This window comes from Notolepis coatsorum (assembly GCF_963971535.1).
Source record: "Notolepis coatsorum genome assembly, chromosome: 6".
Taxonomy (NCBI): domain Eukaryota; kingdom Metazoa; phylum Chordata; class Actinopteri; order Aulopiformes; family Paralepididae; genus Notolepis; species Notolepis coatsorum.
Genome location: NC_140170.1, coordinates 179779589 through 179896986, shown reverse-complemented (window position 1 = coordinate 179896986; position 117398 = coordinate 179779589). Strand labels below are relative to the sequence as shown.

General features: G+C 42.4%; 20 protein-coding genes across 20 annotated transcripts; 9 read left to right on the top strand and 11 right to left on the bottom strand.

Annotated features, from left to right (window-relative positions):
* Positions 1-1755: 1755 nt before the first annotated feature.
* On the bottom strand, positions 1756-2397 carry LOC311231004 (histone H1-like; the record flags this gene model as incomplete). Its single annotated transcript, XM_084317470.1, has 1 exon — positions 1756-2397. The coding sequence occupies one exon, from the start codon at positions 2395-2397 to the stop codon at positions 1756-1758; it is 642 nt and encodes a 213-aa protein (XP_084173596.1).
* Positions 2398-5207: 2810 nt separating this feature from the next.
* Positions 5208-5591, bottom strand: LOC311229831 (histone H2A; the record flags this gene model as incomplete). Its single annotated transcript, XM_084315905.1, has 1 exon — positions 5208-5591. One exon carries the CDS (start codon positions 5589-5591, stop codon positions 5208-5210), a length of 384 nt encoding a protein of 127 aa, XP_084172031.1.
* Positions 5592-7580: 1989 nt separating this feature from the next.
* LOC311231053 (histone H4) lies at positions 7581-7892 on the bottom strand (the record flags this gene model as incomplete). The annotated part of the gene is made up of 1 exon (XM_084317523.1): positions 7581-7892. One exon carries the CDS (start codon positions 7890-7892, stop codon positions 7581-7583), a length of 312 nt encoding a protein of 103 aa, XP_084173649.1.
* Positions 7893-15773: 7881 nt separating this feature from the next.
* On the bottom strand, positions 15774-16148 carry LOC311231032 (histone H2B-like; the record flags this gene model as incomplete). Its single annotated transcript, XM_084317501.1, has 1 exon — positions 15774-16148. One exon carries the CDS (start codon positions 16146-16148, stop codon positions 15774-15776), a length of 375 nt encoding a protein of 124 aa, XP_084173627.1.
* Positions 16149-17100: 952 nt separating this feature from the next.
* LOC311231013 (histone H3.2-like) lies at positions 17101-17511 on the bottom strand (the record flags this gene model as incomplete). Its single annotated transcript, XM_084317482.1, has 1 exon — positions 17101-17511. The coding sequence occupies one exon, from the start codon at positions 17509-17511 to the stop codon at positions 17101-17103; it is 411 nt and encodes a 136-aa protein (XP_084173608.1).
* A 9035-nt stretch (positions 17512-26546) lies between these two features.
* Positions 26547-27116, top strand: LOC311231006 (histone H1-like; the record flags this gene model as incomplete). The annotated part of the gene is made up of 1 exon (XM_084317472.1): positions 26547-27116. One exon carries the CDS (start codon positions 26547-26549, stop codon positions 27114-27116), a length of 570 nt encoding a protein of 189 aa, XP_084173598.1.
* Positions 27117-30078: 2962 nt separating this feature from the next.
* LOC311229830 (histone H2A-like) lies at positions 30079-30471 on the bottom strand (the record flags this gene model as incomplete). The annotated part of the gene is made up of 1 exon (XM_084315904.1): positions 30079-30471. The coding sequence occupies one exon, from the start codon at positions 30469-30471 to the stop codon at positions 30079-30081; it is 393 nt and encodes a 130-aa protein (XP_084172030.1).
* Positions 30472-30753: 282 nt separating this feature from the next.
* Positions 30754-31722, top strand: LOC311229829 (histone H3, embryonic-like; the record flags this gene model as incomplete). Its single annotated transcript, XM_084315903.1, has 2 exons — positions 30754-30966; positions 31594-31722. The coding sequence occupies 2 exons, from the start codon at positions 30754-30756 to the stop codon at positions 31720-31722; spliced, it is 342 nt and encodes a 113-aa protein (XP_084172029.1).
* A 4104-nt stretch (positions 31723-35826) lies between these two features.
* LOC311231049 (histone H2B-like) lies at positions 35827-36201 on the top strand (the record flags this gene model as incomplete). Its single annotated transcript, XM_084317519.1, has 1 exon — positions 35827-36201. One exon carries the CDS (start codon positions 35827-35829, stop codon positions 36199-36201), a length of 375 nt encoding a protein of 124 aa, XP_084173645.1.
* Positions 36202-47511: 11310 nt separating this feature from the next.
* On the top strand, positions 47512-47823 carry LOC311229828 (histone H4; the record flags this gene model as incomplete). The annotated part of the gene is made up of 1 exon (XM_084315902.1): positions 47512-47823. One exon carries the CDS (start codon positions 47512-47514, stop codon positions 47821-47823), a length of 312 nt encoding a protein of 103 aa, XP_084172028.1.
* Positions 47824-49065: 1242 nt separating this feature from the next.
* LOC311229827 (histone H2A) lies at positions 49066-49449 on the top strand (the record flags this gene model as incomplete). Its single annotated transcript, XM_084315901.1, has 1 exon — positions 49066-49449. One exon carries the CDS (start codon positions 49066-49068, stop codon positions 49447-49449), a length of 384 nt encoding a protein of 127 aa, XP_084172027.1.
* Positions 49450-55225: 5776 nt separating this feature from the next.
* LOC311231034 (histone H2B-like) lies at positions 55226-55600 on the bottom strand (the record flags this gene model as incomplete). The annotated part of the gene is made up of 1 exon (XM_084317503.1): positions 55226-55600. One exon carries the CDS (start codon positions 55598-55600, stop codon positions 55226-55228), a length of 375 nt encoding a protein of 124 aa, XP_084173629.1.
* Positions 55601-56558: 958 nt separating this feature from the next.
* On the bottom strand, positions 56559-56969 carry LOC311231015 (histone H3.2-like; the record flags this gene model as incomplete). The annotated part of the gene is made up of 1 exon (XM_084317484.1): positions 56559-56969. The coding sequence occupies one exon, from the start codon at positions 56967-56969 to the stop codon at positions 56559-56561; it is 411 nt and encodes a 136-aa protein (XP_084173610.1).
* Positions 56970-67577: 10608 nt separating this feature from the next.
* Positions 67578-67952, bottom strand: LOC311231040 (histone H2B-like; the record flags this gene model as incomplete). The annotated part of the gene is made up of 1 exon (XM_084317509.1): positions 67578-67952. One exon carries the CDS (start codon positions 67950-67952, stop codon positions 67578-67580), a length of 375 nt encoding a protein of 124 aa, XP_084173635.1.
* Positions 67953-70086: 2134 nt separating this feature from the next.
* Positions 70087-70497, top strand: LOC311229826 (histone H3.2; the record flags this gene model as incomplete). Its single annotated transcript, XM_084315900.1, has 1 exon — positions 70087-70497. The coding sequence occupies one exon, from the start codon at positions 70087-70089 to the stop codon at positions 70495-70497; it is 411 nt and encodes a 136-aa protein (XP_084172026.1).
* Positions 70498-76207: 5710 nt separating this feature from the next.
* LOC311231050 (histone H2B-like) lies at positions 76208-76582 on the top strand (the record flags this gene model as incomplete). The annotated part of the gene is made up of 1 exon (XM_084317520.1): positions 76208-76582. The coding sequence occupies one exon, from the start codon at positions 76208-76210 to the stop codon at positions 76580-76582; it is 375 nt and encodes a 124-aa protein (XP_084173646.1).
* A 2359-nt stretch (positions 76583-78941) lies between these two features.
* Positions 78942-79253, top strand: LOC311229825 (histone H4; the record flags this gene model as incomplete). Its single annotated transcript, XM_084315899.1, has 1 exon — positions 78942-79253. The coding sequence occupies one exon, from the start codon at positions 78942-78944 to the stop codon at positions 79251-79253; it is 312 nt and encodes a 103-aa protein (XP_084172025.1).
* A 1260-nt stretch (positions 79254-80513) lies between these two features.
* LOC311231025 (histone H2A) lies at positions 80514-80897 on the top strand (the record flags this gene model as incomplete). Its single annotated transcript, XM_084317494.1, has 1 exon — positions 80514-80897. One exon carries the CDS (start codon positions 80514-80516, stop codon positions 80895-80897), a length of 384 nt encoding a protein of 127 aa, XP_084173620.1.
* Positions 80898-89253: 8356 nt separating this feature from the next.
* Positions 89254-89628, bottom strand: LOC311231035 (histone H2B-like; the record flags this gene model as incomplete). Its single annotated transcript, XM_084317504.1, has 1 exon — positions 89254-89628. The coding sequence occupies one exon, from the start codon at positions 89626-89628 to the stop codon at positions 89254-89256; it is 375 nt and encodes a 124-aa protein (XP_084173630.1).
* Positions 89629-98221: 8593 nt separating this feature from the next.
* LOC311231052 (histone H4) lies at positions 98222-98533 on the bottom strand (the record flags this gene model as incomplete). The annotated part of the gene is made up of 1 exon (XM_084317522.1): positions 98222-98533. The coding sequence occupies one exon, from the start codon at positions 98531-98533 to the stop codon at positions 98222-98224; it is 312 nt and encodes a 103-aa protein (XP_084173648.1).
* Between the last annotated feature and the right edge of the window lie 18865 nt (positions 98534-117398).

Here is a 117398-nt window from a genome sequence, read left to right as displayed (position 1 = left end):
AATCTGGTATGTCATAAATGTATAGATGTAGCAGTACTGACTATCTGTATGTCATGTATGTCATATATGTCTATATGAATTGAAAATGGGGGACCCTGATGGAAACAAGACAAACGTCTTTCTCAGGTCTGCATCCCCTTAACAATTGTATGTATTGAGCCGTACTGTATTGTACCCATTCTGCAATCTGTTAAATAAAGTTTTCATTCATTCATTCAACCCTCAGCAATACTGATCATCTCCGGTCCCCTCTTCCATGTTTAGCAGGATACACAGCCTCCACATCTCGCTGAAAGGTTACTCTGCTCAACAGGCATCCCCTGATAAACCACACCATGCTCTCTCCACTCGTAATGTTAATGCTTCAAATCTAGTCACAATTTCTCTAGATGTGTTTCTGTCATACAACATAAAATCACAGATTAGGGCCTAACTTTTCTGAACAGTATTTACTAATAAGGACACTTTTGATCAAACTGATCAGCAGCTCAACCATGGTACAGCCATATAGTAAATGTAATGGAACCATTAATAACATGGTTATAACATGGTATAGTCCATTTTAAACCATGATATCAATGGTACATGGCATCATTTGTTATCATAGGAATGCCAGGATACATTTTTGTAAGAGATGTTTCTAAAAGGAAATGGGGGACCCTGATGTAAACAAGACAAACGTCTTTTTCTGGTCTGCATCCCCTTAACAATTGTGTGTATTGAGCTGTACTGTATTGTATTGCAGAATGGGTACAATACAGTACGGCTCAATACACACAATTGTTAAGGGGATGCAGACCAGAGAAAGACTTTCGTCTTGTTTACATCAGGGTCCCCCATTTTCAATTCATCATAACATATATGACACACATGCCATACAGATAGACAATACTGCTACATCTATACATTTATGACATACCAGATTTACAAATACAATAGTTTGTGATACAAAAATAGTCTAAAAAAGAGAGTATATACATTTGACAAAGAAACTGTACATTGGAGGAGGTTGGGTAGGAGGGGATGGGGGGAACTGTACATTGGAGGTGGTTGGGGTAACTGTACATTGGATTATCTGGCGGCTGTGCTGGAATATCTGACCGCTGAGATAACTATCTGAAGCGGTGCGACTCGTTGAGACCATTTTCTTTACCTGGTCTGGATCACTAATCACATTATAAATAAATCGGTAGAACTAGTCGTGTTTTGTAGCCGTGCCTGTTTCATATAAATAGTGGGGGTCCATAAAAGAGCCTTTTGTGAGTCAATGTTCCACTTCCAATGTTCTGTATAATATAATGGTTGCTTGTGTAGATATTTAATGTGAGGTAGTGGGGAACATAATTATGTGCCAACATATGATCAAAACCGGTCTGAATAAATAAAATTACATTAATCTGCTGTGTCCACTAATGGGCCATCACCCATAGTCATTCCAAGTGTCATAGCGGTCATTTACGCAGACATAAATGCACCATAATGATAGCAATTCATATATTTCCACATAAAGGGCTCGCTCAACTCGTTGCGGTAAAGTATCTGCGTTAGTAGGACCCACTAATCAAAAGCGGACTTAATAATTGAGACCCTATATCTGAGGTAACTCGTGGAAACCAACCATCCCATAAGTAATATACTTCGATAAGCCCCCTTCACTTCCACACACTAGAGTACAATAATAGCTTTTCATGGAAGTGGTGGGTGGCTCTTAAAAGAGCCTTTTGTTGAATTAAAGACAACGTTCTGTTCAAACGCTTATCTCTTTTTGGGAGCTCCTCTCTTAGCTGCTATTGGCTTGGCAGCCTTCTTAGCTGGGGCCTTTTTGGGCGCAGCGGGCTTTTTCACCTTCTTTGGGCTCTTGGCTGCTACCTTCTTGGGACTCTTGGCTGCTGCTACCTTCTTGGGACTCTTGGCTGCTACCTTCTTGGGACTCTTGGCTGCTACCTTCTTGACTTTCTTGGGAGACTTCTTGGCGGCAGCAGGCTTCTTCGTTACCGCCTTCGTGGGCTTTTTGGCCACGACAGGTTTCTTGGCTGCTGGCTTCTTGGCTTTCGGAGCGGCTTTCTTTGCGGGCTTTTTGGCTTTAACCTCAGCCTTGTTGATCTTGAAAGAGCCGGAGGCTCCGGTACCCTTGACCTGGACCAGGGTTCCTTTTGTCACCAGACTCTTGACAGCTGTCTTAACGCGGGCCTTGTTCTTGTCCACGTCATAGCCACCGGCAGCCAGAGCCTTCTTTACGGCAGCCAGAGACACACCACTCCTCTCTTTAGAAGCAGACACTGCCTTGACGACCAGGTCACTGACGCTGGGACCTGCCTTCTTGGGTTTGGGAGCTGCCTTCTTCTTAACGACCTTAGCCGGAGCGGCGGGAGCTGGAGCTGGAGCGACTTCTGCCATCTTCTCTCGTTCTGTCTCAGATTCAACACAACTAGAATTGTGATATTGAAGCTCAGTCAGAGGGCTGGTCTTAAACACTACATGAGAGCCATGTAGACTCAACCCACCCTGTCCTCCTCTGTACTGCCAAAAAGCTCTGCCGCTTGTGTTTTCTCCTCGCCAAAAAAGAGCTCAAATACACAACTATGAATATTGCAGGAATTTAACGCCAAATGGGTCAGCAAGCAGAAATATGTGCCATCATAATTAAACCATTTGGAGACCCCTGGTGTGTTTGTGGACGCTTCAAACCACCAATTTGCGCCTTCACCATGGTGCGCAGCTATACCTTTCTCTGTTATTTTTGTCTCACAATTCTTTAGATTGCATTATAATCCGACATAATCTCGTTTTCCAGCGAGCCGAGCTACCTGACTATAGACTGGGAGCAAGAATAGTAATCTGGGGTGACGCGTTTTGTTTTAAATTGATGCTTTTCCGGTGTTGGTAAACACACTGTTGCTGGTGGCCTGTAGCGTGGGTCACCTCGACTTCGTATGAGGGATGATCACTACCTTAGATTAGTGGAAGGTTTCACGTGGCATATATTAATTACAACTAACATTTAATTAATGAATGTTGCAAAACATTTCATAACTCACACAAGAAGCGTAGCTACATTTTCCTTTTGGGGGTGGGGGACTAGTTTGCTGTGTACTTTAGACTGCTGCATGCTTGTTGACAATACATGCTTTTTGGGCATTGCTGATCTGCTGTGTTTTCTGATTTAAATCTGCTACACTGAACACTTAGCACAATAAATAATAACTGCATTGGTCTATTTTAATTGTATTTCAATAGTTTAAATAGACATAGTAGATTCATAATGAATCATGATCATATCACCAAACATAAACGCACCATATCAACATGTTCTGCATTACCACAAAAGAGGCCTTGCACGGAATGTTTGTGTAGTAAAGGCAATGGAATGGTTGCTATATGTATAAATTATATGTATAGATTATCATATCAACACATAGTGTTGTGTCTTATTACTGAATGTTATAAAGAAGTCACAACGGAACAGTAATATCATGCTTTTCAGCAGTGTTTTACAGACTACCACTGCACATAAATTAGGCATTTTCTTTTGAAAGTGGTTACCAACGGTTACAGGCAGCCATGCTGGAAGAAACAGAACAACACAAACATTACAGTTTGTGTTTAGCCTATAGGTCAGATATACAGGCCTCTATTGTTAGGGCTCAACTCATTGTGAAGTAAAGGATATTAGAATGTGGTGCAGTAGGCTGCCAGCTACATTTTTGATACATTCAGAAGAAATAGCTCAAGGAATGAAACATACTATGTTGTCAGAGTCATACTTGTATTATTATCTTGTACCACAGTGAGGTACTGATACATGTAGCTCATGGTGAGACCATGTCGGTCTGTGTCATCTGTTTATGATCAGTAATAAATAACCCAAACAAGAGGACACCTGCTCATGGAGTCGACTCAGCACCATCAGAAAACATCTCTCACCTTATAAATGTATACTGGCATTTCCATGATTAAAAGTTATGCCAAATGCATGCAAAAAGGATTATGCAGCTGTATGTACAGACAGATGTGTATATCAATGTGTGTGTATATATATATTGTAAGTCAAAGCAGTGACAGATGTCACCAAGAGAGCTATTGATTGATTGAAAACTTTATTAACCGATTGCAGAATGGGTACAGTACAGCTCAATACATACAATTGTTAAGGGGATGCAGACCAGAGAAAGACTTTCGTCTTGTTTACATCAGGGTCCCCCATTTTCAATTCATCATAACATATAATACACAACTTACAGAGAGACAGTACTGCTACATCTATACATTTATGACATACCAGATTTGCAAATACAGTACTGTTTGTGATACAAAAATAGTCTAGAAACGAGAGTATATACATTTGACGTAGAAACTGTACATTGCGCTATCAAGGTGCACAAAATAATTGTCTTGGAAAAATACAGTTTCATGTCGATTATTGCTTTGCTTAATTAATATCAAGTGTGGCTATGGAGTTTTGCTAAGAGAATATATAGTTGGATTATTATGGTTTTGCGCGCAAATAGTTTCCTGTGCGCGGGAAATGTGCGACAAAGCCTCTCAACCAATCGTATACAAGAAGCTACGCAGCTATACTTGCACAATTTGACCTATATTCTACCCATGTAACTCTTGTGTGCATGTATAATATATATATAAATCCACCTGCATATCATCTTTTTTATATCTTACCTTATACCACTGGTCAGTATGACTTACTACCATAGTGTATTTATACCTATAACACTGTACATATATCTGATCAGCATTATTACAATACTCTGTATAGTACTCATTTATTAAACTTCAGTTTAATCCTATTGCACTTTAGTTACATTTGTACTCTAGAAAGACGCCAATTTATTTTCGTTGTACTATATAAAGACAATTCATTTTAATCTAATCTGATCTAAAATAGTGAAATTAAAACCAATTGGCTGGAACGCTCTGACGAATGTAAATATAAGGAGTCAAACATGGCACTTAATGTAGAAGCAAACATTTTCTCGGCAAATATTCTATATGGAATTCCGATTAAACTTACTCCTTAAGAGGTGATGTCATTATTAGTTGCTCCCAGGTCGAAACTATGTGGAGAGGACAGTGTACATTTAACTTATAATAATAGGCATGGTTATAGATGTTGCAGAAGTATTGCTTTCTCGGTAATAGGTGGGTGGCTCTGAAAAGAGCCTTTGTGGAGTTTGTCGAAGAGGCTAAATAATTTACTTCTTGGCAGCCTTCTCGGTCTTCTTGGGCAGAAGGACAGCCTGGATGTTGGGCAGCACACCACCCTGAGCGATGGTCACTCCTCCCAGGAGTTTGTTGAGCTCCTCGTCGTTACGCACGGCCAGCTGCAGATGGCGGGGGATGATACGACTCTTCTTGTTGTCACGGGCAGCGTTTCCAGCCAACTCCAAGATCTCAGCGGTCAGATATTCCAGCACAGCGGCCAGATAAACCGGAGCACCGGCTCCAACACGATGAGCATAGTTGCCTTTACGCAGCAGTCTGTGGACACGACCCACGGGGAACTGAAGCCCGGCACGAGAGGAGCGAGTCTTGGCCTTAGCTCTGGCCTTTCCTCCGGTCTTGCCTCTTCCAGACATGTTTATTATTCTCTCACGTTAAACGAGTTAGAAATTGAATGCAGTGAGTTGGAGAGTAACCTTTTATAGTCAGGCTTGTGTTTTCTCACCCAATCAGGAGAGACGTTTTGTTGGCGGTGTTTCCAAAAGACCAGTCCTCTAGTGATGGGTCGGTCATGAGCGACTCGTTCATAAGAGCCGATTCATTGCCGTGAGCGTGAGTCGCATCGCTCACGTCTGGCAGTGAGTCGGTTCACGCGCCCCCCCCCCCCCCCCCCCCCCCCCGGCATGCACAACAGACACACACAATGAACTCAACGGATATCGTCGATCGGGGGCTCAACTAGAGTCTGACACGTTTCTATGATAAACTGAATGAATAGACAGACATTGACACAGACAACTGAATGAATAGCATACTACTTATTTGGTTGTATAGGAGTCGAGTGGCGCTAATGAGTGTCTTTTGTCAAACAACAGTAGTCTATGAATAGGCTATGCTAACGTAACGTGATGCAAATATGCAATTGATCACCTGGCATGCTAACTGGGAGCATCACCTTGATACAAGCATTCCACCTTGCTTCTCCATCAAATGGCTTAATGAAGTCCTGAACTCAACGGATATCGATATTTTTTACTTCACTTTGAAATATTATAGTGAAATATTTTGCAATGTTGTTGCATTTATCTTGTTGAAATCCTCCAACAGGCTCTTTTTTGTAAGTTGACTGGTTTGCACACCAATAATACAGTGCAATAATAGAATAGTAGAATAGATAGTAAAATTATGCAATAGAATGGCCAGAGTAAAATAGTGCTACAGTACAATCAACAGCGGGGTGTATTAGAAGGCTATGGTGAAGAGGTACGTTTTTAGCTTATTTCTGAAAATATTAAGAGATCTAGCTTCCCTAATGTCCATAGGTAGTGTGTTCCATAATTTTGGTGCATAGTTAGCAAAGGCTGCATCCCTGATTTTCATCTAACATTGTAGATGATCGCAATGTTTATCCTTTGTATATAAGGAGGAGGACCTTGAAATCAATTCTAAATGTTACAGATGATTACTGATGTAAACAGGGGGATCCTGATGTAAACAAGACGAAAGTCTTTCTCTGGTCTGCATCCCCTTAACAATTGTATGTATAATTGTATGTAATTGTATAACATCGGCCAAATTTTTTTCGCGCTCGCGCTGCGCGCTCGGGCTTCATATTTTGGTTTACGCAACTTCCTCCGGAAGTGTCAATGATCCGTGAGCCGTGAGTCGCTTCCGTGAATCGGTTCATTGCGGTGAGCGTGTATCGAATCGCTCACTCACTGAAATGATCCGTTTGGCACATCACTACAGTCCTCCAATAACCTCGTTCCCAGTTGTATCTCCGTGAAGTCCTCCAATAACCCTGTGAGGTGTAGGCGGAGTAACGACCTCACAGAGAGGAGACCAATCAGAAACTACTGAGCCTCCGCGTTAGTAATAATATTATAAGGCGAGAGTTTCGTCACACCAGCGTATTATTCTTGTTGAAGTGAAGACTAAAACGTAGTTTATCATAATGGCCAGAACTAACTAACATAACTGATCTAATATTGATGCCTTCTTTACATTGTACTGTAATTGCATTGTATGAAGTCAATAGATGTGTTGTACGAATAATCTTGAGACATATCAATTTAATTTTAATTGTTCAGGAAGCCCCGCCGTGAGATGAGACTAGTGTACTAGTCACTGAAACGTCTTTCACGTTAGTCTTCACCATTGAAATAACCACCATAGTTATTAAGTTTTACAATGCAGGAATTACCTAGCAACGTCGGGAACCATAGGAATTGCATCAGTGAGTTGATTAAATTAAATGCTAAATCAACAAATTCGGTGCTATGCCCGACAACTCTGTTGAATACTTTGCACAAATAAACGTATGTAGAGTGTGCTCATTCAGTGACAAGGTGGGGGGGCTCTGAAAAGAGCCTTTGGGTTTTGGATAGTTAGGCTTGAATAGAAGTCTAGCCGCCGAAGCCGTACAGAGTGCGTCCCTGTCTCTTCAGAGCATAGACCACATCCATGGCTGTGACGGTCTTCCTCTTGGCGTGTTCGGTGTAGGTGACGGCATCACGGATCACGTTCTCCAGGAAGACCTTGAGAACACCACGAGTCTCCTCGTAGATTAGACCGGAGATACGCTTCACTCCGCCACGACGAGCCAGACGACGGATGGCGGGTTTGGTGATTCCCTGGATGTTGTCACGAAGCACTTTGCGGTGACGCTTAGCGCCTCCTTTACCAAGTCCCTTACCTCCCTTTCCTCTTCCACTCATTGTAACGTATGTAAGGAAACAAGCGAATGTAGCAGTTGGCCAACCGCCTGCTCCTTTGAACCCTCTCTGAGGACGTGGTTGAGACCAAGAAGCGCGCAGGGACAAATGTGGAGGGAGGGTTTGAGGTTTACGTCTGAACATGTTTTGAGGAAGTGTTGTTTTCCCAATACAATGCATCATCCTGAGACCCAGGGGGAAAAGTGTTGTCACTTGTATTATTATTTTTAAACATTTAACATATATATATTTTCTTTTTTTTTTTTACTTAACTCTATTCATATTTTACAAAATGTGCACTGTAGTGCACCACCGGACTTCATTGATCGTAGAACAATAAGAATCATAGGATTATTTTTAAATTATGAAAATTGCATCCACATTCACATTGTCTTTTCACTGGCCAAAAGTGTGTGTGACAATGAAGAAAAGAAAACTTCTAATTTGATTCTTCTGAATTGTTCCTGTAGCAGACAGGCCCCTTTTCTGAAGTAGACCAGTGTTCCTCTGGGAACCGTGTCAGTCAAGTACATGACTGAATTACCACCTATTCTCATCTGTTAATCTGTGTCATTCTTCCATGTTTGCTCTGATTAAAAACCTCAGATCCCTACATTTGGTTTTGGCCCATGAAGCCGTCTTTATCAACTTCATGTGGCTCAGTGCATTGCTACTGAGATATATTGTTTGTATATGTGATATAAATGGATGCTTGTGCCTTGCTAGTGAAATATATTGTTTTTATGTGATATAAATGCATGCTTGTGCGTTGCTACACTGAGATAGTCTCATGTATCTGCCATGACCTTGTTGTTGTTGTCCTTACAGTATGCTATGCTGTAATTTGACCAGAACAAAGCTTCTTTGTGGGTATTGTACTAATATTTCATAACTGTCCTTTCAGAAAGCACTGAGCACACTTACAGCAATGTTCTGGGTCCGTGTACGTTTTGATAGTTCGTTTTTCGTTTCAAAAGGAAAAACGAAAAAACGAAAAAAAACGGAAATACGAGGTGTTTCCTATTTCCGTTTGAAACCAAAATCGAAAAAACGGGGAAAAACTGAAATACGGACCTGTTTTTCGTATTTTGGTATCAGAATCAAATAAAAAAAAAAGGAGTCAATAATGGGCCGTGTACGTTTTGATAGTTCGTTTTTCGTTTTTGATGTGAAGAATGGAGAACGGAACCACGTGACAAGTACATTTTTCAATGTAAAAGCCATGCACGATCTAACGTTAACGAATATGTATAACGTTATGAATAAATACATAAATACATGCATACAGATCTATACCAGGGTAACGTTATGATACATACATTTTTTGTTTTGTGCATTTCATTTAGACATGATATTTTATGTGAAGTAATAGCCTAATAATATGGAAATAGCCTGTGTGGTCTGTATCCTAGTTCAGTGCAGTGGTCGGCAATAGGCGGCTCGCAGACCGAAATAGGTCCGCCAGCAATAATATCTGCCGATCAGATTATTTTGAGAATATGATTTGTGATGAAGACTCGCTTTATTGTATCGGAATCGGGAGACTTAGGTAAAGTTAGAAAGATATTCACAGATTCGAATTTCCGCGTCAATAATTCTTAAGCGAAATGTTTTTAAAACACAAAGGACACCTCTTTCCTATCGTAGTAAGGTAGACAATGAGCTACAACCTTACTTTCACCTAAACGAGGCGAGCCGGCCTCGGAGCTGTACATTTAATAACTAATAATAATAAATTGATCTATATGTGCAGTCGGCCTTGACGAGGCAAGTGCGCAGCCAGGGACCGTCTAAAAAGTGCAACACCGAAAAGAGGCACTGCAAAAAGATTGATTGATTGATTGATTGATTGATTGAAAAGTTTATTAACAGATTGCAGAATGGGTACAGTACAGTACAGCTCAATACATACAATTGTTAAGGGGATGCAGACCAGAGAAAGACTTTCGTCTTGTTTACATCAGGGTCCCCCATTTTCAATTCATCATAACATATATATGACATACATGACATACAGATAGACAGTACTGCTACATCTATACATTTATGACATATCAGATTTGCAAATACAGTACTGTTTGTGATACAAAAATTTCCAGAAAAAGAGTGTATATACATTTGGCGTAGAAACTGTACATTGGAGGAGGTTGGGTGGGTGGGGTGGGGTTGGGTGGGTGAGGGCTGTACATTGGAGGTGGCGGGGGGGGGGGGGGGTTTGGGTAGGGGACACACACACACATTTTACACTGTACATTGGAATACTGACAAAGCCTTACTTGGTCATTTACTGTACAACTAGGTTAGGACATTTGTAGGGGCCAGTTTCGAATTGCAGTCTCACGTAGGTGTTTTTTGAGAGTGTTTTTGAAAGTGGGTATGATTCACATTCCTTTACAGCTTTAGGTAGGGCGTTCCACATTGATGTGGCATAATTGCGAAACGTGTTTAGTCCCTTGTTTGAGCCGAATCTGGGTTTTACATGATTTGTGGAGCTCCCTCTGGTGTTGTGATCGTGGTATTCACTGACCTTTGGGAAGTATTTTGACATGTACATGGGTACCTTGGTCGCATAGTGTATCTTGTAGACCAGGCCCATTGCAAGTTGCTGTACTCTGTCGTCTACTCTAAGCCAGTGTTTCTCAACTGGTGGGTCGCGCCATTTTGAGTGGGTCGCGGATGTGATTTTTTTTTTTTAATAACTTTTTTGTGGCAGAATATTGTAATGAACGATTGTGGGTCATGCGTGCGCAAGCACAGGAGCGCTGTCAGCAGAATTCAGCAGAGTAGTTGTTTTTAATCTAATTGGTTTTTTTTATCCACTTTTTCTCCCATTTTTCTATATTTTTCTCCCATCCCAATTTCGTATCATCCAATTCAACCCTCCCCTGTCACGAACGCTGTTTCTTGCCTCCCACAAGCCGGCTGCAATGTGGACTAAGTCATACATAGCACAAGTCCCCTCCGGTACTTGAGGTAACAGCAGTCGCATCTTTTCACCTGCGCAGCTCGATCTCTCAGTGTCGAGGAGTAACGCGTGGGAGGCTCACGCTGCCCCCGACACTTCCTGATTCTATTGCGCAGGCGCACCAACCGACCTGTAGGAGTCGCTTGTTCACAACGTTCGATCCCCACCCTTCAGTTTTCCCTCCCCGTAATACGGCCAATGTGTATTACTGCGGACGACCAGCTAAACTGAAAACAATGTGGAGAGCTGGATTCGAACACGCGAATCCTAGCGTCTCCACACTGGTGGCGAGTGCCTTGCCCACTACACCACCTAGCCGCCCTTGTTTTTAATCTAATTGTTAATACATATGTATCGCTATCAAAGAATGCTCCCACTACAGAATCATTTTATATGACCTCACTACTCACTCCATGTATACTGTATGCATATGGTGAGCATATTTTTATACTCTATCATAACATTTTTATGTAAGATTTCTGGGGTAAGGTATTTCAATACACCAATATATCGCTATCAAATAAACTCAGAATTCAGGGAACAAAACTGTTGCTTTTAACCATGGATTTATTTATATACACTCCATGTATACTGTATGCATATGTTGAACAAAAAAAACATTGAACAACATGTTATCAGTTATCAACATTCAAACTTATTTACAGTATTTATTTACAGTTTTGATTGTACAGTTGTACAGTCCCCCCCCCCCCCCCCCCCCCACCCACCCAACCACCTCCAATGTACAATTCCCCCCCACACCCAACCTCCTCCAATGTACAGTTTCTACGTCAAATGTATATATACTATCTTTTCTGGACTCTTTTGGTATTACAAACAGTACTCAAATTTGAACATCTGGTATGTCATAAATGTCTAGATGTAGCAGTACTGTCTATCTGTATGTTGTGTATGTCATATATGTTCTGATTAATTGAAAATGGGGGACCCTGATGTAAACTCTCTGGTCTGCATCCCCTTATTATTGTGTGTATTGAGCCGTACTGTACTGTAGTCTGTACCCATTCTGCAATATACTGTATCTTAGTCAGGTACAAACTCTGCTGAATTCTGCTGACAGCGCTCCTGTGCTTGCGCACGCATGACCCACAATCGTTCATTACAATATTCTGCCACAAAAAAGTTATAAAAAAAAAAAAAAAAAAAAATCACATCCGCGACCCACTCAAAATGGCCCCGCGACCCACTTTTGGGTCGCGACCCACCAGTTGAGAAACACTGGCTTAGAGTAGACGACAGAGTACAGCAACTTGCAATGGGCCTGGTCTACAAGATACACTACGCGACCAAGGTACCCATGTACATGTCAAAATACTTCCCAAAGGTCAGTGAATACCACGATCACAACACCAGAGGGAGCTCCACAAATCATGTAAAACCCAGATTCGGCTCAAACAAGGGACTAAACACGTTTCACAATTATGCCACATCAATGTGGAACGCCCTACCCAAAGCTGTAAAGGAATGTGAATCACTACCCACCTTCAAAAACACTCTCAAAGAACACCTACGTGAGACTGCAATTCGAAACTGGCCCCTACAAATGTCCTAACCTAGTTGTACAGTAAATGACCAAGTAAGGCTTTGTCAGTATTCCAATGTACAGTGTAAAATGTGTGTGTGTCCCCTACCCAGCCCCCCCCCCCCCCCCCCCCCCCCCCACAACTCCAATGTACAGCCCTCACCCACCCAACCCCACCCCACCCACCCAACCTCCTCCAATGTACAGTTTCTACGCCAAATGTATATACACTCTTTTTCTGGAAATGTTTGTATCACAAACTACTGTATTTGCAAATCTGATATGTCATAAATGTATAGATGTAGCAGTACTGTCTATCTGTATGTCATGTATGTCATATATATGTTATGATGAATTGAAAATGGGGGACCCTGATGTAAACAAGACGAAAGTCTTTCTCTGGTCTGCATCCCCTTAACAATTGTATGTATTGAGCTGTACTGTACTGTACCCATTCTGCAATCTGTTAATAAACTTTTCAATCAATCAATCAATCAATCAATCTTTTTGCAGTGCCTCTTTTCGGTGTTGCACTTTTTAGACGATCCCTGGCTGCGCACTTGCCTCGTCAAGGCCGACTGCACATATAGATCAATATATTATTATTAGTTATTAAATGTACAGCTCCGAGGCCGGCTCGCCTCGTTTAGGTGAAAGTAAGGTTGTAGCTCATTGTCTACCTTACTACGATAGGAAAGAGGTGTCCTTTGTGTTTTAAAAACATTTCGCTTAAGAATTATTGACGCGGAAATTCGAATCTGTGAATATCTTTCTAACTTTACCTAAGTCTCCCGATTCCGATACAATAAAGCGAGTCTTCATCACAAATCATATTCTCAAAATAATCTGATCGGCAGATATTATTGCTGGCGGACCTATTTCGGTCTGCGAGCCGCCTATTGCCGACCACTGCACTGAACTAGGATACAGACCACACAGGCTATTTCCATATTATTAGGCTATTACTTCACATAAAATATCATGTCTAAATGAAATGCACAAAACAAAAAATGTATGTATCATAACGTTACCCTGGTATAGATCTGTATGCATGTATTTATTCATAACGTTATACATATTCGTTAACGTTAGATCGTGCATGGCTTTTACATTGAAAAATGTACTTGTCACGTGGTTCCGTTCTCCATTCTTCACATCAAAAACGAAAAACGAACTATCAAAACGTACACGGTCCATTATTGACTCCTTTTTTTCATTTGATTCTGATACCAAAATACGAAAAACAGGTCCGTATTTCAGTTTGTCCCCGTTTTTTCGATTTTGGTTTCAAACGGAAAAAAAAAAATTCGTTTTTTCGTTTTTCCTTTTGAAACGAAAAACGAACTATCAAAACGTACACGGACCGTTCTGCCTCAACCGTGACCCTGGCCTGTTCTTCTTTGCCCTTGGTGGTGGCCTGTAGTGTGGGTGACCTCGACTTTGTTTGAGTAAGTAGGTATAATGTGGCCTATATATGGATTAAAACTAAAATTAGTCCTACCTTTACAAGTATGTAAAAACCGTATAAAGGAAACATAGCTATACATTTAGCTTTTTGTTTACAATATACAGGCTTTAAAAGACAACTGAAACAACATCTAACAGCCCTACGCCTGCACATTATGTACATGTAGACACACACATACCCATAGTTACTTTTATTTTTACTTTATTGTATTTTTAGTGACAGGAATATTAATAGCCTATATAAATAGGTGGTAAGAGTATATGGTTTCTCACTGCTTGTGAATTGAGTGCATATTTAATATATAGTGTTATGTAATGTATATTGTACTATGTATGATTCCATTATGTTTAGGAATGCAGTATCATGTAATATGTTTGATAGAAAGTATATTGTCACCCCAGGAAGATTGCATCAGCTAATGGGGATCATAATCAAATCATACTGTAAGAAAGAAGTACACAAACAGTCCATGCAAGGCCTCTATTGTTAGTGTCTATTGGTGTAGTACATGTTGATACATTCTGAAGAAATGGTTCAAGGAATGAAACATACTATGTTTCTACTACCTGTACCATAGTGGGGCATTGGTTTATACACATGGCCCATGGTGAGACCCAGTCCTGTGTCATCAGTTTAGTAACCCAAACAAGAGTAAACCATCGGCTCAACTCAGCATCATCGGAAAACATCTCTTACAAAAATGTATCCTGGCATTCCTATGATAAAAAATAATGACATGTACGATTGATATCATGGTTTAAAATGGACTATACCATGTTATAACCATGTTATTAATGGTTCCATTACATTTACTATATGGCTGTACCATGGTAAATAATTTGTATGACTGGTACCATGGTAAAACAGAAAATATTTTTTTGTAAGGGCAGATTCAGAGCACCTTGTGAAACATAAAAGCAACTATTGAGCTGCTGATCAGTTTGATCAAAGGTGTCCTTATTAGTAAATACTGTTCAGAAAAAATAGGCCCTAATCTGTGATTTTATGTTGTACAACAGAAACACATCTAGAGAAATTGTGACTAGATTTGAAGCATTAACATTACGAGTGGAGAGAGCATGGTGTGGTTTATCAGTGCATTTGTTGAAGTCCAAACCACAGGGGATGCCTGATGAGCAGAGTAACCTTTCAGCCAGATGTGGAGGCTGTGTATCCTGCTAAACATGGAGGGAGAGGGGACCGGAGATGATCAGGAGGGTTACTTATGAAGTCAGATTTTAGACTTCTGATTGCTGGAGTTTGATGTCAACAATAAAGTTATAAAAGGTTATTGTTGTTGTAATAATGCATTTAACATATAACGCAAGGTTGTAAATTGTACAGAAATATACAGAGCTCATATGATCAAATAATGAATACTATTTGCACTTGACTGTTGGAAATCATAGGACATGTGTTTGGCTATGGGAGTTCGTTTATTATAATTAAATTAGCCTGGAATGTATTATTTTTAGAATAGCATTTCCACTTTGAAAATGCTCAAATCAACATTATCCATGTGTATTATAAAGTCCAATAATGTATCATTGGTCAGGGTTCTAATACAGCAGGTGAATATATTAATTTACTGTATAAATGTGATGTACAAGCTAGTCTATCCAATCTAGCTACTTAACAACCTAAAATCACTGGATTTTGACTAGTAAATATAATTTGCAACTTAATAGCCATCCAAACTATTAGTTTAGTAATTTATTAATCAATAAGTAACATTATACAACTTCATCTCCCGACAGACAGTCCTACCATGATAATAACTGTTCAAACGAAAGGCAATACCACTTTGATGAACAGCGCGATCATGAGAATAATAGGAACAACTCTCTCAGGACAGAGTGGGTGGCTCTTAAAAGAGCCGTTGGGTTAATCTTCAGTGAACATGGTGGTTTATTTGGAGCTTGTGTATTTGGTCACAGCCTTGGTTCCCTCAGACACAGCGTGCTTCGCCAGCTCACCGGGCAGCAGCAGACGCACAGCGGTCTGGATCTCCCTGGAGGTGATGGTGCGACGCTTGTTGTAGAGAGCCAGGCGCGAGGCTTCTCCAGCGATGCGCTCGAAGATGTCGTTAACGAAGGAGTTCATGATCCCCATGGCCTTGGAGGAAACGCCGGTGTCGGGATGAACCTGCTTCAGGACTTTGTAAATGTAGATGGCATAACTCTCCTTCCTGGACTTTCTGCGCTTCTTGCCTCCCTTGGCAGCGGTCTTGGTGACGGCTTTCTTGGAGCCCTTCTTGGGCGCTGGCTTGGCTGGTTCAGGCATATTCGACGGCTTATCAGAATCGAATGGTGACGGTCGCTTACGGTTTCCTGCCTTATTTATAGGAGGTCCATGCAAATATTACTGCGTGGCTTCTACGATACGATTGGTCGGGCGTGGCGCACGTGGGTAAAGCTAATAGAAGTTAAATTCTAATTTAGCCAGTAGAGGGCAGAAGAGTTTCAGCCATGAGTTTGTTCTGCTTTACTCTCTTAAATTAAACGATTATCTATGAGTACTACTACTAATAATGCTGATCAGGTGTTACAGGTATAAAGACACTATGGTAGTAAGTCATACTGGCCAGTGATATAAGATAAGGGATATTATATATAGTCACACAAGGATATAAAAAGATGATATGCAGGTGTATTCTACGGAAGCCCTAAGAGGCCATGCACACATTTGATTTACTATTCATTTTATCATTTACTCGACATAACAAATAGTTTATTTGTGATAACGGATTAATTTATTTCGTTATCTCGAGATTGTTTGGAAGTGTGGATTCGCTACTTGTAGTCACTATTTCAGCACCATGGACAGTACCGGACCACGCTGACCATTTTGGAAATGGGGAAAGCATACAGGCTCAACCAAAATGAACTCCAGACAAGGCTCTGGAGCAAACACTGAGAATCCGGATTGTATTTATTTTCAACTATATGGGTCATATTTATTACTAGTCAGCAGTGTATTCGATGAACTAATGGATCCGAGAAAGACTAACCGAATATGAACATATGACTTCAATATTACGTTTTGCCTGGTCGAGTTATGAATCATTCTGGTTACCCGGTATTGAGCTACGATCGTCAAACGAACGTATTACACATCACCAAATTCATCCACGTGGAATCAGAACATAGCTAAAATAAGGAAACTGGGCTCATTCATGATTATTGAGGTGGCTCTTAAAAGAGCCTTTAGGGGAACAACTAGTCAACAGGTCGATTTAAGCTCTCTCTCCACGGATGCGGCGGGCCAGCTGGATGTCTTTGGGCATGATGGTCACCCGCTTGGCGTGGATGGCGCACAGGTTGGTGTCCTCAAACAGACCGACCAGGTAAGCCTCGCTGGCCTCCTGAAGAGCCATGATAGCAGAGCTCTGGAATCGCAGGTCGGTCTTGAAGTCCTGGGCGATTTCTCTGACCAGGCGCTGGAAAGGGAGCTTGCGGATCAGCAACTCGGTGGACTTCTGGTAACGACGGATCTCCCTCAGCGCCACGGTACCGGGCCTGTAACGATGAGGTTTCTTCACGCCGCCGGTAGCCGGTGCGCTCTTACGGGCAGCCTTGGTGGCGAGCTGCTTCCTTGGAGCTTTGCCACCGGTGGACTTACGAGCCGTCTGCTTAGTTCTGGCCATTATGAGAAACTATGTTTCAGTCTTCACTTCAACAATAATAATACGCTGCTGTGTAGAAACTCTGGCCTTATATTACTAACGCGGAGGCGCAGTCGTTTCTGATTGGTCTCCTCTCTGTGAGGTCGTTACTCCGCCTACACCTCACAGGGTTATTGGAGGACTTCACGGAGATACAACTGGGAACGAGGTTATTGGAGGACTGGTCTTTTGGAAAACCGCCAACAAAACGTCTTTCTATTACCGAGAAAGCAATACTTCTTCTATAGCCATGCCTTTTATAAGTTAAATGTATACTGTCCTCTCCACATACAGTTTCGACCTGGGAGCAACTAATAATGACATCACTTCTTAAGGAATAAGTTTAATCGGAATTCCATATAGAATATTTGTGGAGAAAATGTTTGCTTCTACAATAAGTGCCTTGTTTGACTCCTTATATTTACATTCGTCGAGAGCCTTCCAGCCAAATTAGTTTTAATTTCACTATTTTAGATCAGATTAGATTACAATGAATTGTAATTATATAGTACAACTAAAATAAATTGGCGTCTTTCTAGAGTACAAATGTAAAAGTAAAGTGCAATAGGATTAAACTGAAGTATAATAAATTAGTACTATACCGAGTATTGTAATAATGCTGATCAGATGTATGTACAGTGTTATAGGTATAAATACACTATGGTAGTAAGTCATACTGACCAGTGGTATAAGGTAAGGTATATAAAAAAGATGATATGCAGCAGGTGTATTCAGACATAAGTGGATTTATATACTATACATGCACACACGAGTTACATGGGTAGAATATAGTTTGAGCCTCAAACTATATTCTACCCTGTAGTGATTACAGTGTAAGGCAGTAGGCAACAGAGTTCAAACAGTATGGATAACTTATCCTAGAGTATTAATTTAACTGACTAGAAGTTAGCCAATATGAAGTACCTTATGTATAAGAATGACTTACTTTCACCATTGTTATTGCTCCAAACTACAGCTATGGAATTCTAACAGAACAGACAGCAATGGAGTTCTGGACTAAATCAGTTATTCAAAATAATGCAGCAATGCTGCACTTTGAGTGCCACGCCCAAGATTATTCGGGTTTACGCCCCGACCGCTGAGTGCCACGCCCCGGCTATTCTTGTGTATTTTTTTTATTAGCGATCTGAAATCATATTGCATCACGCGAGCCTACCGTTGGATATCCTAGACCGCCGCCGCTCAGATCCCAGGTGGTAAATCACCCTTTTGGAATGGACTCAATGAAAGTGAATGTGAGAACGGATTTCTGCCTCCACATTTTACTTCTCACTGATGCAGCCGGGGTCTACCAGAGTTAATTCTGGAGCCTCTGAGCCGCGCGGATCATGAGTTCTACTGTATACATGTTAGATCTATACACTTATCGATTTTTTAGAATGGTGATCAGGAATTGGAATATACCATTTGGATACCATCTGATGTCAGGTAAGGAATCTATGTTATCAGTGTTAGGATAATCAGACTCGTTTTCACAGAGATATAAGCGTTTATGTGATATGTGATATAGCTGTTTTCACTGTAAAAGCCATGAGGAAATAAGACCAGCGGTTATCAGCGTGCGGCACGAACGTGCGTGCGTGCACATATACTATCGATCATCTAGCGTTTATTTGAAAACGATTCATAAATAGGCCGACAAATATCAACGTTCTGGAATATTCCAGTAAAAGGTGATTATCATAGAATGGGTTGTTTTTCACTGGAAAACGGGTGATTTTCAAAATGCTATCAAACGGAAATGAAGCGATAAAAAACCAATCTGCCTTGACAATGTTGACTGGAAAATGATTATTTGATAAGCGACGGGCAGATTAGATACATAGCCATAATTTAAAACATAGATTAGGCGATATTAACGTTAACATTGGCGTGGATGGTGGCATTCAAGCACAAAAAAATCGTGCGCCCCCTGGTGGCACTGAAAGTTTTATTAAAAGCTGCTTTTCAAGATATAAGATTGATATTGAAACTAGCTGTTTTTGTATAAACAAGGATGGAACTCTAAAGGGGAAACAAAGAAATGTGTGAAGAATGTATTTTGCACATTATCTCACGAACGTCCCAAAACTGCTTTGCACACGGTCCATTTATAGTTTGAGTTATTGGAAGTAAATTAGTTTGAATACCATTGGGGACATTGAATCCTTGTGTTGTTAATTACAGCTCAATGAAATTAAAAGGCAGCAGTCCCATATAAAACAAGGTTTCATTAATTATGTGCACAATACATCCGATTTTATTTTGGTTAAGTGCCTCTTAATTAATATTTTCTGGGAATATATGTATAGCAGTATCTTCTAGACTGATATTAAACTTAAAACAAAATATTTAGAATAATTAAGTGTATCTAAATGCTGGAATCGATTCATCGATAATATAATGATTTCAGGAATGGAACCGCTCTACTGGTGCTGCTGCATTTTATCCAGGACACAAAACAAGAACCATAGTAGATTTGCTTCTATCCACTATTAAACAATGCATTAGGAGAGAATGTGTCATTTCAGGGATAGTAGTGGTTGGCTCTAAAAAGAGCCTTTTGTGTGTTTTAGACAAACAGTATCTTATCACATGGTGCAGTGAGCAGCAACTTGTCTCAGTATTTTGCTTTTAAAATGGTTCAAATGTCATTATAATCCAGTCAGTACTCGTTCCCCGGTGAGTTGAGCTGCCTGGTGAGGGACTGGCAGTAAAACAAGGCATCTGGTGTCATGCTTTTGGTTATAAACTTGTACTTTCTCAGTGCTGGTAAACACAGTCATTGCTGGCGTCTGCATGATATGTGTTACCTTGTCTTCTGTGGAAGATTACCACTTCTGTGGAAGGCTTTATGTAGCTCATGATGAATTAAATCTACAATTACTTTTATGAAGATTAAAAAAAAATACACAAGGAAGGTACAATGTAACTTTCCTTTTGGGAGAGACTTGCCTATATTGTCAAACTGCTGCATGCTGTCGATTAAAGCCCAGACGGAAAGCTTAACAATGAAAAAAATCTGTTTCAATTACATGTCAATTGTAATAATAGGCACAAGTTAGTTAGTAATAAAGCATACGAGTCATAATAATAACAGCTGGCACAACAGGGGGAATAAAACATGTCACACTCTGATCATAGTCATCCCAACGGTGCTAATGCAGTCATTGCGCTTAATTACGCATGCACATTATGACATACATTTCAATATGTTTCCAATTGATAGGACTCAGTTGGTTGTTGCAAAGGGCATTTTGCACTGTTGTGAAGTATGGTAGTCTGTCTGCTACATGTTATATTGTCCTCTCTGGTAAACAAGAATACCCTGAAGACTCTGGCAGGACCACTCATTCAAGGGTACTACGACTATACTTGCACCTCATGGTACCAAAGCACCTCAAAGGCGCTAAAAACAAGATTACATCACAAAACAAACTGGTCAGACTACTACTTACACCCCACCCCCTTCGTGAATATGACAGGCAGCATCCTAGACATGATCCAGGAAAAACAAATGCATATAGGGATATGCGTTTATTCATTTGTCACCCGACCTTGACAAATCATTGGGATAACTCTCTCAAAATAAAGTGGGTGGCTCTGAAAAGAGCCTTTGGGTGAACACGGGTTAGATGGACAGGGAAGTTTACTTGGAGCTGGTGTACTTGGTCACAGCCTTGGTTCCCTCAGAGACTGCATGATTGGACAGTTCACCGGGGAGCAGCAGGCGGACGGCGGTCTGGATCTCCCTGGAAGTGATGGTCCTACGCATGTTGTAGAGAGCCAGGCGGGAGGCTTCACCGGCGATGCCGTCTATGGCCGACATCTTGCCCATGTGCGTATCGGGCGCTCTGGTCTCGTTTCTTTCGGCACTCTTTGTCTGTGTGCCCCGATGATCTGCAGAAGTTGCACCAGACCGTCTTGTTGCAGTTATCCCTCCGATGCCCATTCTCTCCGCATCGCCAACACGTCAGCTCCGTCGTGGGCCTGGCCTTCTCCCTCGGTGTCGCTCTGGCTTTCAGTGCTATCCCCCCCGCTTCCGCGGCGTCTGGGTGGATATCCTCGGAGGCCTCAAAGTTCTGCAGCTTGGCTTTGAACTGCCCCAATGTCATGTCCGTTGAACCGTGGGTAACCAGTAGCACGAACGGACTGTACAACTCCGGTAGTCCTCTCATCACCATCACCATCATTAGCCCCTCACCTGGTGCCTCTCCTGCACTCTTGAGCGCCGTCATGATCTGCTCAGCTCGGATGATGTATTCTGTCATCATCTCTGTGTGCCCCTACTTCAGAGCCGTTAACGTTACGTAGAGGGACACTACTCGGGGCCTTCCCTGTCCGATGTAATGCTCCCTCAACACTCCCAGGCTTTCTCTGCCTTTGTCCTTCGTGTCGCGGAATATTAGCCCCAAGCTCGTATCGTCGAGCAGCGGCGCCAACTCACAGTATGCGTCTGCATAAGCTTGTCGTCTTGGCCTTGGTCCTCCGCCGTCAGTGGTCCCGCGGGGGCCGCCAAGATCACCGCCTTGAGTCCCGCGCTGTGCATGCAACATAGCATGCGCTCTTCCCAGAGCTCATATCCCTCCGCCTTTCCATTAAATGAGGGCCATTTGCTCCTTCCCTTGGTCGCCATCCTCCTTCTTGGTGGTAGGTGTAGCTTAAGCTCCATTGGCCTAGTATCTAGCCACGCGGTACTCCCGGTGCTACTCTGGCCTACACTTCAGCTAAGCTAGCTACCCTTATTATTTCGCCCCTGCGAGATCTGGGCCCATAACCTGTTGACAGAATAGACCTATCTCAAACCCTGCCCCTTTTCTTGATCCTCCAATCACAGCTGTCGCTTAGACAAACTTTGTTTGTACGAGGAAGTCCGAGGTAAGCGACAGCTGTGATTGGAGGATCAAGAAAAGAGGGCAGGGTTTGAGATAGGTCCATTGGCTATGGGGCGACAATAATATGTACAAGAGGCATGGTTTCTATCTTTGGCCTTGCTCTGCTGGCAGCGGTTTATTCATTCACATGATTCATAACACAGCAGCTCATGTGGTCTCCACTCCGGGAGAGGCAGATGTGGGAAGAAGATAGAGAGGGAGGGGACCAAGGCTTAAATATTCCCAACCTGGCGTAGACAGTAGAAGCTCCGCCTATAGCGCCCTTCAGTGGACACAGATATATATGCAGTCATGGGAGCAGTAGAGGACAGTTACAGTTAGTTACAACTAGGCCTGCCACGATAACACATTTTGCTGGGAGATTAATTGCCCCCGAAAATATCGCGATAAGCGATATTATTGCGACCGGTTAGAGCATTTTTTTTTGGAGACATTTATTTCCCAAAAGTTCTCAATTTTCTTTTAAAAATTCACTAATATAATGATAATAGCATAATAATGCAAGGACACAGTTTAAAAGTGAAATAAACTTTTATTTAACATTGGAAGACATTTTAAATATCATAAATAAAAAAAATGCTCAGTTTGATTGTTTATTATAAAACAAACTGAAACTGGAAATAAGCCCTCTGTCTGGCTTTTTGTGTCATCCTTTTAACATGTACATGTATTATTAATGTACCTTGCGCCGTGGTACAAAATGTTAATAAAGTGTGAGGAAAAAACTGGAAACGTAATAAATAAAAAGGCAGTGAAACAATAATCAAATAAACACCAAAATATATACTATCTCTATTGGAATGGAGACTTCAGCACAGGATAAACTAGGGATGGGCAAAAATAATCCAGATCGATTGATCACATGATGTACTCGAGTACTCGTGGAGGAGAACGCTGTACAAAATAAACTTATTTTCCGGTGTTTTAGACTTTTATTTTGAAACCCACCCACCGGTCCGGAGCGGAAGTATTGTTGTTATTATCCTAGCAGAACGTATTGAGCGGCCAACTTGTCTCGTCCGGTTCTGTGTTTTTGAGCTAATGATAAAACAAATGTTGAGATTGTTGGTGAACAACTAACTTTAGGTTAGTTTTAACGTTAGCTACTAACGTTAGATGCAGCTACTACAGGCAATCAACGATGAGGAGGAAGCGTCAAAGCCGTATATAATAGAATAGCCCTGTGGTGCGTAGGCACATGAGCACAACTCGAAACTACCTGTTATAATAAATTAATTCATGTTTAACTTGTCCCCGTGTCCAGTCCTTTGACTAGCCCCACCCGTTCATTGTAAACAATGATGCATGTAATTGTATTAACGCTATTCTGTGTTGTAGCTATGCTATACGTTGTATTTCGTTTGTTAGCTATTTAGCTAATGTTGTTAGCATTGAATGAGCATCAACGCTAGATCTTTAATCTTTATTTAGCAGTCCAGTTTCTCCGGGCAGTAGCGAGTAACTACTTGGGTCTAAAAATAGCTAACGTTACACTACAAAGAACGCTACTTGGTTAAAAGGTGCAACACTATTGAGAAATGTAGTTAAGCTATATGTGGCGTTGCTAGTGCCCCACGGAGCTCCTGTGCTGTACTCTGTAGTAAGGCCAGCGGCCCCCCACACGGAGAGTGACTGACGAGGGGTACTGGTTCCGCCTCATTAAAACAAACGCGCAAATAGCAATTAATCGTGCCCATCAAAATCATTGCATTCATTTTAATTATCGCGCTGATTAATCGATTTATTGCTTATCGCGGCAGGCCTAGTTACAACCATACATACAACCTCTAGATTCAACAGATTGGTTGAAAGGCTTTGTCGCACATTTCCCGCGCACAGGAAACTATTTGCGCGCAAAGCCATAATAACCCAATTATTATCTTAGCAAAACTCCATAGCCACACAAAAAAAACTTTACTTATTGCACTTGATATTAAGCCAAGCAATAATCGACATGAAACTGCATTTTTCCAAGACAATGATTTTGTGCACCTTAAATTTAGCCCCTTTGGTGACATCTGTCACTGCTTTGATTTACAATAAATATTATATATATATATATATATATATATATATATATATATATATATATATATATATATATATATATATATACACACACATTCATATACACATATACATGTCTGTACATACCTGCATACATTATAATCCTTTTTACATGTATTTGGCATAACTTTTAATCGTGGAAATGCCAGTATACATTTATACGTGAGAGATGTTTTCTGATGGTGCTGAGTCGTCTCCATGAGCAGGTTTCCTCTTGTTTGGGTTATTACTGATCATAAACAGATGACACAGACCGACATAGTCTCACCATGAGCTACATGTATCAGTACCTCACTGTGGTACAAGAAAATAATACAAGTATGACTCTGACAACATGGTATGTTTCATTCCTTGAGCTATTTCTTCTGAATGTATCAAAAATGTAGCTAGCAGCCTACTGCACCACATTTTAATATCCTTTACTTCACAATGAGTTGAGCCCTAACAATAGAGGCCTGTATATCTGACCTATAGGCTAAACACAAACTGAAATGTTTGCGTTCTGTTTCTTCCAGCATGGCTGCCTGTAACCGTTGGTAACCACTTTCAAAAGAAAATGCCTAATTTATGTGCAGTGGTAGTCGGTAAAACACTGCTGAAAAGCATGATATTACTGTTCCGTTGTGACTTCTTTATAACATTCAGTAATAAGACACAACACTATGTGTTGATATGATAATCTATACATATAATTTATAGATATAGCAACCATTCCATTGCCTTTACTACACAAACATTCCGTGCAAGGCCTCTTTTGTGGTAATGCAGAACATGTTGATATGCTGCGTTTATGTTTGGTGATATGATCATGATTCATTATGAATCTACTATGTCTATTTAAACTATTGAAATACAATTAAAATAGACCAATGCAGTTATTATTTATTGTGCTAAGTGTTCAGTGTAGCAGATTTAAATCAGAAAACACAGCAGATCAGCAATGCCCAAAAAGCATGTATTGTCAACAAGCATGCAGCAGTCTAAAGTACATTTACATTTACATTTAGTCATTTAGCTGACGCTTTTATCCAAAGCGACTTACAAGTTCTGTGCGACAAGACAGCAAGAAGGGTATAACTCTATCAGCTGAGTAACAATGTTCATCAAAGTGTTGCGTGTTACAGTGTAGGTTAGTTTATTAGGACAAGTGCATGACATTAAGGTTAGTCGGGGTTCGATTGGACGGGATTCGGCTGTCCTAACTGGGATGGGTAGTTCATTCCACCATTGTGGGGCAAGGACTGAGAATAGGCGGCTTCTCTTTGATGACCCTCCGGGAGCTTGGATAGGAGTAGATCTGAGGCGGCCAGAAGATGCAGAGCGTAGGGGTCTTCAGGGTGTGTAGTTAGACATAATAAAAGTACACAGCAAACTAGTCCCCCACCCCCAAAAGGAAAATGTAGCTACGCTTCTTGTGTGAGTTATGAAATGTTTTGCAACATTAATTAATTAAATGTTAGTTGTAATTAATATATGCCACGTGAAACCTTCCACTAATCTAAGGTAGTGATCATCCCTCATACGAAGTCGAGGTGACCCACGCTACAGGCCACCAGCAACAGTGTGTTTACCAACACCGGAAAAGCATCCATTTAAAACAAAACGCGTCACCCCAGATTACTATTCTTGCTCCCAGTCTCTAGTCAGGTAGCTCGGCTCGCTGGAAAACGAGATTATGTCGGATTATAATGCAATCTAAAGAATTGTGAGACATAAATAACAGAGAAAGGTATAGCTGCGCACCATGGTGAAGGCGCAAATTGGTGGTTTGAAGCGTCCACAAAACACCAGGGGTCTCCAAATGGTTTAATTCTGATGGCACATATTTCTGCTTGCTGACCCATTTGGCGTTAAATTCCTGCAATATTCATAGTTGTGTATTTGAGCTATTTTTTGGCGAGGAGAAAACACAAGCGCAGAGCATTTTGGCAGCACAGAGGAGGACAGGGTGGGTTGAGTCTACATGGCTCTCATGTAGTGTTTAAGACCAGCCCTCTGACTGAGCTTCAATATCATAATTCTAGTTGTGTTGAATCTGAGACCGAACGAGAGAAGATGGCAGAAGTCGCTCCAGCTCCAGCCGCTCCGGCTAAGGCCGCTAAGAAGAAGGCAGCTCCCAAACCCAAGAAGGCAGGTCCCAGCGTCAGTGACCTGGTCGTCAAGGCAGTATCTGCTTCTAAAGAGAGGAGTGGTGTGTCTCTGGCTGCCGTAAAGAAGGCTCTGGCTGCCGGCGGCTATGACGTGGACAAGAACAAGGCCCGCGTTAAGACTGCTGTCAAGAGTCTGGTGACAAAAGGAACCCTGGTCAAGGTCAAGGGTACCGGAGCCTCCGGCTCTTTCAAGATCAACAAGGCTGAAGTTAAAGCCAAAAAGCCTGCAAAGAAAGCCGCTCCGAAAGCCAAGAAGCCAGCAGCCAAGAAACCTGTCGTGGTCAAAAAGCCCACGAAGGCGGCAACGAAGAAGCCTGCTGCCGCCAATAAGTCTCCCAAGAAAGTCAAGAAGGTAGCAGCCAAGAGTCCCAAGAAGGTATCAGCCAAGAGCCCAAAGAAGGTGAAAAAGCCTGCTGCGCCCAAGAAGGCTGCTAAGCCAATAGCAGCTAAGAGAGGAGCTCCCAAAAAGAGATGAGCGTTTAAACAGAACGTTGTCTTTAATTCAACAAAAGGCTCTTTTAAGAGCCACCCACCACTTCCATGAAAAGCAATTATTGTACTCTAGTGTGTGGAAGTGAAGGGGGCTTATCGAAGTATATAACTTAGTATTACCAGGGGCGTAGCTGGGGGGGGGGTTAGCTTAGGATGATTCCAAGGGCCCAGCACTGGGCCCTTTACTAGACTCCGGTGTATTATTGATGCTCTCATTGATGTACTATGTTTGTTTCTGAAGTGTGTGTGTGAGATATATAGAGAGAGAGGGGGGGCTTTGGTAGACTATTGCATTGGTCCATTCATTGAAGATGAACGCAATGCGACATCCTTTACTAGGCTCACCCACCAACAGTGCAGGTGCTGAACTGCTGATCCGAATGTATAGGTAAAAACCATATTATGCGTTTTCATCAATAAAAAAATTGCCAAAAAAATTCCGCTCTCGCGCTTACGCTCGCTCTCATTCACTGGGGGCCTACAAATACATTCTTTCATGGGGCCCAGAATCTGGAGCTACACCCCTGAGTATTACTTATGGGATGGTTGATTTCCACTAGTTACTTTCGGCACGGGAACAAAGCAAACGCAGCTTTATATATTATACAAATATGGAGAATATACCACAAAAAAAATATAAAATATAGATCAGATATAGGTTCTTAATTGGATAATGTTGATTGTTATAAGTCCGGTTTGATTAGTGGGTCCTACTAACGCAGATACGAGTTGAGCCCTTTATTGTGGAAATACATAAATTGCTATCATGGTGCATTTATGGCCGTGCGTAAATGACCGCTATGACACTATTGGAATGACTACGGCTGATGGCCCATTAGTGGACACAGCACATTCATGTAATTTCATCTATTCAGACCGGTTTGGATCATTTATTTATCATTTATTATTATACAGAACGAGTGGAACATTGTCTCACAAAAGGCTCTTTTATGGACCCCCACTATTTATATGAAACAGGCACGGCTACAAAACACGACCCGTTTGGCCGTGCGTAATGACGATGAGCTCAACAAAGCCCCAACAATTGTGGAAATAAACTAATTGCTGACCTTATGGTCAATTTATGTTTGTGCATGCTGTAATCTATATATATAACACTTACTATTTATACCGCTGTCCAGTATGACTTACCCATATTGTTTTTTTCAGTTCAAATTAATAATCACTTGACTGCTATGACATGCCATTTATCATTGTATATTATATCGTTAAGCCTTCAAAACAGACAAACACTGGACAGACAATACATTAAACATGTACCTATAACCAGCACTGTACAAGTGTACCCATTAGTGGACAGTCAAATGTTATGCATTGTGTTTATAGTCTTACACATGTCCCGAGGAAACAACGTACACAACCAAGTGGACACGACCCACAGGGAACTGAAGCCCGGCACGAGAGGAGCGAGTCTTGGACTTAGCCTTCACCTTCCCTCCTGTTTTACCTCTTCCACTCATGATTCAGTTTATTCTAGAGATGAACACAGAATAATGTGGTTAACACGCCGAAGAGCCGTCTTTATATCCTCACTAAGGTTCGTGCTTATTGGTCAAATATGGCGTGGCCAAAAAGCCCGCGAAGGCAGCAACGAAGAAGAAGCCTGCTGCCGCCAAGAAGTCTCCCAAGAAAGTCAAGAAGGTAGCGGCCAAGAGTCCCAAGAAGGTGACAAAGCCCGCTGCGCCCAAGAAGGCCCCAGCTAAGAAGGCTGCCAAGCCAATAGCAGCTAAGAGAGGAGCTCCCAAGAAGAGATAAGCGTTTAAACAGAACGTTGTCTTTAATTCAACAAAAGGCTCTTTTAAGAGCCACCCACCACTTTCATGAAAAGCAATATTGTACTCTAGTGTGTGGAAGTGAAGGGGGCTTATCGAATTATACAACTTAGTATTACTTATGGGATGGTTGATTTCCACGAGTTACTTCCAGCACGGCAACAAAGCAAACGCAACTTTATATATTATATATGGAGAATATACCACAAAAAACTATAAAATATAGATCAGATATAGGTTTTTAATTGGAGAATGTTGATATTAAGTCCGGTTTGATTATTAGGTCCTACTAACTCAGATACTTTACCGCAACGAGTTGAGCCCTTTATTGTGGAAATACATAAATTGCCATCATTATGGTGCATTTATGTCCGTGCGTAAATGACCGCTATGACACTATTGGAATGACTACGGGTGATGGCCCATTAGTGGACACACAGCACATTATTGTAATTTTATTTATTCAGACTGGTTTGGATCATATGTTGGCACATAATTATGTTTCCCACTACCTCACATTAAATATCTACACAACCATTATATTATACAAAAGGCTCTTTTATGGACCCCCACTATTTATATGAAACAGGCACGGCTACCAAACACGACTTGTAGTTCTACCCATTTATTTATTATGTGATTAGTGATCCAGACCAGCAACATTGGCAGGTAAAGAAAATGGTCTGAACGAGTCGCACCGCTTCACAGTTTACGAGTTGAGCCCCAACAATTGTGGAAATACAAATTGCGGTCATTATGTCAATTTATGTTTGTGCATGCTGTAATCTGTATATATAACCCTTACTATTTATGTTTCTCAGTTCAAATGAATCATCACTTGACCGCTATGACATGCAATTTATAATTTTACATTATATCGTTAAGCCTTCAAAACAGGGACAAAAAACACTGCAGACAGACAACACATTAAACATTACTTCTAAACAGCACTGTACACGTGTACCCATTAGTGAACACGGTCAAATGTTATGCATTACGCGTTTATAGTCTTACATTTATGTCCGAGGTAGCGAGACAACATAAGTTACACAACCAAATTGTATTTTGACAAACGGAAATATTGCATTTTCAAGAAGAGGTGCGTGGCTCTGAAAAGAGCCTTTGTGGGGTTTGTCGAAGAGGCTAAATAATTTACTTCTTGGCAGGCTTAGCAGCCTTCTCGGTCTTCTTGGGCAGAAGGACAGCCTGGATGTTGGGCAGCACACCACCCTGAGCGATGGTCACTCCTCCCAGCAGTCTGTTGAGCTCCTCGTCGTTACGCACGGCCAGCTGCAGATGACGGGGGATGATACGACTCTTCTTGTTGTCACGGGCAGCGTTTCCAGCCAACTCCAGGATCTCAGCGGTCAGATATTCCAGCACAGCAGCCAGATAAACCGGGGCACCGGCTCCAACACGATGAGCATAGTTGCCTTTACGCAGCAGTCTGTGGACACGACCCACGGGGAACTGAAGCCCGGCACGAGAGGAGCGAGTCTTGGACTTAACTCTGGCCTTTCCTCCGGTCTTGCCTCTTCCAGACATGTTTATTATTCTCTCACGTTAAACGAGTTAGAAAATAAATGCAGTGAGTTTGCGAGTCGCGTTTTATCATCGGGCTTGTGTTTTCTCACCCAATCAGGAAAGACGTTTTCTTGGCGGTTTTTACAAAAGACGAGTCCTCCAATCGTCGTGTGAGATGTAGGCGGAATAACGAGCTCACAGAGTGGAGACCAATCAGAAACCACTGCGCCTCCGCGTTAGTAATATAAGGCCAGAGTTTCGGCGCAGCAGCGTGTTATTCTTGTTCGATTGAAGTTTCTCATAATGGCAAGAACTAAGCAGACCGCTCGTAAGTCCACCGGTGGCAAAGCCCCAAGGAAGCAGCTCGCCACCAAGGCTGCCCGTAAGAGCGCACCGGCTACCGGCGGCGTGAAGAAGCCACATCGTTACAGGCCCGGTACCGTGGCGCTGAGAGAGATCCGTCGTTACCAGAAGTCCACCGAGTTGTTGATCCGCAAGCTGCCTTTCCAGCGCCTGGTCAGAGAAATCGCCCAGGACTTCAAGACCGACCTGCGCTTCCAGACCGACCAAGCTTCTATCCCCAGGCCATCAGGCTGCTAAACGAACAATGAATGAACACTACACAACAACAACCACCAAACGCACATAGCACACACATCCACACGCACACACTCACTTTAAACAAACACACTGTAGCACCCACTCCACACACTTATAGCACACACCCACTTTAAACAAACACACTGTAGCACCCACTCCCCACACTTTATATTTATGGATGAAGGATTGCACTACAACTCGTACACCTTACTGTAAATTGTACCTAAAATTGTACCTCATCCCATTTCTGCTTTGCACTAGATAGTACTGTACATTAGTACACTGCATAGTATTGTGTATTGTATATTATATGGTAACTCAGAACATTGTACATATGTCTATACCGAACACTGTGACCTCATTTTCTTCTTCTAAATTCATGCTATATTATGTTATTATGTTATTTGATACTATCTTGTCTAGCACAGTCTCTGGAGCGTAACAGTAAGAAGCATTTTGTATGAAAGTATTCTGTACTTCTGTATGACAACTATTAAAGAACTTGAACTTGAACTTGAGAGCTCTGCTGTCATGGCTCTTCAGGAGGCCAGTGAGGCTTATCTGGTCGGTCTGTTTGAGGACACCAACCTGTGCGCCATCCACGCCAAGAGGGTGACCATCATGCCCAAAGACATAAAGCTGGCCCGCCGCATCCGTGGAGAGCGCGCTTAAATCTGCTTTGTTTTCCTACATTCATAACCCAAAGGCTCTTTTAAGAGCCGCTACCGTAATCATGAAAAGTACATTCCATTAACTCATTATTTCAACATGCCAGTTATACTAAAATCATCACTTTAATTCTGACATTTAAAATATTTAGACTCTAAATTGCCATAACATATTTATTGATCCCCTTGGGGACATTCGTTATCATAGCAGGAGGGGGGGTTACAGGTAGTATAATACATACAGGTCAATTATATTACAGTGGAGAAGTGCAAATTTAATAAAAAGTCAGTGTAAACAATATACAATATAATTAACTCTGCGCATATTGGCAACAAGGTTGTCCTCTCGTAGTAGGTTCGTCCGGGAACATGGGGCCTCATTTTGAGAAGCATCTTAGAAATATGGGAACATAGGCCCTACATTTTGAGTGAAAAGAAAATCTGGGGCTGTGGGACCATAGGGCTGACCCCCATGATGCAACACATTACATTGACCTCGATAGGGAAATTCAAAGTTTTACAGTTGAGTAAAGTAGTTTGAATATGGTCATCTGTGTTTTGTGTGTTAATTACAGCTCAATGAAATAAGGTAGCACTCCATAAGGCACCATATTGCTATATTTTCATTTATATTTCATGGTGCTGTAATTAACAAGGATTTTCTCTCAAGGGCAGGTAGTGGAAGGAATTAGCTCGGGAGTCAATACATTTCCATCTGTACGAGGTGCTTAATTTATGTAATATGAACTTTGCTATTTTGCCCATATTTTATTTTAGGAGCAACAATGTAACTGCACAGGTTCATACACTGAGACAATAGGACATTCTTTATTGGTAGTTTGAAATTCAAGATGACAAACTGGTTTTCAACTCAATGTTGCAGCAATCAACAACAGCTAAAAAGTAACCCATGACCATACACCCATAATTATACATGTTCCAATCATACATATAACTCAGAGTTAGGGGGCAATAACCTTTTTCTGCCCCTTCTCTCATTGAGGGCAGGTAGTGAGAGGAATCAGCTCAGCGACCACAGATTTCCATCTGGTTTCATGCTGAACTAGTTTGAGGGGCTTCATTCATAATGTCATTAACAGACTCAAACGTTGACACATCACTCGGGAGAAAATATCAATCATGCCGTCCTTGTACATTTATTTCCATGTATTTAACATTCATTCAGTTGCTATTTTACAGATATTTATTGTTTTTGGAACATCAATGTTGGAACAACTGGTTGTGTGCAGGCTGTGGCAGGTTTCCGTGTTAGTATAATACTCTAAAGTGGAGCCAGGCGAGGGAAATACATTATTCAGAGCACAATTTTACAAACTACAGACACAATGAGCTGTAACTCTGTGATGATGATTCCTCTTCATCGCGACTTTAAACAACTTTATTGATTAGTCATTTAAAAATTAATTATAGAAAGGAAAAAGGGAGATTGGGAGAGTTGAATAAATAAATCGTGAAGTTCTTGTTTCGTTCTTGTATGTCATAAATGTCTGGATGTAACAATACTGTATATCTGTATGTCATAAATGTTATGATGAATTGAAAATGGGGGACCCTGATGTAAACAAGAAAACATTCTTTCTCTGGTCTGCATCCCCTTAACAATTGTGTGTATTGAGCCATACTGTATTGTACCCATTCTGCAATCTGTATCTAAATCTAAAGTATTCAATCAATCGTTTCCATATTTGTTAAACAGGGATTGGTGTGTTGCATCAGTGAGGATTATCAACTGATTTTTAATGCAAATCTCCTACGCAGGACACGTGTATGCTTTCTACAACACAGTTGTTTCCGGGTTCCTCTGATCCCATTATTGGACAACCATTCTTTCTTTGACTGTTCTCAGCCCAGCTGACTGGTGAACATTATTGTATATTTATTTGGAGTTTTTTTTAGGTGTGAATTTGCCACATTGCTCCATGTGGGGGTAGAATAGTCAGAGTGGTTTTAAGTAGCTTTCATATTCTAATCACTGTGCCTCCTTCTGAAGAACACTTTCAGGTGGTTTAGCCTCCTTATTGCCTTGTTCCAGACAGGTTATGTGGGCTAGACATGTTGTGTAGATGTTGGCGCCAAGAAGACAAACTTGCAGAGGAACCCTATTGGCCAAACCCTCCCCCCACACTTTGTCTTGGCGCTCGTTGGCCTGGTGTGACTGGGAGACTTGTGTGTCTGGGAGACTTGTGTGACTGGAAGACTTGTGTGACTTGGAGACTCGTGTGACTTGGAGACTTGTGTGTCTGGGAGACTTGTGTGACTGGGAGACTTGTGTGTCTGGGAGACTTGTGTGACTGGGAGACTTGTGTGACTGGAAGACTTGTGTGACTTGGAGACTCGTGTGACTTGGAGACTTGTGTGTCTGGGAGACTTGTGTGACTGGGAGACTTGTGTGTCTGGGAGACTTGTGTGACTGGGAGACTTGTGTGACTGGGTGACTTGTGTGACTGGGAGATGTGGTAAATACACAGGTCACAACATGTTTACAGGAACGTTTTGGAGTTGTATTTTGATTGTATTTGGAGTGTGTATTTTGTGACTGTAGGGAACTCGGGTAAATGTCTGACCCACTTACAGTGATGAAGCTAAGCTAGGCTAACGGTCCAGGCGTTCCCTAAGCCAAATGCATGCAGAGAGACAAAAAAAAGGTATGTATCTTCTTGTCTAACTCCAGGGAAGATGTTAAATAAGCTAATTTCCCAAAATGTTGGAGTTTTCCTTTAACTCTTCTTATCAGCTCTCTTGGCTGTCCATCCATGTACTGCTCCATGAAGTACAGCCGGTTACTGTTACTATCTGTCTTGTCCTCCACTCCGTGTTCAAAGGCCCTGATGAATAGCCTGTACTCCATAGGGTCTCCCTTGAATATAGGAATCTGTTGAGGGGGGAAAGTAGCATGGTTTTGTTGCTTCACTAGGGAATCCACGATGGCTCGTTGCGGAGACTCTTGTTATTTCTGTGTAGCACCGCCAGGTGCTCTGGAGCTGCTACTGTAAGCAGGTTCTCTATTCATCGCTACGGCCTGGGGAGTAGGCGTAGCCTGCTTGTGAGCTTGTGATTTGAAGGGCTTCTTTTTCTCTATGTAAGAGTTCATTCCATCCCTACGGGACACTCTGGATGAGGATCGCTGGCCCTCGTATTCTTCCAGTACTCTGTACTTAGCCTCTGAGGCAGCTAAAGCAATCTGGACCTGTAAATCATCTCTCTCTGCTCTTAGCTTAGATGAGGTAGCTAAGAGAAGAGCCTCCTGTTCATCGAGTTGTCATTTTTGTTTTAGAGCGGAAGCCTGGGCTAGCAACTCAGCCCTCTCTAATTCAGCTTTCAGACTCATGCTTGCAGATGATGTTCTGGAAAATGTAGTGGATGGTGCTCTAGACCCTTTCTTTTTTAAGACGACGGATGCACTGTCTTCAGGTCCGACCTCATCTTGGTGCTTCCTAGACTCCACTATATGCTGATGCACCTCCTTCTTCCATGTGTCAGCCTTTACTGTGAAGTTGTAAAATGTGTCAGCCTTCGGCGTGAACCATCCATCCTGATCTGTCTTCATCTCCTCTTCTGATGTCTTGCTTATGTTTTTGCTTAGTAACACCTGGACTGAAGTATTAAGCTGAATATATATATATAGAAACACAAATGTTCTAGAATGTTTGATTATGACATCATACTGTGACATCACAAATGTTCTATAATGTTTGATTATGACATCATACTGTGACATCACAAATGTTCTAGAATGTTATGACAAAAAATACGGTTCAATGACTATCTAAATCCAATCAATATTCCTAATGCCGTTTCAATGTAAGGTTATAAAAATAAACATATAAACATTCATATAATACAATAACCTAAAATTATATAGCTTTGGCTTCTCTACAGAGAGTAAAGCAGAACAAACTAATTGCTGAAACTCTTCTGCCCTCTACTGGCAAAATGAGAACTTAACTTCTATTAGCTTTACACACGTGCGCCACGCCCGACCAATCGTATCGTAGAAGCCACGTAGTAATATTTGCATCGACCTCCTACAAATAAGGCAGGAAACCTTAAGCGACCATCACCATTCGATTCTGATAAGCCGTCGAATATGCCTGAACCAGCCAAGCCAGTGCCCAAGAAGAGCTCCAAGAAAGCCGTCACCAAGACCGCTGCCAAGGGAGGCAAGAAGCGCAGAAAGTCCAGGAAGGAGAGTTATGCCATCTACATTTACAAAGTCCTGAAGCAGGTTCATCCCGACACCGGCGTTTCCTCCAAGGCCATGGGGATCATGAACTCCTTCGTTAACGACATCTTCGAGCGCATCGCTGGAGAAGCCTCGCGCCTGGCTCTCTACAACAAGCGTCGCACCATCACCTCCAGGGAGATCCAGACCGCTGTACGTCTGCTGCTGCCCGGTGAGCTGGCGAAGCACGCTGTGTCTGAGGGAACCAAGGCTGTGACCAAGTACACTAGCTCCAAGTAAACTACCCTGTTCACTGAAGATTAACCCAAAGGCTCTTTTAAGAGCCACCCACTCTGTCCTGAGAGAGTTATTCCTATTATTCTCATGATCTCGCTGTTCAGCAAAGTGGTATTGCCTTTCGTTTGAACAGTTATTGTCATGGTAGGGCTGTCTGTCGGGAGATGAAGTTGTATAATGTTACTTATTGATTAATAAATTACAAAAAACGAATAGTTTGGATGGCTATTAAGTTGCAAATTATATTTACTAGTCAAAATCCAGTGATTTTAGGTTGTTAAGTAGCTAGATTGGATAGACTAGCTTGTACATCACATTTATACAGTAAATTAATATATTCACCTGCTGTATTAGAACCCTGACCAATGATACATTATTGGACTTTATAATACACATGGATAATGTTGATTTGAGCATTTTCAAAGTGGAAATGCTATTCTAAAAATAATACATTCCAGGCTAATTTAATTATAATAAACGAACTCCCATAGCCAAACACATGTCCTATGATTTCCAACAGTCAAGTGCAAATATTATTCATTATTTGATCATATGAGCTCTGTATATTTCTGTACAATTTACAACCTTGCGTTATATGTTAAATGCATTATTACAACAACAATAACCTTTTATAACTTTATTGTTGACATCAAACTCCAGCAATCAGAAGTCTAAAATCTGACTTCATAAGTAACCCTCCTGATCATCTCCGGTCCCCTCTCCCTCCATGTTTAGCAGGATACACAGCCTCCACATCTGGCTGAAAGGTTACTCTGCTCATCAGGCATCCCCTGTGGTTTGGACTTCAACAAATGCACTGATAAACCACACCATGCTTGTAGGAAAGCCTGCTAATAAGACTACTTTGTTCTGTAATAGCCCTTCATATGTTGTTGTTGACAGGAAAGGGTAATTGATTCATGCCTGTGTAATCGTTCAGTGTGATGTGCCCCGATCAAGTGTTGCACTCTAGTCTTCTGATAACGTTACTGACCATTAAGAGTTCTCTCCCTTTAAGTGAGCAAGCCGGTCTCCGTGTTACTGCCTGACGACTACTTCGTTCTGTACCTGCCCTTTAAGAGTCCCTCCCCTTTAACGTGCACAAGCTATTCTCTGTGTTGCTGCCTGATGGTCGGCTGCTGTAGCAGTAATGTCCGTCCCTTTGGGATAACGTGTGCGTCAATGAACGTGAGTACATTACCTGTGCTTAGTTCTGCCTAATCCATTCATTCAGCTTACTCTACCTTTATAGTGTGTCTCCGCTGTTCTATTCCTGTCGACGTCATTCCCTCTGTTATTGAAACACCGCGCCGTTAGCTTAGCTACACGTTAGCCAACATACGTTGCCTGCAAGAGATGCTGCGTGGTTAGCTTAGCCGCACGTGAGCTAGCTTAGGCTATATAACTCACTCACTACTTCTAGTGAATAGAATGTATCTTTACACCTGGTTTACAGTCCACCTACCTATACTGTTTACATGCACTGCATGAGTAATTCCCCTGCATAGGTTATGTAGGTTATATATATAATAACTCCGGTTAAGTGAATGTCTTGGTTAATAGTTGCACTGTATTGCTATGAATATCATTGTAGCTATAGACCACATGTTTATGACCTTATGTTTATGTACGCCACTACTGTGTTTACTAATGTATACTGTATTGTATCACTACTGTGTTATTAATGTATACTGTATTGTATTCCTCTGTAGACAACCACACACATGGAAATATCCCAATCACACACACCTTTCTGTTCCCAATAAAAGACAATACTTGCAGCACGCCTATGTGACTCTCTAATAGGAGTTAAAACGCCATAGTGTCCGCCAGCTTACCTTATTGGAGACTGGAACACGGATATGCAACGAAAAGATGCACCCGTCTTCAAGGCCTTCAGTAGGTTTTGTGATCTGCATGGCCTCAGCCAGCTAATCACCCAACCCACACGTGTATGTGAATCAACTCAGACTACCATTGACCTCATTCTGACCTCCGACAAGTCCAAGATCTCAAATAAAGGGGTTATAGCATGTGGGTTAAGTGATCATTATATGATATTCTGTACCCGAAAAAAACTAAAACAAATGGCTGGCTGCCACAAAACAGTCACATCTAGAGACCTCAAAACCTACTCTAGCGAGGCCTTCAACCTTGAACTGGAGAGTCTGGACTGGTCAGATGAACTCAATGGTACACTGGTTGACGAAACATGGCTTGGTTTCAAAACCAAATTCTCAGCAATACTAAACGACATGGCCCCCCTAAGAACCACCAGGGTAAAAAATCGCGCTGAGCCGTGGATGCACTCCGAAATACTGGCCGCCATGAAAACCAGAGACAAAAAATGCTCTGAGTTTCGTAAAAGTCAGTCAAAGCTTACTAAAAGCACGAGCAGTGAACTCCAAGCCCACGTGACTGAACTCAAACTAGAAAGAAACAGACTAAGAAACGACGTAAACTCCATGATCAAAACTGCAAAAAAGAATTTCATCAATGACAAAACTGAGGAAAACAAAAACAAACCACGTGAACTTTGGAAATTACTCAATAATCAACTAGGATGCAGTAAAAAACTTAAAACCAGATTCTCAAACATAAACATAAAAACTGACAACACGCTCATCACAGACAAGCTGGATGTAGCCAATTACTTAAACATTTTCTTCACAAACATAGCCACAACACTGGTAAACAAACTACCCTCCCACTCAGGGCTTTATGGGGTAGAACACATAGTAGCTTACTACAAAAACCTAGGGGTCCGCAAGGACGACTTCAAGCTGGAAATGGTAACAACAGATGAGGTACTCAATAAACTGAGCGCCCTCCAACCTAACAAGGCCACTGGCCATGACAACATCCCCTCCAAATTCCTCAGAGACTCAGCAGCCGCCATCACACCAATCATCACACACATAATAAACCTCTCCATAAAACAGGGACACGTCCCCAAGGACTTCAAAATTGCGAGGGTGACCCCTCTGCACAAAAAGGGCAGCAAATTAGACCCAGGCAACTACCGCCCTGTTTCTATTCTCACCTCCATCTCGAAAGTCATGGAAAAAATAGTCTACGAACAGGTCGAAAAGTACCTAGCGGAAAAAAATCTAATCTACGAATTCCAATCTGGCTTCAGAACATCCCACTCCACTGACACATGCCTTCTCTATTTGAATGACCACATCAAACAAGAGGTGGACGCAGGCAAATACTGCGGCATGGTCATGCTGGACCTACAAAAGGCCTTTGACACGGTCAATCACTCCATTCTGATTGACAAGCTAAAAGCAATTGGTTTTGATAGTCTATCAGTGAGCTGGATGCAATCCTACCTTGAGGGGAGGGAACAGATGGTGGAGGTAAACGGTACCCTATCCCCCCCCCTCACAGTGAGCTGTGGTGTTCCACAAGGAAGCATACTAGGACCGCTACTGTTCCTAATTTATGCTAATGACATGTTGTCAGCTTGTGACTGCAACTTGTTCCTGTTTGCGGACGACTCAGCCCTGCTGGTCTCTGACAAGAACAAGTTACAGGTTGAAAAAACCCTCAGCTCGGAACTAGGCAGAATCTGCATATGGCTCGCTGATAACAAACTATCATTACACATGGGCAAAACAGAGTCCATTCTCTTCGGTTCAAATAACAAACTCAGCAAGACCGACGGCTTCTCAGTTACAGTGGGTGACAATATTGTCACAAGGAAAGATGAAATTACCTACCTGGGTTCCATCCTAGAGGCTAATCTCTCCTGTGACAAAATGGCATCCAATGTAATAAAAAAAGTCAACCAACGAACTCGATTCTTGTACCGGATCTCCTCTCTGGTAAACAAGAACACCCTGAAGACTCTGGCAGGAGCACTCATTCAGGGGTACTACGACTATGCTTGCACCTCATGGTACCAAAGCACCTCAAAGGCGCTAAAAACAAAATTACAAACATCTCAAAACAAACTGGTCAGACTACTGCTTGACCTTACTCCTAGAACCCACCTCACCCCTGCCCACTTCGACAACCTAGGATGGCTTAGAGTAGACGACAGAGTACAGCAACTTGCAATGGGCCTGGTCTACAAGATACACTACACGACCAAGGTACCCATGTACATGTCAAAATACTTCCCAAAGGTCAGTGAATACCACGATCACAACACCAGAGGGAGCTCCACAAATCATGTTAAACCCAGATTCGGCTCAAATAAGGGACTAAACACGTTTCGCAATTATGCCACATCAATGTGGAACGCCCTACCCAAAGCTGTAAAGGAATGTGGATCACTACCCACTTTCAAAACCTCTCTCAAGGGACACCTACGGGAGACTGCAATTCAACACTGGCCCCTGTAAATATCCTAACCCAACCCCCTCCAATGTACAGTCATTTACCTAGTATGGTTTTGTCAATAGTTCAATGTACAATTGTGTTTGTTTGTACAGTGTCTCCTCCCCCCCCCCCTCAATGTACAGTGTTACTTGTTTATACAGTGTGCCCCCCGCCCCCCCCCCCCCCCCCCCCCCCGCCCCCCCCCCCCCCAACCACCTCCAATGTAAATTACCCAGTATGGTTGTCAATATCCCAATGTACCCAACCCCCCCCACCCAACCTCCTCCAATGTACAGTTTCTACGTCAAATGTATATACTCCCTTTTCTTGACTCCTTCTGTATCACAAACAGTACTGTATTTGCAAATCTGGTATGTCATAAATGTATAGATGTAGCAGTACTGACTATCTGTATGTCATGTATGTCATATATGTCTATATGAATTGAAAATGGGGGACCCTGATGGAAACAAGACAAACGTCTTTCTCAGGTCTGCATCCCCTTAACAATTGTATGTATTGAGCCGTACTGTATTGTACCCATTCTGCAATCTGTTAAATAAAGTTTTCATTCATTCATTCATTCATTCATTCATTCATTCATTCAGCTCTATTAAACGCAACCCGTGGAGGCCCTAGCCCTCCGTTTCATGGTCCTTCGAAGCCGGATAGAGCTCCTCCAAGACGCTATGGCAGACCAGGACACCACAGAGACCACCGCTCACCCGCAGAGAGAGCGCCACCTACCAAGCCACCTACGTGACCTCAGGGTGGGTCATGAACCTGAACTCAGTACTCGGATCAGTCAGTACTCGGATCAGTCAGTACTCGGATCAGTCAGTACTCGGATCAGCCAGTACTCGGATCAGTCAGTACTCGGATCAGTCAGTACTCGGATCAGTCAGTACTCAGATCAGTCAATTCCTAGACCCACCATAAGGTCAGATGTCGGCTCCCATCGTTCATACCCGGCGAGTACCACAAGGGCCCCGTATGAAGGTAGTAGGTCCTCACGTCTGTCAATTCCTAGACCCACCATAAGGTCAGGTGTTGGCTCCCATCGTTCATCTGGGAGTGTACACCGACAACACGCTCTCTCACCAGCCCAGGAAGCAATCCTCCAGGAGTACATCCACTCCATGGAGCTTGAGGAGCTACAGCGCCAGGTACAAGAAGACTACGACGCCAACCTGGAGTGTAAACGTTTACAACGCATAGAGCAGGAAGCACAAGACGCACGGGAAGCTATCGTTAAACGCCTGGACAGGCAGAGGCGGCTTAAGAAGAAGGAGAAGGAACTTCAAGTAGCCAAACTGGTCACCTCACTTCAAGAGTCAAAGACGAGGGCTCTTGTACGTGCAGCAACATCTGAGCCGACCTATCCACCACCTGGACAACAGCACCACGTAGTGGCACCTGTGCCTCTAGCCCTTCCTACCGTACCACAGCACATGCATCCCCTGCCGGCTAATCCAGCCGCCATCACTCCAGTGATACACCACCCAGCACAGGCGACGCCTCGCCCTGCCGCTCCCCCTGTGTCGCCAACCCAGCTCCCAACATGCCTGGTTCACTTGAGCAACCTACAATCTCACACAGGGCCCCCTGTAGCTACTCACAGTACCCAGAGTCCTACCTATGGTGCGACCATCCCTAGTACTCAACTCAGTACCCAACCTAGTACTCAACTCAGTACCCAACCTAGTACTCAACTCAGTACCCAACCTAGTACTCAACCCAGTACTCAACTCAGTACTCAACTCAGTACCCAACCTAGTACTCAACTCAGTACCCAACCTAGTACTCAACTCAGTACCCAACCTAGTACTCAACCCAGTACTCAACTCAGTACTCAACTCAGTACCCAACCTAGTACTCAACTCAGTACCCAACCTAGTACTCAACTCAGTACCCAACCTAGTACTCAACCCAGTACTCAACTCAGTACTCAACTCAGTACCCAACCTAGTACTCAACTCAGTACCCAACCTAGTACTCAACTCAGTACCCAACCTAGTACTCAACCCAGTACTCAACTCAGTACTCAACTCAGTACCCAACCTAGTACTCAACTCAGTACCCAACCTAGTACTCAACCTAGTACTCAACCTAGTACTCAACCTAGTACTCAGCCTAGTACTCAACCTAGTACTCAACCTAGCACCCAGCCTAGTACTCAACCTAGTACTCAGCCTAGCACCCAGCCTAGTACTCAGCCCAGTACTCAACCTAGTACTCAACCTAGTACTCAACCCAGTACTCAGCCTAGTACTCAGCCTAGTACTCAACCTAGTACTCAGCCTAGCACTCAACCTAGCACCCAGCCTAGTACCCAGCCCAGTACTCAACCTAGTACTCAACCTAGTACTCAACCCAGTACTCAGCCTAGTACTCAGCCTAGTACTCAACCTAGTACTCAGCCTAGTACTCAACCTAGCACCCAGCCTAGTACTCAACCTAGTAATCAGCCTAGCACCCAGCCTAGTACTCAGCCTAGTACTCAACCTAGTACTCAGCCCAGTACTCAGCCTAGTACTCAACCTAGTACTCAACCTAGTACTCAACCTAGTACTCAGCCTAGTACTCAACCTAGCACCCAGCCTAGTACTCAGCCCAGTACTCAACCTAGTACTCAACCTAGTACTCAACCTAGTACTCAACCTAGTACTCAGCCTAGCACCCAGCCCAGTACTCAACCTAGTACTCAACCTAGTACTCAACCCAGTACTCAACCTAGTACTCAACCTAGTACTCAGCCTAGCACCCAGCCCAGTACTCAACCTAGTACTCAACCTAGTACTCAACCCAGTACTCAGCCTAGTACTCAACCTAGTACTCAGCCTAGTACTCAGCCTAGTACTCAACCTAGTACTCAACCTAGTACTCAACCTAGGACCTCTCCCAGTCCTCCGCTCCCTGCCTTTGAAGACCTCTCTTCATGGAAAGATCTCGTCCAAGCAACAGTCAGGTCCCTTCACGGTGCGGCTGATGCCCAGACCACTGATCAGCCTTATGAAGTGGCCGACTTCCTCAACGCTGAGAAGGTCCTCCTTAAACAAACCCAGCTGGACTCATTCCCAGAGGAGATCAATGCCCTCAAGTCTGACCGACCTCTTCCCCCAGACAGTCGTTTCGCCACTCTATCTCCAGAGTACGACAAGGCTACCTGTCTCCTCAGAGTAGGCGGTAGGCCGCACGGGGCCGAGAACTTGGAGATGGATGACATTCACCCAATCGTCTTGGATCCACATCACCCCCTGACAAAGCTGATCATCCAAGATTATGATCAAACTCTTCTCCACCCCGGGCCTGAGAGGGTACTCGTTGATCTTCGATCCCGACTCTGGGTCCTACATGGAAGAGGAGCAATCCGCAAGCATCAGCACACCTGCCGAGAACGTCACGCCAGGCGGGCAAAGCCTGACATGCCTAAAATGGCCGCCCTTCCGCCCTGTCGCCCGCGTCTCTACAAGCCCCCATTCTATTCCACCAGAGTAGACTATTTTGGGCCATTTCACACCAAGATAGGGCTCCGGAGAGGCAGAAGTGGAGGAAGGACGGCAAGAAAGCCGCTCGGCCAGGTGGCCCTCATCGTTGACCCGCGGCTTCCTCGGGCACTCTGGCAGCCAGGGAAGGTCGCGTACCCTGGAACTGACGGGCGCACCCGCACCGCAGCTGTCCAGGTGAAGGACAGAATATACCTGTGCCCTGTGTCCCGGCCGGTGCAGCTCCCGAGTCTCCCGGATACAGAGGACCACTGAGACTTTCCTGTTTAGTTCAAAAGGTCTAAGTAGACTTTTGGGTGCGGCTGTGTAGGAAAGCCTGCTAATAAGACTACTTTGTTCTGTAATAGCCCTTCATATGTTGTTGTTGACAGGAAAGGGTAATTGATTCATGCCTGTGTAATCGTTCAGTGTGATGTGCCCCGATCAAGTGTTGCACTCTAGTCTTCTGATAACGTTACTGACCATTAAGAGTTCTCTCCCTTTAAGTGAGCAAGCCGGTCTCCGTGTTACTGCCTGACGACTACTTCGTTCTGTACCTGCCCTTTAAGAGTCCCTCCCCTTTAACGTGCACAAGCTATTCTCTGTGTTGCTGCCTGATGGTCGGCTGCTGTAGCAGTAATGTCCGTCCCTTTGGGATAACGTGTGCGTCAATGAACGTGAGTACATTACCTGTGCTTAGTTCTGCCTAATCCATTCATTCAGCTTACTCTACCTTTATAGTGTGTCTCCGCTGTTCTATTCCTGTCGACGTCATTCCCTCTGTTATTGAAACACCGCGCCGTTAGCTTAGCTACACGTTAGCCAACATACGTTGCCTGCAAGATATGCTGCGTGGTTAGCTTAGCCGCACGTGAGCTAGCTTAGGCTATATAACTCACTCACTACTTCTAGTGAATAGAATGTATCTTTACACCTGGTTTACAGTCCACCTACCTATACTGTTTACATGCACTGCATGAGTAATTCCCCTGCATAGGTTATGTAGGTTATATATATAATAACTCCGGTTAAGTGAATGTCTTGGTTAATAGTTGCACTGTATTGCTATGAATATCATTGTAGCTATAGACCACATGTTTATGACCTTATGTTTATGTACGCCACTACTGTGTTTACTAATGTATACTGTATTGTATCACTACTGTGTTATTAATGTATACTGTATTGTATTCCTCTGTAGACAACCACACACATGGAAATATCCCAATCACACACACCTTTCTGTTCCCAATAAAAGACAATACTTGCAGCACGCCTCTGTGACTCTCTAATAGGAGTTAAAACGCCATAGTGTCCGCCAGCTCTATTAAACGCAACCCGTGGAGGCCCTAGCCCTCCGTTTCAATGCTCTCTCCACTCGTAATGTTAATGCTTCAAATCTAGTCACAATTTCTCTAGATGTGTTTCTGTTGTACAACATAAAATCACAGATTAGGGCCTAATTTTTCTGAACAGTATTTACTAATAAGGACACCTTTGATCAAACTGATCAGCAGCTCAATAGTTGCTTTTATGTTTCACAAGGTGCTCTGAATCTGCCCTTACAAAAAAATATTTTCTGTTTTACCATGGTACCAGTCATACAAATTATTTACCATGGTACAGCCATATAGTAAATGTAATGGAACCATTAATAACATGGTTATAACATGGTATAGTCCATTTTAAACCATGATATCAATGGTACATGTCATTATTTTTTATCATAGGAATGCCAGGATACATTTTTGTAAGAGATGTTTTGTGATGATGCTGAGTTGAGCCGATGGTTTACTCTTGTTTGGGTTACTAAACAGATGACACAGGACTGGGTCTCACCATGGGCCATGTGTATAAACCAATGCCCCACTATGGTACAGGTAGTAGAAACATAGTATGTTTCATTCCTTGAACCATTTCTTCAGAATGTATCAACATATACTACACCAATAGACACTAACAATAGAGGCCTTGCATGGACTGTTTGTGTACTTCTTTCTTACAGTATGATTTGATTATGATCCCCATTAGCTGATGCAATCTTCCTGGGGTGACAATATACTTTCTATCAAACATATTACATGATACTGCATTCCTAAACATAATGGAATCATACATAGTACAATATACATTACATAACACTATATATTAAATATGCACTCAATTCACAAGCAGTGAGAAACCATATACTCTTACCACCTATTTATATAGGCTACTAATATTCCTGTCACTAAAAATACAATAAAGTAAAAATAAAAGTAACTATGGGTATGTGTGTGTCTACATGTACATAATGTGCAGGCGTAGGGCTGTTAGATGTTGTTTCAGTTGTCTTTTAAAGCCTGTATATTGTAAACAAAAAGCTAAATGTATAGCTATGTTTCCTTTATACGGTTTTTACATACTTGTAAAGGTAGGACTAATTTTAGTTTTAATCCATATATAGGCCACATTATACCTACTTACTCAAACAAAGTCGAGGTCACCCACACTACAGGCCACCACCAAGGGCAAAGAAGAACAGGCCAGGGTCACGGTTGAGGCAGAACATTGCTGTAAGTGTGCTCAGTGCTTTCTGAAAGGACAGTTATGAAATATTAGTACAATACCCACAAAGAAGCTTTGTTCTGGTCAAATTACAGCATAGCATACTGTAAGGACAACAACAACAAGGTAGTCGGTCATGGCAGATACATGAGACTATCTCAGTGTAGCAACGCACAAGCATGCATTTATATCACATAAAAACAATATATTTCACTAGCAAGGCACAAGCATCCATTTATATCACATATACAAACAATATATCTCAGTAGCAATGCACTGAGCCACATGAAGTTGATAAAGACGGCTTCATGGGCCAAAACCAAATGTAGGGATCTGAGGTTTTTAATCAGAGCAAACATGGAAGAATGACACAGATTAACAGATGAGAATAGGTGGTAATTCAGTCATGTACTTGACTGACACGGTTCCCAGAGGAACACTGGTCTACTTCAGAAAAGGGGCCTGTCTGCTACAGGAACAATTCAGAAGAATCAAATTAGACGTTTTCTTTTCTTCATTGTCACACACACTTTGGGCCAGTGAAAAGGCAATGTGAATGTGGATGCAATTTTCATAATTTAAAAATAATCCTATGATTCTTATTGTTCTACGATCAATGAAGTCCGGTGGTGCACTACAGTGCACATTTTGTAAAATATGAATAGAGTTAAGTAAAAAAAAAAAAATATATATATATATATATATATATATATATGTTAAATGTTTAAAAATAATAATACAAGTGACAACACTTTTCCCCCTGGGTCTCAGGATGATGCATTGTATTGGGAAAACAACACTTCCTCAAAACATGTTCAGACGTAAACCTCAAACCCTCCCTCCACATTTGTCCCTGCGCGCTTCTTGGTCTCAACCACGTCCTCAGAGAGGGTTCAAATGAGCAGGCGGTTGGCCAACTGCTACATTCGTCTGTTTCCTTACATACGTTACAATGAGTGGAAGAGGAAAGGGAGGTAAGGGACTTGGTAAAGGAGGCGCTAAGCGTCACCGCAAAGTGCTTCGTGACAACATCCAGGGAATCACCAAACCCGCCATCCGTCGTCTGGCTCGTCGTGGCGGAGTGAAGCGTATCTCCGGTCTAATCTACGAGGAGACTCGTGGTGTTCTCAAGGTCTTCCTGGAGAACGTGATCCGTGATGCCGTCACCTACACCGAACACGCCAAGAGGAAGACCGTCACAGCCATGGATGTGGTCTATGCTCTGAAGAGACAGGGACGCACTCTGTACGGCTTCGGCGGCTAGACTTCTATTCAAGCCTAACTATCCAAAACCAAAAGGCTCTTTTCAGAGCCCCCCACCTTGTCACTGAATGAGCACACTCTACATACGTTTACTTGTGAAAAATATTCAACTGAGTTGTCTCGGGCATAGCACCGAATTTGTTGATTTAGCATTTAATTTAATCCACTCACTGATGCAATTCCTATGGTTCCTGACGTTGCTAGGTAATTCCTGCATTGTAAAACTTAATAACTATGATGGTGATTTCAATGCTGAAGACTAACGTGAAAGACGTTTCAGTGACTAGTACACTAGTCTCATCTCACGGCGGGGCTTCCTGAACATGTGAACAATTAAAATTAAATTGATATGCCTCAAGATTATTCCTACAACACATCTATTGACATCATACAATGCAATTACAGTACAATGTAAAGAAGGCATCAAACTAGTGCAAATATAACAGTTAAATAAATGCAATAGTAATATGCTGTATACAGGTGAATAAACTCGCTATAAAATATATAAATGACTACAACTGAGTAATAGTGCTAAGCAGATGTATGTACTGTACAGAGTTGTAGTATTAATATGTACAGTGATACAGCTATAAAGACACTATAGTACATACTGGCAAGCAGGGTAACCAGTAAGAGTAGGAAAAAAAAAATTGTTTGGAAGCGTGGATTCGCTACTTGTAGGCACTGGAAATCTAAAGGGCGCTAACCTATTTCAGGACCACACTGACGAAACCATTTTGGAAATGGGGAAACCATGCAGGCTTAACCCAAATGGGCTCCAGACAAGGAGCAAACATGATAGTTCGGATTGTATTTATATTTAACCATATAGGGTCATATGTATTACTTGTCAGCAGTGTAATCGATAACTATTAGATCAGTTCTGTTAGTTAGTTCTGCCCATTATGATAAACTACGTTTTAGTCTTCACTTCAACAAGAATAATACGCTGGTGTGACGAAACTCTGGCCTTATAATATTATTACTAACGCGGAGGCTCAGTAGTTTCTGATTGGTCTCCTCTCTGTGAGGTCGTTACTCCGCCTACACCTCACAGGGTTATTGGAGGACTTCACGGAGATACAACTGGGAACGAGGTTATTGGAGGACTGGTCTTTTGGAAACACCGCCAACAAAACGTCTCTCCTGATTGGGTGAGAAAACACAAGCCTGACTATAAAAGGTTACTCTCCAACTCACTGCATTCAATTTCTAACTCGTTTAACGTGAGAGAATAATAAACATGTCTGGAAGAGGCAAGACCGGAGGAAAGGCCAGAGCTAAGGCCAAGACTCGCTCCTCTCGTGCCGGGCTTCAGTTCCCCGTGGGTCGTGTCCACAGACTGCTGCGTAAAGGCAACTATGCTCATCGTGTTGGAGCCGGTGCTCCGGTTTATCTGGCCGCTGTGCTGGAATATCTGACCGCTGAGATCTTGGAGTTGGCTGGAAACGCTGCCCGTGACAACAAGAAGAGTCGTATCATCCCCCGCCATCTGCAGCTGGCCGTGCGTAACGACGAGGAGCTCAACAAACTCCTGGGAGGAGTGACCATCGCTCAGGGTGGTGTGCTGCCCAACATCCAGGCTGTCCTTCTGCCCAAGAAGACCGAGAAGGCTGCCAAGAAGTAAATTATTTAGCCTCTTCGACAAACTCCACAAAGGCTCTTTTCAGAGCCACCCACCTATTACCGAGAAAGCAATACTTCTGCAACATCTATAACCATGCCTATTATAAGTTAAATGTATACTGTCCTCTCGACATAGTTTCGACCTGGGAGCAACTAATAATGACATCACCTCTTAAGGAGTAAGTTTAATCGGAATTCCATATAGAATATTTGCGGAGAAAATGTTTGCTTCTACAATAAGTGCCTTGTTTGACTCCTTATATTTACATTCGTCAGAGCGTTCCAGCCAATTGGTTTTAATTTCACTATTTTAGATCAGATTAGATTAAAATGAATTGTCTATATAGTACAACGAAAATAAATTGGCGTCTTTCTAGAGTACAAATGTAACTGTAAAGTGCAATAGGATTAAACTGAAGTATAATAAATGAGTACTATACAGAGTATTGTAATAATGCTGATCAGATGTATGTACAGTGTTATAGGTATAAATACACTATGGTAGTAAGTCATACTGACCAGTGGTATAAGGTAAGATATAAAAAAGATGATATGCAGGTGGATTTATATATATTATACATGCACACAAGAGTTACATGGGTAGAATATAGGTCAAATTGTGCAAGTATAGCTGCGTGGTTTCTTGTATACGATTGGTTGAGAGGCTTTGTCGCACATTTCCCGCGCACAGGAAACTATTTGCGCGCAAAACCATAATAATCCAACTATATATTCTCTTAGCAAAACTCCATAGCCACACTTGATATTAATTAAGCAAAGCAATAATCGACATGAAACTATTTTTCCAAGACAATTATTTTGTGCACCTTGATAGCGCAATGTAGTTTCTACGTCAAATGTATATACTCTCGTTTCTAGACTATTTTTGTATCACAAACAGTACTGTATTTGCAAATCTGGTATGTCATAAATGTATAGATGTAGCAGTACTGTCTATCTGTAAGTTGTGTATTATATGTTATGATGAATTGAAAATGGGGGACCCTGATGTAAACAAGACGAAAGTCTTTCTCTGGTCTGCATCCCCTTAACAATTGTATGTATTGAGCTGTACTGTACCCATTCTGCAATCTGTTAATAAAGTTTTCAATCAATCAATAGCTCTCTTGGTGACATCTGTCACTGCTTTGACTTACAATATATATATACACACACATTGATATACACATCTGTCTGTACATACAGCTGTATAATCCTTTTTGCATGCATTTGGCATAACTTTTAATCATTGAAATGCCAGTATACATTTATAAGGTGAGAGATGTTTTCTGATGGTGCTGAGTCGTCTCCATGAGCAGGTGTCCTCTTGTTTGGGTTATTTATTACTGATCATAAACAGATGACACAGACCGACATGGTCTCACCATGAGCTACATGTATCAGTACCTCACTGTGGTACAAGATAATAATACAAGTATGACTCTGACAACATAGTATGTTTCATTCCTTGAGCTATTTCTTCTGAATGTATCAAAAATGTAGCTGGCAGCCTACTGCACCACATTCTAATATCCTTTACTTCACAATGAGTTGAGCCCTAACAATAGAGGCCTGTATATCTGACCTATAGGCTAAACACAAACTGTAATGTTTGTGTTGTTCTGTTTCTTCCAGCATGGCTGCCTGTAACCGTTGGTAACCACTTTCAAAAGAAAATGCCTAATTTATGTGCAGTGGTAGTCTGTAAAACACTGCTGAAAAGCATGATATTACTGTTCCGTTGTGACTTCTTTATAACATTCAGTAATAAGACACAACACTATGTGTTGATATGATAATTTATACATATAGCAACCATTCCATTGCCTTTACTACACAAACATTCCGTGCAAGGCCTCTTTTGTGGTAATGCAGAACATGTTGATATGGTGCGTTTATGTTTGGTGATATGATCATGATTCATTATGAATCTACTATGTCTATTTAAACTATTGAAATACAATTAAAATAGACCAATGCAGTTATTATTTATTGTGCTAAGTGTTCAGTGTAGCAGATTTAAATCAGAAAACACAGCAGATCAGCAATGCCCAAAAAGCATGTATTGTCAACAAGCATGCAGCAGTCTAAAGTACACAGCAAACTAGTCCCCCACCCCCAAAAGGAAAATGTAGCTACGCTTCTTGTGTGAGTTATGAAATGTTTTGCAACATTCATTAATTAAATGTTAGTTGTAATTAATATATGCCACGTGAAACCTTCCACTAATCTAAGGTAGTGATCATCCCTCATACGAAGTCGAGGTGACCCACGCTACAGGCCACCAGCAACAGTGTGTTTACAAACACCGGAAAAGCATAAATTTAAAACAAAACGCGTCACCCCAGATTACTATTCTTGCTCCCAGTCTATAGTCAGGTAGCTCGGCTCGCTGGAAAACGAGATTATGTCGGATTATAATGCAATCTAAAGAATTGTGAGACAAAAATAACAGAGAAAGGTATAGCTGCGCACCATGGTGAAGGCGCAAATTGGTGGTTTGAAGCGTCCACAAACACACCAGGGGTCTCCAAATGGTTTAATTCTGATGGCACATATTTCTGCTTGCTGACCCATTTGGCGTTAAATTCCTGCAATATTCATAGTTGTGTATTTGAGCTCTTTTTTGGCGAGGAGAAAACACAAGCGGCAGAGCTTTTTGGCAGTACAGAGGAGGACAGGGTGGGTTGAGTCTACATGGCTCTCATGTAGTGTTTAAGACCAGCCCTCTGACTGAGCTTCAATATCATAATTCTACTTGTGTTGAATCTGAGACAGAACGAGAGAAGATGGCAGAAGTCGCTCCAGCTCCAGCTCCCGCCGCTCCGGCTAAGGCCGCTAAGAAGAAGGCAGCTCCCAAACCCAAGAAGGCAGGTCCCAGCGTCAGTGACCTGGTCGTCAAGGCAGTATCTGCTTCTAAAGAGAGGAGTGGTGTGTCTCTGGCTGCCGTAAAGAAGGCTCTGGCTGCCGGTGGCTATGACGTGGACAAGAACAAGGCCCGCGTTAAGACCGCTGTCAAGAGTCTGGTGACAAAGGGAACCCTGGTCCAGGTCAAGGGTACCGGAGCCTCCGGCTCTTTCAAGATCAACAAGGCTGAGGTTAAAGCCAAAAAGCCCGCTCCGAAAGCCAAGAAGCCAGCAGCCAAGAAACCTGTCGTGGCCAAAAAGCCCACGAAGGCGGTAGCGAAGAAGCCTGCTGCCGCCAAGAAGTCTCCCAAGAAAGTCAAGAAGGTAGCAGCCAAGAGTCCCAAGAAGGTAGCAGCCAAGAGCCCCAAGAAGGTAGCAGCCAAGAGCCCCAAGAAGGTAGCAGCCAAGAGCCCAAAGAAGGTGAAAAAGCCCGCTGCGCCCAAGAAGGCTCCAGCTAAGAAGGCTGCCAAGCCAATAGCAGCTAAGAGAGGAGCTCCCAAAAAGAGATAAGCGTTTGAACATTACGTTGTCTTTAATTCAACAAAAGGCTCTTTTAAGAGCCACCCACCACTTCCATGAAAACCAATTATTGTACTCTAGTGTGTGGAAGTGAAGGGGGCTTATCGAAGTATATAACTTAGTATTACTTATGGGATGGTTGATTTCCACGAGTTACCTCAGATATAGGTTCTCAATTGGAGAATGTTGATTGTTATTAACTCCGCTTTTGATTAGTGGGTCCTAACGCAGATACTTTACTGCAACGAGTTGAGCCCTTTATGTGGAATTACATGAATTGCTATCATTATGGTGCCTTTATGTCTGTGCGTAAATGACCGCTATGACTATGGTTGATGGCCCATTAGTGGACACAGCAGATTAATGTAATTTTATTTATTCAGACCGGTTTGGATCATATGTTGGCACATAATTATGTTCCCCACTACCTCACATTAAATATCTACACAAGCAACCATTATATTATACAGAACAAGTGGAACATTGACTCACAAAAGGCTCTTTTATGGACCCCCACTATTTATATGAAACAGGCACGGCTACAAAACACGACTAGTTCTACCGATTTATTTATAATGTGATTAGTGATCCAGACCAGGTAAAGAAAATGGTCTCAACGAGTCGCACCGCTTCAGATAGTTATCTCAGCGGTCAGATATTCCAGCACAGCCGCCAGATAATCCAATGTACAGTTAACCCCCCCGCCCAACCACCTCCAATGTACAGTTCCCCCCACCCCCTCCTACCCAACCTCCTCCAATGTACAGTTTCTTTGTCAAATGTATATACTCTCTTTTTTAGACTATTTTTGTATCACAAACAATATTGTATTTGTAAATCTGGTATGTCATAAATGTATAGATGTAGCAGTATTGTCTATCTGTATGTCATGTGTGTCATATATGTTATGATGAATTGAAAATGGGGGACCCTGATGTAAACAAGACGAAAGTCTTTCTCTGGTATGCATCCCCTTAACAATTGTGTGTATTGAGCCGTACTGTATTGTACCCATTCTGCAATACAATACAGTACGGCTCAATACACACAATTGTTAAGGGGATGCAGACCAGAAAAAGACGTTTGTCTTGTTTACATCAGGGTCCCCCATTTCCATTTAGAAACATCTCTTACAAAAATGTATCCTGGCATTCCTATGATAACAAATGATGCCATGTACCATTGATATCATGGTTTAAAATGGACTATACCATGTTATAACCATGTTATTAATGGTTCCATTACATTTACTATATGGCTGTACCATGGTAAATAATTTATATGACTGGTACCATGGTAAAACAGAAAATATTTTTTTAAGGGCAGATTCAGAGCACCTTGTGAAACATAAAAGCAACTATTGAGCTGCTGATCAGTTTGATCAAAAGTGTCCTTATTAGTAAATACTGTTCAGAAAAGTTAGGCCCTAATCTGTGATTTTATGTTGTATGACAGAAACACATCTAGAGAAATTGTGACTAGATTTGAAGCATTAACATTACGAGTGGAGAGAGCATGGTGTGGTTTATCAGGGGATGCCTGTTGAACAGAGTAACCTTTCAGCCAGATGTGGAGGCTGTGTATCCTGCTAAACATGGAGGGAGAGGGGACCGGAGATGATCAGTATTGCTGAGGGTTACTTATGAAGTCAGATTTTAGACTTCCGATTGCTGGAGTTTGATGTCAACAATAACGTTATAAAAGGTTATTGTTGTTGTAATAATACATTTAACATACAACGCAAGGTTGCAAATTGTACAGAAATATACAGAGCTCATATGATCAAATAATGAATACTATTTGCACTTGACTGTTGGAAATCATAGGACGTGTGTTTGGCTATGGGGTAGTTCATCTTTTTCATTATAATTAAAAGAGCCTGGAATGTATTATTTTCTAAATAGGATTTCCACTTTGAAAATGCTAAAATAAACATTATCCATGTGTATTATAAAGTCCAATAATGTATTATTGATCAAGGTTCTAATACGGCAGGTGATATATTAATTTACTGCATACGTGTGATGTACTAAGCTAGTCTATCCAATTTAGCTACTTATCAACAACCTAAAATCACAGGATTTTGTAGTAAATATAATTTGCAACTTAGCCATCCAAACTATGATTAGTTGTAAGTCATTTATTAATCAATAAGTATCATAATTTATACAACTTCATCTCCCGACAGAACCCCCCTACCATGATAAGAACTGTTCAAAAGAAAGGCAATACTCGGCACTCAACCACTTTGATGAACAGCGCGATCATGAGAATAATAGGAACAACTCTCTCAGGACAGAGTGGGTGGCTCTTAAAAGAGCCTTTGGGTTAATCTTCAGTGAACAGGGTAGTTTACTTGGAGCTAGTGTACTTGGTCACAGCCTTGGTTCCCTCAGACACAGCGTGCTTCGCCAGCTCACCGGGCAGCAGCAGACGCACAGCGGTCTGAATCTCCCTGGAGGTGATGGTGCGACGCTTGTTGTAGAGAGCCAGGCGCGAGGCTTCTCCAGCGATGCGCTCGAAGATGTCGTTAACGAAGGAGTTCATGATCCCCATGGCCTTGGAGGAAACGCCGGTGTCGGGATGAACCTGCTTCAGGACTTTGTAAATGTAGATGGCATAACTCTCCTTCCTGGACTTTCTGCGCTTCTTGCCTCCCTTGGCAGCGGTCTTGGTGACGGCTTTCTTGGAGCCCTTCTTGGGCGCTGGCTTGGCTGGTTCAGGCATATTCGACGGCTGATCAGACTCGAATGGTGATGGTCGCTTACGGTTTCCTGCCTTATTTGTAGGAGGTTGATGCAAATAGTACTGCGTGGCTTCTACGATACGATTGGTCGGGCGTGGCGCACGTGTGTAAAGCTAATAGAAGTTAGGTTCTCATTTAGCCAGTAGAGGGCAGAAGAGTTTCAGCCATGAGTTTGTTCTGCTTTACTCTGTTAAAGGAAAATGAGTACTACTACTAATAATGCTGATCAGGTGTTACAGGTATAAAGACACTATGGTAGTAAGTCATACTGGCCAGTGATATAAGGTAAGGGATATTATATATAGTCACACAAGTATATAAAAAAGATTATATGCAGGTGTATTCTACGGAAACCCTAAGAGGCCATACATACATTTGATTTACTATTAATTGTATCATTTACTCGACATAACAAAAAGTTTATTTGAGATAACGGATTAATTTATTTCGTTATCTCGAGATTGTTTGGAAGTGTGGATTCGCTACTTGTAGTCACTATTACAGCACCATGGACAGTACCGGACCACACTGACCATTTTGGAAATGGGAAAAAAAAGCATGCAGGCTCAACCAAAATCAACTCCAGACAAGGCTCTGGAGCAAACACTGAGAATCCGGATTGTATTTATTTTCAACTATATGGGTCATATTTATTACTAGTCAGCAGTGTATTCGATGAACTAATGGATCCGATAAAGACTAACTGAATATGAACATATGACTTCAATATTACGTTTTGCCTGGTCGAGTTAGTTATGAATCATTCTAGTTACCCGGTATTGAGCTACGATCGTCATCAAACGAACGTATTACAAATCACCAAATTCATCCACATGGAATCAGAACATAGTTAAAATAAGGAAACTGGGCTCATTCATGATTATTGAGGTGGCTCTTAAAAGAGCCTTTGGGGGGACTGCAATTAGTCAACAGGTCGATTTAAGCTCGCTCTCCACGGATGCGGCGGGCCAGCTGGATGTCTTTGGGCATGATGGTCACCCTCTTGGCGTGGATGGCGCACAGGTTGGTGTCCTCAAACAGACCGACCAGATAAGCCTCGCTGGCCTCCTGAAGAGCCATGATAGCAGAGCTCTGGAAGCGCAGGTCGGTCTTGAAGTCCTGGGCGATTTCTCTGACCAGGCGCTGGAAAGGCAGCTTGCGGATCAGCAACTCGGTGGACTTCTGGTAACGACGGATCTCTCTCAGCGCCACGGTACCGGGCCTGTAACGATGAGGTTTCTTCACGCCGCCGGTAGCCGGTGCGCTCTTACGGGCAGCCTTGGTGGCGAGCTGCTTCCTTGGGGCTTTGCCACCGGTGGACTTACGAGCCGTCTGCTTAGTTCTGGCCATTATGAGAAACTATGTTTCAGTCTTGACTTCAACAAGAATAATACGCTGCTCTCTCTGCTGTGTAGAAACTCTGGCCTTATATTACTAACGCGGAGGCGCAGTCGTTTCTGATTGGTCTCCTCTCTGTGAGCTCGTTACTCCGCCTACACCTCACAGGGTTATTGGAGGACTTCACGGAGATACAACTGGGAACGAGGTTATTGGAGGACTGGTCTTTTGGAAAACCGCCAACAAAACGTCTTTCTATTACCGAGAAAGCAATACTTCTACAACATCTATAACCATGCCTATTATAAGTTAAATGTATACTTAAACGTACTGTTCTCTCCACATACAGTTTCGACCTGGGAGCAACTAATAATGACATCACCTCTTAAGGAATAAGTTTAATCGGAATTCCATATAGAATATTTGTGGAGAAAATGTTTGCTTCTACAATAAGTGCCTTGTTTGACTGATATTTACATTCGTCGAGAGCGTTCCAGCCAAATTAGTTTTAATTTCACTATTTTAGATCAGATTAGATTAAAATGAATTGTCATTATATAGTACAACGAAAATAAATTGGCGTCTTTCTAGAGTACAAATGTAAAAGTAAAGTGCAATAGGATTAAACTGAAGTATAATAAATGAGTACTATACCGAGTATTGTAATAATGCTGATCAGATGTATGTACAGTGTTATACAGTAGGTATAAATACACTATAGTAGTAAGTCATACTGACCAGTGGTATAAGGTAAGGTATATAAAAAAGATGATATGCAGAGGGTGTATTCAGACATAAGTGGATTTATATATATACTATACATGCACACAAGAGTTACATGTGTAGCAGGGTGGATTATCCCTGCTTCGTGGGAACTGTGGTGCACGGTCACTAGGTAGCGAGACACAGTAGAACTCTGGCTAGCTGCACCTCCGTCTTTGGGGTCAGGAGCGTCAACTGGAGGCTGGCAGTGGGAGTGGATGGGGCCCAGGATTTACAAACCTAGTCCGGTACTCTGGTCTTCCTCTCCCTTCCAGGGCAGTCAGCAGTACTCCCCAACACACCCTCACTCTCCCCAATTGTCCCCTTAGCACCCTCCCACACCTAGTGACTGGATTGTAAATAAATAACTTGGTTCCCCCCGCAAGCAGTACCCTCCCTCATTAACACCAGAAACCTTACGGTAGGAAAGGGAAGGTTAAATAGGAAGGGGTTAATAGTATATATGTTACCCGCATCAAAAGGGTTAAGATTAGGCTCAGTAAAAGACACACACACCGTGCTCCCATTCAGTCTGATTATTATTGCACCATTGTTCTCGTTACACAATAGTTACAGTCTGGTGATTATTGCACCATGGTTATCGTTACACAATAGTTACAGTCTGGTAATTATTGCACCATGGTCATCGTTACACGATAGTTACAGTCTGGTAATTATGTAATTACGCCCTAGGCACCAAGTGCTCTCGCTGTACCCAGACTAAGTGCTGCCCACGTATGGGCTAGACACAGTATCAATACCTTCCCTAAGGGTTTACATATACTGCTCTAGTACTCCGTCATATGGGGAAAGAAGGGAGGACATAGGGAAGGAATAGAAGGGTTCACTGAATGGGAAAATATTATTACACCAACACGGTATCACACTCAAAGGAAATAAACAGAAAGCAAAAGAGTGGGCCCACAAAATACCAGTAAAAGTCCTATCTTAATGCCGGCATATATTGTTTGGGGTTCCCCTATTGAACGGTAGTAGCAACGTTAATTTCGCCCGCAGGCTGCACCACACTGTATACTGTATAATAGCTTGGGAGCATCAATGCCCATTTGTACTCATCCGAAATGGCTGCCTCGCCGCGCCACTGTTGTCCGGAAAGCAAGATGGCGTCGAACGCTCTCGGTGAGGATACTAGCAGGCGGAGCTGGGGCAGAGAGGCAGCGCCGGCTGAGAGCGCGTGCTGAGTGATGACGACCCCTGCTGGATGGGACAAACTCCCGTAGGCTGCAGGCAGCCGGGTGCAGATCTGGTCGCAGGTAACCGGGGCAGACTGATTGCAGGCAGCCGGCGCAGACTGATTGAAGGCAGCCGGAGCAGACCGGTTGTAGGTCCACGCGCGTCTCGGGGCTCGCACTCTATACCGTCACACTGTAACTACTATAACCCGACTACTAAGGACTTTGATATGTTGTTAGCCGCACGTTACTTATACCGCACACAGTAACTACTATAACCCGACTGTTAGTGCTTGGCTCTGCACTGTTTGCTCACACACTATCGCTGGTACTTCTAGGATAGGTCAACTAGCAAGTACTTCCTATCACCCGTCGCTATCCCACGGGGCCCTCCAACATAACTTCTGCAACAGGGCTCTCCCGAGCCCCCGTCCGTTGCGACTGTTCATGTTCAAGTTCACTGCCGAAGAGGATCTCCTTCCGCCTCCATATATCTCATCCCATCTCTCTCCGACACTCTCTGCCTGACACCGCCCCCTGCTGGTCCCGCCTACTAGTCACACAGGGGAGGATGTTGAATATGGTCCAGCGATACTGTGTATGGTCCATATTCCGGCCGATAGAAGGAAGAGAAACTCATATCATTGCTCGTGAGAATATCAATGATGTCTTTGTGCACAAAGAGGAAGTAGAAGGTTACGTTAGCACTTCTGAATAATAGAAGAATATTCAGGATGCTACACATGGGTAGAATATAGTTTGAGCCTCAAACTATATTCTACCCTGTAGTGATTACAGTGTAAGGCAGTAGGCAACATAGGCAACAGAGTTCAAACAGTATGGATAACTTATCCTAGAGTATTAATTTAACTGACTAGAAGTTAGCCAATATGAAGTACCTTATGTATAAGAATGACTTACTTTCACCATTGTTATTGCCCCAAACTACAGCTATGGAATTCTAACAGAACAGACAGCAATGGTGTTCTGGACTGAATCAGTTATTCAAAATAATGCAGCAATGCTGCACTTTGAGTGCCACGCCCAAGATTATTCGGGTTTACGCCCCGACCGTTGAGTGCCACGTTCCGGCTATTCTCGGGTATTTTTTATTTATTTTTTTATTAGCGATCTGAAATCATATTGCATCACGCGAGCCTACCGTTGGATATCCTAGACCGCCGCCGCTCAGATCTGAAAAAAGCGCCCCCTATCGTCTCCCAGGTGGTAAATCACCCTTTTGGAATGGACTCAATGAAAGTGAATGGGAGAACAGATTTCTGACTCCACATTTTACTTCTCACTGATGCAGCCGGGGTCTACCAGAGTTCATCCTGGAGCCTCTGAGCCGCGAGGATCATGAGTTCTACTGTATACACGTTAGATCTATACACTTATCGATTTTTTCGAATGGTGATCAGGAATTGGAATATACCATTTGGATACCATCTGATGTCAGGTAAGGAATCTATGTTATCAGTGTTAGGATAATCAGACTCGTTTTCACAGAGATATAAGCGTTTATGTGATATGTGATAGTTCAAGTTCAAGTTATTTAATAGTTGTCATACAGAAGTACAGAATACTTTCATACAAAATGCTTCTTACTGTTACGCTCCAGAGACTGTGCTAGACAAGATAGTATCAAATAACATAATAACATAATATAGCATGAATTTAGAAGAAGAAAATGAGGTGATATAGCTGTTTTCACTGTAAAAGCCATGAGGAAATAAGACCAGCGGTTATCAGTGTGCGGCACGAACGTGCGTGCGTGCACATATACTATCGATCATCTGGCGTTTATTTGAAAACGATTCATAAATAGGTCGACAAATATCAACGTTCTGGAATATTCCAGTAAAAGGCGATTATCATATAATTGGTTGTTTTTCACTGGAAAACGGGTGATTTTCAAAATGCTATCAAACGGAAATGAAGCGATAAAAAACCAATCTGCCTTGACAATGTTGACTGGAAAATGATTATTTGATAAGCGACGGGCAGATTAGACACATAGCCATAATTTAAAACATAGATTAGGCGATATTAACGTTAACATTGGCGTGGATGATGGCATTCAAGCACTAAATCGTGCGACTCTCGAGACATTCACAGCAGCAAAACAAGTCAGCCTGCGTATCGGCGCCGGGCATAATAAGTTAATTAAACTTGACAGACATTATATCGACGATAATTATCGATATCGAGTTATATGAAAATAATTTTATAATTTTATCGCGATAACGTTTTTGGTCATATCGCCCAGCCCTAATATAAATCATTTATATACTACATGTATAGAATTATGCATTGTCCAAAGCGACTACAAGGCGTACATGTCTGGGAGCTAAGGGTAAATCTTATTCCGAGACGCAACATGGAATTGACTCAAGTCTAGTAACATGTGTGTGGCTCTGAAAAGAGCCTTTGGGTGTTAGGATAGTTGGTTGAATAGAAGTCTAGCCGCCGAAGCCGTACAGAGTGCGTCCCTGTCTCTTCGGAGCATAGACCACATCCATGGCTGTGACAGTCTTCCTCTTTTGTGCTCGGTGTAGGTGACGGCATCACGGTCCGTGTACGTTTTGATAGTTCGTTTTTCGTTTCAAAAGGAAAAACGAAAAAAAAAGCGGAAATACGAGGTGTTTCCTATTTCCGTTTGAAACCAAAATCGAAAAAACTGGGAAAAACTGAAATACGGACCTGTTTTTCGTATTTTGGTACCATAATCAAATGAAAAAAAGGAGTCAATAATGGGCCGTGTACGTTTTGATAGTTCGTTTTTCGTTTTTGATATGGAGAACGGAACCACGTGACAAGTACATTTTTCAATGTAAAAGCCATGCACGATCTAACGTTAATGAATATGTATAACGTTATGAATAAATACATAAATACATGCATACAGATCTATACCAGGGTAACGTTATGATACATACATTTTTTGTTTTGTGCATTTCATTTAGACATGATATTTTATGTGAAGTAATAGCCTAATAATATGGAAATAGCCTGTGTGGTCTGTCCCAAGCAGTGTTGTCTAAACGCACGTTATACAGATATCCTAGTTCAGTGGTCAGCAATAGGCGGCCCGCAGGCCGAAATAGGTCCGCCAGCAATAATATCTGCCGATCCGATTATTTTGAGAATATGATTTGTGATGAAGACTCGCTTTATTGTATCGGAATCGGGAGATTTAGGTAACGTTTTTAAAACACAAAGGACACTTCTTTCCTATCGTAGTAAGGTAGACAATGAGCTACAACCTTATTTTCACCTAAACGAGGCGAGCCGGCCTCTGAGCTGTACATTTAATAATAATAATGATCTATATGTGCAGTCGGCCTTGACGAGGCAAGTGCGCAGCCAGGGACCGTCTAAAAAGTGCAACACCGAAAAGAGACACTGTAAAAAGATTCAATAACTTCACGTCATACAGTGTATAGTGTCACCAAAATCACTGCATACATCATCAATGGTATCCTAATAGTATACTACAACACTTAGATTTGAAAAAAAAACGTTAGATCGTGCATGGCTTTTACATTGAAAAATGTACTTGTCACGTGGTTCCGTTCTCCATTCTTCACATCAAAAACGAAAAACGAACTATCAAAACGTACACGGCCCATTATTGACTAATTTTTTTCATTTGATTCTGATACCAAAATACGAAAAACAGGTCCGTATTTCAGTTTTTCCCCGTTTTTTCGATTTTGGTTTCAAACGTTTTTTCGTTTTTTCCTTTTGAAACGAAAAACGAACTATCAAAACGTACACGGACCCATCACGGATCACGTTCTCCAAGAAGACCTTCAACACACTGCGGGTCTCCTCGTAGATCAGACCGGAGATACGCTTCACTCCACCACGGCGAGCCAGACGGCGGATGGCGGGTTTGGTGATTCCCTGGATGTTATCACGGAGCACTTTGCGGTGACGCTTGGCGCCTCCTTTTCCCAGTCCCTTTCCTCCCTTTCCGCGACCAGACATTTTCTTCTGATATGAAGCCTAAAGTTAAACCAAATGAAAAGAAGTAATGATGACGAGCAAATGCAAAGCCCTCTGAATATAAATACTCTCTGAGGACGTAAAGGAAGACGGAGAGAGCGCGTCAGGCTGGGCGTTGTCAAAAGCTGCATAACCCCCCTTCTCGCCTGGTGTCACGTGATCATTCTAAGACATGTCTGGTTCATTATTTAACCATAATAGTTTACCATGGCAGCTGGGTTCACATGGTTCCACTTATTCAATATGTCTGACATTTGACGTTTTGCATTATTAAATGAGATCTGTGTTTTGAAATTCAAGGAAAATCGAGAATAAGGTTATGGGTAAAAACTGCGAATTTAATCTGCAAACTGAATAACATGATACCATATACTTATACCACATTGATTGAAAATGTTATTAACAGATTGCAGAATGGGTACAATACAGTACGGCTCAATACACACAATTGTTAATACAAGCGAGCATACATCTTTTCTAAATGCTTTCTGCACACTTGCTGTCTGATCATGGTGGAGCACCCCATCTTGTCTTCCCATGAGCTGGTGAGCATCTTCAAAGTCCTCCATCACTCTTGATACAAGCATTATTTTGCTCATGTGCTTGATCAATGGGGATTGGCGAGAAGACCTGATTGGTCTTCTGAATGGTGAAATTGCCTACATTCAATTCTCTGGCAACATCTGGGTGTCTTGTTGGTAGTTCAGTCATGTCACGAAGATGAACCGATCCAGCGGGCATAGTTTGTATGGTCCAGAGCAAAGAACCAGGGGACAAGTTCTGTCAGAGCATCGAGGTACATGCTGAAGGACTGCCGCAGGGATCTCACATAGACCAGTAAACACAGCTCCAATGCCATGACTGTTGCCCAGTACTGGAATTGAGCGCAGCTTTGGGGTTTGAGCACCATTCATCAAACCCCAAAGGCGCATCTTCTGTATCTGTATCACGGTTATTGTAGGCCCGATACTGCAGGACATATGCTGCGGTTACACCTTTCGTATCATTTCGTATTGTTTTCTTATACGTATCGCCGCGTATCGCCGCGACGTCATGCGCCTCGAGTCACACTTTCGTTTTTTTTTTTCGTTTTTGTCAGCCGAGCACACTGATGTAGTACACTGCCAAAGCAGTAGGTGGCAGTAGGTGGCAAACATGAAGGCAATTTCAACCAATCAGAACGAATGTGCCAATACACTTCCTGGTGGAAGCTCCAGCAAAGAAAATGTCAATAAGGCAGGCGCCTATGCCGCGCCACCATCTTGCTTTACTCAATGCAGCAATAATTTTTCAGCAAAGCCTAATAAAAGTGCAATAAACAAAACGGATACATTCACTGTGTGTTCTGCCTGTCATTTGTTGATGAAACAAAACTAACATCAACACAAGTGACCACCAAGAGCGGATAGTTTAGTCTAAAAAACGCTCGGTAGCATTGTTAGCTGCATGCTAACGTCAATGGAGTATGCCATTATAACAATATAGCATTGTGGCTAGAAGCTAATGTTAGCTCACGCTACTTAGCCAGCAACAAAACTGATGATATCGCGAGCTATCAGTAGTTAGATAACATTAGAGACAACGCTGTGTGTATTAAACAAAGGTGAATAGATGACTGGGCCATTTTGTTTAATGCTTGTTAAGTTGAAAGAGGAACTCTGAGCTAACAGGGTCTGAATCCTGATAGCTCACGTTAGCCAGCTGCTCATGCAATCGGTAATGCTAGCAGAATGAATGGATGTAAACTTTATTTAACATATTGCATATGGGTACAATACAATACGGCTCAATACAAACAATTGTTAAGGGAATGCAGACTGTTGTAGCTTGGACTGGGGTCCTTATAACAATAACTTGACAACACATGGTAGCTGAAGCTATTTGGGACACGGAGCTCTGTCCCAAACACACACACTGTACACAGGAAGGGCACGCAGATGGTATCTACTGCGCATGGGCGTTTTCGCAACAACTGCTCCGTGCTGACTACACGCTGTTGTCGAAGCGTTTTTTTTGCGTATCTCCAAACGCAAACACAATTTTGCGTTTCAGCCGTATCCACAAAAAAACGCCAAAAAACGCATTTCTGTGTAGATAGGACATCAAACGTCGTCAAAAACGTATAAAAAAACGCCAGGAATACACTAGTCTAACCATAGCCATATAGTGCAGCCACTGTGACTTGGTGGGCACGTCAGGTGTGAGCAACATGTGCTGCACGCAAGGAGTCAGCAGTGCCTGCTGTTGTGATCTCTGCTTGTACCAGTGCTTCAACCCAGCCACTGTCTTTCAACCAATCACCCAGGGTCTTCAGAGCTGCCATCTCTATATGCAGGCCGCCAAACATCACAACAAATTTGTCTTCCCCATACATCTCTGGCCACTTCCACTGGATCTGCTTGGCAATAGCATACAGGGGTTGATCAAATGTTACTACTGGTGTCTGCCCAGAATTCAGATGTTGAATTGCATTTCTGACTACATCCATGGAGTGTTTGATCATCGCCGCTGTGTGGGCACTCTCGTGGAACAGGGATAGTAGGGCACTTGGGCAGATTACTTTTCTTCCAGCAAGCTGTTGACTTGCATGGTATGCAGCCCAGGACATTTTGTCCACACTCTGATTCACAGAGTTCTCTTCATCGCCAGCACCACCATGTGGTAAAAAAAAAAATATGTAATAATAATAATATATAAAAAAAAAATTACATTTTACATTTTTTTTGCTTTTGCAATGTAAGCTTGGGGCCATCTTATACCTCATACACTGTACTTAAATAAATAACATTTGCACTTTAGTATGCTATAATATGGAAATTATGTCTTTAACACTAGAACAGCCATGGAGAAAATGTCACTGATTCCCGCCGGAAGGGGTCAGATGACCCCACAGCTTATGAGAAATATAAGAAAAATAAACAGTGTAAACTTTATAATTACCTCTTAATATAAAAAATATGAGGTTTACCACAGGTTTAAGTGACAAAAAAAAGAAAAAAATATAATAATAATAATAATAAATACAAATATATTTTTTTTTTTTTTGGATGGAAGAGCCACACATTGACTGGCAAAGAGCCACATGCGGCTCGCGAGCCATGGGTTGGCCACCCCTGCGCTAGACGCTCACAAAGTGCTGTGATTTTCCACATATATGTGGAATAACGTTCTAATAAAATTTTCCTGAAGTCATTTTGAAATTTCAGAAACCGTGCCAGATAAAACGGGTACTTATATTGACCATATTGATCAAATTGTTTACACTGCCTGTGTTGTTTTTTACTACCTGTATACTGTGTTGTTTTACTACCTGTACCCCCCCTCCCCCCCATGCTGCTATGATGCCTGAATTTCCCCAAGGGGATCAATAAAGGAATATCTTATCTTACTTTTAGAAAAAATCATTGATTGACAGAGCTGGAGTCATTTGACCCCTTGTCGGCTGTGCTAGTGTTAAGCAGCCTGCTACGATAACTGTTTTACTGATTCATGCCACTCTATATTATTAATATAATGAAATTACAAAAATGTTTGTAAATGTCCTTAGAATAGTGAGTGATTATTTTATTTGGTTATCAGGGTTAGTGGGATCTAGATTATACCCATTATTGCATGCAAATCCAATGGGATAGGAAAGATTGACCAAGCGCTGGTGGCCATTTTGAAAAATGCCACGGCCACCAGGGTGCTAGTTTGTAACGCCCCAATATCCAGTTTTGTTCCCAATATATCTATCAACACATCTGCCAAATTTGGTGCTTTTATCACAAAACGAACAATTGGTTTGATATGTTGAGCTATGCCGCGCCACTATAAGGGGATGCAGACCAGAGAAAGACTCATCATGCATACACTACACTGGTCTTCTGGATATATCTGCTGTGAGACACAAATATGTGCTACTCTGTCTCACTAGCTGTGTCCATTAGTGGTGGACAATGTCCTTGTGGTTTTATCTGATTTCTGATTTTCTTACTTTATGAAGCACAGATGATGGAAGATGGGACACTCCTGGGGCAGGCTGGAGAGGTTGGCTCAGGACCGGGATGGTTGGAGAAGCCTTGTTGACGGCCTATGCCCACAGGCACCGCACATCTAAAGGGCGCTCAGCACCATGGACAGTACCAGACCACACTGACGAAACCATTTTGGAAACCAGGGAAAGCTTGCAGGCTAAACCAAAATGGACCCCAGACAACTAGACAAGACTGTGGGGCAAAGTTAATGGGATAGTTTGGATTGTCCACATTTTTAAACATGGGTTATTATGCAATATTTGTCAGCAGTGTAATCGATGCAACTAATAGATCAGAGAAAAGGCTAACTGAAGACTTCAATATTCATGTCAACATGACACCTACTAATTCCATATGGAACCAGAACATACTTAAAATAAATAAAATAAGTAAGCCTATACCGCCTAAGTTGCCCCGTATCGTTTTGCATAATTAAATGAGATCGGTGTTTTGAAATGAGAGCAAAGAAAGTCGTGGGTAAAGCGGTTGTAGAAAATGTCAAGTGACTTATATAACAATCATTCTGAAATGTGGAAACCTTTAGGACAAAGCAATTGTTGAAAAACAATCTGAACTCTCTCAATAAAGTGTGGGTGGCTCTTAAAAGAGCCTTTGGTATATCTTAAGTGATCGGGGGTTTACTTGGAGCTAGTGTACTTGGTCACAGCCTTGGTTCCCTCGGACACTGCGTGCTTGGCCAGTTCACCGGGGAGCAGCAGGCGGACGGCGGTCTGGATCTCCCTGGAAGTGATGGTCCTACGCTTGTTGTAGAGAGCCAGTTTAGAGGCTTCTCCGGCGATACGCTCAAAGATGTCGTTAACGAAGGAGTTCATGATCCCCATGGCCTTGGAGGAAACGCCGGTGTCGGGATGGACCTGCTTCAGCACCTTGTAAATATAAATGGCATAACTCTCCTTCCTGGACTTTCTGCGCTTCTTGCCTCCCTTGGCGGTTGTCTTGGTGACGGCTTTCTTGGAGCCCTTCTTGGGCGCTGGCTTGGCTGGCTCAGGCATGATGATCAATCGGAACTAAACAGGAACGAATGTGGAAACAGAAGCGCACTGCTGCCCTTTTATAGGTCAAATTGTGCAAATACAGCTGCATGGCTTCTTGTATACGATTGGTTGAGAGGCTTTGTCGCACATTTCCCGCGCACAGGAAGCTATTTGCGCGCAAAGCCATAATAACGCAATTGTATTCTCTTAGGATAACTCCATAGCCACACTTGAGATTATCAGCCAAACAATAATCGACATGAAACTGCATTTTTCCAAGACAATGATTTTGTGCACCTTAAATTATATATATATATACACACCCACACATTCATATACACATCTGTCTGTACATACCTGCATATAATCATTTTTACATGTATTTGGCATAACTTTTAATCATGGAAATGCCAGTATACATTTATAAGGTGAGAGATGTTTTCTGATGGTGCTGAGTCGTCTCCATGAGCAGGTTTCCTCTTGTTTGGGTTATTACTGATCATAAACAGATGACACAGACCGGCATGGTCTCACCATGAGCTACATGTATCAGTACCTCACTGTGGTACAAGATAATAATACAAGTATGACTCTGACAACATAGTATGTTTCATTCCTTCAGCTATTTCTTCTGAATGTATCAAAAATTTAGCTGGCAGCCTACTGCACCACATTCTAAGATACTTTACTTCACAATGAGTTGAGCCCTAACAATAGAGGCCTTTATATCTGACCTATTTAGGCTAAACACAAACTGTAATGTTTGTGTTGTTCTGTTTCTTCCAGTATGGCTGCCTGGATCATATGTTGGCACATAATTATGTTTCCCACTACCTCACATTAAATATCTACACAAGCAACCATTATAGTATACAGAACAAGTGGAACATTGTCTCACAAAAGGCTCTTTTATGGACCCCCACTATTTATATGAAACAGGCACGGCTACAAAACACGACTTGTAGTTCTACCCATTTATAATGTGATTAGTGATCCAGACCAGCAACATTGGCAGGTAAAGAAAATAGTCTCAACGAGTCGCACCGCTTCAGTTGAGCCCCAACAATTGTGGAAATACACAAATTGCTGTCATTATGTCAATTTATGTTCGTGCATGCTGTAATCTGTATATATAACCCTTACTATTTATGTTTCTCAGTTCAAATTAATCATCACTTGACCTCTATGACATGCAATTTATAATTTTACATTATATTGTTAAGCCTTCAAAACAGGGACAAAAACACTGCAGACAGACAACACACTTAAAGATTACTTCTAAACAGCACTGTACACGTGTACCCACGGTAATTACGTGTTTATCGTCTTACATTAATGTCCGAAGTAGCGAGACAACGTAAGTTACAACCAAATTGTATTTTGACAAACGGAAATATTGCATTTTCAAGAAGAGGTGGGTGGCTCTGAAAAGAGCCTTTGTGGAGTTTGTCGAAGAGGCTAAATAATTTACTTCTTGGCAGGCTTAGCAGCCTTCTCGGTCTTCTTGGGCAGAAGGACAGCCTGGATGTTGGGCAGCACACCACCCTGAGCGATGGTCACTCCTCCCAGCAGTCTGTTGAGCTCCTCGTCGTTACGGACGGCCAGCTGCAGATGGCGGGGGATGATACGACTCTTCTTGTTGTCACGGGCAGCGTTTCCAGCCAACTCCAGGATCTCAGCGGTCAGATAATTCCAGCACAGCGGCCAGATAAACCGGGGCACCGGCTCCAACACGATGAGCATAGTTGCCTTTACGGAGCAGTCTGTGGACACGACCCACGGGGAACTGAAGCCCGGCACGAGAGGAGCGAGTCTTGGACTTAACTCTGGCCTTTCCTCCGGTCTTGCCTCTTCCAGACATGTTTATTATTCTCTTTCGCTAAACGAGTTAGAAAATGAATGCAGCGAGTTTGCGAGTCGCGTTTTATCTTCGGGCTTGTGTTTTCTCACCCAATCAGGAAAGACGTTTTCTTGGCGGTTTTTACAAAAGACGAGTCCTCCAATCGTCGTGTGAGGTGTAGGCGGAATAACGAGCTCACAGAGTGGAGACCAATCAGAAACGACTGCGCCTCCGCGTTAGTAATATAAGGCCAGGGTTTCGGCGCAGCAGCATGTTATTCTTGTTCGATTGAAGAAAACATAGTTTCTCATAATGGCAAGAACTAAGCAGACCGCTCGTAAGTCCACCGGTGGCAAAGCCCCAAGGAAGCAGCTCGCCACCAAGGCTGCTCGTAAGAGCGCACCGGCTACCGGCGGCGTGAAGAAGCCACATCGTTACAGGCCCGGTACCGTGGCGCTGAGAGAGATCCGTCGTTACCAGAAGTCCACCGAGTTGTTGATCCGCAAGTTGCCTTTCCAGCGCCTGGTCAGAGAAATCGCCCAGGACTTCAAGACCGACCTGCGCTTCCAGAGCTCTGCTGTCATGGCTCTTCAGGAGGCCAGTGAGGCTTATCTGGTCGGTCTGTTTGAGGACACCAACCTGTGCGCCATCCACGCCAAGAGGGTGACCATCATGCCCAAAGACATCCAGCTGGCCCGCCGCATCCGTGGAGAGCGCGCTTAAATCTGCTTTGTTTTCCTACATTCATAACCCAACGGCTCTTTTAAGGGCCGCCACCGTAATCATGAAAAGTACATTCCATTAACTCATTTCAACATGCCAGTTATACTAAAATCATCACTTTAATTCTGATATTTAAAGTATTTAGACTCTAAATTGCCATATAACATATTTATTGATCCCCTTGGGGACATTCGTTATCATAGCAGGAGAGGGGGTTACAGGTAGTATAATACATACAGGTCAATTATATTACAGTGGAGAAGTACACATTTAATAAAAAGTCAGTGTAAACAATATACAATATAATTAACTCTGGACATGCGCATATGGGCAACGAGGTTGTCCTCTCGTAGTAGGTTCGTCCCGGGAACATGGGGCCTCATTTTGAGAAGCATCTTAGAAATATGGGAACATAGGCCCTACATTTTGAGTGCAAAGAAAATCTGGGGCTGTGGGACCATAGGGCTGACCCCCATGATGCAACACATTACATTGACCTCGATAGGGAAATTCAAAGTTTTACATTCGAGTAAAGTAGTTTGAATATGGTCATCTGTATTTTGTGTGTTAATTACAGCTCAATGAAATAAGGTAGCACTCCATAAGGCACCATATTGCTATATTTTCATTTATATTTCATGGTGCTGTAATTAACAAGGATTTTCTCTCAAGGGCAGGTAGTGGGAGGAATTAGCTCGGGAGTCAATACATTTCCATCTGTACGAGGTGCTTAATTTATGTAATATGAACTTTGCTATTTTGCCCATATTTTATTTTAGGAGCAACAATGTAAGGTTCAATGTCTCAGGTTCATACACTGAGACAATAGGACATTTTTTATTGGTAGTTTGAAATTCAAGATGACAAACTGGTTTTCAACTCAATGTTGCAGCAATCAACAACAGCTAAAAAGTAACCCATGGCATGACCATACACCCATTATTATACATGTTCCAATCATACATATAACTCAGAGTTAGGGGGCAATAGCCTTTTTCTGCCCCTTCTCTCATTGAGGGCAGGTAGTGAGAGGAATCAGCTCAGCAACCACAGATTTCCATCTGGTTTCATGCTGAACTAGTTTGAGGGGCTTCATTCATAATGTCATTAACAGACTCAAACGTTGACACATCACTCTGGAGAAAATATCAATCATGCCGTCCTTGTACATTTCTTTCCAAGTATTTAACATTCATTCAGTTGCTATTTTACAGATATTTATTGTTTTTGGAACATCTAGGTTGGAACAACTGGTTGTGTGCAGGCTGTGGCATGTTTCCGTGTTAGTATAATACTCTGAAGTGGAGCCAGGCGAGGGAAATACATTATTCAGAGCACAATTTTACAAACTACAGACACAATGAGCTGTAACTCTGTGATGATAATTCCTCTTCATCGCGACTTTAAACAACTGTATTGATTAGTCATTTAAAAATGAATTATAGAAAGGAAAAAGGGAGATTGGGAGAGTTGAATAAATAAATCATGAAGTTCTTGTTTCGTTCTTGTATGTCATACATGTCTGGATGTAACAGTACTGTATATCTGTATGTCATAAATGTTATGATGAATTGAAAATGGGGGACCCTGATGTAAACAAGAAAAAAGTCTTTCTCTGGTCTGCATCCCCTTAACAATTGTGTGTATTGAGCCATACTGTATTGTACCCATTCTGCAATCTGTATCTAAATCTAAAGTATTCAATCAATCGTTTCCATATTTGTTAAACAGGGATTGGTGTGTTGCATCAGTGAGGATTATCAACTGATTTTTAATGCAAATCTCCTACGCAGGACACGTGTATGCTTTCTACAACACAGTTGTGTTTCCGGGTTCCTCTGATCCCATTCTTGGACAACCATTCTTTCTTTGACTGTTCTCAGCCCAGCTGACTGGTGAACATTATTGTATATTTATTTGGATTTTTTTTTAGGTGTGAATTTGCCACATTGCTCCATGTGGGGGTAGAATAGTCAGAGTGGTTTTAAGTACCTTTCATATTCTAATCACTGTGCCTCCTTCTGCAGAACACTTTCAGGTGGTTTAGCCTCCTTATTGCCTTGTTCCAGACAGGTTATGTGGGCTAGACATTGTAGAGGCAGAAACCGACTTGGTGGATTTATATATTGTTATTATTATTATATATATAATATATTATTATTGTGTATATATATTACATTATATATATATTAGAACCATGCACTGAACCATTATATTGTATTATATGTATACATTAGAACCTTTAGACTGTTTGGCCACTAGAGGGCTCACCACCCATTGCAGCCCAATAACTATAAATGGCCAAGGTGATCAACGTAATCTCATGCACCTGCTGAGGACTTACTTTCAAACACTGTTATACTGTTGGAACCGAGCACGGAGCAACTGACAACTGTTCTGTCAAACCTTTAATTCATTATCACTTTCATTTGGACAACAATAAACCCTGTACACCGTAAGAGAAGCAACTGTGGACATTCAACTCATTTAACATCAACAACTTTGGTACAGTGTAAAAAAGGCAATAGCGGGTGCATCGTGGACGACTATCAGCACACAGAGGAATGACAGTCGGCCATTACAGACATGTTGTGTAGATGTTGGCGCCTAGAAGACAAACTTGCAGAGGAACCCTATTGGCCAAACCCTCCCCCCACACTTTGTCTCTGCGCTCGTTGGCCTCGTGTGACTGGGAGACTTGTGTGAATGGGAGACTTGTGTCACTGGAAGACTTGTGTGTCTGGGAGACTGGGAGACTTGTGTGACTGGGAGACTTGTGTGTCTGGGAGACTTGTGTGACTGGGATACTTGTGTGACTGGGAGACTCGTGTGACTGGGAGACTTGTGTGACTGGGTGACTTGTGTGACTGGGAGATGTGGTAAATACACAGGTCACAACATGTTTACAGGAACGTTTTGGAGTTGTATTTTGATTGTATTTGGAGTGTGTATTTTGTGACTGTAGGGAACTCGGGTAAATGTCTGACCCACTTACAGTGATGAAGCTAAGCTAGGCTAACGGTCCAGGCGTTCCCTAAGCCTAATGCATGCAGAGAGACAAAAAAAGGTATGTATCTTCTTGTCTAACTCCAGGGAAGATGTTAAATAAGCTAATTTCCCAAAATGTTGGAGTTTTCCTTTAACTCTTCTTATCAGCTCTCTTGGCTGTCCATCCGTGTACTGCTCCATGAAGTACAGCCGGTCACTGTTACTATCTGTCTTGTCCTCCACTCCGTGTTCAAAGGCCCTGATGAATAGCCTGTACTCCATAGGGTCTCCCTTGAATATAGGAATCTGTTGAGGGGGCAGAGTAGCATGGTTTTGTTGCTTCACTAGGGAATCCACGATGGCTCGTTGCGGAGACTCTTGTTCTTTCTGTGTAGCACCACCAGGTGCTCTGGAGCTGCTACTGTAAGCAGGTTCTCTATTCATCGCTACGGCCTGGGGAGTAGGCGTAGCCTGCTTGTGAGCTTGTGATTCGAAGGGCTTCTTTTTCTCTATGTAAGAGTTCATTCCATCCCTACGGGACACTCTGGATGAGGATCGCTGGCCCTCGTATTCTTCCAGTACTCTGTACTTAGCCTCTGAGGCAGCTAAAGCAATCTGGACCTGTAAATCATCTCTCTCTGCTCTTAGCTTAGATGAGGTAGCTAAGAGCAGAGCCTCCTGTTCCTCCCTCTCTGCTCTTAGCTTAGATGAGGTAGCTAAGAGCAGAGCCTCCTGTTCATCGAGTTGTCATTTTTGTTTTAGAGCGGAAGCCTAGGCTAGCAACTCAGCCCTCTCTAATTCAGCTTTCAGACTCATGCTTGCAGATGATGTTCTGGAAAATGTAGTGGATGGTGCTCTAGACCCTTTCTTTTTTAAGACGACGGATGCACTGTCTTCAGGTCCGACCTCATCTTGGTGCTTCCTAGACTCCGCTATATGCTGATGCACCTCTTTCTTCCATGTGTCAGCCTTTACTGTGAAGTTGTAAAATGTGTCAGCCTTCGGCATGAACCATCCATCCTGATCTGTCTTCATCTCCTCTTCTGATGTCTTGCTTATGTTTTTGCTTAGTAACACCTGGACTGAAGTATTAAGCTGAATATATATATAGATACACAAATGTTCTAGAATGTTTGATTATGACATCATACTGTGACATCACAAATGTTCTATAATGTTTGATTATGACATCATACTGTGACATCACAAATGTTCTAGAATGTTATGACAAATAATACGGTTCAATGACTATCTAAATCAAATCAATATTCCTAATGCTGTTTCAATGTAAGGTTATAAAAATAAACATATAAACAAGTTTCAAGTTTCAAGTTTCTTTAATAGTTGTCATACAGAAGTACAGAATACTTTCATACAAAATGCTTCTTACTGTTACGCTCCAGAGACTGTGCTAAGACAAGATAGTATCAAATAACATAGTATAGCATGTAATTTAGAAGAAGAAAATGAGGTCACAGTGTTCGGTATAGACATATGTACAATGTTCTGAGTTACCATATAATATACAATACTATGCAGTGTACTAATGTACAGTACTATATAGTGCAAAGCAGAAATGGGATGAGGTACAATTTAGGTACAATTTACAGTAAGGTGTACGAGTTGTAGTGCAATCCTTCATCAATAAATATAAAGTGTGGGGAGTGGGTGCTACAGTGTGTTTGTTTAAAGTGGGTGTGTGCTATAAAGTGTGTGGAGTGGGTGCTACAGTGTGTTTGTTTAAAGTGAGTGTGTGCGTGTGGATGTGTGTGCTATGTGCGTTTGGTGGTTGTTGTTGTGTAGTGTTCATTGTTCGTTTAGCAACCTGATGGCCTGGGGATAGAAGCTTCTTCTGAGTCTTTCTGTGCTCGCCTTGAGACTCCGGTATCGCTTGCCTGACCGCAGCAGTTCAAAGAGGCAGTTGTTCGGGTGACTGGAGTCTTTAATGATTCTCTTAGCCTTGCCCTTGCAACGCTTGTTGTAAATGTTCTGGAGGGTGGGGAGCCCCCCTCCAATTGTGCGTTCGGCTGAACGTGTCACTCTTTGTAGTCTGCTTCGGTCTTGTGCAGTGCTATTCCCAAACCAGGAGGTGATGTTGCCAGTCAAGATGCTCTCTATTGTACATGAGTAGAAGTTCTTAAGGATCTTCTGACTGACTTGGAACTTCCTTAGGCGCCTGAGGAAGTAGAGGCGTTGTCGTGCCTTCTTCACAACACTGTCAATGTGTGTGGTCCATGTCAAGTCCTCGGATATGTAGGCTCCGAGGTACTTAAAGCTGTTGACTCTCTCAACCGGTGCCCCGTCGATGCTGAGGGGGCTGTAGTCCTTGACCCCCGACCTCCTGAAGTCCACAATCATCTCCTTTGTTTTGCTGACGTTCAGGGAGAGGCTGTTTTCCTGGCACCATCCCGCCAGGACCTTGACCTCTTCCAGGTAGGCCCTCTCGTCGTTGGCAGAGATCAACATTCATATAATACAATAACCTAAAATTATATAGCTTTGGCTTCTCTACAGAGAGTAAAGCAGAACAAACTCATGGCTGAAACTCTTCTGCCCTCTACTGGCTAAATGAGAACTTAACTTCTATTAGCTTTACACACGTGCGCCACGCCCGACGAATCGTATCGTAGAAGCCACGTAGTACTATTTGCATCAACCTCCTACAAATAAGGCAGGAAACCGTAAGCGACCGTCACCATTCGAGTCTGATCAGCCGTCGAATATGCCTGAACCAGCCAAGCCAGCGCCCAAGAAGGGCTCCAAGAAAGCCGTCACCAAGACCGCTGCCAAGGGAGGCAAGAAGCGCAGAAAGTCCAGGAAGGAGAGTTATGCTATCTACATTTACAAAGTCCTGAAGCAGGTTCATCCCGACACCGGCGTTTCCTCCAAGGCTATGGGGATCATGAACTCCTTCGTTAACGACATCTTCGAGCGCATCGCTGGAGAAGCCTCGCGCCTGGCTCTCTACAACAAGCGTCGCACCATCACCTCCAGGGAGATCCAGACCGCTGTGTGTCTGCTGCTGCCCGGTGAGCTGGCGAAGCACGCTGTGTCTGAGGGAACCAAGGCTGTGACCAAGTACACTAGCTCCAAGTAAACTACCCTGTTCACTGAAGATTAACCCAAAGGCTCTTTTAAGAGCCACCCACTCTGTCCTGAGAGAGTTATTCTCATGATCGCGCTGTTCAGCAAAGTGGTAATGCCTTTCGTTTGAACAGTTTATTATCATCCTAGAGGCAAATCTTTCCTGTGACAAAATGGCATCCAATGTAATAAAAAAAGTCAACCAACGAACTAGATTCTTGTACCGGATCTCCTCTCTGGTAAACAAGAATACCCTTAAGACTCTGGCAGGAGCACTCATTCAAGGGTACTATGACTATGCGTGCACCTCATGGTACCAAAGCACCTCAAAGGCGCTTAAAACAAAATTACAAACATCACAAAACAAACTGGTCAGACTACTACTTGACCTGAACCCCAGAACCCACCTCACCCCTGCCCACTTTGACAACCTAGGATGGCTTAGAGTAGACGACAGAGTACAGCAACTTGCAATGGGCCTGGTCTACAAGATACACTATACGACCGGGGTGCCCATGTACATGTCAAAATACTTCCCAAAGGTCAGTGAATACCACAACCACTACACCAGAGGAAGCTCAACAAATCATGTTAAACCAGATTCGGCTCAAACAAGGGACTAAACACGTTTCGCAATTATGCCACAACAATGTGGAACGCCCTACCCAAAGCTGTAAAGGAATGTGAATCCCTGCCCACATTCAAAACCACTCTTAAAGAGCACCTACGGGAGGCTGCAATTCGAAACTGGCCACCGTAAATGCCCAAAACCCCCACCACCTCCTAATAGACAGTCTCCTCCCCACCGCATGTATATATTCCCTCCCCGCCGTATGTATATTTCTCTCCCACCCACCCACCCCCTCCTAATGTACAGTCCCCTCCCCATCATATGTATATACTCTGTCAGGATCTAGGGGTAACAGTACTGTATATTTGAATACCGCTTATGTCACAAATGTATCAGTACTAAATACCTATATGTCCCTCTGCCATAAATGTCATGTATGTTGTGTATGTCATAAATGTCTATATGAATTGAAAATGGGGGACCCTGATGGAAACAAGACAAACGTCTTTCTCAGGTCTGCATCCCCTTAACAATTGTGTGTATTGAGCCGTACTGTATTGTACCCATTCTGCAATCTGTTAAATAAAGTTTTCATTCATTCATTCATTCATGGTAGCGGGGTCTGTCGGGAGATGGAAGTTGTATGTTACTTATTGATTAATAAATGACTTACAACTGTAATCATAGTTTGGATGGCTATTAGGTTGCAAATTATATTTACTAGTCAAAATCCAGTGATTTTAGGTTGTTGACAAGTAGCTAGATTGGATAGACTAGCTTGTATATCACATTTATACAGTAAATTAATATATTTGCACCTGCCGTATTAGAACCCTGACCAATGATACATTATTGGACTTTATAATACACATGGATAATGTTGATTTGAGCATTTTCAAAGTGGGACAGTTATGAAATATTAGTACAATACCGACAAAGAAGCTTTGTTCTGGTCAAATTACAGCATAGCATACTGTAAGGACAACAACAACAAGGTAGTCGGTCATGGCAGATACATGAGACTATCTCAGTGTAGCAACGCACAAGCATGCATTTATATCACATAAAAACAATATATTTCACTAGCAAGGCACAAGCATCCATTTATATCACATATACAAACAATATATCTCAGTAGCAATGCACTGAGCCACATGAAGTTGATAAAGACAGCTTCATGGGCCAAAACCAAATGTAGGGATCTGAGGTTTTTAATCAGAGCAAACATGGAAGAATGACACAGATTAACAGATGAGAATAGGTGGTAATTCAGTCATGTACTTGACTGACACGGTTCCCAGAGGAACACTGTTCTACTTCAGAAAAGGGGCCTGTCTGCTACAGGAACAATTGAGAAGAATCAAATTAGAAGTTTTCTTTTCTTCATTGTCACACACACTTTTGGCCAGTGAAAAGGCAATGTGAATGTGGATGCAATTTTCATAATTTAAAAATAATCCTATGATTCTTATTGTTCTACGATCAATGAAGTCCGGTGGTGCACTACAGTGCACATTTTGTAAAATATGAATAGAGTTAAGTAAAAAAAAATATATATATATATGTAAAATGTTTAAAAATAATAATCCAAGTGACAACACTTTTCCCCCTGGGTCTCAGGATGATGCATTGTATTGGGAAAACAACACTTCCTCAAAACATGTTCAGACGTAAACCTCAAACCCTCCCTCCACATTTGTCCCTGCGCGCTTCTTGGTCTCAACCACGTCCTCAGAGAGGGTTCAAAGAAGCAGGCGGTTGGCAAATTGCTACATTCGTTTGTTTCCTTACATACGTTACAATGAGTGGAAGAGGAAAGGGAGGTAAGGGACTTGGTAAAGGAGGCGCTAAGCGTCACCGCAAAGTGCTTCGTGACAACATCCAGGGAATCACCAAACCCGCCATCCGTCGTCTGGCTCGTCGTGGCGGAGTGAAGCGTATCTCCGGTCTAATCTACGAGGAGACTCGTGGTGTTCTCAAGGTCTTTCTGGAGAACGTGATCCGTGATGCCGTCACCTACACCGAACACGCCAAGAGGAAGACCGTCACAGCCATGGATGTGGTCTATGCTCTGAAGAGACAGGGACGCACTCTGTACGGCTTCGGCGGCTAGACTTCTATTCAAGCCTAACTATCCAAAACCCAAAGGCTCTTTTCAGAGCCACCCACCTTGTCACTGAATGAGCACACTACATACGTTTATTTGTGAAAAGTATTCAACGGAGTTGTCTCGGGCATAGCACCGAATTTGTTGATTTAGCATTTAATTTAATCCACTCACTGATGCAATTCCTATGGTTCCTGACGTTGCTAGGTAATTCCTGCATTGTAAAACTTAATAACTATGATGGTGATTTCAATGGTGAAGACTAACGTGAAAGACGTTTCAGTGACTAGTACACTAGGCTCATCTCACGGCGGGGCTTCCTGAACATGTGAACAATTAAAATTAAATTGATATGCCTCAAGATTATTCGTACAACACATCTATTGACATCATACAATGCAATTACAGTACAATGTAAAGAAGGCATCAAACTAGTGCAAATATAACAGTTAAATGCAATAGTAATATGCTGTATACAGGTCAACAAACTCGCTATAAAATATATAAATGAGTACAACTGAGTAATAGTGCTAAGCAGATGTATGTACTGTACAGAGTTGTAGTATTAATATGTACAGTGATACAGCTATAAAGACACTATAGTACATACTGGCAAGCAGGGTAACCACTAAGAGTAGGAAAGGAATATGTACAGGTATGTAAATACCTAAAGGAACAAATAAAATAAACATTTTTGTTTGGAAGCGTGGATTCGCTACTTGTAGGCACTGGAAATCTAAAGGGCGCTAACCTATTTCAGGACCACTGACGAAACCATGCAGGCTTAACCCAAATGGGCTCCAGACAAGGAGCAAACATGATAGTTCGGATTGTATTTATATTTAACCATATAGGGTCGTATGTATTATTTGTCAGCAGTGTAATCGATAACTATTAGATCAGTTCTGTTAGTTAGTTCTGGCCATTATGAGAAAACTACGTTTTAGTCTTCACTTCAACAAGAATAATACGCTGGTGTGACGAAACTCTGGCCTTATAATATTATTACTAACGCGGAGGCTCAGCAGTTTCTGATTGGTCTCCTCTCTGTGAGGTCGTTACTCCGCCTACACCTCACAGGGTTATTGGAGGACTTCACGGAGATACAACTGGGAACGAGGTTATTGGAGGACTGGTCTTTTGGAAACACCGCCAACAAAACGTCTTTCCTGATTGGGTGAGAAAACACAAGCCTGACTATAAAAGGTTACTCTCCAACTCACTGCATTCAATTTCTAACTCGTTTAACGTGAGAGAATAATAAACATGTCTGGAAGAGGCAAGACCGGAGGAAAGGCCAGAGCTAAGGCCAAGACTCGCTCCTCTCGTGCCGGGCTTCAGTTCCCCGTGGGTCGTGTCCACAGACTGCTGCGTAAAGGCAACTATGCTCATCGTGTTGGAGCCGGTGCCCCGGTTTATCTGGCCGCTGTGCTGGAATATCTGACCGCTGAGATCCTGGAGTTGGCTGGAAATGCTGCCCGTGACAACAAGAAGAGTCGTATCATCCCCCGCCATCTGCAGCTCGCCGTTCGTAACGACGAGGAGCTCAACAAACTCCTCGGAGGAGTGACCATCGCTCAGGGTGGTGTGCTGCCCAACATCCAGGCTGTCCTTCTGCCCAAGAAGACCGAGAAGGCTGCCAAGAAGTAAATTATTTAGCCTCTTCGACAAACTCCACAAAGGCTCTTTTCAGAGCCACCCACCTATTACCGAGAAAGCAATACTTCTGCAACATCTATAACCATGCTTATTATAAGTTAAGTGTATACTGTAACAGTAAGAAGCATTTTGTATGAAAGTATTATGTACTTCTGTATGACAACTATTAAAGAACTTGAACTTGAACTGTCCTCTCCACATAGAGTCGACCTGGGAGCAACTAATAATGACATCACCTCTTAAGGAATAAATTTAATCGGAATTCCATATAGAATATTTGCGGAGAAAATGTTTGCTTCTACGATAAGTGCCTTGTTTGACTCCTTATATTTACATTCGTCGAGAGCGTTCCAGCCAATTCGTTTTAATTTCACTATTTTAGATCCGATTAGATTAAAATGAATTGTCTTTAAATATAGTATAGCTGCGTGGCTTCTTGTATACGATTGGTTGAGAGGCTTTGTCGCACATTTCCCGCGCACAGGAAACTATTTGCGCGCAAAGCCATAATAACCCAACTATATATTCTCTTAGCAAAACTCCATAGCCACACTTGATATTAATTAAGCCAAGCAATAATCGACATGAAACTGCATTTTTCCAAGACAATTATTTTGTGCACCTTGATAGCGCAATGTACAGTTTCTACGTCAAATGTATATACTCTCGTTTCTAGACTATTTTTGTATCACAAACAGTACTGTATTTGCAAATCTGGTATGTCATAAATGTATAGATGTAGCAGTACTGTCTATCTGTAAGTCGTGTATTATATGTTATGATGAATTGAAAATGGGGGACCCTGATGTAAACAAGACAAAAGTCTTTCTCTGGTCTGCATCCCCTTAACAATTGTATGTATTGAGCTATACTGTACCCATTCTGCAATCTGTTAATAAAGTTTTCAATCAATCAATAGCTCTCTTGGTGACATCTGTCACTGCTTTGACTTACAATATATATATACACACACACACACATTCATATACACATCTGTCTGTACATACAGCTGCATAATCCCTTTTGCATGCATTTGGCATAACTTTTAATCATGGAAATGCCAGTATACATTTATAAGGTGAGAGATGTTTTCTGATGGTGCTGAGTCATCTCCATGAGCAGGTGTCGTCTTGTTTGGGTTATTTATTACAGATCATAAACAGATGACACAGACCGACATGGTCTCACCATGAGCTACATGTATCAGTACCTCACTGTGGTACAAGATAATAATACAAGTATGACTCTGACAACATAGTATGTTCCATTCCTTGAGCTATTTCTTCTGAATGTATCAAAAATGTAGCTGGCAGCCTACTGCACCACATTCTAATATCCTTTACTTCACAATGAGTTGAGCCCTAACAACAGAGGCCTGTATATCTGACCTATAGGCTAAACACAAACTGTAATGGTTGTGTTGTTCTGTTTCTTCCAGCATGGCTGCCTGTAACCGTTGGTAACCACCTTCAAAAGAAAATGCCTAATTTATGTGCAGTGGTAGTCGGTAAAACACTTCTGAAAAGCATGATATTACTGTTCCGTTGTGACTTCTTTATAACATTCAGTAATAAGACACAACACTATGTGTTGATATGATAATCTATACATATAATTTATACATATAGCAACCATTCCATTGCCTTTACTACACAAACATTCCGTGCAAGGCCGCTTTTGTGGTAATGCAGAACATGTTGATATGGTGCGTTTATGTTTGGTGATATGATCATGATTCATTATGAATCTACTATGTCTATTTAAACTATTGAAATACAATTAAAATAGACCAATGCAGTTATTATTTATTGTGCTAAGTGTTCAGTGTAGCAGATTTAAATCAGAAAACACAGCAGATCAGCAATGCCCAAAAAGCATGTATTGTCAACAAGCATGCAGCAGTCTAAAGTACACAGCAAACTAGTCCCCCACCCCCAAAAGGAAAATGTAGCTACGCTTCTTGTGTGAGTTATGAAATGTTTTGCAACATTAATTAATTAAATGTTAGTTGTAATTAATATAGGCCATGTGAAACCTTCCACTAATCTAAGGTAGTGATCATCCCTCATACGAAGTCGAGGTGACCCACGCTACAGGCCACCAGCAACAGTGTGTTTACCAACACCGGAAAAGCATCCATTTAAAACAAAACCCGTCACCCCAGATTACTATTCATGCTCCCAGTCTCTAGTCAGGTAGCTCGGCTCGCTGGAAAACGAGATTATGCCGGATTATAATGCAATCTAAAGAATTGTGAGACATAAATAACAGAGAAAGGTATAGCTGCGCACCATGGTGAAGGCGCAAATTGGTGGTTTGAAGCGTCCACAAACACACCAGGGGTCTCCAAATGGTTTAATTCTGATGGCACATATTTCTGCTTGCTGACCCATTTGGCGTTAAATTCCTGCAATATTCATAGTTGTGTATTTGAGCTCTTTTTTGGCGAGGAGAAAACACAAGCGGCAGAGCATTTTGGCAGCACAGAGGAGGACACGGTGGATTGAGTCTATATGGCTCTCATGTAGTGTTTAAGACCAGCCCTCTGACTGAGCTTCAATATCACAATTCTAGTTGTGTTGTATCTGAGACCGAACGAGAGAAGATGGCAGAAGTCGCTCCAGCTCCAGCTCCCGCTGCTCCGGCTAAGGCCGCTAAGAAGAAGGCAGCTCCCAAACCCAAGAAGGCAGGTCCCAGCGTCAGTGACCTGGTCGTCGAGGCAGTGTCTGCTTCTAAAGAGAGGAGCGGTGTGTCTCTGGCTGCCGTAAAGAAGGCTCTGGCTGCCGGTGGCTATGACGTGGACAAGAACAAGGCCCGCGTTAAGACCGCTGTCAAGAGTCTGGTGACAAAAGGAACCCTGGTCCAGGTCAAGGGTACCGGAGCCTCCGGCTCTTTCAAGATCAACAAGGCTGAGGTTAAAGCCAAAAAGCCTGCAAAGAAAGCTGCTCCGAAAGCCAAGAAGCCAGCAGCCAAGAAACCTGTCGTGGCCAAAAAGCCCACGAAGGCGGCAACGAAGAAGCCTGCTGCCGCCAAGAAGTCTCCCAAGAAAGTCAAGAAGGTAGCAGCCAAGAGTCCCAAGAAGGTAGCAGCCAAGAGTCCCAAGAAGGTAGCAGCCAAGAGCCCAAAGAAGGTGAAAAAGCCAGCTGCGCCCAAGAAGGCCCCAGCTAAGAAGGCTGCCAAGCCAATAGCGGCTAAGAGAGGAGCTCCCAAAAAGAGATAAGCGTTTGAACAGAACGTTGTCTTTAATACAACAAAAGGCTCTTTTAAGAGCCACCCACCACTTCCATGAAAAGCAATTATTGTACTCTAGTGTGTGGAAGTGAAGGGGGCTTATCGAAGTATATAACTTAGTATTACTTATGGGATGGTTGATTTCCACGAGTTACCTCAGATATAGGTTCTCAATTGGAGAATGTTGATTGTTATTAAGTCCGCTTTTGATTAGTGGGTCCTAACGCAGATACTTTACTGCAACGAGTTGAGCCCTTTATGTGGAAATACATGAATTGCTATCATTATGGTGCCTTTATGTCTGTGCGTAAATGACCGCTATGACACTTGGAATGACTACGGGTGATGGCCCATTAGTGGACACAGCAGATTAATGTAATTTTATTTATTCAGACCGGTTTGGATCATATGTTGGCACATAATTATGTTCCCCACTACCTCACATTAAATATCTACACAAGCAACCATTATATTATACATAACAAGTGGAACATTGACTCACAAAAGGCTCTTTTATGGACCCCCACTATTTATATGAAACAGGCACGGCTACAAAACACGACTAGTTCTACCGATTTATTTATAATGTGATTAGTGATCCAGACCAGGTAAAGAAAATGGTCTCAACGAGTCGCACCGCTTCAGATAGTTATCTCAGCGGTCAGATATTCCAGCACAGCCGCCAGATAATCCAATGTACAGTTACCCCCCACCCAACCACCTCCAATGTACAGTTCCCCCCACCCCCTCCTACCCAACCTCCTCCAATGTACAGTTTCTTTGTCAAATGTATATACTCTCTTTTTTAGACTATTTTTGTATCACAAACAATATTGTATTTGTAAATCTGGTATGTCATAAATGTATAGATGTAGCAGTATTGTCTATCTGTATGTCATGTGTGTCATATATGTTATGATGAATTGAAAATGGGGGACCCTGATGTAAACAAGACGAAAGTCTTTCTCTGGTATGCATCCCCTTAACAATTGTGTGTATTGAGCCCATTCTGCAATACAATACAGTACGGCTCAATACACACAATTGTTAACACTTTGGTTGCCTTGGGTTAAATTAATGATATACCATAGGTTGCCGGCTCTATTTGTCTATGGAGAAGTACCCCTTCTTTGCATGGCTATAACTTTTTAAATTCTATTGCTACATTGCCATTATTAGGGCCCATTCAAAGTCCTATATGTATTGTTCATTGTGTAGCAACGTTAAACTTTTTCATTCACATATTCATAGTAAAGTATGGTCTAATGTATAAGTATGTTTTCATCTCTTTCTGCAGCTTTCTCCAGAACGTGATCTATAAAGCAGTGGTTCCCAAAGTCGGGGTCGCGACCCAAAGGTGGGCCGCGAGCAGCCACGGGTGGGCCGCGAGATGATTTCCAAAAAAAAAAAAAAAAAAAAAAAAATGTTATTTATTTTTTATTTTATTTATTTTTTATTTTTTTTGTCAGGCCACTGAACTTAGAAGCAGGCCAGGACAGTGTTTCTAGTTGTATTCTATTCTATTGTATTCTAAAATGTGACTATATGGTTTTATATTAACTTAATAAATAAACAAAAACAAAAAAATCTACTTATTTCAACGAACATTTCAAACTAAATAACAGATTATGCACATAAAACGCTGAAAACAACCGAAGCAACAATAGTATTTTAATGAGGCTATTATTATTATCATTATTATTTTGCAACAAGTTAGCCCTCTCATAAATAGCACATATAAATGAATAACTAACTTGAACTAACTTAATCGGATTGAAGTGATATTTGGCTTAAAAAATCGGTCGCCTGGCAAAAAAAAAAAAAAAAAAGAAAAGCCTGACGATGTGCATTGGGCCGCGGCTCTCTGACGCCTTATTTTCTGGGTCCTGGCCTGAAAAGTTTGGGAACCCGTGATCTATAGCCCCAAATGCATTATATTGATGATGCAATACAGTTTTATGGCAATCAGCGCGATATAAAAAATTCCAACTAGACGTACTTCTAGAAGTTACTACACGTCATCTGATGTTGACCGGATGGGCTAGGGGGCGTTTATAATTCCGTGGGCAGCGTTATACCAATCATCTAATGTGGGTCAAATGTTGATAATAGCAGTTAGTATCGAAGACGGTAACTGTAACTGAGGGGTACAATTCCCTGACTGTATTAATCAAGTATTAGTATCATTAAACTACTACCGTCTTATGTACATTACTGGCCAATACCGTACACAGGTATATGATGAGAACTTCTCCACAATAACACGGTTTCCACACAAATACTCGTTTAGAATATTTATTACATCAAAGGATATTATAACAATACTTTAATTGCGCTTATAAGGCAAATAGAATGTGCATAGGCAAATCAATAATGAATATTAGTAATTATCTATGGTACTCAGGAGAGATACTGGAGATACTGAAAGGGGGGTACTACCGGTTGTAAGCCAGCAGGGGGAGGCAATGCTCTATACAAAGTCAAGGGTCCACGGAGGCGATATCACCCCTGTGTCAGCGGGGAAAGCAGCAGCTGTAATCCTAGGGTGCGCGCCGCAGATGAAGCCGTGGAGTCTCTGCTCCGACAGAGACGGGCTCGAGTGATGTCCTCACGGGCCTGTGTAGATCCCACAGTAGCAGCGGGGTAGGCGGTTCTCTGCTCCAGCAGCCACAGTCAAAGCAATAATCCTGCCGGAAGGTGGCTCTGCAATCACCGGTGTAGGTATCCTCCGTGGTGCACGGTAGTTCACAGTTGAACTTGACGTTACTATCCTTATTAGCACGCGGCAATAAGTGCTCTATGTAGACACAAAATTACCCACTTCACGTGGTCTTTGACTCGTAATGAAGGCTTTTACTAGTAGGGAGCGAACGATACGTTAAACAAACGTATTAGGATAACACGAGACTCTATCTTGGGGCGATGCGAGCCCTACTCTGCCCACGTTGCGTAGTGGGGAGAGACGTCACTTGGATAACTGGAACTGAACGAGACTGAACGGGACAAGGGACTAAGAGGAATTCTACATTTCTTGCGCCCTATTTATATGCACGGTGAACAAATAGTACCATTCGTATTTCGGTAGCCGTATTCCTACGCGGAACCGGGGCTAGTTGGGACATGTTCGTCGGCACTATTGAACTTGACTCAAGGGGCCTGTCTGCTGGCGCCAGGTTCTTGTCCAATGAGAGAATGAACTATTATGGGATGTAGTAGACTAAAGGGATATTCAGTGTATATGTACAAAGAATATACAAGGGATATCAAAACGATATACAAATATTATGCAATATATATCAATCAGTAAATACATATATTCGGTTTAATCTGACCCTTTGTAACAGTAACGTTACACGCTGAAACTCACCCCAGTCTCCGCGCGCCGTTGGGCGATCATCGTCGAGTTGAAATCTTATCATTATGGGATGTAAATTTACCCGGTCCATCTCCAGCTTGTATAATGGTATATACGTCCAAATCATGTTGTTTATAGAGTTATTGGCAATCGATCACTGTGTAGTGTGACGAGCCAGAGTCGCGGGACCTATAGCGAGCGCCGGAAGTACTACGGTCGTCTAGGACAACCTCTATTCAACATCCTGTTTGGCGATTGCGCCGATCGGCCACCAGATGGCGCTCCTGAACCGCCAGAGAGCGCAGTGGGTCCTGCTGGTGGATCTCAGGCCAGCGGAGGGGACATATGAATCCGATCGCAGATTTTTGAAATATTCATATAAGGACGCTGTACAGCGTCCCCCGGCAACTTGAGCATGGCCAGCAATGACGTGAAAAGACGTTTCATGGCAGTCAAAGTGTTAAGGGGATGCAGACCAGAAAAAGACGTTTGTCTTGTTTACATCAGGGTCCCCCATTTCCATTTAGAAACATCTCTTACAAAAATGTATCCTGGCATTCCTATGATAACAAATTATGCCATGTACCATTGATATCATGGTTTAAAATGGACTATACCATGTTATAAGCATGTTATTAATGGTTCCATTACATTTACTATATGGCTGTACCATGGTAAATAATTTGTATGACTGGTACCATGGTAAAACAGAAAATATTTTTTTGTAAGGGCAGATTCAGAGCACCTTGTGAAACATAAAAGCAACTATTGAGCTGCTGATCAGTTTGATCAAAAGTGTCCTTATTAGTAAATACTGTTCAGAAAAGTTAGGCCCTAATCTGTGATTTTATGTTGTACGACATGTTGTCTAGAGAAATTGTGACTAGATTTGAAGCATTAACATTACGAGTGGAGAGAGCATGGTGTGGTTTATCAGGGGATGCCTGTTGAGCAGAGTAACCTTTCAGCCAGATGTGGAGGCTATGTATCCTGCTAAACATGGAGAGAGAGGGGACCGGAGATGATAAGTATTGCTGAGGGTTACTTAATTTATGAAGTCAGATTTTAGACTTCTGATTGCTGGAGTTTGATGTCAACAATAACGTTATAAAATGTTATTGTTGTTGTAATAATACATTTAACATACAATGCAAGGTTGTAAATTGTACAGAAATATACAGAGCTCATATGATCAAATAATGAATACTATTTGCACTTGACTGTTGGAAATCATAGGACGTGTGTTTGGCTATGGGGTAGTTCATCTTTTTCATTATAATTAAATGAGCCTGGAATGTATTATTTTTGGAATAGCATTTCCACTTTGAAAATGCTAAAATAAACATTATCCATGTGTATTATAAAGTCCAATAATGTATTATTGATCAAGGTTCTAATACGGCAGGTGATATATTAATTTACTGTATACGTGTGATGTACTAAGCTAGTCTATCCAATTTAGCTACTTTTCAACAACCTAAAATCACAGGATTTTGTAGTAAATATAATTTGCAACTTAGCCATCCAAACTATGATTAGTTGTAAGTAATTTATTAATCAATAAGTATCATAATTTATACAACTTCATCTCCCGACAGAACCCCCTACCATGATAATAACTGTTCAAACGAAAGGCAATACCCGGCACTCAACCACTTTGATGAACAGCGCGATCATGAGAATAATAGGAACAACTCTCTCAGGACAGAGTGGGTGGCTCTTAAAAGAGCCGTTGGGTTAATCTTCAGTGAACAGGGTGGTTTACTTGGAGCTTGTGTACTTGGTCACAGCCTTGGTTCCCTCAGACACAGCGTGCTTCGCCAGCTCACCGGGCAGCAGCAGACGCACAGCGGTCTGGATCTCCCTGGAGGTGATGGTGCGACGCTTGTTGTAGAGAGCCAGGCGCGAGGCTTCTCCAGCGATGCGCTCAAAGATGTCGTTAACGAAGGAGTTCATGATCCCCATGGCCTTGGAGGAAACGCCGGTGTCGGGATGAACCTGCTTCAGGACTTTGTAAATGTAGATGGCATAACTCTCCTTCCTGGACTTTCTGCGCTTCTTGCCTCCCTTTGCAGCGGTCTTGGTGACGGCCTTCTTGGAGCCCTTCTTGGGCGCTGGCTTGGCTGGTTCAGGCATATTCGACGGCTGATCAGACTCGAATGGTGACGGTCGCTTACGGTTTCCTGCCTTATTTGTAGGAGGTTGATGCAAATAGTACTACGTGGCTTCTACGATACGATTCGTCGGGCGTGGCGCACGTGTGTAAAGCTAATTGAAGTTAAGTTCTCATTTAGCCAGTAGAGGGCAGAATAGTTTCAGCCATGAGTTTGTTCTGCTTTACTCTCTTAAATTAAACGAGTATCTATAAATGAGTACTACTACTAATAATAATGCTGATCAGGTGTTACAGGTATAAAGACACTATGGTAGTAAGTCATACTGGCCAGTGATATAAGGTAAGGGATATATTATATAGTCACACAAGTATATAAAAAAGATTATATGAATATAGAATATAGTTTGAGGTAGGTGTGTAAGGCAGTTATAGACAGTGAAATGCAGGAGTTTGAACAGTATGGATAACATATCCTAAAGTATAGGCAATCAGGTATAGGCACTATTAACTTTTAACTATTATTTAACTGACTAGAAGTTTTCCCAATATGAAGTACTTCATGTATAATAATGACTCACTTTCTAAATTCTAACAGAACTACAAGACAGCAATGGAGTTCTGGACTAAATCACAGTCATTAAAAAAATAATGCAGTGATGCTTCCTGTTACAACCTGCTTTTCAAGATATAATATTGATATTGAAACCAAAATTGTATTATGTCTGATTAGCACTAGTACTCATTTATACATGTACTCCAGTTTAATCACTTATACATTGTATATTGCACTTTACTTTTGTATTTGCACTCAAGTTATTTTTGTTGTACTGTACTTGCCCTGTATGATGGCAATACATTTTAATCTTTAAAAAAGACAGTCAGGGGTCTTTGAGAGGGTTCCAGGTGGTACCCCAGCTAAATGAGTGTTCATTTCACTATAATTTAACAGCAATAGAGTTCTGGACTAAATCAGTTATTCAAAATAATGCAGCAATGCTTTCTGTTAAAAGCTGCTTTTCTAGATCAAGATTGATATTGAAACTAGCTTTAGTTTTTGTATATATTTTTTGGAATTCCATATAGAATATGTATGTGGAGAAAAGTTGCTTCTACCATAATTGCCTTGTTTGACTCCTTATATCCTGTTGACATGTACATTTGTCATTGAGCATGTTCTAGCCAAATTAGTGTTTTAATTTCACTATTTTAGATTATATAAAAAGAAAATCATTATACAGCACAAGTATAGTACAACGGAAATAAATTGGTGTCTAACTAGAGTGTAACAGTAAAGTGCAATAGGATTAAACTGGAGTATATATAAATGAGTATACTGAGTAATAATGCTGATCAGATGTGTATGTACAGATGTGTATGTACAGTGTACAGTTATAAAGACACTGTGATAGTAAGTTAAGGGATATATAGTCTATATGCAGATGTTTTCAGACAGAAGTGGATATATGTATACATGTAGTATTATTGTACATGCTATCACAAGTTACATGGGTAGAACATAATGAGGTCGGTAGTGATTACAGTGTAAGGCAGTAGTATAGGCATCAGAGATTGAACAGTAAGGATAACATATTATTGACCTAGAGTATAGGATGTTAACTATTAATTCAACCGACTAGAAGTCACAAAACATAAGCATTAGTAGATTTGCTTCTATCCACCATTAAACAATGGATTTATACGAGGGAATGTGCCATTTCAGGGATAGTAGTGGTTGGCTCTAAAAAGAGCCTTTTGTGTGTTTTAGACAGTAACGCGTAAGACCTTCACTTCCTCTTGGATGCCGTCCTCGTGGGCTTCGCGGCTTTGGGCTTGGCAGCCTTCTTCGCGGGGGCTTTCTTGGCTACGGGCTTCTTCACGGCCTTCTTGGGGCTCTTGGCTGCCACCTTCTTGGGGCTCTTGGTTGCCACCTTCTTGGGACTCACTTTCTTGGGGCTCTTGGCTGCCACCTTCTTGGGGCTCTTGGCTTTGACTGCAGGCTTATTTGTCTTTGGAGACTTTTTAGCCACAACCTTCTTAGCCGCAGCAAGTTTCTTCACTGGCGCTTTCTTAGCTTTCGGAGCTGCTTTCTTGGCTTCAGCCTTGTTGATTTTGAAGGAGCCGGAGGCACCGGTACCCTTGAGCTGGACAAGAGTGCCCTTTAACACCAAGCTCTTCACAGCGGTCTTCACACGTGAATTATTCTTCTCCACGTCGTAGCCACCGGCAGCCAGAGCCTTCTTTACCGCAGCCAGGGACACGCCGCTCCTCTCTTTAGAGGCAGATACCGCCTCGAGGACGAGTTCTGCGGCGCTGGGACCTGCTGCCTTCTTCGGCTTGGAGGCAGCTTTCTTCCTGGGGACTTTAGCCGGAGGGGCAGCGGCTGGAGCGACTTCTGCCATAGTTCTCTTCTATCGTCTGATCAACACGAAATGAAAGAAATAGTCCGAGCTGACTGGTAGTGGAGCTGGGACAGGGGGTTGGCAATAGGGTCCAGCTGCAGACTCGGAGCCTCGAGGTCCAGATTGGTACTTCCGACCGCCACAGGACTTCCGACCGCCACAGGACTAATGCGGAAGTATCTCGAAGTACGTCTGACGTTTCTCTTCATAAAATAATATAAAATCAGCAGCATGGGGAGGGCCGGGGGGAGGGGAGGTACAGGTAGTAGAAGACATAGAGGTACAGGTCACATAATTATAGTACAGTGGAGAAGTAAAAATGGAATAAAAAGGCAGTGTAAACAATATACAATATTATTAACTCTAATAATAACACGCCTCGCGGGCTCATTATAATACGAGTCACATAATTATAGTACAGTGGAGAAGTAAAAATGGAATAAAAAGGCAGTGTAAACAATATACAATATTATTAACTCTAATAATAACACGCCTCGCGGGCTCATTATAATACGAGAGCCGTGGGTCTGCATTGTATAGAGCGGATCCCCCGGCCGTATTCAAGCGCTGGAGCGCTTTGCGATGGATCAAACTGTATTAATATAGTAGTAATAATAGTAGTTGGCTAGTTGCGCGCTTCTGGCCACCTCCCGCAGTGCGCGCATACACACATACTGTCTGTAGCTATACAGTACGTGCAAAATTAATTGTCAAGAGCCTCATCTCATCTGGCTCTGCAAATAGATCTAGAGTCTGAATATCATATAATAGCCTGCTGATGATCTCTCTCGAGTCAAATCCATTCTGAGAACGGAATGCAGTGCCCGCGACGAGGGTCTTGATTGATTGATTGATTGATTGATTGATTGATTGATTGATTGAAAATTGTATTAACAGATCATGCTGGACCTACAAAAGGCCTTTGACACTGTCAATCACTCCATTCTTGATTGAACATTTTATTAACAGATTGCAGAATGGGTACAGTACAGTACAGCTCAATACACACAATTGTTAAGGGGATGCAGACCAGAGAAAGACTTTCGCCTTGGGGGGGGGGGTCGGGTAGGAGGGGTGGGGGACACTGTACAACTGTACAAGCAAAACTGTACATTGGAATATTGACAAAACCATACTTGGTCATTTACTGTACATTGGAGGGGGTTGGGTTACAACACAGGAGCAGAGTATAAACAACAGTACAGGAATGAGAAACAGTACTGTACTGTTGTTTATACTCTGCTCCTGTGTTGTAACCCAACCCCCTCCAATGTACAGTAAATGACCAAGTATGGTTGTCAATATTCCAATGTACAGTTTTGCTTGTACAGTTGTACAGTGTGTGTCGTCCCCCCACCCCCACCCCCCCCCCCCCCCCCCCCAACCACCTCCAATGTACAGTCCCCCCCCCCCACCTACCCAACCTCCTCCAATGTACAGTTTCTACGTCAATGTATATACTCTCTTTTCTGGACTCTTTTTGTATCACAAACAATACTGTATTTGCAAATCTGGTATGTCATAAATGTCCTGATGAATTGAAAATGGGGGACCCTGATGTAAACAAGACGAAAGTCTTTCTCTGGTCTGCATCCCCTTAACAATTGTGTGTATTGAGCTGTACTGTACTGTACCCATTCTGCAATCTGTTAATAAAATGTTCAATCAAGAATGGAGTGATTGACAGTGTCAAAGGCCTTTTGTAGGTCCAGCATGATCTGTTAATACAATTTTCAATCAATCAATCAATCAATCAATCAAGACCCTCGTCGCGGGCACTGCATTCCGTTCTCAGAATGGATTTGACTCGAGAGAGAGAGATCATCAGCAGGCTATTATATGATATTCAGACTCTAGATCTATTTGCAGAGCCAGATGAGATGAGGCTCTTGACAATTAATTTTGCACGTACTGTATAGCTACAGACAGTATGTGTGTATGCGCGCACTGCGGGAGGTGGCCAGAAGCGCGCAACTAGCCAACTACTATTATTACTACTATATTAATACAGTTTGATCAATCGCAAAGCGCTCCAGCGCTTGAATACGGCCGGGGGATCCGCTCTATACAATGCAGACCCACGGCTCTCGTATTATAATGAGCCCGCGAGGCGTGTTATTATTAGAGTTAATAATATTGTATATTGTTTACACTGCCTTTTTATTCCATTTTTACTTCTCCACTGTACTATAATTATGTGACTCGTATTATAATGAGCCCGCGAGGCGTGTTATTATTAGAGTTAATAATATTGTATATTGTTTACACTGCCTTTTTATTCCATTTTTACTTCTCCACTGTACTATAATTATGTGACCTGTACCTCTATGTCTTCTACTACCTGTACCTCCCCTCCCCCGGCCCTCCCCATGCTGCTGATTTTATATTATTTTATGAAGAGATACGTCAGACGTACTTCGAGATACTTCCGCATTAGTCCTGTGGCGGTCGGAAGTCCTGTGGCGGTCGGAAGTACCAATCTGGACCTCGAGGCTCCGAGTCTGCAGCTCGACCCTACTCGGGGTTGGTCTTAAATACTACATGAGAGCCATGCAGACTCAACCCACCCTGTCTACAACGCTGCAGCTGAAAAGCTCTGCTACTTGTGTTTTCTTCTCGCCAAAACGGGCTAAAATACAAACGTGGGAACATAGTTGAAATCTAACACCTAATGGGTCAGTTAGCACAAGCATGTCCCATTAGAATAAAACCATCTGGAGAGCCGTGGTTAGTTTGGACACGTTCCAACGCTCTCCTTTCCGTCGTCACATGGTGCAGTGAGCAGCAACTTGTCTCAGTATTTTGCTTTTTAAATGGTTTAAATGTCATTATAATCCAGTCAGTACTCGTTCCCCAGTGAGTCGAGCTGCCTGGTGAGGGACTGGCAGTAAAACAAGGCATCTGGTGTCATGCTTTTCGTTATAAACTTGTACTTTCTCACTGCTGGTAAACACAATCATTGCTGGCGTCGGCATGATATGTGTTACCTCGTCTTCTGTGGAAGATTACCACTTCTGTGGAAGGCTTTATGTAGCTCATGATGAATTAAATCTACAATTACTTTTATGAAGATTAAAAAAAAATACACAAGGAAGGTACAATGTAACTTTCTTTTTGGGAGAGACTCGCCCATATTGTCAAACTGCTGCGTGCTGATTGATTGATTGATTGAAAAGTTTATTAACAGATTGCAGAATGGGTACAGTACAGTACAGCTCAATACATACAATTGTTAAGGGGATGCAGACCAGAGAAAGACTTTCGACTTGTTTACATCAGGGTCCCCCATTTTCAATTCATCATAACATATATGACATACATGACATACAGATAGACAGTACTGCTACATCTATACATTTATGACATATCAGATTTGCAAATACAGTACTGTTTGTGATACAAAAGTGTCCAGAAAAGGAGTGTATATACATTTGGCATAGAAACTGTACATTGGAGGAGGTTGGTTGGGTGGGGTGGGGTTGGGTGGGTTGGGTGAGGGCTGTACATTGGAGGTGGGGGGGGGGGGGGGGGGGGGGGTTGGGAAGGGGACACACACACATTTTACACTGTACATTGGAATATTGACAAAGCCTTACTTGGTCATTTACTGTACAACTAGGTTAGGACATTTGTAGGGGCCAGTTTCGAATTGCAGTCTCACGTAGGTGTTTTTTGAGAGTGTTTTTGAAGGTGGGTAGTGATTCACATTCCTTTACAGCTTTAGGCAGGGCGTTCCACATTGATGTGGCATAATTGCGAAACGTGTTTAGTCCCTTGTTTGATCCGAATCTGGGTTTTACATGATTTGTGGAGCTCCCTCTGGTGTTGTGATCGTGGTATTCACTGACCTTTGGGAAGTATTTTGACATGTACATGGGTACCTTGGTCGCGTAGTGTATCTTGTAGACCAGGCCCATTGCAAGTTGCTGTACTCTGTCGTCTACTCTAAGCCATCCTAGGTTGTCAAAGTGGGCAGTGCTGTCGATTAAAGCCCAGACGGAAAGCTTAACAATGAAAAAAATCTGTTTCAATTACATGTCAATAGTAATAATAGGCAAAAGTTAGTTAGTAATAAAGCATACGAGTCATAATAATAACAGCTGGCGCAACAGGGGGAATAAAACGTGTCACGCTCTGACCAGTCATCCCAACGGTGCTAATGCAGTCATTGCGCGTAATTACGCATGCACATTATGACATACATTTCAATATGTTTCCAATTGATAGGACTCAGTTGGTTGTTGCAAAAGGGTATTTTGCACTGTTGTGAAGTATGGTAGTCTGTCTGCTACATGTTATTGTCCTCTCTGGTAAACAAGAATACCCTGAAGACTCTGGCAGGAGCACCCATTCAAGGGTACTACGACTATGCTTGCACCTCATGGTACCAAAGCACCTCAAAGGCGCTAAAAACAAGATTACAAACATCACAAAACAAACTGGTCAGACTACCTCACCCCTGCCCACTTTGACTACCTAGGATGGCTTAGAGTAGACGACAGAGTACAGCAACTTGCAATGGGCCTGGTCTACAAGATACACTATACGACTAATGTATGTATATTTCTCTCCCACCCACCCACCCCCTCCTAATGTACAGTCTCCTCCTCATCATACTGTCAGGATCTATGGGTAACAGTACTGTATATTTGCATATCATATATGTCACAAATGTAACAGTACTATATACCTGTATGTCATGTATGTCCCTATGTCATAAATGTCATGATGTCATGTATGTTGTGTAATGTCATAAATGTCACTATGAATTGAAAATGGGGGACCCTGATGTAAACAAGACAAACGTCTTTCTCTGGTCTGCATCCCCTTAACAATTGTATGTATTGAGCCGTACTGTATTGTACCCATTCTGCAATCTGTTAAATAAAGTTTTCATTCATTAACTTCATTAACTTGATGATGCTGCAATGTAAAAGTTATAACACAGAGTGGTACAGAGGTAGACGACTTGCAGGTGTGTATAAACTGAATGCTGTGTACAGCAAATACATTATTTCCACCCCTGAAAATTCGCTGTATCTTCTATTTATTAAGTTCCTATTACTGCATATTCTGCACAGCAGTGACAATTCTGATATTCTATTTGTGATCCTTGCCTCATTGCATTTAATTAAACATCACCTACAGTCTCATCACAGAAGGCTGTTATATACTTGTTTAACCATCCTGTTTACAACCTTCCTGTCAAACATTTGCTTTCTTTTATCATTAATTCCACCACATACGTCTGTGGTGATTCATGTAAAATCTGACTAGATAGAACACCAATGGGTGAGACTATAATACAGTATATTACTACAAGGTCGCAAATAGACCTGATTGTGAATATTTCAACCAAATATTCACTTTATTTTCTGCCGTCGAATCAATACCTTCATTAATTTACATAAACACATAGAAAGGCTCCTAAAGTCCCGTGGCCTCTAATGAGATCCTTGAACAGACACACCTTTTAAAAACTAATTGAACACACACAATATGCACATACACTTATATTTACATTTAGTCATTTAGCTGACGCTTTTATCCAAAGTGACTTACAACTTACAAGTTCTGTACGACAAGCCATCAGGAAGGGCACAACTCTATCAGCTGAGCAACAATGTTCATCAAAGTGTTGAGTGCTACAGTGTAGGTTAGTTGATGTAAGTTGATGTCTTATATGTAAGACACTTTCTGTAAATCATTTACTATTTTATTTAATCTGATTTTATGTTATCTTACCCATTGTTACCATTCTTGTATGCATTGTTGGGTCTGAGCTCGAAACACACTTGTCATTAGCTGCAATGTCCCTGTATTGTAGTGTATTTGACCAAAATAACTTTAACTTGAATTTGAGATCCAGTTCTGTCGTCCGTTTACAGTATTGCTCAGACCAGTGTCAAAAGAGCTAGTATCTTAAATGCATTTATATGTTCAGATCAAATAGCCATCCCTCATAACTAGGCTACTTCTCTTCTCAGGCTTAAGACATTTTTAATGATCTGTATGCAATTTTCACGTTCTGTCCTGTACACGTCATAATATATAGATACGTATATAATTGTGCATTGTCCAAGGCGTACATATCTAGCAGCTAAGGAGGAATCTTATTCTGAGACGCAACATGGAATCGACTCAATTCTAGTAAGATGTGTGTGGCTCTGAAAAGAGCCTTTGGGTCTTGGGATAGTTTGGATAGAATAGAAGTTTAGCCGCCGAAGCCGTACAGAGTGCGTCCCTGTCTCTTCAGAGCATAGACCACATCCATGGCTGTGACGGTCTTCCTCTTGGCGTGTTCGGTGTAGGTGACGGCATCACGGATCACGTTCTCCAGGAAGACCTTCAGCACACCACGAGTTTCCTCGTAGATCAGACCAGAGATGCGCTTCACTCCTCCGCGGCGCGCCAGGCGACGGATGGCGGGTTTGGTGATTCCCTGGATGTTGTCACGGAGAACTTTACGGTGACGCTTGGCGCCTCCTTTTCCGAGCCCCTTTCCTCCCTTTCCACGACCAGACATTTTCTTCAGGGGATGAGTTCCAAACAAATGAAAAGAAGTAATGACAAGCAAATGCAAAGCCCTCTGAATATAAATACTGTCTGAGGACGTAAAAGAAGACTGAGAGACCGCGTCATGCTGGGCGTGGTCAAAAGCTGCAGCCCATAATACCCCCCCTTCTCACACACTTAGTTTTGACCATAGGACTGGTGTCACGTGATCATTCGTTCATGAGTTCCTCGTGGCAGCTGGGTTCACATGGTTGCACTTATTCAATTTATCTCTCCAGTGGTTCCCAAACTGTGGTGCGCGCACCCTAGGTGGTGCGTGACATGAAAAGACTAATGGCGTTATTTTACTAATAAATATATATAATATACATTATTTCAAATGGGGATTTCCACTGTGTAAATCATGAAATTCAAGAAACGTTTTAATAAAAAACGTACGTTTGAATAATAATAATAATAAACAATGTCTCAGGCGAGGTGCGCTTCGTCTGTGCTGATGCGCTCCGCTCTGCCTGGAGTCGCCCTACCCAAAGCTGTAAAGGAATGTGGATCACTACCCACTTTCAAAACCTCTCTCAAGGGACACCTACGGGAGACTGCAATTCAACACTGGCCCCTGTAAATATCCTAACCCAACCCCCTCCAATGTTGAGTCATTTACCTAGTATGGTTTTGTCAATAGTCCAATGTACAATTTTGTTTGTTTGTACAGTGTCCCCCCCCCCCCCCTCAATGTACAGTTTTGCTTGTTTATACAGTGTGCCCCCCCCCCCCCCCAACCACCTCCAATGTAAATTACCCAGTATGGTTGTCAATATCCCAACGTACCCAACCCCCCCCCCACCCAACCTCCTCCAATGTACAGTTTCCACGTCAAATGTATATACTCCCTTTTTCTGACTCCTTCTGTATCACAAACAGTACTGTATTTGCAAATCTGGTATGTCATAAATGTATAGATGTAGCAGTACTGACTATCTGTATGTCATGTATGTCATATATGTCCTGATGAATTGAAAATGGGGGACCCTGATGTAAACAAGACGAAAGACTTTCTCTGGTCTGCATCCCCTTAACAATTGTGTGTATTGAGCTGTACTGTATTGTACCCATTCTGCAATCTGTTAATAAAGTGTTCAATCAATCAATCAATCAGTCTCCTCAGGTCTCCTAATATGCTGGCTTAACAGCGGGCCGATGACAGTAGCGAGCGCAAGCCAGTGCACATAATAACTTCCTGCCAAAACTGACTTGAGTGAGGTCAGTGAGCGCGAAAGATAGAGTCAGGTAAAATATAATAATCACTTCTTTGAGACGTGGTGGTTAGCAGCCTGGTAGGCCATCATGATGATGATCCAGATCCACAACCGTCGGCGGTAACGGTAAATGATCTCGGGACTGAGCATCCCAAACAAATGGTTTTACAACCATACCCTGCCAGCATTTTTAGCGGTAGGAAACGGTCATTTGTAGCAACGTGGTTCCAAAACAGAGACATTAACTTTCGGCGCCTCCACCGCAATGTGCGAGAACTCGTTCTCAACGCTACAGAACGTTTTTTCGGATCACAGGCGGGCAATGCTCCACAGACGAAAGGCCCAATTGGTTCAGCTGGCGTTTGAGAAGGACCTCACGCAAAAATGTACCACGGAATGGAAGGACACTGTTCTGAGGAGATTCAGTGCCACGACCCGCCGCCTACAACTCTTTTAATCGGCAAGTCATATACACTGTTATTATTAATAATAATTGAATGTAAAGCCCAGCCTCTGGCTTATTATTTCATACTGTTTCATTTAAGCTGCCTTGCCCCTTGGCCCTTGTCAGTATTAATAATACGAAAATGAAATACGTGATCTTTCACTTATTAATGAATGTAAAGCCCAGCCTCGGGCTTATTTCATATTTGTGTGTGCGCAAGATGCCAGTGTGTTTGTGACGTGACGTGCGAGAGAGAAAGAGAGAGAGAGAGAGAGACTTATAAGAGACTTATCTCTTATGCCTGCAGTGCACTCATATTTTGAAATGCGTGTTGGTTTGCGGGAAATGCGTTTTCTGAAGCCTATTTTATGCCCCCCCCCCCCCCCCCGAAATTACAATATGCCCTCCGTTAAATTCGTTCTGACGCCGACACTGGGGGTGCGCGAGCTAGGTCGGGAGGTGACAGGGGGTGCACGGCGAAAAAAGTTTGGGAACCGCTGATCTATCCCATTAGTTTGCCCCAGATGCTTGTCTGGGGTCCATTTTGGTTGGTCTGCATGCTTTCTCGGTTTCCAAAATGGTTGGTCAGTGTGGTCTGGTACTGTCCATGGTGCTGAAATAGCGCCATTTAGATTCACAGTGCCTACAAGTAGTTCAAGTTTGCTTTTATTTGTCATGTATAAAGTACATGTACATTACAGTGTATGCTTGGTTCTTTATGAGCCCCTGAGAATGTGCTTCAAGCAGTAAAATAAAAAGTAAGTAAAAGAGGAATAAAGACCCAACACTATACAGATATACAATACAACTAAAGAACAACCTAAGTACCAATGAGGTACACAAATGCAAACTTTTAAAAATGCTAAATGCAAAGATGAGGTATGGATGTAGTGCAAATCTCTTTATTAAATAGATCAAATATGGTGTAGTGATAAAGTGTTCAAAGTGTCTAAAGTGAGTGCTTGTATAGTGAGTGTGTGCATGTGGATGTGTGTGCAATGTATGTATACAGGTTAATGTTGCATAGAGTCATTGAGCATCCTGATGGCCTGGGGATAGAAGCTCCTTCTGAGTCTCTCTGTACTGCCCATGAGCAGGGCACGAAATTAGAGCCCGCCACCCGCCAATGGCGGGCAGATTTTACGTTTGGCGAGTGACACTGAGAGGTCTGCCCGCCACCTGGCGTGTAGTTCATATCGATACTCTTATTTTGAAAATCCTGTGCGGGTCTCATTTACGCCCCAAGCGCAGCTCCAGTCATAATATCGATGGCTCCGGCAGTTAGCAACGTTCGGTTCATATGATACTCTTATTTTGAAAAAACCCGTGGCAACGAGTCATATCCGCCCCAGTCTGTGCTTCTGCTCGTATCAACACAGAGGCAGTCTGCTCTATTGCGGACCTCCGTGAGCTAACGTTACTGTTTAAACAATGACCCAGTCAACTATTCACTTTTAGTTTAATACACAAGGCATTGTCTTAACGTTATCTAGCTGGCTAGCTACTGATAGCTGCTGATATCAACAAATGCTCCAGCAATAGTCGAGTGCATAATACCTCCGTTAACTCGGTAGCCAATGTTAGCTCACGTTAGCTCTATATGTCCCAGTAAACGAAATAGTTCACTGAGGCGTTGTCTTAACGTTATCTAGCCGGCTAGCAGTAGCTACAGATAGCTGCTGATATCAATGTCTTATAACATTGATTCGATGCGTATTCGAGCCCCTGGCTTCCATCGCATGAGGGCAATGTTGTATGTGATTTGACCAAGGCAGAGTATAGGGTCCAGCTGCAACGCCGGAGAATCCTTGATGGAGCTGGAGGCTACTAGAGTATACACACAGACAGTGGAGCTGTTTGCAGATAGCGAGCATTTTGACTTGTTGCGTGGTGGCGATGTCTCGCATATAATACAACTACAAGTATGATTATATAATATATATATTTTATAAAAAATAAATTTGGCTGGTAAGAAATATGCTTGGCGGGTAGATTTTTCCCATCTACCCGCCACTGGCCGGTGAGTCAAAAAGTTTTTTTCGTAGTAATTTCGTAATTTCGTGCCCTGCCCATGAGACTCCGGTAGCACTTGCAGCAGCAGTGCAAAGAGGCAGTTGTTTGTTATCCCTCCCTCCCTCCCTCCCTCCCTCCCTCCCTCCCTCCCTCCCTCCCTCCCTCCCTCCCTCCCTCCCTCCCTCCCTCCCTCCCTCCATCCCTCCTGGCCTAAGGATCAAGGGTTAATCCCCTGAAGGGGGAGGAGCCGAACCATGGGGGCATGGTCAACATAGACCAATGAAAGAAGACATCCCTACTGAGTACAATGACACAACCCGCAAGTCTCTATGACAAACGGTTCAAAAGATACAAAAAAGGGGCGCGGCCTAGGGTTCAAGGGTTGATCCCCTGAAGGGTGAGGACAGACCAAAGAAATACTTTAGTCTTGTTTACATCAGGGTCCCCCATTTTCAATTCATAGTGATGGACCTGTAAGCGCCTGGCAGAGGGCAGCAGGTCAAACAGGTGATGTGCTGGGTGGTGAGAGGAGGTCAGAGGTCATCGTGTCACATGGTAGCCTCTCCCTGCTAGCTGGCACACCTCCACCATGGCGTATCGACGAGATGACCTGCCTTGTGCAGAGCAGACAGGTTTCAGATCACGTGCAGGCAGCTTAAAAAGCCTTAGACACCATTATTCTGAACTAGAGATAAGTAATAGAGATAAGGCTTGTAATACACAACAGAGTAACAGAGTCCATCTCGAAAGACATGGAAAAAATAGTATACGAACAGGTCGAAAAGTACATAGCGGAAAAAAATCTAATCTTCAAATTCCAATCTGGCTTCAGAACATCCCACTCCACTGACACATGCCTTCTCTATTTGAACGACCACATAAAACAAGAGGTGGATGCGGGCAAATACTGCGGCATGGTCATGCTGGACCTACAAAAGGCCTTCGACACTGTCAATCCCTCCATTCTGATTGACAAGCTAAAGGCAATTGGTTTTAATAGTCTTTCAGGGAGCTGGATGCAATCCTACCTGGAGGGGAGAGAACAGATGGTGGAGGTAAACGGTACCCTATCCCCCCCTCCCAGTGAGCTGTGGTGTTCCACAAGGAAGCATACTAGGACCGCTACTGTTCCTAATTTATGCAAATGACATGTCGTCAGCTTGTGACTGCAACTTGTTCCTGTTCGCGGACGACTCAGCCCTGCTGGTCTCTGACAAGAACAAGTTACAGGTTAAAAAAACCCTCAGCTCGGAACTAGGCAAAATCTGCACCTGGCTCTCTGACAACAAACTATCATTACACCTGGGTAAAACAGAGTCCATTCTCTTCGGTTCAAATAACAAACTCAGCAAGGCCGACGGCTTCTCAGTTACAGTGGGTGACAATATTGTCACAAGGAAAGATGAAATTACATACCTAGGTTCTATCCTAGAGGCTAATCTTTCCTGTGACAAAATGGCATCCAATGTAATAAAAAAAGTCAACCAACGAACTAGATTCTTGTACCGGATCTCCTCTCTGGTAAACAAGAATACCCTGAAGACTCTGGCAGGAGCACTCATTCAAGGGTACTAGGACTATGCTTGCACCTCATGGTACCTAAGCACCTCAAGGGCAAAATTACAAACATCACAAAACAAACTGGTCAGACTACTGCTTGACCTTACTCCTAGAACCCACCTCACCCCTGCCCACTTTGACAACCTAGGATGGCTTAGAGTAGACGACAGTACAGCAACTTGCAATGGGCCTGGTCCACAAGATACACTATACGACTAAGGTACCCATGTACATGTCAAAATACTTCCCAAAGGTCAGTGAATACCACGACCACAACACCAGAGGGAGCTCCACAAATCATGTTAAACCCAGATTCGGCTCAAACAAGGGACTAAACACATTTCGCAATTATGCCACATCAATGTGGAACGCCATACCCACAGCTGTAAAGGAATGTGAATCACTACCCACATTCAAAACCACTCTCAAAAGCACCTACGGTAGACTGCAATTCTAAACTGGCCCCTGTAAATGTCCTAACCCAACCCCCTCCAATGTACAGTAAATGTCCTAACCCAATAATACACGAGACCCTCTTCTTAGGACCAAGTAAGGTTTCGTCGATAATCCAATGTACAGTTACCCCCCCCCACCCACCTCCTATGTACAGTCCCCCCCCCCCCACCCACCTACCCAACCCCCCCCCCCACCCCACCTCATCCAATGTACAGTTCCATCGTCAAATGTATATAGGGGAGAGTGTGGTGAGAAGTGCCAATTTTTACTTAAAGTGCCTTTAAAGCAAGGTGATACAGTAATGCCCCCAATTAAAATATGTACATATAGTTTAGGATGTTGTGCATCCCTGGGGACAATCACTTTGGATCTTAAATAAACTGTTTCAGAAATATAGCTTTAGAAAAAAAAGTGGTTTTGTGGCACAACTTGCCCCCGGTGCGGGGTAAGTTGTGCCATTAGAGAGAATACATTGGGGTAAATTGATAATTTAAAGTAAAACATATTATTATTATTATTATTATTATTATTATTATTATTATTATTATTATTATTATTATTATTATTATTATTATTATTATTATTATTATTATTATTATTATTATTATTATTATTATTATTATTATTATTATTATTATTATTATTATTATTATTATTTTAATCTCAAAAGCGGTAAAAGCATCCTGCAGATCTTCATCTCCTTTCCAACCTGACGTATAGTCTTCCCCTGTTGCACCTCTTTCACTGCTCTTTCCAACTTCTCAAGAGGAGTTGAAACCCTGTCTGTCTTCCGTTTGTATCTGTGTGGCATGATGGATTTTGGTCAAAAATTAAGAATATCACATCGTTTTAGTGATCAAATGTAAGAATGCAATGTAAAATAACAATAAAATACAATAAAGTAATATATATATATAGTTAATAATTATAAGTTGGGGCAACTTAACAAAGAGAATATCTGGCACAACATAGCCCAGGCCCTTTGGCACAATTCACCCCAAGCCTACCATTTTGAAAAAAATGCATCCCCCAGCTGTTTTGAGCTAGCATCATGCTAACTGTATAGACTCATGGTGTCGCTTACTAAAGCACTAAAACATGTGTGAACTGTTTTCAAAGTTGTCTATAATTGTTCAAACACAGCAATAAAAAAAAACTTGATCATACAATTTTTACTTTGGAGGGCAAAACCATGTTTTTTTTAACTTAAATGTGCTTAATGTGCTTAAATGTGTCCCTTCTTTGCAGGTTGAGTGAAATGGATGCCTCTTCAAAAATATGTTGTCACATGACCAACTTCTTCTATGGTTTTCTAGATACCAGGGGTGGCACTGCTTGCCCCTTGGCACTGCTTAGCCCCACTCTCCCCTACTCTCTTTTTAAACTCTTTTTGTATCACAAACAGGACTGTATTTGTAAATCTGGTGTCATAAATGTATAGATGTAGCAGTACTGTCTATCTGTATGTCATGTTTGTCATATGATGAATTGAAAATGGGGGACCCTGATGTAAACAAGACGAAAGTCTTTCTCTGGTCTCCATCCCCTTAACAATCGTGTGTATTGAGCCGTACTGTACTGTACCCATTCTGCAATCTGTTAATACAATTTGCAATCAATCAAGTAATTAGGCCACCACATTGTTCGGGTGTAATGCCGGTGGATATGGTGCAATATTTCCCAATAGTATGCAGCTGCAGCAAGTCAGAACCCGGCGGGCTGAGGATCCGGCGGGCTGAGGATTCGCATTAAACCCATACGCATTAAACCCATGTCGATTCGCCATATGATTGGCTTATTAAACTGTTCTTAGGCTTTTATGTAGCCTATTAGTAAGATTAAGAATACATCATGTGTTGTGTTTATTTTTACCTTTCCGTTTATAAAATAAAAGTTTTGCCATACGCCCCGTTTTTGTATTCATCAATGTATGTATCAATATCTGGAATGACTCCTATTTCCTATTAGTTGGCTATTTATATATTATATGGTTATTGTAAGGAAGTTATTGTATCTTATTTCTCAGGCTACACACATTGATATTGCAGAACCACGTCTCCGGCGGGCTGAGGATCCGGCGGGCTGAGGATCCGGCGGGCTGAGGACGCTCGCTTCCATTGGTTCCATTGATTGAAAACTTTATTAACAGATTGCAGAATGGGTACACGTGACCGCCACAGGCCCTGATTGATTGATTGAAAACTTTATTAACAGATTGTAGAATGGGTGCAGTGACCGATTGATTGATTGATTGATTGTTTGATTGATTGATTGATTGATTGATTGAAAACTTTATTAACAGATTGCAGAATGGGTACAGTGACGTCACAGGCCTGGATTGATTGATTGATTGATTGATTGATTGATTGATTGATTGATTGAAAACTTTATTAACAGATTGCAGAATGGGTACAGTGACGTCACAGGCCCGGATTGATTGATTGATTGATTGAAAACTTTATTAACAGATTGCAGAATGCAGTACAGCGCAATACACACAATTGTTAAGGGGATGCAGACCATGCAGTACTGTTACATTTGTGCTATCTGAATAGGTCAATGCAACAGGAACAGGTCTCTGGGTCACTTCTTAACACGGCAACATTATGGGATGTGCACTTACCGTCTTCTCCAGAGTCAGACAAAGAAGATAGATCCTAATTATTATCCTCTCTGTGTGTTCAGTATAAAGCTATCCGTCTGCATGCTAGCCTAGCTCAGCACAAATGCATGGAAGTGGATACGGACCACTAGCTTAGCTTTTTGGCCAACAGCTAGGGTAGCTGGTCCGTATCCGCTTCCATTCATGTGTGCTAAGCTAGGCTAGCATGCAGACAGATAGCTTTATATTGAACGCACGCAAGGGAAACTGGTATCCATCTTCCTGTCTGACTTTGGAGAAGACGGTAAGGGCATTTCCCATAATGTTGGTGTGTTCCTTTTAACATGAAGGGAATTAGAAATGCCTTCTCCCCTAATATAGAGACAGAAAGAAAGAGAGACAGAGAGAGAAAGACAGTGACAGAGACAGAAAGAGAGAGAGACGAAGAGAAAGAGACAGACAGAGAGAGAGGCAGAGAGACAGAAAGTAAGAGAGAGAAAGACAGTGACAGAGACAGAAAGAGAGAGAGACGGAGAGAAAGAGACAGACAGAGAGAGAGGCAGAGAGACAGAAAGAAAGAGAGAGAAAGACAGTGACAGAGACAGAGAGAGAGACAGACAGAGAGAGAGGCAGAGACAGAGAGAGAGACAGACAGAGAGAGAGGGAGAGAGAGAGAGGCAGAGAGAGAGGCAGACAGACAGACAGACAGACAGACAGACAGACAGACAGACATACAGACAGACAGACAGACAGACAGACAGACAGAAAGACAGACAGACAGACAGACAGACAGACAGACAGACAGACAGACAGACAGACAGACAGACAGACAGACAGACAGACAGACAGACAGACAGACAGACAGACAGACAGACAGACAGACAGACAGACAGACAGACAGACAGACAGACAGATGATGGAAATATATCATGACATCACAACCGAGCTTACAGCACGGCTTTCATTTCTGGGTAAGTACTTCTATTCTATTCACATAATATGCTTACTTCATATATCTACTCTATTCACTGTGGTATCTATTGCTATGTCCGCCCACTAGAATCACACAAGCTGTCTAACGCCTGTCCCGTCTCCCTGTCCCCCTGTGAGTTGCTGTCCTGGAGTGCTGACCGGAGTGTCGGACGTCCCCTGATGAAGGCCGGGAAGATGCGACCCTCTCTGCGTGCCCTCCTGTCTCCGGCGGTCTCGTAGTGGTGACTGGAGTGCTGGACGTCCCGCGATGATGTCGGGGAGGTCGCGACCCTCTCTGCGCCGCCCCTATCTCCCTGTCTCCGACTGTCTCTGAGCAATGACCGGAGTGTTGAATGTCCCGTGATTAAGACGGGGAGGATGCGACCCTCTTTGCGCCGCCCCTGTGCCTCAAATAGATTCGCTATCAGCTCTATCTTCAATCTTTCAAATGTTCAGTTGCTATTGCATGCACTCATCTGTGTTCACTAACAGTTGGTAAGCATGCCCTCAAGTGTGTAGTCTGCAACACTACTATCACCGACATCTAAGAAGGGAGATCCCCCCCCCCTTGAATGGCCCTTCTAAGGTCTGCCTGTGGAGCATTTTTCCCCATTAGGTTTTAGTGAGTTTTTCCTTACCTTCGCGTGGGGTATGTCTGGGAGTGCTTGCATTATTTAATTATTTTTGCATTTATTTTAAATTTGTTGGACCTTATGGTGTTCTGTTCTTGACTTATTATTATGTTTTCTTCTTGACTTGTTTAAAGAAGACATGTACGGCCCATGGGGACATTAACGTGTGTTGTCGGGCCTTATAAATAATTTGATTTGCTATTGCATGCACTCATCTGTGTTTCACTACACACATGAGTGCATGCTTACCAACTGTCCGTCTGCAACACTACTATCACCGACATCTAAGAAGGGAGATCCCCCCTTGAATGGCCCTTCTAAGGTTTCTCACCTCCACACTGCCTGTGGAGCATTTTTTTCCTATTGCTAGGTTTTAGTGAGTTTTTCCTTACCTTCGCGTGGGGTATGTCTGGGAGTGTTGCATTCATTTATTTTGCAAATAATTTACTATTTCATCTTATTTTATATTTAAAATTACTGCTACTACTTATTGTTATCATTCTTGTTTTCATTGTTGTGCACTGTTGAGTCTGAGCTCGAAATACAAAAATGTCATTACATGCGTTGTGTATTTGACAAGTAAAGAACTTGAACTCATTTTATGCCTGTCTTTTTATTAATTTTTTACTGCTGTTTTTATGTTTTTTAAATGTTTTTATTAAGGATCTCCATTAGCTGGTGCCATGGCTCCCAGCTAGTCTTCCTGGGGTCCACACAACACAATACATAAAACAGTTAATGCATAGATCAATACAAAAGTTAAAAACAAGGATTTAGTAGCAAATAAGATACTTTCACAGATGCTATAGATAGAAATAAAAAACTAAACAATTAACAAAACATACAATAAATATCAATTTTTAAAGATACAAAATGATAACTTGTAGGCTAATAGGCAAAAACCCATACATTAAGGCAACAGCTGTAATTGAGTTTTTAGTTTCTTTTTAAAAATCGATTTACTAAAAGTGTAGAGATAACTAGGTAGGTTGTTCCAGAGTGTTATGCACCTATAAATAAAAAAAACGCTTTAAGATTCAAGATTCAAGATTCAAGAGTAAAGCATTGGTTCTAGGACGAGGGAGTACAAACTGACCATTTCTGGCCCCTCTTGTATTATGGTCTTGTATAGAGCTTCTGTAAACAAGTTGCTCAAACACAAAATATGGAGTCTTGCTGTTAATGACTGATTTACACAATACAAATGAGTTAGACGATAACCTTTTTTCAACTGTGAGCCAGGAGAGACCAGCATGCATACGGTTGACATTGGACCTTAGTGAGCAACCCAAAGCCAACCGTGCTGCCCTGTTCTGGACTACCTGTAGTCTCCTGATCTCACCTTTGGTGGCAGATGACCAGATCACAGAACAATAATCAACATGACACAGGACTAGACTCTGAATAATCTGACGTAGAAGAGGACGATCAACAAAAGAAGCACATTTTCTAACAATGCCTACAGCTCTTCCCATCTTTGAGACAATGTTAGTGATGTGGTTTGACCAAAATAGAGTACTATCCAGTGTCACTCCAAGGAGCTTAATGCTTTCAACTTGCTTAACTATGGAGTTGCATGAATTTCAAATACGCTTTGGGTTACAAGACAACCCATGCCTCGATCCAAACACCATACTTTTTGTCTTAGAGATGTTCAGTACAAGCCTGTTAGCTACTATCCAATCATTCACATCATTAAATTCTCTGCTCAGGACTTCATTAAGCATACCATTTGATGGACAAGCATAATACAAGGTGGAATCATCTGCATATTGGACCAATTTGGCATTCTTAGTAGCCCACGGTAGGTCATTGGTGAACACTGAGTAGAGCAGAGACCCTAGGGAGCTCCCCTGTGGAACACCACACTCCAAACTTCTACTACTAGATAGGCTGCCATTCAAATAAACCTGCTGAGATCTGGAGGACGGATAACTGCATCCACATCAAAGCCAGGGGATTAAAACCATAGTTTATCAATCAAGAGAGAATGGTCAAGCACATCAAATGCAGCACTGAAATCTAAAAACACAGCTCCCACTATCATGGAGTTATCAATAGCTCTGAGCCAGTCGTCAGTCATCTGAACTAGAGCAGTCGATGTGGAGTGACCAGTTCTGTATGCATGTTGAGACTCTGTAGCCAGACTGTTAAACTGAAAATATTCTTGGATTTGTGCAAAAACACACTTTTCCATGATTTTGCTTAAAACTGGTAAAATGCTTATAGGTCTGGAGTTGCCCTCATTACAAAATGATTTGGAGTCTTTGGGTAAAGGAGTAACCTTAGCCTCCTTCCATCTCTTTGGACATAGTATAGTATATATTATAGTATATTGTATACATCTATTAATAATATGACACACTGGACATAAAGCTGTTCTTAAATCTTGAACTCTTGGCATGTATGGCCGGTAAAGAGGTGATGTGCTGGGTGAGACTGGTCCTTGATGATACACTTGGAGCGGTGGAGGCAGCGGGAGGTGAAGACGGAGGTGATGTTTGGTAGAGGAGTCCCGACGATCCTGCCTGCCGCCTTCACCGCCCTCTGTAGAGCCTCTTGCTCTGCCTTTGTGCAGCTGGAGAACCACACAGACACACCGTAGGTCAGCACACTCTCTATAGTTACTGTATGTACAATACTGCTGTAGGCCTATAATACTTATGTAAATAAGTAAGGCAAATGAAATATATCTGCAGTACAGCTCAATACACACAATTGTTAAGGGGATGCAGACCAGAGAAAGACTTCCATTTTCAATTCATCATAAATGTACAGTTCCCTCCCCCTTGTATATATTTACTGTATGTCACAAATGTAACAGTACTGCTGCATGGTCTGCATCCCCTTAACAATTGTGTGTATTGCGCTGTACTGCATTCTGCAATCTGTTAATAAAGTTTTCAATCAATCAATCAATCAATCCGGGCCTGTGACGTCACTGTACCCATTCTGCAATCTGTTAATAAAGTTTTCAATCAATCAATCAATCAATCAATCAATCAATCCAGGCCTGTGACGTCACTGTACCCATTCTGCAATCTGTTAATAAAGTTTTCAATCAATCAATCAATCAATCAATCAATCAATCAAACAATCAATCAATCAATCAATCAATCGGTCACTGTACCCATTCTACAATCTGTTAATAAAGTTTTCAATCAATCAATCAGGGCCTGTGGCGGTCACGTGTACCCATTCTGCAATCTGTTAATAAAGTTTTCAATCAATGGAACCAATGGAAGCGAGCGTCCTCAGACCGCCGGATCCTCAGCCCGCCGGATCCTCAGCCCGCCGGATCCTCAGCCCGCCGGAGACGTGGTTCTGCAATATCAATGTGTGTAGCCTGAGAAATAAGATACAATAACTTCCTTACAATAACCATATAATATATAAATAGCCAACTAATAGGAAATAGGAGTCATTCCAGATATTGATACATACATTGATGAATACAAAAACGGGCGTATGGCAAAACTTTTATTTTATAAACGGAAAGGTAAAAATAAACACAACACATGATGTATTCTTAATCTTACTAATAGGCTACATAAAAGCCTAAGAACAGTTTAATAAGCCAATCATATGGCGAATCGACATGGGTTTAATGCGTACACCCCCCTCCCCTCCCTGTAGAGGACGAGACGTGCGGTGACCGGAAGCCCGCTCTTCGTCAGCGCGTCGTAGCCGCCCCCCTCCACCACCAGGAGTCTGATTTTATAAATCACGTGACCCAAATCAGCCAATGCCCGCAGTGCAACACTCCAATTCAGCCATTGGGTGGGACGGTCACGTGACCCAAATCAGCCAATGGAAGCGAGAGTCCTCAGCCCGCCGGATCCTCAGCCCGCCGGATCCTCAGCCCGCCGGGAGACGTGGTGCTGCAGCTAGATGCATCTCATATTTCCCTAAATTATTCTCTCATAATTGAAGTACGCAGTTACATCATTGCGCCACAAGATGGCCCCGTTGTATGACTGAAGTAATGGTTCAGTTTTGTCAGCATTTTTCTGTAGTGTAGTTTCAGTTACGGCATACTGCTACTGTCTTTCATGGATCAACAATAATTTTAACATTCGCTTTAGTCTGTGTTACAACCCCAGTAAGTCAAGGGGAAGGGGTAACTAGCATACAAGATGATTGTGTTGTAACCTGGGATAAATTAACCAAAGAAAAAATAAACCAATGCCAACAACAAATGAGGTGAAAGAAAGTGATATTGTGCAATTGATATTTAGTGTTTACAATAAACCAAAGACGGACTAGATGCACAACAATGGAAATGGTGGGTTCTGGAGGCACACGACCGGGGTGGGGGGGGGGGGGGGGGCTTGAATGATGCCAAAGGAATGAACATAGTATTGATTGATTGATTTTTTTCATCCACTTTTTCTCCTCCTGTTTTTCTGTGATTTTCTCCCATCCCAATTTTGTCGTTATGCCAATTCCCCCCTCCCCTTCCTGGTCGTTGCTTGCATGTGCCCCCCACTGGTCGGTCTAGGGAGCCCTGAAGTCTAGCAGATGCTTCCTCCGAGACATAGGAGAAAGCCAGCAGCATCTTTTCACCTGCCAGCGTGGTCTCTCATTGGTGAGGTGTAACGCATGGGAGGTCACACTACCCTCACCATCTCCTTCCCTCGCTGTGCAGGTGCCCTGACCGACCTGTAGGAGTCGCTGTTTACAACAACCAGAATACCACCCCACCGGCTTCCCTCCCGCTGACTCTGCCAATTGAGCCAGAATGACGACTGGCCAAGCCGGAGGCAACGCTGACAGCCGGATTCGATACCAGTGTCTCTTGCGTTGGTAATGAGCGCTTAGACCGCTGCGCCACCCAGCTGCCTATTGATTGATTGATTGAAAACTTTAATTACCAGATTGCAGAATGGGTACAGTACAGTACAGCTCAATACACACAACTGTTAAGGGGATGCAGACCAGAGAAAGACTTTCGTCTTGTTTACATCAGGGTCCCCCATTTTCAATTCATAATGACATTTATGACATACACAACATACAGATATAATAATCTAATCTAATCATTAATCTAATCATGACATTTATGACATACATGTCATACAGATATACAGTACTGTAGGGCTGACCCCCATTAGTCGAATAGTCGACTAATCGATCGAAAGGAGCCTTAGTCAACTGGCAACCTCTTAGTTGAATGCAAAAAAGAAATATATATTATAATAAATGTTTTTCCCCATTCTTTCCAAAATAAAAGAGCCCTAGAAGCCTGGCTAACGCGAATGGTGCACATACCAGCGAGGCTAACTGCATAAGAAAACAGGCACAGAGGCACTGAAAGAGGATTTCACCCATCTAATGAACACACTAGACTAGACAAATATCAAGATGTATCCATCAGTGGACCAATAAGGACAAGAAGCCTTCCGTCGACTCCTTCAGACAGCACCCCCCACAGCCCAAATGGAATGATAAAAAAAAAAAATAATAATAAGGAAGGGTACAACTCTATCAGCTGAGTAACAATGTTCATCAAAGTGTTGAGTGCATTAGTAAGGTAGTAAGGTAATTTTATTTATTTTTTTCAGATTTTGATTGGAGAAGTGTGTCTTTAGTCGATGGCAAAAGATTGGTCGGGCTTCGGCTGTCCTAACTGTGGTGGGAGGTTCGATCCACCATTGTGGGGCAAGGACCGATAATAGGCGGCTTCTCTTTGATGACCCTCCCGGAGCTCGGATAGGAGTGGGGCTGACGCGGCCAGAAGATGCAGAGCGTAGATGGCTTGAGGGTGTGTAGTTAGAGACCATTGACTGGAGGTAGGCGGGAGCCATTCCCTTTGCAATGGGGAGCCAGTGCAGGTCTCTAAGAAGTGGGGTGACATGGGCTGACTTCGGTAGGTTTGAGATCAGGCGGGCCGCTGCATTCTGAATGAGTTGAAGAGGCTTGGTGGCAGTGGTCGGAAGGCCAGCAAGCAGTGCGTTGCAGTAGCCGAGGCGGGAGATGACTGTTGATTGGGCGAGGAGTTGGGTGGCTTCTTTTGTCAGGAATAGCCGGATCCGTCTGACGTTGCTCATTCATTAATTCACCTACATTCATGTTAACTACTGAGTTAGTCTTCTATTCATTCATGTTAACTACCGAGTTAGTCTTCTATTCATTCATGTTAACTACTGAGTTAGTCTTATATTCATTCATGTTAACTAGTTAGTTAGTCTTCTATTCATTCATGTTAACTACTGAGTTAGTCTTCTATTCATTCATGTTAACTACTCAGTTAATCTTCTATTCATTCATGTTAACTACTGAGTTCATCTTCTATTCATTCATGTTTCAAATGCCACATAAAATATCTACAAACAAAAGTGTCCAAATATGTTGGCTTATTCTGTAAAATACGTCATTTTCTTCCCTTGCCTGCCCTTCTCACGCTATTTAAAACCTTGTATGAACCCCTCATTAACTATTGTAACGTCATATGGTGCAATACTTACCCCAGCCATCTCAAGAAACTTGAAAGCTTACAAAAGAAAATACTACAAGTAGTGTCATGGTCCGGGTATAAAGCGCCCTCACGCCCTTTGTTCCATCGCTTTGGTCTCCTGAGGCTCGCTGAGTTTAACATACACCAAAATGCATCAATTATGTATCAAGGTGTCAACAACATGAATCACAGACTGTCTGAGCTTGTCCCAGTCTGCCGTCCACTGCACATCCACAACACAAGAAATAGGGATCTTATATTCGGCAAGAGGAGACAACTCAAATGTGCTAGCCTAAGCATAGCATGCAGGGGCCCAGAGATCTGGAACGAGCTTGACGAGAGTCTGAAACTGTCTAAATATAGCTCAGCGTTCAACACCATAGTCCCCACCAGACTGGTGGACAAGCTGATCAAGCTGGGTCTGAGCTCCGCTCTGAGCGCCTGGATACTGGACTTTCTGAGTGAAAGGCCCCAGGCTGTCAGGGCGGGGGGTCAGACCTCCAACACCATCACCCTGAGTATCGGGTCCCCCCAGGGCTGTGTCCTGAGCCCCCTGCTGTATTAACTATACACACATGATTGTGTGGCCAAGTTCAGCTCCAACTCCATAGTGAAGTTTGCGGACGACACAGTGGTGGTGGGGCTGATCTCTGACAACGACAAGAAGGCCTACCGGCAGGAGGTTGAGGTACTGGAACACTGGTGCCAGGACAACAGCATGCTCCTGAACATTGGTAAAACCAAGGAGCTGATCATGGATTTTAGGAGAACACAGCAGGGGACACACACACCACTGAGGATAAACAGGGCTACAGTGGACAGGGTGAGCAGCTTCAAGTACCTGGGGGTCCACATCTCAGAGGATCTGACATGGACAACACACATAGACTCAGTCGTAAAGAAGGCGAAGCAGCGCATCTACCACCTGAGACAGTTAAGGAAGTTCAGAGTATCGGGGAAGATACTCCAGTCCTTCTACTCCGGAGCTGTAGAGAGCATCTTGACTGGAAACATCACTGCCTGGTATGGAAACAGTACAGCACTGCAAGAAGGCCCTACAGAGAGTGGTGTGCTCAGCTGAGCGTACTACGGGTATTGCACTACCACCCCTGCAGGTCTTATATAACAAGAGGTGCAAATCCAGAGCCTGCAGAATAATGAAAGGCCCTCACCACCCCAACAACAGCCTGTTCAAGCTGCTGCGGTCAGGCAAACGCCTGCAAACACCAACAACTAGGACAGAGAGACTTCGGCTCAGCTTCTTCCCCCAGGCCATCAGAGTCTTGAACACTGAACTCTCCACAGACAAGCACACATGAGCACACACACAACACACACACACACACACACTGTATACGCTCACACACTAGCAGTCACTTTAACATGAACACACACACACACCATTGAATAATTTTAAATGAAAGAAATAAACAAAATGGGGGGGGGGGGGGGGGGGTATTAAATCCTATCTATTAATCCGGTTTCTTTCAAATACAGTATTAACTGACTGTATATTATAGCTGTATTTCCCAGTAAACTCCCTATATTAAAACTAAGCTTGACTTTCTGAATGGCTGATTTCAGTAACTTTCTGTGTTCCTCATACTTATTGCATTCCAGTAACACATGCTGAACAGATTCCGGGTTATTGCAGTGTGCACAAATGCCAGTTGGGTGTTTCCCTATCCTATAAAGTGTGTCATTCAATCCAGTGTGACCTATCCTGAGACGAGTAATGACTGTCTCTTCTTTCCGGTTCCTGCCCATCCTACTTGCTATTCCAACTTTCTTCTGAATATTGTACAAATGTCTTCCTGTTTCATTTCTGTTCCAGCTTTCTTGCCAAAATTCCTGCATGTGTGTTTTGATGATTGATTTGACCGCAGATTTACTAAGTGGGATATCCATTTCTATTGTTTGTGACTTAAGTGATTGTTTAGCTAATAAATGTGCATTTTCATTTCCTTCTACCCATACATGGGCAGGCACCCAAACGAAGCCAACAGGCATACCTCTACTATATATTTCATAAATTAAATGATTAATCTTAAAAACAATATAGCAGTATTATGTAGCCAGTCCTGGTAGATGATTGGCTGGATGGTGGGTAAACCGTTGTTCAGGAGCCAATGGCTGATGGATGACTACCCATAGTGTTATCTCTGCACTGACTCAGTGTAACCCTTTCACTTCCACACTACAGAAGGTTAACCCTTTACTACCACACTACAGAAGATTAACCTTTCACTGCCACACTACAGAATGTTAACCCTTTACTATCACACTACCGACGGTTACCGTCGGTAATAATAATAATAATAATAATAATAATAATAATAATAATAATAATAATAATAATAATAATAATAATAATAATAATAATAATAATAATAATAATAATAATAATAATAATAATAATAATGATAAACTTTATTTATATAGCACCTTTCATACAGAAACTGCAGCTCAAAGTGCTTCACAA